The sequence below is a fragment of the Megalops cyprinoides genome, chromosome 18, assembly GCF_013368585.1.
Source record: "Megalops cyprinoides isolate fMegCyp1 chromosome 18, fMegCyp1.pri, whole genome shotgun sequence".
In the NCBI taxonomy this organism is placed as follows: Eukaryota; Metazoa; Chordata; class Actinopteri; order Elopiformes; family Megalopidae; genus Megalops; species Megalops cyprinoides.
The window spans coordinates 13,209,015-13,353,193 of NC_050600.1; the positions used below are offsets into that span (position 1 = coordinate 13,209,015).

Here is a 144,179-nt window from a genome sequence, read left to right on the forward strand (position 1 = left end):
GGGCCTTTGTTGGAGCTGAAATAAATACTGCACATGGCTGAATTTTCCACAATTATTTTAGTAGTTTCCTAGCAAACATAAATGTTCTGTACATTATGAATCATATAAAAAAGATTATGAAACCTCAAAACACACACATAAAAATATACATGACTGTGTTAACTAAATGATATAAACTGTTCTATCAAGCATTCTCAGATACAGAATCTTTAAAAACTGTAGTTTTTTATTATTATTTGGATATTTTATACATGGCATAATTTGTGCTTTTAGTAAAACAGTAGAGAAATGCATACTGTATTAGAAGTCTTTTGATTTTATTCAGGGGAAACAGATTCTGTGAGTTGTGAATGGAGTCCCAACAATCTCAAGAAGGTTTTAAATTATGTGCTTTACTGACAGTAGCAAAGGCACCTGTGTATTGGTTTCAATGTCTTAGAAAATATATTTGATCCCAGACTTGTCGCGTGCACTTCCCATGATTCATCTTGCTTATATGCCTTGTCTTTGAGTCTACAAAAAATGAAAAGGCATCATTTATGCTCCTGCACTGGAAGAAGTGGCCCTGGAAGCCTTCTTGCAATTCCTGATGTTCATTTAGGAAGAAAGAAAAAAGCTGAGCAAACTGGACAGTACCGTACCAAAGGCTTTTCTGGTGTAAAAGTCTGGCCCACTTTCAGCTCCAGAGACAGACGTTGCTTGTGGAATGACATGTGGACCCCACTCCTGCTGGGGAAATGTACAGTTTTCCATTCGGGCAGACACACAGCTCATAGACAGTCTGTTTTGGGACTGGCAATCCAAGGGAAGGTGCAGCAGTGCCAAGTGGAAGCTTCCCCAGTCGGATTGTGTTTGCATTTAAAAATATCTGTGGGCAAAAGAGATAAGATCATATTAAATTACAGACTAAAAAAAAGACAGACTTTCATTCCAAATGAAAAATTGACAATCCATAACCACGATCAATCTAATATAAACAGATCGTACTAGCTGTGTTTCATTGATGCTATATGTACATGTGTTATATATAGTACATTGTTCTGACCAGTTTAAGCACTGTACAAAGCACTGTACAAATATATATGTAACCCTTGGCTGTAATGAATACAAAAATGTAAAGACAAAGGTAAAAATGACACTAAATACAATGGCATAGTGAGGAAGGAAATGCTCTGTTAAGTAATATCAATACTACTTCTCAAATATAGTAAAAAATAGATCCCAGAATGCAACATCCATAAATACTGTATCCTTGCAAGCAAAATACAAATGCTAGCTTCCCCCAGCGCAAAATCATGAGCAAAAGAAAAACCTTTGTGAACGATTTGGTTGGAAACCAAATGAATCCCCAGCCTTTTGGTCATTGCTATATTATTTCTACTGTATTGCTTCAAATTCCAAACACCTTTGCTTCTCAGCATCTCACTACACTATGTTTCCGATCAGTCATGAAGCAGGGAGGTATTTCTCAAGAAAACAGTCAACAAACGAACAAAGCAGACAGGCCAAATTTCCAAGAAAATTATTAGGATATGGATAAAGAAGTTAACTGTATGCATGAAGGATGGGCCTCTTATTGTCTCTGACAACTAAAACTATATGAAATTTTCATAAATGATCTTGAATACATTCTTTTTTTACTGTTGGGATAGAGGTCCTTCCCTTTTGGACGTATTTTTAAAATCACAGAGGGATCACTTGCTCCTGCACATGGTGAAGTAATGCTGGCTAAGCTGTCTCGGGATGCCATGGTGTACAATTTGCTAACTAGTGGCACAATTATGGCATAACTGCCATACAGTGTCAAATATCAAGTGACACAACTCCAACTGTCCATGATAATTTCCTTTGCAATCCATACTTCATGTTAGAATTGATCATTAAAATATTGCTTCTTGAAGAAAAAAAATCAAATATCAGTAGTAAATTGTGCAAAGGCCTGAATATGCAGTTAAATGCATGTATCCATATTCTCTCATTTTTGGAGCAAACATTTTAATTTATGATGGCAAAAAATAAAAACAAACCATTACTTCAAGTCCTCACGAGATGTACTAACTTGTGTATTAAGACATTGTTTCCGCAGGGGTTAAAGTCATTATAATTATTGATATCTTTAACTAAAGGTTCCAGAATAAGTGAAGTGAGTTCATTGCCTTGAGCCCCTTTTTACAGTCCAATCATTCAGGGAGATGAAACAACCATCTCTTATTTCAGTTTTGATTAGTGTTGTCTATTAAACATCCCAGCCAAACAAATGAAAAAGACTGTTCATAATCTCAACAGACATTTCTTTCAAAAACTTGAGACATACTTCAATATACCATTGAAAAAGTTGATAAGCTTAAAAATATTAATGGTATTTTTGAGTATATCCTCTTTCTGCCAGCTTGCAGTTTCACTGTTGTGCATTAATTTCATCAGGTGTTCTTGCACATTATTCATATTCTATCCTTACAACGAGAAAAAGAAAAATACAGGCAAAATGACAAGGCAAAATGGGGGAATGTTTGTAGATACGTCAAGGAAAACCAATTAAACTAAGTAATTCTGTCATTTTTACCTAAAAAGAAAAACTTGCACAAACAGATGTCCAAGTAAGACTCTATCTTGATAGTCTATTTTGACATCACAGGAGCTCAAAAAAGATCACATTTGTTTCCTGTTTGATTACATTTTAGCAGACACTCTTATTCAGAGTTACATAGGTTACAGTGTTTAGCTTTATCAATATATACAACAGAATATTTAGTGAATGAATGGTTAGGTACCTTGCCCAAGGGTACAGCAGCAGTGCCCCAGTGCGGCATTAAACCTTTCAAGAATGACCCCTGCTTCACAACACAGTGCTACACTGCTCCCCACAATGATATTAAATAGCATAAAATGCACTGAGTATGCGTATAATGCAACCAACATTGTGTCATCAACCCAAGCAAGCAACCATCCCTGGGCAAGGAAGTGGGTTGCTGAGGATTGTAATATTGCAAAAAAACAATTGTCAATAAAATTAAACAGAATTATGAAATAATTATCAAAATCAAAATTCAAAAATTAATCCCAAGATCATCTGAAATCTTGAAAATAATTCTACAACAAATGTTAATGTGTTTTTCTGAATTTCTTCTTTTTTATTAATTGAACACTGAATACCAGGGCACATCTGTGCTTAATTTAACTGTACATATAGCCATAAAGCCACAGCTTAGACTTCATTTAAGACTATTAAAAAACTAAGGAAAACACTAAAACGTAGGCCAGGTATGGGAATCCAATTCAAGATGTTCATTGGGGCCACACTGAGGCTACTATTTTACAAAGGTCTGGAATTACACTTCATGTTCACAGTATATTTGTGAATTAGACTTGATGTACATTCCTAATGCAGCTGTTTGTAACAATTGTGGTTTTGTCATGATAAAATGCATCAGTATTCTCAGATTATGTTTACATAATGATGTACATGTGAATAAACGGGCTTGTAATTATAGGCAGTCAAAGTGTTTTGTTTGGATGATTTCTCATGACATAGCTGGAAGGAAGAATACACAGTAGTAATATTATTATGTTTGCAATCAAATGACTTTGTCATGTTTTATTTATAATAGCTATCTCACTGCTGGGGTCCTGGGTCCTGAAATGTAACCCAGACAGGGAATGATGGTTGCCCAAGACTTCAGATATGTAACAGGCGCTGAGTAGTGTTAAACTTGACTCTTAGACAGTAAGCCTGACCAACTAGACTTCCCCTGTGTATCATGTCTGTGGGATACCCGTCCACTCCCCCCCCCCCCCCCCCCCCACTAAATAAGACAATTTCTTTTTTTTTTTTTCATTTATAGCTGATAAATAATTACTCAATAGTATTTGAGGCTTTTATTGTTCAACTTGGACAGCCTTGCCTAACACTCAGTGTATCATCATACAGAATGAATGGGAGATAGGATGGACATTTTGACTGAGCAGGCTATGTGCATGTCTGATACTGAGGGGAGCAATTTGTGTCACACACAGCTGTGTGGAAAGGGAGACCAGGTAATTGATATATCAATTTGTATCCACAAGATGAGATTGTACAGTCCGTTCCGGCTCTAGTCGATTTTAATGGAAATCTGTAAAGCAGTGCAATGTTTAACTCAACCAATCTTGTTCAGAATTTTTTTAAGTTTAACATTGCTCATTGTCAGTGAGCTGCTGACAAAATGATTTTTTAAAAAAATCTGTTCTAAACAAGGTTTCTTTTGTAATAAACTGACTATTTGTGCACGGTTCTTCTGCTTATTGTAATGGCATTGTCTCTAACCAAAAAGACTGATTGAGGTAATGGTATCATAACCTGGTGATTGACACTCACCACAGCCTAACCTGAGTTTAATGTAATTCACTATTGACAAGGAATTAAGAAGATGATGGGGTAATATTACAATTCACCCACTCTTTAGCAACTGCTTTGTATTAAATGCAGAAATGCAGTCCATAAATATCCTCAAATATTCATAACCCTTTACAGCTTCTGTAAGATATGAGAGTTTGTCCTGTAGCCATCTACTCTGTTTCTCTCTGGTGAGCTCTTTGAAAGACTGATTATGAATGAATTCAGCACAAATTAAGGGCTATGCTCAAAGCCTTACCAATAATTGCTCATCAAAGTGCATTATTTAAATTGCCTGCAGTTTATATGGATATTAACATTACTGAGGTACCAAGAACTAAAATAATAACAAAACATCACTCTGTGTTCATCTGGGAATAAAATGATGTGTCCAACCTTGCTAAGAAGGTTACCACCCAGTCTCCCTAATGGGTGCAATATCTGATATGATTTTAAACAAACACACTGCTCATCGCCAAGCTCTCAGAGACTGGCATCTCTGGGACTGCCCTTTCTTGGTTCAGGTCCTACCTGACAGGTAGATCTTCCCAGGTCTACTGGAAAGGCTACACCTCCACACCCACTCCCCTCACTACAGGTGTCCCCCAGGCCTCTGTATTGGGATCCCTCCTCTTCTCCATCTACACCAACTCACTTGGTTCAATCATTAACTCACATGGTTTCTCCTATCACTGCTATGCTGATGACACACAACTAATCTTCTGTTTTCCTCCTTCCACCCCCCAGGTCAACGAAAAGATCTCTGCCTGCCTGGCCGACATCTCCAGATGGATGGCCTCCAACCACCTCAAGCTTAACCTGGACAAGACTGATCTGCTGTTCATCCCGGCCAAGCCCTCTTCTCTTCAAGAGCTCTCAATTACTGTCGATGCCACCACAGTAACTTCCTCCACTTCTGTGAAGAGTCTGGGTGTCACCCTCGACAACAGGCTGGACTTCACCGACTACATCTCACAGACAACACACTCCTGTCGATCCCTCCTCTTCAACATCAGGAGGATTCGCCCTTTTTTGACCAACTACTCCACCCAGCTGCTTGTCCAGGTCACTGTGCTCTCCTGCTTGGACTACTGCAATCCCCTCCTCGCAGGCCTCCCAGCCTGCACCATTCAGCTGCTGCAGCTCATCCAAAACTCAGCTGCTAGGCTGATCTACAATCTACCAAAGTTCTCCCGCGCCACCCCCTTGCTGAGATCCCTCCACTGGCTCCCGATCGCAGCCAGGATCCGCTTCAAAACCTTAACTCTCACCTTTTCTGCTGCAAAAAAGACTACCCCGACCTACCTCCCGGACCTCATCCAACCTTACGCACCTGCTCGACAACTTCGCTCTGCTACATCCAGACACCTCGCTCCTCCCACCATCAGAACGAAAGAGCCACGCTCCTCACAACATCGCTTTTCCGTCATCGCCCCCCAATGGTGGAATGAACTCCCCACCCCCCTGAGAACAGCCCCTTCAAACCAACCCTTCGACGTGGACTGAAGGCACACCTCTTCAGACTCTACCTGGACTGACACCCTTGCCATTTTGACCTTGTAGATCTAAGATTCTTGGCTTGTACTTGTAGCTCTATCTCTTACCTTGTATTTGTAGCACGTTTTTGCCTAGGTAGTATAGCAGTACTTTATTTTCCCAGTGATTGTATTCGATATATGTGCCTTTAGATCAGATTAGTTCTGTCTCGCTACACTGACCTTTTGTTCAGCTTCAGCACTATCTGCTTTGTATGACCTGTACGCATCTTGCCCTTGTGCCTGTGCCTGTTTGCCCACTATATGCAATTTTGTACACTGCTTTGGATAAAAGCGTCTGCTAAATGAATAAATGTATATAGTTCTACAGAGGTGTGTTTTCTTTCATTCGTCAGGGTTATCTATGGCACACTATGTGTGAAATTCACAGGAACACCTAACAGAGTATTTCTTTCTTGAAATTACATGGAATGGACAATGAACACACAGTCAGTCATTGAGAGGTCCATCACCTCAGACATTGTAGCAGCAAAGATCAGAGCGGAGGAGAGGTGGAGATTAAAGATAAAGCCAAATTAAGCCACACCAACCCAAGCATAAAAGTAGCACAGAACAAATCTAACAAGTTTATACATACAAAATAATTATAAGGAAGACAGAGCACACCTGCATACCACTTGTTGTAGTTCGTATAGAAAAATAAATTCATGAGCACAGTATTGTACATCAGGCTCCATAATCTTGGATGAGCTTCAAAAGTAACTGAATACGCTTTGTCTGGTCTGAAGGTGAACAAGATGTCTTTGGAGCAGAAAGAGCAAAAGTCTTATAGTCAAGTGACAGACACGGTGATGTATTACTCAACTGCTTAGAAGTTAATTAAATACCATCTCCTCTTATTAAAGCAAAGCTGGTCCTGGAGCCTGGTATCTCTACTATGTATTTGTTATTTTAAGATAAGTATCAATTTAATATGTTCAATGTTCATATCTAATTTTTGAAAGGCAAAGTTGGAACCATCAAGTTCTAAATACCCTACTGAGCAGTTTGTAAGTAACATATTATAGCTTCCTCACAATCTAATGCCAATCAGAATAAAACAAAGAAGACAAAAATCACAAAATTTGTCTTTTTAATTGTAGGTAATTGAGATAATGGGGAAGCAAACATGAGATTCAGAAGAAAAACAAACCTCCAGTCTACCCAGACTAAATTTCAACTTTGAAAGGAGCATACCATTTTTACTGACTGTAAGGACTGTACACCTATGCCACAAATTCACGTCATCTGCACTAGTACAAACTCACCTCTCCTTCTGTGGATTGAAGCTGTAGGTCTTTTCGACAGGTAGCTTTGAGCTCCCCAGCATCTGCGTTAATTTCCACACCACGAGGGGCCTCCATAGTGAGGGTCCTTGTCGGGGATTCAAGCCTAAAAAATAAGCAACAATGAATTAAACTTACCTTATTTAAAGGGACTGCCAGTGTCAACACATTTTGTTTCTGCAGCATCAGACGTAGAGATTGCCCCATAGTTCAGGTAAATAATAAATCAACTGTTAAAATTAAATGGCAAGATTAATGCTCAAACCTCTTCAGATAAAAGCCAGGAAAGCAAGTGCTGCATTGATTGCATGGCAAAAATGTAAAGTGGAAACTGACAGACATCTTCATAGAAATGTTCGCTGTGGGCTATTTGAGGTCCATTGCAGTACTCATTAAATTATCACAGTGAAACACATGCAATATCAGTAATGACTTAAATATAAGGCAATAACATGTTGAGCCTCCCTTTTTTCATAACAAGTAAGAGAAATCATTGATTTTCTCATGGTGCTTGCTTGCAATTCTGAGCTCCAAAAATATATAGATAGGCTCAACACTTCTACATAAATGATAGCAAAACCTGTTTTACGCTTGAACAAATTGTATTTATTATTCCAGCCTGGTTCAACTCACACGTAATGGTAACATCTCATTTGACCTTCAGCTGTTATTTTCATGCAATATCCTTTCTGGCTACGTGAATAGATAAAAATATGAATAATCAATAAAAAAAAACATGTAATTTTATTTTCAGCTTTACAGAGTAGGTAATTGGTAGAACAACATGGTCAGTTCAGTTCACATCAGTGAGTGTCAGTTATGATAAATTTCAGATTACCTTCTTTCTTTTGAGAGGCAGCATTCAGTACTGTCTTCTAAGTTGACTGAGTTATTGGGGCAATAGTCAGACATTCCATCTGCTTTTATTCAGTTAAAAGCAATGTGCACATTGTACATATTCAGTACGTTCCTTGAAAAATCCTTCACTTGGTCAAAGTTACTTCTGGACAGCCCAGCTACTTTGAAATGTTGCTCAGTGAATTGGTAATGGCAACATAATCTTGAAAAATGTAAAGCAATTTCATGCATCAAGGTCCATCATGCTAATTTAAACAATATTGAAAGACAGAGGGTCCATACATCACAATTCAGATGTTTGAACAGATGGATGTTCTAACTCAGGTAAAATTACCTTCAGGAACAGTTCTGTCAAAATAATAATAAAAAACTTGGTTTGTAGTGTTGATTATACTGAAGATGAAAGTATTTATTACTTTGGAAATCCTTTGTATTGTAATATGAAGGCACAGGTGCAGCACAGTATTGGAATGTTGGTTATTTTTAACAAAGGAAATCTTGTATTGTGAAGCAACATTTTCATACAGGACTAAGACTGTATATAATTTAATATAAATAAAAAATATAATATAATATCATTTAAATTTCACTTTAACTTCAAAATACATACACACAGGCATTTATTTTTAAAGCAATGTGTCTGGACAATATTTCAGTCAATCAAATAAGAGACCCCGATATACATCCAGCTTCAGTATTATATTGATGCTTTTGGTTAGTTTGTACACATTTGTTTTTTTATGCTGCCATTATATCCGATTCATTGCAGAGAAGTAACAGTTCTCTAAACTGCACAGGGTGTTTTCAGTTTAGACTTAAAAAAAACAATGGTGTCTGAACTGCCAACTGCTTTAGAAGGGAACTCCACTGCTTAGGGGCAACTGAGCTAAAAGCTGTTCTGTCCATGGAGCAAAGCCTTGCTTAAAGTATTGAAAGGCAGCCAGCATCTACCAAACATAGTCACTGAGTGGGTGTCTACACCAGCAGGAGGGTCTCAGTGGTAAGTGGGAGCAAATCCATGTAGTGCCTTAAAGGTCGGTAGTAAGATTTTGTAATCAATTCTGTATTTAACAGAGAGCCAATGCAGCCTTAGAGGTAGTGGTAACATGTTTCCAAGATTGAGGGTTGGCCAGAATGATGGTCGCTGAGTTTTGTATATACTGGAGATGATTTAATGCTTTGATAAATAATCTACTGAGAGGAACATTATAGGACTTAGGATGTCATAAATGTATTAATTTGCGGTGTAGCATTACTGAAGAAAATGAGCAAGGTTCTTTACATGTATTAACGACACCTTTGTTGTACGTTTTACAGAAATGCCCCTTGTTTTTGTGACCATGTTCTTTTTTTTCTCTCAAAAACTTGGCAGGACATAAAAAAAGAGGATGGGGAAATGGGAAAGGAAGAGGATTACCTCTAGCATAGCCTGGATATTAAAACCACCACTATCACCATATTGTTGAAAAAACATTCAGTTCTGTACAGGAGTAACAATTGAACAAATGAAACAACTGAAAATAGTGTAATAAGTGAGCTTAAAGAACAAATCTAAACAGGAGAGCAATTCTGCTGCTCTTAAGTACTATGAGGCAGTGAATTGCAGAGCTATGGACCATATGCTTAAAATGACACCCACTGTGTTAGGTCTTGTCCTAGGGTATGACTTGCTGTGGTACAGCCAGGGGTGTGAAGGCTGCACCCAGCAGGGCCATGCATGTGGTGCACAGGAAGAGGCCTGGTGAGTGCTGAGGTGTGAAATAGGTTCGCCCTGTACTGTATCTTTATTAAACAATCAATGCAACACTTTGCTAGGTGACAAAAGAGTAACCTGAAGTGAAATCGCAACATTAGACTTGCTTCATGTGTTTTCCATCTGTGGCAGAGCACCCATCCTACCGAAATTCCAGTCCCTGTGGAAATCAGGAAGGTTTGGTAGATCTGATAGATCACCACTTGCAAGCGTGCTTTATTGTTCATTGACTGTAGATGTAGCACAGGGTGCTGTCCATAGCACTGCAGCAGCTCCACAGTTGGGCTCTGGGTGGTTCACATTCAGAGCACTCTGCAATGAAGACTACCTGCACGGTACAGGAATATTGAAGGGGAGGTTTGGAGACATTGTGGTCTCATTCCATGTAAATACGTAGAAACCAAATCAGAAATTCAAAATCAATCCTCACCAAAGGCCAGTGGAGGAATGCAATGACAGTTGTACGATATGCAGATAATTTTCAGGTATTAGTTGTAATCCAGCCTACATATTGCAAGGATTTGGGAGAACAACAGAAAGCACATTGTGATAATAATGTCAAGAGAAGAGGAAAAACATGGACAAGCTTTTTTGCATCAGGGATAATCAAGGGTGACCTTAACTTGGAAATGTTCCTGAGGGTGTAAGGAAATTACTTTTTAGATAGTCATAATATAAGAATCAAAAGTCAATCAATCCAACTTTACTGTTAGTGTTAAAACCTAAGTTGCAAGTGTGATGAGAGTGAATGTCCCTCAACCAATACTAAGATCACAGTTAACAAATGTAACAAGAATAGAAGAATAACACGAACATCAATAAACACAAATACCCATCTCACATTAACACAGAAAATTTATGATCAACACAGACGTTAAACTAAATGATCAATCAAATTTAGCATGGAGTCATGGAGTCATGCAATGAAATGCAATTTACCTTTCAGAGGGCATGGAAATATTTTTAAATAAATCAACCCTGGAAAGTGTCTTTTTGTAGCCAAATGGTTAGTAAAGTACCTTAGCCATTCAATTCAGGATGATGTCACTGAAAATTAGGCAAATCGGATTCAGTGTGTGTATGAAAGAAAACCAGGGAGCTCCCTTTTCCACTATTATAATGGATGTCACTCGGGATACTGCCGAAACGGATCAGCTTAGCCAGATCTTCAGGTATATAACAATTGAAAGAGATGACAGGAATGTGGCTACAGTAAAGATTCAATGATGCATTTGTAGGATTTAATGAAAGTTTAAATGCATCTAATATAACTTGAGCTGACAGTCCTCAGATGCATACAGAGGAAAGGCTTAGACCTGATAAGGTGACCTGGACAAGGGTGAAATGGGGCTGCCAATATGTGGTGTTTACTCTAGCATTCAGGCAAGAATTTTAAAAAAAGAAGCCAGTGCTGCATATGTTAAGTGTGCAAAGCCCAAGTTAATTGTAGGTCTCAATGACTCCTTTAAAGGTATACTGAAGGTGAAACAATGTTATGACATTGTTGACAGATTGTACAATATGTTTCTTCAAACATAGCAATAAGAGGTAGTCTAGTCTGTCCCTGTTGGCATCCATCTTACAAATGTCAAACCAATTCAATAAAAACAAAGGTAAAAAAGTGTGTTCAACTCATGCAATGAATAACTGCCTGGACTGAGGTTTCAGACAGGTCAACAAGCATTTCTTATCTTTTTTTTCACAAAATGAAACTATTGCAGAGGATCAATGCATCAAAGATGCAACACAGAGCTGGACTTCTGCAAATTAGTACATTGGCCCAATAGTGTATTTAAGAATGTAACTTCTGAGAAACTTTGAGGAAGGCAGAATCCCCTCAGGCATTGTCAGGCAAATAGAGTGGCCAAAAAGTCATTGGTGGAAAATGTCAATTTGATTAAATATGTAAATATGAGTTTTTAGTAGAGGAGGAATACAATGTTATGGGTGTTCATATGTAGTCATAGTTTAGCTCCAAAATAAATGTTGATTTCAGGCCTTGAGGGCAACATTGGACTTATTCAAAGTCATTGAACCAAGCACACTTATCTATACAAAAGATGATGAGCTGTATAGTATTAACAATGAAATATGCATCCCAACCCAAGTCATTCTTGTTTCACTACTTCAGAGTAGACATCAGGGTCTGCACATAGTTATAATTCACACAACAACTGGGAATAATGCGCCACTGATCTTTTTGATGTGCAAATGTGCACATCTCTGACACTACCCCTTGCACACATGAAGTCAGAATATAGCCGAGCAAGAGGTGCATAATTCATTTCAAAAGAGCTTGTTAAAAAGCACATGTTACACTTGCACATGTCATCTTACAGTCTGTCCCTATCCCAATCTGTCATGTAATTTTTATCAATATAATTTCATATCATTGTGATGCTAGTTCATTTGTAGTAAGAAGTAAAATAAAAATATGCTGCTTTGGTCTTCACACAAAGAAATGAATTCAGACATTTTAAATGAATAAAAGTTTACAAGGATCCTGCCGGTCTCCTGCTTTCTTCGAAAAATTCCCCAGTAAATTTAGAGAAAATATATCTTCACAGTGGTTATTTTTGACACAAAAACAAGTTCATGTGAAGATCATGTCAAGGTCAGCAGCAGATGGAAAGTAATGTGTCTGTAAGTTCTCTAAATTAGCACTGTTGTAGAAGAAATCAGTTGCCCAGGTTTCTAGTTTGCTGAGTCAATTAAATTTAGACCACTTCAGTGGGTGAGTAATGGAATGTTTTTTAATTGCCCCAACAAGATATCAGTCTTTCTTGCTTTGTGTTCTGCAGGCTACTAGAACATAGACACATACCTGGCATAGCTTGGCTATCTGTGCAGATATAATATTTAATATTCTTTAAGTACTGTTTCGACATGACAGAGTTATACTGCATTAGACTGACTACATTGTACAATGTCCTGAATTTAGGGAGACTGTGTTTTTGTACACAAAAACACAGTTATATGTTTGGTAATACTGACCACATCACCTTGCTGCACACATTAGAATTTCAGTCTTTAAGATTTGTATATGTACTGACACACACACACACACACACACACACACACACACACATATATATATATGGCTAGCTATTGAGAATGCCACCTGATTTTAAGATTTTCAGATCATTATAAAAGAACAGTGTAAAAGAACAGACAATGTCAAAATATTGGTACTGGGCAAACATCTCCTGTTTGGCATGTAGGAGTGATCTCAGGGTGCTCTGTCCACTGTCTTCTCATTTTTATCACTGGCCCACGGTGCAGCCTCATATGATTGTCTTCAGACAGATATCACATGTCTTTATACCAATCTCTCTCAGAGTACTAACAAAGAAAAATCAATTAAGCTTTAATATGTTGTCAGGTTATGGTATGGTCCCTGATCTTTCCTTTTCTTTGCTCATACATTGTGGTTCAACTAATCCTTTGCTTCTTTTGTTTCAGCTAGCCCTCTCTCTCATGGCAGGCTTGCTTTGCATGTAGTTCAATCCCCAGTTTCTGGATATGTAATTTTTTGAATTGCAGCACCATTTTGTAGGAAGCACTTAAATATATGGATTTAGATTGTTAGACAGATAGTTGTACACAAGCAACAATGTTTGTCATCTGCTGTGCACAATGGACTCTGAATACTGAATGATTTTCAATACTGATGGTTCTGAATGCTAAAAAAAACTGCATGATGCAAAGTTAGAAACCAACTCCTATCTGCAATTTATATGTTATTCTCAAAGGTGCTCTTTATCTATAAATCATTTTCATTAAAAGTAAAAATTTCAAGATGCCTTGTTCTTAGAGCAAAGAGAGACAAAAGGAAAGCAAAGATCTGATCAGACAAAAATGGGTATACATCTCAAACAATCCCTGAGGCCCACAGAAATATGTGAAAACCAAACTGCTGCCATAAATATACACACAAAGAACTATTTCTCTTGCTTTAAACAAAATAGATACTCAAAGAATCCTTAGATGTTTCTCACAGATAAATATCCTCTTCAAATGAAAATTACTTCTTTTTTTTAAATCCTAAACAAAGATGACACCTTTTTTATCATCCCACCTTCCACCATCATTCCACCACCTGAGTTATTTACTTCAGATAAACACGGAAGGTGCCACTTAGATTAGTAATGGTGGGGAACAAAAAAACATTTAATACATCCAATACTATATATTTATATATACAGCTTGAAATATAATACTACACCACGGTAATTAGGTAACTCAATCATTTCAACGAGTAGATGCAAATTCCTGTATTATACAACATAAAATACTGTAAGTCACAATCAAAAACAGATCCATTCTCCACAGTGAACATCAACTGTATTGCAAACGTTCAGACTGCAGGTTTGGATGAACTTGGATATCCCCAAAGCCTGTGTCGGCTTATAGCAGCTTGATCAATTTTCATCTCATTATGTCCAGCATTAGCTACAAGATTAGCTGATGGTACGTTCACTCTCTAGCTTCGAAGAGATCTGACTATTTCAGCAGATAGCACAATCCTTCTCATGGGACAGTAGAGGTATACAATAATACAAAGCAATTATACCCTTTTTAATGGATGTGACAACCACAGCCTCCAGCAATTACAGTACCAGTCAAAAGTTTGGACAGATAATGGGAAACATTTATTCAATGACATTTTGATCTAAAGACGTATGCTTAAATGCTTGAAATTTGTTTCTCAGACACATATAAATAGTGAAGTTGATCCCTATGTATGAATTTCTTTCCAAAAAATAATTTAAAAATATTTTTTGGCTGCTTTGTAGAATCTGAAATATAAGAGTTATAAGATTTGTTTAACACTGTTTTGGTCACTGCATAATTCCATCTGTGTTCATTTGATAGTTTTGATGCCTTTACTATTATTCTAAAATGTATAAAGTAGTAAAAATAAAGAATAACCCTTCAATGAGTATGCCTGTATGTGTGTATGTATGTGGTACTGAATATGTGTCCAAGTAACAACAAAGCCTGGTGAAAATCTTTTACAGTGATGTGCTATGCAGTTTCATGGAATCAATCTCATCATAAATAACATCTCACAATCTACAAGCACGACTAGTTGCCTCTCAAAGCTACTTTATTTCTGACACACAGGGTTGAACAATAAATCATACAGAAACAACACCAAACGGGTGATGGAATTTTGCCGGTACAAATCATATTGAGTTTCATGATGAGCATTCTACAGGAAAAGGGGAGTACAGGGTGGGAGATGGTAGATGGATTCTGTATGATTACAAAATGACACAACCCTCCACAAACCCATGCATTTAATTCAAACAAGGGCATGCAAAATAGGGAGTACAAATATAAAGAAATAGTCTTAGTTGCACTGTAAGGAGCAAATGAATCATTCATGAACTCATGGACTGGAAAGGATATTGGGATGTTTTGCAGAAAGGAAAACACTTTCCCGTTCTACCCTTGTTCAAAATCAGTTGAGTTGGTTAAGCTGAGAAGAGCAGTAAAATCAAGCACTTCTATGTACAGAGAAATTCAGGGGTATGAAACACATACTGCATATTAACATGATTTGTAAAATGTTTAAAAGAGAAAACATTGACAAATTGCAAAAATACATTCACACAGAGACATCTGTTTTGCTGTCCAATTCGCACACACTGAATCTTCCATCTTCAATGTAAAATAGTGATCCTGCTCCCCCAGCATCACAGCACTGCATGTCTTACAGATACCATTGAATCCCTGACAGTCAAACACACACACAAAGGAACCAGCACTTTCAACACAAAATAGTAGATGTTGAAGATGCTGTAGAGCCATCTCAAAGGAAAAGAATTCTGAAAACTGTTAGACACCTTGAACATTAAAGTAAAAGCAATATTGAAACACTAGGAGAAGTTGATTTCAGCCACATTAGTACACAACCTAGTATGCGCAAAATTGATAGGAAAAAATTCATGTCTTAAAGTTTCCAATTTATATAGCAGTTCTAATATCTTAGTCATATCCATTTGAATTTCAACGAGGCACTGTTAAATTTTGCCTGTCATAGTCTAACATAATCATTAGCCTTTAATTGGCTCTATAAAACCATTAAATGTTCCATTTACCTTAAGTGTACAATTTTCCACTTTCATTGAGAGGGCAAATGTCTTGTGGCTCTGATAAAAATAGATTCCAGAAATGGTATCATTTTTCTCCAAAATAGGTATTGGGGTTAATCTAGTTCATCCACTGACTGACATAAATGAATACACTGAAACACAGTATGAATCAAAATAAAATCACATCAAATATATTTTCTTGATCAATTTACACATGATTCATCCATTTGATGTAGCAATCAATGGATGAGAAGCAGTAATAACATTTGTAATGATTGTCAAGAAGAATGTTCCCCTAGAGAGATGAAGCAACCAGTATCAGCCAATGATTTTCACAGAGCTGTGTATTTTCATGTTGCAGGAAAGACATGATACATATATTTGTTGGCCTGAAAGCTGGTTCTGATTACATTTTGTCAATGTACCTGAAATCATTATTCAATCACTGTATGGTCTGATCAATACAGTGACAAAATTGTTTGGGTGAATTACTACACCCCACTATAAGTGACTATTTGGCTCTTTTTTGCCTATGCAGATACACAACACAACACATATGATTTTAATTAAAAGGGCACACAAAGACATTTGAAAGGAGAACAAATGTCGTCCTTTGCAATTTTTGGGCTATTCCTGTAAAGCTTCCCATGTCAGAGAAAACTCTACAGCTGTGCCCTTTACAACAATACAGTACATATAACTTGCTACAGTACTCCAATGCCTTTTAAATCCCTCACAATTCTATGGTGCTTGGGATACAACAATAAAAATTTGAAGCTCAGTTGTTGATTAAACCACTGATTTATGACATGATTTAATTTTAATAACCTGTCAGTGAATACAAACTCTCCATAGTCACTTTTTGACATTGACATATTCATATTAAAAGGGAGATACCAGAACATACATATCCAATGGAGAAAACAAAAGATTATTTAATTTTGTTTGTTAAAATATGTGGCATCAAGTACCGGTGGAATAAGATTAGTTTTGATAAGATTAGTTTCTGATTAGATCTTAAATAAAACCATCTCTCACCTCAGATCCTGAAAAGGTTCCGCTCGAATATGAGGTGTTTCAACGGAGTGCTCAAAGACCGCTCCTTCAGTTCCTGAAAGGTCAATGAAGTTTAAAAAATGTTAAAACATGCACAATATAACAAATACTTACAAGATACACAGTTTTTTATAGCAAATTCAACCAGGAATGTTTTACACATGTATAGGCATACAACCTATTAGACTATTACACAGGCTCTACAACACATCAGGTATTGACCATTGTCTTGTGTACTCTGTCAGATGCATGTCTGTGTATCTGGAAGCTTAGAACACGTGGTAACCTTTTCATGAGGTCAGTAAGTTAGAGGAAGGAGGGGATGAGGTAGGGGAAAAAAACAGCAATCAAATGTAGCCAGAAAGTGAAGTGTGAAGAAAAAATGTAACTTAAGGGGAAAAAATAAAGGGAAAAAAAAACAAAAAACTTTAACTCGGGTGAATCACTTGAACTGTAAAATACATTTGGTTGCAAGTTCATGACCTGACAAGTCAAACTCAACAATTGTAAAAGTGTCCCTCTCTGTCACTTATTGTTGAAGAGGGTAGACTGGGGGATACTTTTGTTGTTGTGGTTTTTTGGAGGCTAAAAATAAAAAGAAAAATGAACTTTTACTACAATTAATACATTCTGCACAGGACTGATTTGCATACTATAATCAGAAAAGATTACAAGCCCAGCAGAAATAATAAATTTACTTTTGGGAGAAAGTTCTCTTAGCAGTCTTTGCAGTATGCTGCCTACTCTCTCATCGTTTCTTCACTGATGGCAAAATCCAGCTCCTTCATGCCACCACTTCTCAAACATGACAGTGATAAAGAGATGTCTCACCCGATCACTCCCAAACTAAATCCTCCCAACACCCTCCTCCAACTCACCCTGCTCTTATTAAAGGTTTTGAACAGATCGGTCCATCTGTTGAGCCCTGATGTGTCCTGATCTCTACCTGAATGGTTTCCACTTGACCTCACTGCCAATGTGCTTAATTGGGAATACCATGAAGCAAGGAAGCAAACGGAGCACAACCATTTTTTTTTTACCTCTAACTCCTGACAGCAAAGACAATGGAGAGTCCTGTAGACTGGACTATTTTAGCCAAAATTGTAAGTCTTGCTTAGTGAGATGGCAATTATGCACATTCAAGTCATAAAAGGGGGTGCGGAAAAAAATAAAGTTTTGGGGGTGTCTCACCCCATACTGCTGTGAAAACACACATTGGGCCCGTAACACCTTAGGTGAGGGCGTAATGTTATGCCACAACAGCAGTGACTGTAACAGGCTCTACTGAAAAGCATGACAGCAGCATACATAAGGCATGAAAAATGAACCAGTTAAGAAAGTGTTGTTTCAATAGTAAGCATAAATTCCAATAATATACTGGCAAAGCTAGATAGACAGCTTTAATTGGTCATGATTTTTGAATTGAATATGTAGGTGGGAGCTGCTATAAATAGTCCAAATGAAGATGAAAAAAAAAGAAAATAAGAGTGTGTTATCGCATGGGCAGAGTGAGAGAAAAAAAAAAAAACTACTGAGCTGCATTTATTTTTCATTTTCATTTTCTTTTGGTTTTCACTTTGAAAACAAGCCTGCAAGCTTCTGCTCACTAGCTAGCAGTACTTGGACCAAGATAAGGGTTTCTGACATCTTGTGAAGCAAAGCCTTATCTTACCTTCTAAAGTTGGTTGAATAAGGGCAATTTAGAGTACTAAGAATAATTTATAGAAACATTTTATATTCTGTTTTGGGGGAATATTAGGTGGTCCAGGTGAAGAGATGTCAGGTCCTGCATTTTTTTTATTGTTGTCAGATATTTATGCAGGCTCTCTAAGTCTGGGAAGCTTTCAGGGCCTGGACAGCAGTATCCTCCCAGACACAGAGGCCATGGGCAGTTAAGGCTCCTTGTGAATCAGTCCAGATGTTGTTTGTTGCATACAATACAACTGTTACAAAGGAAGAGACTCATAAGCCTTTCCGGGAGAAACTGCAGTTGATACAGTCACCCCATGGGTTGTCTTTCCAAACACTCCACTCATGCACAATTTGGCCTTCAGCACCATTGTGGGAGGACTCACTGAGTAAGGCCAGGCTGGAAATGTTTCTTTGATTTCCTTATGTGGTTTTGTATTTCTCCCAATCAATCAAGGAGAATAAAATAGCCTTTGGCTAATTTAGCCTGTTTTTATATGTGATCCTGTCCAATCACTACCTGACACAGTGCCTCAGGGTTTTTGGGGGGTGGGGGCGGGGTCCTTGTTTGCGTCTGTCCATTTTTTTCTTGCTTTGACTCCCTATGTGGACTTTCTGAAGGCTCTATGGTTGAGCTATTAATTGCATTTGGATTAATTGATTATGAACATCTATTAAAACCATATGCATTTGATCTGTGAGTGTTGTTAGCCTGGTCTGACACTGTTGCTAATTTAGTTTGAATGGATACACTTACGTTCTATTGTGCTAGAAGTCACTCTGGATAAGAGCGTCTGATAAATGCATGTAATGTAATGTGATGCATTTACTGGTGTGCTTCATTATCCCATTCATCCATCCACGCTTATGTTACCTGCTACCTATCTTTTTTATTCTCACTTCTCCCTGGAAACACATTTTCAGATGCTCCTCCAGGACTTTCTCTGACGTCATTTTTGACGATCCTTTATATGCTTTGTACTGTTGCTAAAACCTCTGTAACATTGTTTTCTTTTAGGCTGTAAAGTACATAAGGAAACTTAGTTTTTTTTTTAAGAAACTGACAATGTGATTCAAGGAGGAGACAAACGGATAGTCTAGTGTACTGTTTTCCAGCATGATGTGCCAATAGCGCAGTGACTGTTCCATTTTGAAGAGAATAAACTGTCTTGTGATGTCCTTCACAAAATGGGTATTTTGTGAATTTGAAAAAAAAAGAGTCACATTTATTACAGAGGCCCCTGGCTTTAAGTATTGATTTACTCTTTACACTCATAAGGGAATAGTGCTTCCTCATAACTCACATCAACCTCCTAACTCTGAAGGCAAAGTCATCTCACCTGTCACCCTCAGTTTCTCTGTGCCGATGCTGATCTCCTCTTCATCTGCAGAAAACAGCATCCTTTCACCATCACTGCTCCGCACTTCAAACCGCTGGCATTGTGCTTCCACCATCTCAGAGCCTAAATCAGACACAAAAAAGGGGTATTCAGCCGAGCAGCAAAATATAAGGGAAGTAAGGCAAACAAAGTAACATCAGCAAATAATGCGGGCAGGGGAACGACAGGAATGCTGTGTATTTTTTACATTTACATTTATTCATTTAGCAGACGCTTTTATCCAAAGCGACTTACATAGGTTACAGTTGTTTTTTTACAATGTTATCCATTTATACAGCTGGATGTTTACTGAGGCAATTGTGGGTTAAGTACCTTGCCCAAGGGTACAGCAGCAGCGGCCCAGCAGGGATCGAACCTGCAACCTTTCGGTTACGAGTCCTGCTCCTTAACCACTATGCTACACTGCCGCCCCTGCATTCATGCAATTTCCTACCTGATGTAGCTAATTATAAGTCATTTTAATTTTAATTATTTTCTCCATTGACATTTTGAAACATTTTCAAGTGGTAAACTCATGGTACATGCAGCTTTACACATGAACAGAATAAAACTGCCTTATACCCCATGCAAGAGAAATTTGCCTGTCAGCAGTGGCACCAATATAGTATCCAGACATTACAAAAAACAGACACAGAATACAATGAATTTAATTTTTACTGTACGGAGCAAAAGTATAACAATGTTAAGATGTAATAATAATAATAATAATAATTTGCACACATATACATGAATACTTCTAGATTTAAAACATATAATCTCTGTGGGAAAACAAAGATCACTAAAAACGTTGAAGCATTTGAGTTTGATAAAGTGCCTGTGGAACAGACCTCACTGACACATCAGCTTACAGTCGAGCCGGATGCTGCCCATTTTGCAAAATTGCATGTGTTATGAAGCACAAAAACATGATTTACTATTACATTTAGCAGCGTTGGGGATGCTGGAACTCCATAAAAATAGCTACACCGCTGTGGCCCATTACAGTGGCGGTTCCACTTCATTGTGCAGGACTGACTTTTTCTTCATAAAATGTGACTGGAGCCTTTGCTATTTTAGTGGGGCCCCTTTCATCAGTGAAGACAATAATGTCACAATTGTTTTCACCACTGATCTCATGATCAAAGGACCCATGCCTCTGAACACCAGAGTCATCAATCAAATAGCACACACAGTAATTGAGCTGAATACCATGTTGGCCAAGATCAGTATCTGTATTATCATGCAAATTGAGATGTGTGTAAAGTTAATATGAGCTGTCTCTCTCAGAAATAAGTTGGTAACATGTAGGGCCATATTGCTACATGTGGAAACATAACACTGAAGTTGTTGTGTAACATGGTTACAAAAGTTACAGCAGGCCTATATTGTTTAACTGAATCAATTTCAGCATACTGGTCAGAGACAGCTGTCAGCTTTATAGTATAGTAATTTATAGACCATGAGACCTTTAGTCAACAACAATGAAAACAAAAGTAAAATGGTGAGTGAGAGAATGGCATGAAGGGGATAGTGCTATTGTTTACTTCATTGAATATACACAGATACCAACTGTGATGTGAGAATGTATGACAATGACAAGTGGAAATTAACAGGATAATTATAGAGCAGGCATCAAGAGAATCTCCCTAATGAACCGTGACTTCAGTACGGTGGGCCTTTTCAAGTCAGCTGATGTTCCTGCCTTTTGACATACTGTACAAGCTGACTACAATTGGAAGGAGATTAAGAAAGAGGACCGAATCACTTCAGAATTCTTAATAACACTGAAACCAAAGCATAAATTCAAATTCACCTCTCTTGCCCCAGGAGTAAGACAAGCCTCACGCCGCTAACTGCTACTGACAAGACAAATAGCAGCACTGCTGATGGCTGTCAGGCACATAAAAAACACCAATGATGAATAAATAATGGGAATTTAAAATATGCTCTGGCAGCAACGACTGCATCTTGTTTAACAAGCAAAGCTTATTCTACATTCTGGAAATCATCCTGGGTTACTGTTGCAATGCAAAGCGCTTGCACCTCATTATACTGTAAGAACAATAGGGCTTGTGTTGGTGGAGGGCTGTATGCAACTTTGACATATGCGTGGTTTGTAAGTTTGTAATCTTATGGTTTTAGTGTGAAATCTGAATTATTTACAAGGCCATCTCAAGTCATGTTTGAAAATAAAAGAAAGGTCGGAAAAAATGCCAATACTTTCATTATTCAATGACAAAATGAATTTATAAATATGATTTTATTTGTTTGACCTATTTCAATCTTTGAACCAGAATCCTACTCAGGTGGAGAATATTATTTTGCTTATACCATGGCTACTTATCACAAATAAATATGGACATTTACATCTTAAAACCTTTAAAATAAACATGATGACCTTGTTTTACTATAGATATTTTACTGGAGTATTACATTTATCATCAGTTGGCTTCTCTCTGCCTAAAATTAAAATAGCAATCAAAGACCTGCTTAAATCAATAAATAAATAGCTTCCTATTAACCATTAGTTACCAATCTATCTTTGAATATAAACAAAACTGCACTGTTATGTAGTTAGCTAAAAGGCCATTAACCTGTATTGGTTTTGCCATTGTATACTGTGGGTTCATGTTTAATTCTTGATAAAGTGGCATTTTACAATGCCTAGAATAATCACAGGTAGAGTTACTTCAGGTCTATCTACACATAAACATAGGTCAACATCAACATAAATTTGGAAACATACTGAAAATAAGTGAAACTGACCTAAAATGACATCAACATGTAAAAAACTAATAAAGTCTCAAAACTGCAAAAATACATCTCTTGTCAGCATTAAGATTTTATGTTGTCTGCTAGGAATATATTTTGGTGGTACAGAATTTGTATGTCTGATCTACTGTTGAGTGATACGGTTTTGATATGGTGTAGAAGGCCATGTTTGAGTACCAGCTAGTATCATCTTAACATCACAAAAACTGCATAATGCAGCACAACTATGGTTCAAGTAAAACATGCTGATTTATGGCCACCAAAAGACAAAAGATAATTAATAATATAATAATAATATAAGATAATTCATTAATAAAATGAAAACATAAGGCAATGTTAACACCCACATTACTAAGACAGGAGGAAAAAAAACTTGCTTGAGTGATTCTACCAGTTTATTTACAGCACCATTTAATGATTATTATTCAGTATTTAAATGAGATGCAAGCATTAATATTGGAGACAAAGGCATAGATAAATGATACCAAAATCTTTCTGTATGTGGGGGGGACATTCAAGGAAAGGACATTCAAGAGCAATTATTGCTTCCGAGACTGAACTTGAATGGGGTAATATTGACTATGGAGTCCTTGATGTGATTGAGTCAGGTCAGGGTGGTGATGTGGTGGCGGTCATTAATTCCTTCCTTTCAGTGGCTTTATTGTCAGGCTAGGTCGCCAATGCTAAACATGTGAGCAATTGCACATATCAACAGCAGCATATTTTACTCCCTACGGCATGTACAGTGTATTACATTAAAATCATATCATAATATGTACTTGGATTAAAATGGTAAAATGGCTGTGTGATTACTTGCCTTTTTTCTTCTCAAGTTTCATAATAGACAGATATTTTAGAGTGGTCAGGAATTTGCATTGGCAGTCTTAAAATGCAAGGGCCAGACTGCACTGTGGGTGGGGGTGGCACTTTTCAAAGTGTCATCTCCACAGGTGTGTCATTTTTAATCTACACCAGCCATGCTGAAGAGAACAGAGACCGAGGATCCAGTGTAGATTAAAAAAACACCCATGAAGATGACACCAGATATAAAATGTATGCAAACTGATGTAGATAAGCAGTAATATAATCTCCATCTTCAGTTTCATGTTAGTTTTCAAGATCACTTCCATATAGACATCTGAACTGAAAATAACACATTTCTCAAAAAAAAAAGTGATTTCTGAGCATTTCTCTTCCCTGCTGTATTAACAGTTGCCATGTAAGGGCAGAGTGAGGGGTAGCTGAGGTGATCTAAGGTCAAGTATGTTCTGAGATAACATGGCACAGTACAGTAACACAACCCACTCAGGCACAGCATATGGTAAGATCACTCAGATGCTGACTTTGTATTGAAGTCTTCAATATGATACATCTATGCTTTTGCTCAGAATGGTCTATAACCTTTTACAACATGGACAATGTGTACAATTACAGACCTTTGTCTTTGTAAAAGAAGAGCATTAAAAATGGACATGGCCAGTCCAGATGTAAGATGTTTAATGGTGTTACAAGATGCATTCTAATTTATAATGGATTCATATATTTTTTAGCACTCAAAAATTAAAGGTTGGGAGTATACCATGTTTTTGGACCTGACCTACAGTGAGAGTAAGTCCTGGTCTTGGCAGATTTTTCTCAAAGAATCATATTCATACACTGTGCCTTCCTTCCCTCCCCCTCTTGTAGTTTTTGCACCACTTCATCATGATATTGACAAAAGCTGATAAATACATACAAAAATGAACAATCAATAAGCAAAAGCCACCCACTGCACTTCTGAGATCAACATGTTCCCTGCAACAAAGGATCTTTTCCAATGTTATACCAAGCTGTGAATAGATTACTGCTCATAGTTCATCACCTTATTGAAGTTAGTGTACTAAAGTAGAACAAGGTCACTTTTCATTTTTATGTCCCCAATTCAAATAGCCGCTGACAGGCTCTTTTTCAAATTAACGGGATGTTGGCTAGGAGGAAGCGCCAACAATAAAATTGTCTTGCACACTCAAGGATTGGTTATAGCACCAGTGCCCATAGGTAATTTCATACCGCTTAGTAACCCACTGAAAGACATTATCTGCTATGAATGTCCAACACTCCCGCTAATAAATATGATTGCTTATATCCGGGGTCATGCTTACATGCCATGGGTGTTTTGAGGACAAATTAGAAATGAAAACATCTCAAACTTTTCATAATAGAAGTCAATAATAAAGTAAATACAGTCATTTGCTGAATACTAATGAACATGAACTGATGTAGCAAATGTATTTTACAGCCCAGAGAGAACTCCACTGACCCTGAATGCTGACTAATTGTTGACTGATACTCTTCCTATAGTATCCTCCAATGTAATGACCTGTAAATGATTTCCAAAGATGATTTGTTGTGTTCCTAGCAGGTGTAGGATGAAAATAAAAACTGTGGATTTTTTTTTTTTTGGTTATTTTGGAATTGGACCTATTAAGCTGAATTCAAAATGAATTAAAATGGCTCCACGGATAAAATGAGAGCTAAGTTACCCTGGTGTCTCATTAAATTAAAAAAGTAGTACCTTTCACAGCACTGCACAACAAAGGAGACTTTTTGTGCCAGACTTCCCCTGGGGAACATGTGCGGGGGAAAGATGCAGCACCGGGCACAGTGAGGGCACCTTTCGGCACATCCTGGGTGGCAGCTGTTGCCAGCTTGGGCACGCACTCACATTTCGTTATTCTCAACCACTGAACTCAGCAGACTGCGGGCACTTGAGAGGTGGAGTTTTTACCCTGAAGCAGCGAGGTAATTCTTCTGAGGTAGAGGCAGGACTGGCTGCTTTTTTTTTTTTTTTTCCAAACGGTTATTTACAGTATGTACGACAGCCTCTGGGAGATCTATTTTACTCTCAGGTGTGTACACACACACACACACACACACACACACACAGATCACAAACACATGTGGTATGAACATGATGAAACCTCTGTAGTTTCCACAGCTTCAATAGATCAAATTCTGTCTGCAGTGCTTCCCACGTGTTACATACGGTCAGTCACACAGACCGCTGACATCTGTAAGAAGCTTGTTTTGAAGGAGAGCTATGCAAGGATGACAGAAACATTTTCTTCTGCCAATGAACCAATATTACCATCACCATGTGTTCTTATCAGACATGATCCCTTGGATAGATTCACACAAAATTACACCTCCTCTTTCACAAAGATTTTTAACCTCATTCAGTATATACAGAGAACACATACACAATTATTCCATATATCAACACAAAGAAAAGCATCTGAATTATATACGTAGTGGCTATACAGACTGGGTTTAATTTAAAAGTTGAGAGTATTCACGTTTGTTCTCTCTCTCTGACATGTAATTCCGAGTTGAGTATGAAGAAAAAGTCTTGGAAAGGAATATAAAAAGTGCATACATTTTAATGACTGGATGTTTTCATAAATATTTGAAATATAAATGCACAGTGGTTAAAAAAGAAGAACACAGTTCTTTGTCCTGTGCAAAAAAACAAAAACTGCTGCATGATAAGATACACACAACAGTGAACTCACCAACGGTAAGCTGTCCTGTTAACTGCCCAAGGTCATTTCTTGCATTCACAGTCACATTCCTATCAGACTGTAAGATTAGTGGACTGTCCTGAAGAAACATGAGAAGTGGGGAAAAAAGGAAGGGGGGGGGCAGGGATGGTAGGCAGAAGGAGAGAAGGAATTGGGGAAGAGACAAAGAAGATAAGAAAGTTCATTAAATATGATATCTTTTCAGCTTTTCAAACATGCTTCACATCTCTTGCATCAGTGGCTGCAGTAGCTAGTGTTGCAGTCTCCATGTTTACTGTCGGTCTAAGCATGTCTGCCTTTTGAAGCCACAAGTACAGTGAGTGGCACAAATTATGGCCAAATAAGTGTAACTTCTCCATGTGTAGAAAGCAGAAAGTGACAGCTGTTCTATAAGCATAAAATTGGATGCCACGCTGTTTGAAAATGTTGTGTGTATGTATATGTAAATTATACATAATTATATATCACTCATTTAAATTTAATTTAAAATCATATGGTGCAACACAGTGTTAATGGGAAACAGGAAGATGCAGAATGGCTTAGACAAATAATCATGCACATTGCATTTACACTTGACAGCACGCTACTCTGTCGAAACCCACGGGATTATAGCAAACATCGGGGCAGTTGTAATGCCATCCAAATGGCTTGCGATACAATATTATATTAACAGTTTATACAGCTGACAAGAGTGACAGCACTGACATTACCACAATGGCAGTTCTTTGCTCATTGCAGGTCTGCCATCAGCACACATTCATCTTCCACTCACAAGTTATCCAGATGTTATCCAGATGACTATCAGCATATTATAACCTGGCATACCTTCAACAGCTTCAGCTATATGTATATCAAAAGGCATACCCATCATATATCTTAATTTTAAAATTATTTTAATTTACCTCAATTTATTCCATTTGTACCTCAAACATGTATTTGGTCATTGGGCTCAATTTTTTTTCCAACTAAACAAAATGAATGAACCAATGAGTTTTCATCGTGTGTACTCAGCCCCTTTAAAGACATTCTTTCATAATGTGCAAATAAATAACAACTGTAAAACAAAATTTTGAACTCATGATATTGGGACAGTGGCCCAATCAAAATGGATGTTGCTGAAGCGGAACATGACATTCTCAATGGAGCACTGTTATTTCTGCTATTTATTTTGTTATAATGAAAAATGTTGATGCAAAAAATCACAGCCGACTGATTCTTGGCCTCGGATTTCACCATTCAAACACACCTGTGTTCATTGAATTAAAATGTGTAGGAAGAGTGCTGTTCATCAATGAGAGCACAGTCATTGTTTTAACAGCTGAGCACCTGCTGTTCATTACCCTCTGTTACATTGTTTTTTCATGTTTATTAAACCAAGTAAAATGTTTATGAGGGAAATATATTAGTCCAATAAATCACACCTGCTTTGTTCTAATTTTAGAACAGTTGATTTCTCCAGCGACATTTAAAATATGCACTACACACAATTTTGAATGCCAGCAAAAATCCGATTAATCCCACATTTTTGTTAGTTTGTTTACAGTATGCTCTTTTTTTGCATTAATATTTACATGAATGGAAGCATGTCCTAAATCCACCCTTTCACTAAAATGTGCATTTTTCATGAAAACTTGGGGCAGGCACTCAAAGCATCTACAAATTAACTGCCTGGAGCATTCAATGATCTGCATCCTTACAAGAGGTACTGCAGCAGTACATGGTAGTGCATGGCTTCATCATTACGTATAATAATAATGATAACAGCTTCAAGCAGTAATGTTGTGGGTCACGCAACAAGGTCAAAGTAACTGCTGAATAAATTCTGGCTTTCAAATAATCAAAATGAAGGAAAAACATTTGGGTGCAATCCCCAACAACACAGTATAAAATCCTACTGGTAAGTTGGTGCTTATTACAGAAGACAATGCTGTTTGGTGTTACTGTTCAGTTCTGTGTCCATAAAGGCCCTGTAACCATCACATGACATTTTAATACAAATAGAAATAGTAATGTTTGTATGTTTGTAGTAAAATCCACACTTGGACACCTTTCAGCTTGGGTTTTTAATTATTTAGTTCACTGACAATAATACTCACAAAGAAACCAGTTAGTCATTCTGGCTATACCTGAATTAAACCAGTCCAGTGCATCCTGCAGTGTTTTTGTAGCAGAAAAGGACAGAGTGAGTCAGATCCAATCAGCAGTTAAAACACGACCAACAATGTAAAAGAAACCTCTTGATAAGGTCATAGCATGAGTGCAGTCTAGGTAAGGAGGCATTATCTAAAAATAATGACTATAATATGAAAAGCAAGAGAAACTACAAGTTATGAAATTTTGGTTAATACATCCCAACATTTTTTCAATCAGCACATGACACACTTATTCATAGTTAATGACAAACCATTTTGAAGTTAAATTGAGTTAGATTTCCAAATTATGTATGAAAAGGATTTTTCATCCCTACAATCAATTTGCAATCAATTTTTTTGGGGTTACCTGATTGCCTCAAATCCTCATTTCTGGGATTCTGGGTCTGATATTCATGGAGTACCCAGCAAACCATGTGCAAAAATAAAGCCATATGCTCCTGGCAATTTTACAGTAATAAAGTTCAATGATTATCATACTGTGAGTATTGCACTAGTTAAACCATTTTTTGTTCATCAGATTGGAAGGATATTTGTGCTCATATAAATACTGTTGTGATCAATTTCAGGTCAAACCACACCCAGGACAGATACCCAGCCTTTTTCTCCCATTCATTCACAAATGCAGGGAAAAGTAAAACAGTAGGCATCACATTTTTGACATCTACACCTTCTTTAATTTAATCCAAAATAACAAATTTTACCTGATTAACAGCAATAAGTTATTGTGATGCCCACCAAGACCTTGAAGTTTGGGCTTGGCGGGCATCACAATCGCTTATTTAAAATGAGCAATAGGAGGTAGAAGTAAATTGAGAAGTAGGTCAGGTATGAAAGTATGAGCATGTCAGTATTCTAAACTTGTATGTCCGAATTTGGATAGAGTTCTGCTGTGTGCAGAATGCAATATTCACACTGAAAATGGACCATAAATAACTGAAATTAGCACAACACCAAGAAGCATGAGAAAAGTTTAAAATATGTCATTTTATATAATTTATTTCACCATTTACTTCATCCCCTAAGTAAACAATTACTCAAATATACTGAAATGTATAAATTAAAGAAGAAACGTTTCAAGTACGTGCAGAAGGATTTCAGAACTGCTTAATAGAAATTGCTTTTCCCTGAAATGTCTGTTTAGTTTTCATATTAAAGTGAGTGTCTTGCAACTGTATTCTGTAACAAGGGCAAAAAAAAAAAATCTGTGAGAAAATCTATCAGCCACTGAGTTCTATGCAGGGAAATTCAGTTTTCCAATTCACATTTATTTACAGCACAGCTTTGTACCACCCACTTTAAGAGGATACACAGATGCGTAAGTCTGAATCCCCAAAACTGAAGAATATGTGAGACATGGAAAAAGTGCTCATGGCCCTCAAGTCTGAATAGACCCCTTTATCCCTATGCCTGGATGACAAATATGTCACATAGCATTCAGACCCCAAGTAATCTGACACAGTGGGTATCACACCTTGAGGAGCTGATGTCTGACGACTAACACCTATCTCCCTGTCAGTGGCAAAACTTATTGCGCTTTCTTTCCTTGTACTCCATTCCCATGTTTTTCTCTGGACAGAATCTTACAGTGAAGTAATCAGAAAGGGAATCCCATACTCATTTAGGGCCACATTCTGACTTGTATGCATAAATTACACTTAAGGGCTTTTAATATGTGTCACATATATTCAACTGTATTGATTCATAACGTAGGTGTGGGTGGGAGAGGGACTTTAGAAACTTTTTTTAAAATATGGGTGTGCCCTACAGTTCTCAGAGTCACAACAATTCTGACTTTCATACTACCTCTGCGGGTTTTCACTTGTTCAATGAAAACACTATTGTTTGAAATAAAATATGCATAGTCATTGGCCTATTGGCAGTCATATAAAAGAAAAAGAAAAGAATAAGATAAACCTAACATGACAACATTTCTTCAAAGTTCAAACACACATGCAACAACGAAGAAGCGCCTCTGACCTGAATAATTGTTTCAAACTGTTTCTAGGTTTAAATGCTTTTACATCAATGCAGAATATTTTCTACTTATGCCATAATAAAACACATTTATACAGAAATCCAAAGAGGACATGCATTCAAAGTGCTGCTTCAAACCCACAATTTAATTTAATTTCAATTCTTAGCTTACTAATTTGCTAACAGTATTTTTCATTTGGATTACTACATTCCATGCAGTTTTACAAAATCAAATTGCTAATTCATTTCTGTTTTCAGTTAGTAATTTCATTCACAGTGTGTGAATTAAAATAAAACTTTGAAAGTACTTTCACACAATGTGATTCAAATATAAATATTTTGCATATACGCAGTGAATACATTAAATATCCACATAAATCAAAATCTGTTAACAATAACAAAATGCTCCATCAACCCAGTTCTGAAAAGTGACAGGTTTTTCCACACATAGCAATCTTTTCAGTTTTTACTTCAAAAGCAAATAATTTAACTCGTTTCAGCAGTTCACTTGTGATGAATGAAAACCACTTGGGACTCATGTTGGAAATTAGCCATAGCTACACATTTAAAATGCATTACATATTTTTAAAAATGCATCAATTTGTTATTGCATTTGTCCCAAATGTCCCAGATAAACAAAAAACTGAATAAAACAGACCACAACAATAGCCTTGGCTAACCTTCGCAATCTTTGCTGATTAGGCAACAAATATTTTTCTATTACCATGCTGCAATTTCAAATTGGCTATGAATATTTATTGCTGAATGCATGTTTTCATCAGGAAATACAATAGCCTACCTCACGCCTGTAGTCTTCACTCCACCTCGTCAACGCCGTCCTGTAGAAGTCCATAATCAGTAATCCTTGTCCAGGGATTAGTCTGCCCACCTATATCTTAAGTTGACCTTCACCATTATGGAGTGAACTTCAGAAAGGTAGATTTCATTTTCATTCTGCCTACTATTAAGTATAAAGACTCTGCAATACCAGTATGGTATACTGCCAAAACCCTGTGCAACACATGCTGGCCTGCTTCTATTCCAATGCAACCATCTCAGACCATCTTCAGAGATTAACATCTGATAAGTCCAATGCTACTTCTGCATATGAGGCCACACCTCTCTACCTCATACTCCGACACTTCCACCTCACACCCCAACCCTTTTACACCAAATACATGAAGCCTTCCACCTCATTCCTCACTCTTGCTCTTCAAATCTCTCCCCTCCACCTCGTACTTCAACACTTTCACTTCATACCTTGGAGCCGATGACTTTTGATACACTGTTGAATGCTATGATCAATTTAGAGCTAGAGCTTGACTACAGGAGCATTATGTAGGGTCAGTAAAGCAGCCCACCTATCTAACAAACAAGAGGGATACACTTGTGATGTATCATGAGAGGGAAGGATGAGATCTCAAGAGGGGAGGTGACAAAGGAACAGGACCGAGGAATAGGGCATATAGCTGGGTTATGAGCTGGATGGGTGAAATCTGATGAGCAAGATTCACCTGGAACACAGCGAAGGGTAAAGTCTGTTGAAACTTGGGACTTGGGACACGGGACTCTTGGAGGTGGTGAGGCTGACATTTGATATGTCCTAAACTTGGCCATGTATGTGGGACTGACTACCATTATGTCAGAGGAGTGTGAGATGGAATTTGAATTGGCATATTGGGAGGAAAAAAATAAAGACACAAAGAATGCTGAAATGGAATTGACCTATAGTAGATGGAAAGTTGCTAAATTAGAGAATTAATTTGACCATAAAGTGACCGCAGGTATTGTGGAGGTTCTTCCTGTATCACTGAAGATGATGGTTTTGTTGGATACTTGCATCTACCTCTGAAATGGAAGACACCATGTAAGAATCTCCTCCTCTCCTCCTGCTGTGGCATTCAATATGTTTCAAACATGATTCCCTTGCGTGCTTAGAAATATTAATGATAAATCACAGTCATACGAAGCAGCTGGCACAGACAGCTGACATGTACTGATGTTAGTTGGCATGCTACATATAGCTGACCCAGTTGGATATCACTGTCATCATTGAACATCCTTTATATCTGTTCAGGGACTTAAAGACCACATGCAAAGTAGTGTCTTTGAAGATTCAGGAGATTTTTAAAATAGGACTGGCCAACTCAATTTCAAAGTATTTAATTAATTTAGCATGAGTGTACAGAGATTTACCTGTAATAGTGCATTTTAAGATGCAGATGATAAATGTTCTTCTTACTGTTATTGTCATTCACCGTAGCAGTGTATATATATTTTCTCAAAATAGAAATGCTTCATCTAGCCTGAATAATTTTACATATATATATTCAAATTTAAATTTAGGACATATGTGTTTCATTTAAGATGAGCCTTCAGGAAACAGTATAAAAATAAAATATTCACACATAAAACAGGTACATTTAGCCAGCTTCCCAAGATGTCTCAGGGATCAAGGAAAATCTGTGGATGAAATAGAGCATTTCTGCTGGGACAGAAATTGACTATCCTCTGAGCCCGTGCCATGTACCATAACCTTGACCCTAGTGAGGATCAAGGTTAGAAAAGCTAAGCTGGTACTGGGGGGAGGGAGGGTGGTGATGTCATTTTGAAAACATTAGCCAACAAGATACTACATAATAAACACACATTACATGAATAAAACCTTGACGATACACTACTAATGCTGATTTTGGAGGATTTCTAAAACTCACTGTATTTGGTTGTGGTGGGCCTATCATGGAAAAGTTGCTAGATATGCACATCCATACACATCCAGGTTTAGTGTTTCGTGCACCTTACAAACACTGCTCAACAACCATGTCATCTCATTATGAAAACCTATTCTGCTACAGAGGTGGCACAGCTTTCTTTGATAAATAGGCATAAAATATTCATATTTGCATTGGCTTCCTGGTAAATACAGACATGAAAGCAAATTGAGAGCACAGATATCCTTACTATACTGAGGCATGATACTTTCTAGCTGTCAGAGCTGTAATGAAAGAACTTGCTGGGCAAAATGACTGTATTATACTAGACTGGGTCTGTACAAAATGAAGGGCACTTGTGTCTTATGAGTAATAATCTTTGGACTCCAGCATTTTTCAGTTCTGTATGCAACAAGCAATGCTCCTTTTCACTCAATATATGACAGAAAGTCTTTCAGGCTGTTTTCTCTCCTGCACTGCACATCTCCTCTGACTGCTTACTTTCTTGCTAGAACACATTTTCTGCTTCACCTCTTGTGCAATTCTGAATATTGTTTTGACACGAGACATTTCTCCATTTCTCCTTTCAACACTGTTTGCTCCTCGCTTTCAATAGGAGCCACTGAGTAAGGTCCTATAACTCTCCATCACGAAACAATCAAACAAAAAACAGAAAGGAAAACAGAGCACTTCCTTCATACATTATATCTGTCTGAAAATTTTAGTAAACCATTACAGAAGTGGGTAGTATCTACAGAACGATGTTTATTAAAATGGAAAATATCATTTTCAGACCTCTCTCAGCAGCATTCCCTGCTGTATTTTAGGTTCCTAAAAATAACACAGAATTAAGTTATTGCTCTATATTGCTTATTGACCCAAAGTGCAGCATCCTTGAATTAAAGCAAAGTAGACCTTTAGAAACAAACCGAAGCATGCCTAGAACTGCCCTTGATGTGCATACATGTGATAAAGTAGTGGGACACACATGGTCCAGGGAGGTGTCAGGATAACAAAGGAGTCCAAAGTACAATGCGATGCTGGGGATTCTTACAGCAAGGTGCAGGTGCAGAGGTGAATCACATACACAGTGGAGGGGAAAAATATACAAAAATAACACACATTGTTAAACCACACTAACACTGGTGAGCAACAAGAAAAGGACAAAAAAACTACCTCACACTACTGAGCAGGCTTGCAGAAAAGACTTGCAGAATTGCTGTCTCAGGCTCCAACTCCCTCTCCCAGGCTTTGCAAAGAGACTGGCTTAAAAACCCTTTGCCTCACACGTTACCCCCAACTGGAGCATGCCACCTTGCAGCTATTTAAATTGCTATCTAGACATCACACATTTAAAACCATGCATTACACTTTACTGAGCACATAAAACTGACGGTCTTGTTTAAATCAACGCATATGATACACAAGCTGAGGTTTGATGATGAGTGCATTAAGCATTCAATGTAATATGTGTCGGTCATCTCACCCCACAGGCATGTGCCTTTTCCCTGTAACTGCACACCAAACGCTCCTGTGTACACTGCGAGGTAAGTTACCTGCTTTAACCTTTAATGATTAAATGCAGTATACTTAACACAGCTACAAAACACTGTTTTTTTCTGTTTCTCTACAGATAAAAGTTAAGAAAAATAACTGGACAGTAAAAAATGAGATTCTGAAAAAAATGTTTTCACAATATTGGAGGCCACTGATGTTCTTCTGAAGGTGAGAAAAGGTCATCTCTTCACACGACGTATGGTCCCTATTTTGCTGTATACAAATGAAAAACATGAGAGTAAGAAGCAGTTTTCAGGCGGGAGCTCACTGTTCACCATCAATGGCTATTATTTTGACTCCAAGATTTCCCTGTGGAGTTGTATAGGTACCGCCTGCTTCTTTATAACACTTTTTCTGACCTTAATCAGACTATCAGTTCAAATTCAATGCATTTTATGCAGGCTATTTGTTTCTCATTCCACTATCCTACATGTTGACAGCCAACTGCTGTGCAGAGTAAATGTAAAGTTTTACAAAAATTTGATCTAAAGCAAAACTGGCACATGCCACATGTGAACTAGTTCAAGAGTGATAAGACTGGAAACCAGAAGTGTGACACTGGTTGACAGACATTTATTAAGGATTCTAACGTCTAAGTCATAATAAATTAAATCTTCAGCCATTCCCTATCACGAGTTTGCACAAATTAACTACCTAAATTACTGAAGAAGAAATTATAAACGGATCCAAAGTTCCAGGATGAGATTAGCACTCAATCTTCGGTGGCTTTCTGTCCGTCTGCCTGCCACATGCTTTCTCTCTTGCATTCTCTCCTGTCTCTCAACTCACTGTGACAACCTTGGGAACAGGCCCTCTTGCATCAGAACATGCCCTTATACCCACCCCAACAGATGAATATTTATGGAGACCTGATTCTGACATCATAGTCGTGTAGGTTAATGTTGTAAGCCAGAAGCATTTTGATCTTTCCCCCCTTTGGTGTACAATGTACTGATTTATCAGAAAGATCCCACATATTGCTTTCTAATAAACTCAGTTCCATTATATTGTCCAAGGAAAACATGGGTAAAATTCCATTACAGTCCATGACTTTAACCACCACCACAATAAAACAAACAGTGCAAGGAACCATATAAAGCCTACCATAATCCACGTGTATGTGTGTGAGTGTGTATGATACAGAGTATGTATTTTATCCAATATTAGCTCAAAATGCCCTTTCAAGCCCTAGCTGCCTAACTGTTGAATTTGGTGCAGATTTTGAGTATTAATTCTGAAATATGATAAGGCTCATTAACATGACCTACTTATCTGCCAAGCACAGAATATATGCCATGGCTGTTTAGCCAGACTATTTATTCCTGACTGCCTTTTTGCAATGCACTTTGTCCTGTCTTAAGCCTAATAATCACTGGTTTCAACAGCACTTATGATTACAGATAAATTATATGTGCATTTAGCATACTCTATAAATTCTGGTTTTATTTAGTATTCACTTAGTAAATCGTAGTACTGAACACTTCCTTTGTGATTATATTACCTTTGACAAGACTGATAAATATAAGAGCCCTTGATCAATGATGGTTATAAGAAAAAGTAGCAACCATAGCACTTTCTTTAATGGAGTATCTATAATGATCTGTTTTAAAGGGAATTCCAAGAAATACCCATGTTTACATCACTGATCCACAGTTCTTAGTCTGAAAATTCACAGACCACTGATCTGATTCATGTTTCAGTGTGTATTGCAATAGTTTTCAGTACAATAGATTATATTTGAATACAGAAGAATGATGTGTACATTGCTTTGATTTATTTGTGGATTTATTTTATGACAAAGAAAAATTAACCAAGTGGATCTTTTCCATGATAACTGATTTTACTCCCTTACCTCTAAACTTTATGAGAATATGTCCCATTATATCTTTACCTTTATTCTGCAAATATTAGACCTCTTAAAAGTGAATTTTATATTCCCTTGTACAGTCCAGTTATTTTTCAGTGAATAAATATATTTTATGCCTCCATTCCCTCACATGCCTCCCTTTTAAAGTTGTATTTTATGTATATTCTTACATATAACAGTATATTGTTTCTGTTCATCATCTACATTTCCATTACATTTCAAAGGATTGCAGGACAACACTGACAATCAGAGATGCACTGTATCAGCTAGAGACTGTGAGTGCTGTTGATCTATTGACTTCAAAGGGGGAGCAGGAGCATCAAAATATATTGTGTGGAGGCACAACTGGAAATTCAGCAGGGACACTCTGCCCTTCTAATCAGCAGTAATCTCTAGTGTGTTATTGGTGCACTGTGAGAGCTGCACAGGCAATGTGAAGTCTGTCCACTACTGATACAGACATTGATACCATCCCTGTGGAGAGCCGGAAATGAAAACAGAGCACGAGACAGAAAAAAAAAAACATAAATAAAATAAAATTACACAATCCCTAGCATCTTTTGCCTTAGAAGTACTGTGCCAATGGTATGGGATCTTTCAGTACATAAAAAGCTGCACATAATGTCATTTATGAAGGAGATACTACAATAATAAGTGTGATGAATCTAAAACTGATGTTGTGAAACTGCAGACAGGTCAGTTCTCTGAAAAATCCTAAGTATTTTTACCTTTATCTTACTGCAAGTGTTATACTCATCACATACCAAGTAATTGGCAACATATACTGAATAACTCCTTGGTATATCCACCTAAGGACTTCTCTTGTTTTTATTTTTTATACTAAACAACAATAGGTGCAGATCCAAATGGTATGTCAGTATGGGTCACTAATTGTCTTGCTTTTAAATAAGACTTCTGCTCTGATCAGAGGGTGGGTTGCCTTGTGTGGATTCAGAAGAAATTAGGTGTTGAACTGCATGTGGGATCTTGAGAGGATTCTGCAGACAGGTACCTGTTTAGAATTTATATAATAGCTGCAATACAACAACTAACAATAAAAAAAACTAAAAGCATAGACACAGATTCCCTATAAATGAAGAGTGTTAATAAAGACAAAGCCTCCTTCTTTGCTCAGCAGCTGTATTTATTTTTGTATTTGGACAACTCCAATAACCTTTGGTTCATCTACACCTAAATGTGAGGCTCTGAATGTGTTGCAAGAACTCATTTACAGGTTGAGTATTTGACTAACTGCATTCATACCTTTTAATGTCAAACAGGCACATGCAGCCAGATCACTCAAGTATGAGTTGAGTTAACTAGATAACATTAGCAGGAATTCATCTTCGTGAAATGGAACATGAATTCAGTTAGCAGGGTAATTTAGGAAAAGTTTAACTTAGCTGAAATTGATTCCTGAAACAGAGCCTAGGCTTATTCAAATGCAGCTGTCTGACTAACCACTGTGTGCTTATGGAGAGGTGAACCACACAGCAGCTATGCCCATTGTAGGTCTCGCCCCAGAGGCTGCGCCTTTATAACAGGCCTAATGAAGGCAATGTGCAACACCTGGGCTGATTACCAATCAACCATAGCTGTGTGTGCTTGTAGGCAAGGCTGCTGCTTCCCTGTGCCTGAAGGCCAACCAGGCTATAGGAACAACAGGAAAACATGCAGCCCCTTCTGTCTCCATACCACTTGCCCCCAGCATCACAACAGCACAATGAACAATTTTTTAAAACAATTATTTTGGTCGAGTTTTTTTTTTATTTTTTTAGCTTTGTAGCTTCAGGTACAGGTTTATCATTATTACAAGTAGCTTCAAACTACTTGTAATAATGATAAACTGGTAAACTAATGTGTTTTGCTTTTTAAAATGAGTTTTTATGTCAGAATCTTCTGTACAGCTTACGTTTGGCAAGTTTTAGTATGGATCATGTCATCAGCCCACAATAACCAGGAGTCCACAGTGGCTGAACATAACTGGCTCTGTTCCACCAGGGTAGGGTGGGTCACGTTCACCAAGGTCCCCTCATTGCATCGCTCATTAGCATCCTCTGATTAGTCTATGAGCTGCTTAGATGCTCTCATCGAACCTATGATCTTTTCAGCATGAGATCTCCCAGTGCACCAAGTAGTTGTGGATGTGCAAGTTTATTAGAGGACTGCATTTGTGCTTCATCGCTCTTTCACTTAAAAATAATGTACTTGTAAAATGTACAAGTCAGGGTCAAATTGGGGGTCAAACGCATATAGAGAAAATAAGTGAAAAATACACTGTCCCAAAAGCTCAGGGATTCATGTACATTCCACATTTGAACCCTTTAACATTCACTCTCTCCTGGAAAACTGTGATGTTGAGTCACATATTGCTGTTCTTCTGTTCCAACATCCAAAGAATTGCCAGCCTCCATTCCTAGCTAATGGTCCAGACCCTGGAGCACTGTCTGACTATGGAAACTGCTGTTCGGCTATGCTCCCTAAACAGTGCTGTCTGATTTTCCAAATCATTCTGATCTGTTATATCTAAGGTCTGTTCAAGACCAACTGCTCAGCAAGTCCTCTCCCCGCTTCTACTTCAAAGCTCCAAGACTAACACACTGTACCCTAAACTTCACTAGTGCGACAGTCTTTGTCTCTTTTGCTCCATAAACATTTACATTTGATGTGCATGTTGTGTTGCGCTTTGTGGATCAGTCAAAGCTGAATTTCTCTCCCAGGCCGTACTGCATGTATTCTTCACAGTGATAAAACACTGTCCGTATGGTGGAACAAACAACCAAACTATGCTCATGCAGGTATTATGTATGCAGTATACAGGCTTTATGAAAGTAACCTCAATGCCATGTGTGACCTATTTTTGTGCACATAAAGGGAGATTTCATGTTAAATGCATGAAGCAAGTAAAAAAAAAAAAACATACACAGAAACAATATCTAGGCTCTGTAGAACCTTTGTCACCTTCTGGGATTATTGTGGCCAAGAAAGCAGAAAAACAAAAACACTTCTGTTTTCACTCACATGAGACGAATTCTTATTGCCTCCCACGAGGGACAATTATAAAGGTCTTTGGCAGGAAGGCAGCCCCATTGCATCACTTAAAATACAGAGATGGCAATGGATCACAAGATTAAAGATGACTTAAAAAAAACTTTTGAAGGATTTAATGACCAGGCGGTTCAACATCATCAGTGAAAGTGACAACATACAGCTAGATGGGAAAACAGGACAAAATAAGAGCCTTGAACTGAAGTACAGGGCACAGTACATATGGCCATCAGAGCTGCTGAGCGCTGTGACCTTCACAGTTTATAACCTTGGGCAGCACACTGACAGCAGTGCTTAACCCAGCTGACAAAATCTAATCATATTTAAATACAATGTCAATGTCATTATAGGTTTTATGTGGATAGTTATTTTTTAGTTCTGTTTTTAGCTTTGTAAAGTGGGCTGTGCTATTAAATGTACTGCATGTAAGTTATTGATGAGCTAATTTAGTTATCTGAATGTTCTGTTGTAGTATGGTTCCGTGGTTGATAAGCTTATGCCATGGGCATAAACAGATGTGTCATATAATGTTACCTGCTATTACATATCTTACAATGTCACCTCAACATAATAATATGCATTAACTTCAGGGAAGTTCTGATATGCTCCAGTCACATTCACAAGAACCATATATTGAAGTGACGATGTTCCAGAATGGCTTTGATTCTCTCTTAAGATATTCTTACACTCTAATGCATTACACCCTTATAATCAACACAGTACGGTTTACTTTACAAGTGTTTTCTGTTATGACACAAATGGCCTAATAAGAGGTTTGATTTATGGCATTATTTGGAAAGATGATTGAGGTTCAGCTGGTAAAAAAGAAAATCTTGTCATCACTATATGCATGACAAAAAATAGCATACAGTGCCACATCATGTATAATCAACAGAGAACAGGGAGGAGAAACATACTGTACATCTTTAACATTTTAGGCACTAAGTGTCTACCGATGTGCACAGACTATTTCTGCTGAGAAATCTCTCAGTAATCCTCTGATGTAGTATCACATGTATTATGTAACTCTGATACTGTATATTCTCGTTCATTTGTATGCTCAGCACTTTCAGATGCTTCACACAGTCAGCAAGGCTTGTATATATCTTTGAACTTGCGGCAGACCAACCACAAATTTATATCATTGAACATAATTCTGATCCATTTGTAGAATACAATTTGAATTTGGATATATTGTGAATATCTCTCTCTCTCTCTCTCTTTCGCTCTCTCTTTCTCTGTCAAACAGTTTGTCAGTGATCATGGTGTTATCTTAATATACTTCAAACAAAGGAAAGAATAGCATGTAATAGCAAACAGGAACATAAGGCACAATTTTAACTACTGGGCTCAAGGCTGACCTCCTCACTTTAAATGCTAAACCTTAGCATGGATAAGCAAGTGAGATGATTTTTAGTGCACACAAAGAAATGACTCTGACATAAGTGTTTTGTACATTATTATTCATGTTCAGTTTTTGCTAATGCATCTTTCAGGTACCATTTATAAATGGATCCACTCAAGTGTCAGTACATTTCAAAGGGTCCACTCCTTTTTGTGATAAACCTGCATGGACATCTTAGCAGCACAACATAAACAAACATGTATTACACTTACCCTTCTTGACTGTATCTCTTTAACATACAGGGGAAGAAGAAATTCTGATATGCCCTCCAGTCTTATCCCCTGTTTGTTTACTCGGAGATTACCCATTCCATCCTGCCAAGAAAAAAAGAAATGAAAGGGCTGAAATAGGACAATTAGATATAACCAGTTCATTTACCACAGAGGTCCCATTCTGATCAAGGACAAGAATAAAAAGTGAATGAAAGAATTGCACTTGGGTTCAACTAATATGCAAGACCGTGTCTTCAGCTGAAAAACAAACAACCGTAAGAAAAAAACATGTTTAAACACACACCTAACACACATAGAATATAGGATAATCAGAACAGCGGATGTAAGTTACCATTTATATTATTTTGATATCTTACCACACATCACATATTTGTATGTCTAATCACATAAAATTTGCTAACACAGACAAAATAACCAGCTGGATTTTACGATATCAGAGAGACAGACATTTCAGTGATGGTATAATATCAATATCCACTGGAATACTATCCTTGCTTACCACGGCTATAGCCCTGATCACATCTCTGCTTATTATTGAAAGTGCAGCCCCAATTTGCAGAAAGAGAGTTGCTAATTGCAACAGCAATTTTGTGAGTCAGCTTCTGAACACACAAGACAGGACAGAAGAATTTCACAAAGAACACAGCCATGAGAATAATTTCTGCTTTTGCGCCCTAGTGTGTACATACATTTTAATTACATAGGTGTGTATGTGTAACTTCCTTTTCATTCATCAAAAATATGATAATTAGTGTAAATTGGTGCATAAATGGAGAGAACACAGTCAAACCCTTTTCATGTGTGTTGACCTCACACTCACTTTATAAGTATGCATGAATTGCTCAGTCAGGATAGTTGATGCTGACGACTGAGAAGGTCTGCTGTCATCTCTGTGGGCCATCAGAATATAATCTATAATCTACATAATTAGGCAATTCATTAGTTGTCCAATATAAATGAGTTAGAAGCTAATTCCCTTTGTCTTTATTGTATATTGTGGAAGCATTACCTTTATTCACATCATTAAAAGTTCAGAAACATGTCATGTGAGTGACCGATATCTTGAAAAGGCAGACAGATTCACTCTCCGTGTCTGCAACAGGGCATGTTGGCAGCACAACGCTGGATAAATCTGCACACGTTATGCAGTGTAGATGCTGATGCACTGATTTCTGAATGTCGTTTGTTCACTAGCTTTTGTAATGCTTTCCCTTCAAAGCTGAAAGGTAATATGCAATGGTATTGCTACCTATCATACAGTACATCAGATATTATCAAAGCAAATAAGCACAGACTCCAAACAAATTCTGAATCAAAGCACATTTGGAGCAAACATTCATACCAAAAATGCTAAATTTCTTTTAAGATTTTTCCTTTAATGTTTGTATATTTGTGATAGTAACTTTCTTAAGCCAACTTAATCAATAATAAAGTATCTCATAAACATGTTGTCTTTGTGTCTACCTTTATTATTAATATGCTGAGTAAATAAGGCTTACTGTATATGTTACCACTAAAAATTGTCAAAATATAACAGGATTATTAGATTTTTGTTATCTATTAGATGATCCTTATTGTGTACAAACCCATATAATTAAAACAGCAGCAAAACATTGTGGACAGCAAAGCATTAACCTAAGAGTATAAGAAGAATATGATTGATATTTTCTAACAGAGAAACTGTAGACTAAAACTAACACATTCCTATCTCTGTGTCCCGGCCATTGTTAACCATGACAGAGGGTGGCTGTTGGCTGTTTGAATGACAGCATTTGACAAAGCCCAGAGGGTATTGAAAGATTGACACTGAAGCCTGATATCAAATCTACCCCTGTCTGTGGTGAATGGACATGTTTGTGTTAGTACAGTGTCTATCTGACAGTGACTAGCCAGTCATTAGTACACTGAATACCGCTTAGAATACTTATAGCAGCATGGCTCCTTATCCATTAAAATACCAAATGCAGTTTTAAAATACTCTTCTTCATTCCATAATAGCCAAGACAAACTGTGAAAGAGGAAATGCTGAAGACATTGTATAGTTCTGACAAGGTACATTTATATATGTAAATATGTATTTATTTCTTTAATATAACAACACAAATTTTAAAGGTGTCAACATAACTATTATTATTTTTACTGTTACTGCTATTATCTTTTTTCATATTGTGGTTTCCTTGAAATCAAGCAAAATTACCCATTTATTTAGGTTACTATTCAATAAATTAATGGTCAAGAATAATTTATTTTAATTTGGTGTAGTGAGTGTTTAAAATGCAGCAATATAGGACCTTGTAGAAGACAGTGATATACGATTCTTTATAATACATCACGTAAGCATGAATATTTGAATTATTCATGAATATTCACCACACCACCATGAACTGCAAAACCGCTTACATCTATTAATGACTTCGGCAAGTCAGAATACAGGTCAGCTTCAGCACTGTCAGGCAGCTGGCAATGAACACAACAAAGATAAAGAAAGTACCGCTAGCTAACTCAACCGGCTGTGACACACTCCTCGTCAAGACGAGAAGTGACAACAAACAACAGTATGATGCTGAATGGTAGAATACACACTTCTGTGTACTGCTGTTCACTCTTATTATTAGTTTCCATATTATTAAGTATGATAGCAATGATTCAAAATCTAAATGTTATGACAGAGCCCATCGCTGGTGTCTGTCTCAAAAACATTGGGCCTTTGTCTCCTGGCCTATATGACCAAATTCTAGTATTGATGGTTAGTATTATAACAACTGCAAGTCTGGGCAGTAATGGGTTTAACAGACTATAAATATCTGGCGGGGAATCAATAGATGTTAGAGGGCTGTGTTTCCTAATCTTGTTAGTTATGGCCCAATAGAATCTTTCAGGTTTTCATATTTATGTTGATCAGATTACATGTTAATGAAAAAAATGCTATCAAATCTGCAATCAAATTTAATTTTGATTCAAATATTGCTTGTGAGATATATTAGAAGCAACATTACCCTTTGGATACGATTGGACAGTCAGTGAAACAATGTGTGTTCGTGTGTGTGTTTCATTTTTTTCCTCTTTAGCACCTCTGCTTGCAACCAGTGCTTCTAAAAAATCAGTTATAATAAACTTGTAATAAAGGTTTTTCAAAGCCTTCCCATCCTTTCTTTTTGCAAAGATTAACAGAAAAATGTGATCCTGGATCTAGGGCACTGTGTTCAGTTGTTTAAGTAAGATACTAGCACTTGGGGTTGAGAGTCCTAAGGAATATCCTTCAGTGGGAAGGGAGCCACCACGATTTCTGTGAAAACACCTTTATAAATGAGATCCCTTGAGGTTGATTTTAGCTTTAAACCTTCAACACGTGAGTATGAACATAGCATATTATTTTATTTAACCTTGTGTCTACAATATAATACATATAACATTGTGTTGCATTTTCTTTTGCCATTTTAAATTTTACTTTACTATACAACATAATAAAGTGCACACGGGTTACAATGCTGGTGAAAATATATTGGAAAGCAAGGCCTAAACTGGCGCTTCAAAATATATACACAGGTGCTTACCATCCTGAGTGTGTAATGTACACTGATTAGCTCTGAATTAATTACATAAAGAAAGGGATGCCAGTGTGACAGCTGTTGAGGTTCCAGGGACAAGAGCAGGTCCTCCTCCTCTTGTGTTCTACTCCCATGGTTGTTCTGTTCATCAGTTACTAAAACTTTTGATCTTCTGTCTGTTTTTGTTAGCCTTGATATAACTTCCCCTTTCCTTCACTTCATTAACAGATTCAACCAATTGTTTCCAGCGGACTAGGTCATATCTGATACGTGCACTTAATATTCATACTGTTAGTTTCCAAGAGGTATTTTACCAACTCCGCTTTTGGTAGTCCTAGGATATAAAGGGTCTGATTCTGACTTGGGATCTGTGTGTGAAGTGTACATTCTTTTTCAGTAAATTGTGTGCTTTGCAATGACATATATGTATTCTGACTTTGCGTGGGCAAGGTGACATTTCAGAGATAAGTGCTTGGGGTGTGGTTTCACTCATAGATTGACATTACTCACCTCCAGGATTTAAGCAAATTCATTGTCCTTGTGTACTGTTTAACATTATACTCATTTTATGCATGATGCAAGAAGGAATTAGGTTTACTTAATTTGCTACACTAACCAGACTGAAAAATACCACATTTTCTTTAGAAAATCCCAATATTTTAACAACTGAATAAATAACTTCGTTCCTTTGTCATTCTTATTTTTCTTTTGGGGGAATTACCACAATGTGCATTATATTCATTTCTACAGCATGCTATTTTTTGCTACCCAGCATCCGTACAACATCTTGGATGTGGTTAAATTCTCGTTTCCTGTGAAAAATGACATAATCCTACATTACCTTGAATTTAATTATCCTTCAGTACGTTCAAATCACCAATTGTAGACTAGGTTTGAGTCACTGGAGTACTGAGGTGCAATGAGTGTAGTCCTCCGATACATTCGAATGTAGCCAATTGCGCTTTTTCATACCACGCAGTGTGGGTTCTCATTGGAAGAGAGGTGTTATTCCTCTGAAGTCATCCTGGCAACTTACAAATGTCTGACGAATCACAGGGTGCCCGAGCGCAGTGAGATGAGGAAACCCTGGCTGACCTACCCACTCCTGTCGCTGGTGGAATGAAGCCAATTTTTTCCACTGCTGTGGGTTTCTGCTTGTCATCGGCAGACGATATGGTTGCGACTGAACTGTAGAGCTCAGCTTGTGTTCAAAATGAGTGCCTTAACCACTGAGCTACTTAGAAGCCCCTCTTATTCACCTATTGTAATCACAGCTACTAAGCATCCCACATATCCAGCTAGATTATTCTAATTATCTAATTCTATTCTACTTTTATTCTGAAACATTAACATTCAATACCATTGCAGTACACACGGGTAATATTTACATCTGTTGTTTTTTTCCATGAACATAGGTAGAATCACTATAATATTTATTTATAAAGCATTTTCACATGGTGTCACATGTTTTCTTAGGAAAAAAAAAAAAAAACATTTTCCAGTGCATTATTAATATTCAAGATTCATAATTGTATTTTGGATGTATCTATAACTGCATGCTAGATGTGTTTGAATAAACACTTTAGTTTCACTTTGGCAGGTGAAAAAGCAGGTTTAGCACTGGAGTGCACAACAAGGAAACAACAAGAGTTTGCTTATATGGTGTGGAGCTGGATCCACTGCAAACAAACTATAATAGGACACATTCCTCAAAAAATTTGCTGGCTTGAAACCAATTACTGTACTTTTTTAGGAAGTGAACAATGGGTGGCGATGTAATATACATATGTGAGAAGGTTGTTGTATGTGAAGTAATAATTAATTGGAAATTAATTCCTTGCATTGTATCCCATGTGGTGCCATTATTTTTCATCATGTTACATTAAAGCAGTTCAATCATAAGACTGAGTTCAATCACTGCATAAATGACACTTTTTCATTTACAGAGGTTGGAGGAGCTTTGAAGGTGCAGGCAAGGGTATGAAACCCATTGAGAAATAAAAGGAAATAAGATTTAGATTATTTAGCACATTCATGTAGCACTTAATTGTTAATCAAGAAAGCACAGACAAAGCACAAAACCATCCATCAAGAGAGACACAACGACACACAGCGGGATTCTCCATTATTGTGTTTGCTAAGCTCACCATGGTTCCATGGGAGGTTCATCAGATTGTTCCTAACGTGGTTTGTTAACAGGAATTTTTACACAATGTGTACAAAACTACATCACATCACATTTTTTGTGGTGAAAACCAAAAAGAAAAAAAGTTTTAAAATGAACTCTGACACAGGCCATATGTGAAAGCACCTAAGACCCATTGTGCACCACCAAAGTCAATAGGTCTTTCAGTGCAGGAACTATAGGAGCTCATAATTAAATAAAAATAAATGTATCACTACTTGTGTTAATGCCCTGAGGTGGGGTATAATGAAACTCCGACACCCCTGTAAAAATACACGACTTAATGCTTGAAGCACAGCCAGCTGAATGAAATTTTGTGGCTCATACACACATGATAAAAATGACTGAGCTGATTCAGGACAGTCTATAATCAAGTAGTAATTCACATCTCATCCTGACATCCCTGTAAAATTACACATTGCTTAATGCTTGAGGCTAAGCCAACTGAATGCACTTTTGTGGCTCATACTCATATGACAAAAATGACTGAGTGGTTGCAGGAGAGCATGCAATCAAGTATTAATTCACTTCCCATTCACATGAGAGCGTAAAATCAGTGAGGTGCAATACAGCAAGCAAACACTGAGAAATCAAAGGAACAGTTCTCTACCCTTCAGATAGTTTTGTTGCACTTCATTTAGGTGATTTGTAAGGTCAGGGAACATCTTACATTAGATTTGATTTGCAGTGTAGTGGTGCTACTGGAATCGTAAAGTATGTTTTTTTTTCCAGTTTAAAAACATATCTATCTATGGGAAAGTGGCTAGGCTCTTGACATTTGATTATATATGTGAATATTTTTCTTTTATTTCAACCTTATTAAATGTATTTCAATACGTACACACACTTCAAAGGTTTCTTTTCTCATCAGATCCTAGGACGAAGAATTGTCATTTTCCAGTACCTCTTTGTTACATCAAACTGAGTGTTCTGCTACCTGCATACTGTAGCTGGAGTGTTAGCAAAAAGAACACAGTAACACCATCTCTTATGTGAGCGTGTATCGTATATCCCTGAGATGAAGTTTTTACACTTCAGTAACAACCTGGGGGAGGGTTTGGTCATGGAATGGCATCTGAGAGGGAGTGCTGGAACTCATTCTGCTTGTGATGAACAAAGGTGAAATGATTCAACCCCACAACTGTAACTCACCAGAACGTGAAGCACAGCCTACGCACCAACACACTCAGCTCCGCATTGATTAGGTAAGATGAGGCATAAACAACTGCCTATCTGCTTCCTAAAAAAAATCTTTAAAAAGCAGTGCTGGGTGCTAAACCTCCCCCATACACAAGAGCTGAAAATGAACAACTACACTAAGATGAGCCCTCTCTCTATTTTTAAAGATTACTGATAACATATTTTAACTAACTACTCACTCTGCTGTGCCATAAACACTCCACCACCACCACCCAACTGTTGATTTTGAAGGTGGAATTGTTTTGCCTTTTATTGGGTTTATGATTAAATGTACTGCACTTTTATTCATTGTGACATTGCATTCATCCACAGTTTTGTTCTGTGGAATTCTTAGTTGTGTCTCACAGGCCATTTCCTACTTGACAAATCATAGCTTGAGACTTTAAGCCTGGATACCTATCGAAATAGCAGTGGTATGCCTGAAATGTGAAAGAAAACTTACTTTCTCACTAAAACCTACTCCACTGACTGCCATGCCTGGAGCCAGCATAAGTTATAATCAGCAAGGTTATTACATATTTTATATTAAAAAACCACAGATCTCCTTCGTGCATTTCAGAAAAAGAAACAAATGTAGTGTCCCAATGATATGTATCAACTGCATATAATGGATCTAATGAATCATTACTCAATAATTTTCTGACTGCATGAGGCAGGAGATACTGCTTATACTTACTTCTTGTTAAAATTATTGTTTTATTGTTGTATGGTATCAAAATATCACATCAACTGCTATAATTACTGTATTTCAACAGCCTCTAGAGTGTCTTACCTGACAAATGATCAGATCCTAATAAACCAACATAAACATAAATGTCTTAATGAGTTTAGCAGTATGTAAACAAGTAAATGTGTGAGCAAAGGTGACTAACGAGAAGATATTCTGTATGTCTACAGTATACATAACAGATCGGCCTACTTATCCATCTTCCCTGCTATCAAGACAACTGCTCTCCCTAGTCCACAAAGAACAATGTCATTCTTAACAGCTGAGGCGTTATGCATGCCATATTGTCAAACATGTTTTTCCATTGCCTGCACTGAGCCTTTATTTATCAATACAATGAGCTGTCATTCCCGTCAATGGCTAAATTGCTATATCCTACATCTATTTAATTCATTATTAATCTTCCATCTGTATCTTATTGTTAACTGCAGCAGGAGAATTATAAACATCTTTTCACAGTGAATACTCTTGACACAGATGTTGGCACTGTGAGCAATTTTTGAAGAATAACACCAATATAATGACTTATATTTTACCAAATAAATCATATATTCAGCTCACATAACCAAGGCACAAACATGAACAGCACATTACGAATCAATATTCAGTGAGGAAAAATGGCACTTACTTCAAAGAGGTCAAAATGAACCCTAGTGCAAACATGCTGTTGTAATTAGTGTAATTATTATTACCGTCTTGACTAAAGTTTTACTATTTACATATTGTCTCACACTCTGTACCCATCACAAGGAACAAAAGGCCTTCCAGATGAACTGTTGTCCTCTTTAATATGGAAACCTCCAGGTAAGCAGTGTGATGAATTAATGTTAATTACCAAATAACAGTTCAAAGCTGTATCTGTACTCTTTTGAAAAAGTTTAGGTATTTCATCATGACAAAAAATGTAGTTAGCAAAGTCATGAGCCAAGCCTTATGAATCATGAAATAATTTAGTTTAGCTAGCAGCTACATAAACTACTATGCCACTGCTGTATTATTACGGAGTAATCATTGACGCATACTGTTTGAAGGATGCTGCCCTGTGTTTTCCCAATAACATTTTGTCATTACTGTTTACATTTGCATCCTTAACACTCAATATGTCATACCGCAAGATTTGAGATCATTTGCTGCATTGACATAAAAGCAACAATATCATATTTTTTAAGTATAACCAGTATGTTAGACTGGTTATACTTAAAAAAAATACTTATATTAGACTGTATTATGTATTATTCATTACTGCAGTGATACCTCACTGTGCTTTTAATTCTGATACTAGAATTCTTTCAGCATTTACAGTTCAGCAAACACAACACATTCACTTAGGGAAAGGGGTAGAGTGAAGGTCCTGAGTTAAGAGTGTATAACCAGAAGCACAGCATGCCTTTAAAAACATGTATAAACACACTCCATGCAGCAAACCCTAATATGGACTATGTCATTCTTTGATCATAAAGCTTTTTCATGTGGTATTGGTAACGCATGTGTAAAAAATGACGCACTGGTAATGCCAGATCTTTACACCAGACTCCACTTGCATTTTTTACATACAGCCGTGTTCCTGACAGATTCAGGGGTGCTTAGGCTGAGACTGAATTTCTAGGATTTCTATGTGCAAACATGACACTGAGTGTCAGAAAGGAGGGGCTGTCAGATACAGAGTGACTGGAGATCATGCTGAGCTGACAGCTGCAGCTGCCATGAACGCTCTCAGAGTGGCAGGACTCGGCAGAATCGGCCATCCTTTCAGAGAATTTGCAGCATCCACATATAGTGATAATTATGATAGCAGCACAGCAATTCCATTTCTATACTCCAGGAGTCCTTATATTCCCTCAAAAAGAGGAAAAAATAACATTCTGCTGCCATATGAAACCTGAAATATTTGAATTTAGTATTGACGAATATATATAGAAAAAAATCACTGTTGATCCTAACTGGTTGTGAGATGAGACAACATGTAAAGGTTACACAGTTTTCTCTTTGCTGATTTTAGGGTAGCTACATGCAGGGCTATGCCTAATGGGATGGGTCCCAACAGCAAAGCACTCTCTGGGCCCCCCCAGTGATGTACATTGGCTTCTTTCATGTGCATCGATGTGACTGTGTGTTTGTTCACATGCATTCATATTATTGGGTGGGGGATGCTTCCTGCACGTGTACAAGGAACAGAACTCACACAGATGACTAGAAGATTTAAACTAACATGAGGCCACAGCTGTACTAATACTGCCAGTTTATATTAACAGTCATTGACAATAAAGGGATATTAAAGGCGGGATCAACAACTGCGTCTTTATTTATACATGTTCTAAATAACCAGCAGTTCCTTCAGCTCTCTGTTAATGTTAAGTTGGCAGATGCTGACATATTTCAGAGACTGACACTACTTCCTGAATTTCCCCAAGGGGATGAATAAAGTATCTATCTATCTACTTTTTATTCAGAATATAAGTTATGTATCTATTGGGGAGCATAGAAGATGGCTGTTTAATGTGGGTATAGGGGTACGACTACAGATCACACCTGTCATTACGACAAGTCTGTTGATCTGTTGATTGCCCATTTAAACATCATAAACAGGGAAAAAAGTGGATATGGGCTGGAGAGAGGATGACATGAACAGCTTATTCAGAAAGGAAGTGGGATTTTGATAGTTACAGATGGAACTGGTTCATTGAACTTTTAATATTTGTGTAAGGAAAACTCTCTTCTCATTTTGAACTGTTATTAAACTTTATTTGCAAAAGCCTCGCTCTACTTATGCTGCCTGTTTTTGTCATATCAGAACTTCACCCCTCCATAAATTTCCAGCAATTTTCTTAACTAATATTTCTTGGAAGCTCAAAGTCACATTCATTCATGGTTGTTATAGGCACTTTCTACTCTTGGAAACTATTTCTGAATTTTACTAAATGGATAGGGTTAGCATTGGAGGTGAGAAAATTCACTTTAAATCTGTTGTCAGGAGCATAATGTACCTGGAGATTGAGGGTAATAGTTACCCTCCAACTTATACCTCCAGTTCTGTCCGCATGTTTAATCCGTGCAGAGATGCTGGAGTGATACTGTTCAAAGTTATACACTTTACCAAAATGCTACCTACTGTCACATCCATGGTAGTGTCTTTGGGTGATTTGTTTTTATGTAATTTATCATTGGTTATATGTATGCACAATCTTTTGAACTGTGGTCAATATTGAAGGATGGGACTCACAAAACCTTGCAGCTAGGGTGGTTGCATAATAATGAAGGTCCTGCTTTCATTATGCAACATAAAAATACAAAAATCAAACTGCAACATAAATTGTACAACATAAATCACTGAGACTACATATCCATGCTGTTTCCAATATATGCCATAACCCCTGCTTCTGCCCATGTCAAAGATCGAACATCTGTGGCAACGGTGTGATGTAGGACTGCGATCCAACCTTTACTTTAAAATACTATACTCAAATGTCCCTAGAAATCATAATCAATGGCAAGCTTTGATATATAACTTTGTGATGAATTATACTGTTGATCAGTGCATTTCAGGCTTAAATAATTGTGGATCCACTGCTATATTTACAAAATACAGTTAATATTAACACAAGATTACATCAATATTTTCACCCACAACATGTTAGCTCCGCAGCTGTGAATTGGATTGGTTACGTAAGCAATACTGATGATAGTTTTGACTTTGATCTTCATTTTGCTGGTTAGGGTAGGTTTTTAGCAATAAGTTATTCTTTGATAGATGTTTAGTAATAATAAACAGATCACTACAAAAGGCATACATTTATGCTCGTTGTAAATGATACAAAGAAAGCTTGTGATAGTGACATATCGGAATGTGTGAAAAACAGTACAGACTAGAAATCATGTAGGTGGGGACATTCTTCACAGAACAGATTTCATTTTCAAAAGATTTGTGTAGCAGGAAAGCCTCTCAGCATTTCAAATCCCTCTTTCTGCATGAACAAATATTAAAATGTGGTTTTGAATTTAACTGTGTCTGAATTAAACCACCTAAAATGTACATGGACACAAATATGTTGAGATAACCAGTAGCAGGGAAAATTCCACTAACATGGAGACCATTCTCCAGAGGCTCCACCGCCAGCCACAGTGAATGTGTTCACACTCACTGATGTCATCATAAGCCCAGTGACTTCACTCTCCAGCTCAAACAAAGCCCAAACATTGAAGATTCATTCAGCTGAGCAGTTCGTCTAAGACCACTTTACTCTCACACAGAGGCAGCAATTCTTCCAGCTAAAGGGGAACAACAGGGAATTGCATTGTCTGTGTAACAACAGAATGTAAACTTATCCCTTGAATAAACGTTCAAGAGATTTTTCTGGTGTTTACAAGTAAAAGATATGCTTGACTACAGTGAGAATCTGTTGTGGTGAGCATATGTACTGTAAAGTGTGGGCTAATGTAATGTTACCACGACATTGAACAACACTGAAATATGGATTACTGCCACGCCAATGTTTTCCATCTTGTTTGAACAGCTTAAAGCCTACTTGAATAAAATGTAAATGTGTGCAGTACAAACTAAGAGGCACGACTGCATTCATTATGCTGAGATTATCTCACCACTAGATTTTATTTTCCAGGTGATCCTCAGTCATAATAATAAAATGGAAGTCATTTTCAGCTATAAATCAACACCACAGCCTCTTTGTACATATGTTCTATAAATACAGGGACTCTGATTTGTTTGTGTGCTTAAACACATGCAGTTTCACATTTAAAAGAAAAGATTTAATAAATGATGACAGGCCTTTGGCAAAAGCACTTGCTTTGTTCTTCAAAGATGGGTGTCTCTACCTTTGTTCTTATTCTCTGACCACTTTTTTTTAAACTCTTACGTCTAGAATTCTAACTCTCGTAGACTTGCTTTTGAACACAAATTTGTTAATTTATTAAGAAATGTTTTTAGGATTCTTCAATGCCTAGTCATAGACATTAGTGTTACCAACTGGAGGTCAAAAGTACAGCTTTTCAGGCCATTGCTATGATCAATTATCTTGAGAAAACAAAGATCACAGCAGCATGTAAAAATCAGGTATGACACACATAGTTCCTGTCTCATACATGAAAGTATGGCTGTTGGAGAGGAGGACACATTTCATTTTCACTGGTGGACTAGAGAGAGCAGTCTGAAAAAGTGATGTGACTCAATATAAGAAACTGTCCCGATGCTTCATCAAATTAAAATGAACAAAGTTGTGCTGAAATGTGTTTCAAAACTTATTGAACATTATTATTCAGGCTTTTACTGATTCAATCCCTGGTCAAAAATGTAAGCAGTAATCAAGACATGCAGAATTAGATCGCAAATCAGATTCAGCTAGTTGCGTAGCTTCTAGTGGACTGCTTTGCCTGGAATTGGGATCTCTGTGAGTAAATGGGACATTGTATTGGAGAACATTTTTTCGTCTTGCACCAAGACCAGTGAGCTGCACAGAGCTGCTAGCTGTATGGACATTTCTGCTTTTCAAAATCATCTCTTTCCAACCTGCTTGTATTATGGATTGTTAGAATTTATCTATTTTGCTGGATATCTCTACCTTATTTGGTAGACACATTACATTAATGTTTCTTAAAAACTGGCATTAAATCTACAGAGTATTAGATAAAGCCAAATTTAGAAGCACAGCACACAGCAGCACATATGCACAGTACAAAACAGCAAACATGATTACAAAACATAGTTCCATCCGCGCAATGTAATTGGTCAATTTAGCATTTCAGCCATGCTATTGCTCATGCAAACAGCACAGCTTGAACACTCCAGCTACGTGTTATTGAAAATCGCCTACTTCACAATCAATAACAAACTGTCAATTCACTGAGATTAAAAACAAGTTTCATCAATTTTTATGGTGATGACATGTATTCAGTCAGCCAAAATGGATACATTTGACAGCAATAGTTTTGATTTCTGTCCCCACTAACTTGTGAGGAGTGGCTTGGCGGTGAACTTAGCAATGAAAAGACAGGACAAAAAGGACATGTAGATATGTCAAGTGAAGATTATGGGATTTAGTTGATTCATAGAAGTCAGCACAGCTGAACAAATGACCTGGGCTATCCGGTGCTTTCTGCAATGGTTGGGGGAGAAGAAGCTTCTAGATGATTTCAGAAACACGACAAAGTCAGCATTACATGCAGTCCTTCTAGACTGTTATGGGTATGAGCACAACAGTAAAAGTCAGACAAATCTGAGTAAGTAGTTCCATAAGTGTGAAATGATGCCTGATGCGTGTGGTGCCTGATGAAAGACACTGAATTCACAACCACAGACAACTTATACATTGGGGTGGGCGAGAAGCTATAAGGCCAGGACAAAACCAAACATCACCCTGCAATCACAGCCCAGGATATGGATATTGTGAGGAAATCAGAGGTACCAAGTCCCGGAACAGCAAGAGGTCATGTCCGCATCGTCTGGTTTGATATCGAACTACATTACTACATTTCAAGTAAAGAGGCAAAGAGGGCATCCACCAAGTAAAACCAGACTTATTCACTGTTATAAAAGATCAATCAGGTCACGTCAGGCTAATTTATTGGGCATCTACCTATCTATAGTTACATACATAGTGCCAAATGCTGCTTACAAGTATAAACAGAAATACTTACCACAGTGAAATTCATGACCTTTAAGATCCATATGGTTAATGCCAGATTTACAATCATTATGACTAACAGCAGCAGGACAAAGAAGTACAAACATCTTTTCCTCCAGCCATATATTCCCACAGGGTAAACAGGAGCACATCCAGGCCTCTGAAGGTTGTTAGGTTGTGCAGCCAAAATGTACTGCTCCTGTGTCATCTGCAAAATAGTGGAGAGGGAAAGCACATGAGAGGGACAGCAATCATAGCATAAATGCTACATTATTTCTATTTTGAATATCATTTTCTTTATGCTTTAGTGATCATCAGAGACTCAAAGTTGTAGATTTAGATGTGTACAAGGTTTGTATTCACAGACCTTTTTGATATAACAACCGTTGCACTCTGTTAGAGATAGACTGTCTCAACATGACACATTGTTATTGTAACCTGAAGCAGCCATGTGTTATAATTGACATAAGTGAGCATGAGGTGAAGAACATGGATCTCTCTGTCTTTTTGTGGAACTGGTAGCTTCATGTCTTTCTGGAATTGAACTGACATGAGTGCAATCAATCATGCGCCACTCCTAGTTAAGAGTAAGGCTACGGAGCCAATATAATTTTGCTGCAACTTTAACATCAGTTTGAGCTTGTATGAACTTTAATCATGACAATTGAAACAAGCAAGCCTATACAGAGAATGTTAAGTACATATTTTAAAAATCTATACACTTTAGAGTAAAAAAAAATCCTTGAATTATGCTGACAGAAATTGTTTTACATGACACATGAGTAGAAGGACAACACAAATGCTATTTTCAGTGTTAACTATATACACATTTTGTGCATTGCTCTGGATAAGGGCATCTGCCAACTGACAAAAATGAAAAACATGAATATAAATATAAATACACATTAAAAGCTCTGTTTGCAAGGAATGTGGCTTTATCTCAGTTTCCAAGACAATTATCACACAGGGTGACTCAAAGAATGGTGGCGTCACAATGCATGTAGACGCTGGGGAGCTGACAGCCTGTTTGTTTGATGCATGCCGTGTTCCTGTATAAAGTGGCTGGACGCCTGCATCTCTGCTGCGTACACAGCGGAAGGACATGTGTTGAGAATGTCAAACTTGCCCTTGCGGTGGGTTTCCGTGCTAATATTTTATGAGCAGCAAAAAAAGGTTGTAGCTGCGCAACGTTTTCCACCTTGCTAACGAGCACCCTGACAGGAACGATCCCCGCACAGATGAGCAGGAGCTCAATGTGGAGTACAACTGGTTTTTATAGTTGCTGAAATCAAAGCAGATCGCAGCACAAGGGATACCCTCCTGTTCACTAAAGATGATAAAGACGTATCTGGCAAATTGGTAATATAAGGAGAATGACCAGAGTTATCCCATGCTTTCATAAACTCGGTGCAAGTGTAGGTGTTGGGGTAGTTTCAATTGTCTTCAACAGGTCATTGTGAGAAAAATCAAAGCGAAACCTGTACAGAGCAAAACCTGACAGATGTATTATGATACCTGTTGTATCCTAATGTATCCTCATGTATCTCCTACCTTGAACCTCCAATGAATTTCTCTTCTTGGACACCCATCAATTTCTACATTGATGGATGCCGTGTCTTCCCTTAAAATTACTTGTGCAGTTGCATTGATAATAATTTAGATGCATAAGTTTTCAGTTCCTCTGAATTTGAAACGTATGTAGAAATTCATCTGCTTATTGTATTGTTATTAATACTTTGGTCATTTCCTTTGTTTAGATTTGCAAAACAAGTCATAATATATTACTAAGTTTGTATTTTGCCATTTAGCAGATGCTCTTACCTAAAGCAAGTTCCAAATAAAACAGCCTTAAGTGCCTATAACTTCTGTCTTTCAGCTGTAGTATACTGTAGCATGTAGCATTTTGATAAGCATAAAGGAAATATCTAACTTTTTTCACAACCATGGTAATCTTGAAGATTTCTCTCTGTTGCTATGCAGTTACTGATGTGGTAAACAATCACCTTGTCATTCTGCCTAAAACACATTACCATATTTATTCTATTGCTCAATTTAATGTAAATTGTGTGAGGCCGGAGTACTTATCAATTACAATTTATTTTTCATAGGAAATGCACAGGAAAATGTTTAAAATTGTATATCCCTATATTACGGTTAAGTAACAAACAGAAATAAACCACAGTCAGGTAGAGGAGTGTAATTAAAATAAAAATCTCTGACAAATGAAGCCAGCATGAAAGAATAATGGATATAAAATTAATGCAATTCCCTGTTGTGTACATTGTGATCAGAATGCAATATTTTAAGTATTACGGAGAAGAGGTTACTGCCGAGGTGACTGGTGTCTCTCAAACACTATATCTGCAGTACACAGTTTTTAATTTTCTCGACTAGATATACAGTATCCTTGATCTTTTCTGATTGCCAGTTGTATTAGTTTACTTAGTTTATACTTGACTTACTGCAGCTGTCTGAAATGATTGAAGTTTAATCTAATTTAAGTGATGATTATTGATGTAACATTCAATTTCATTCTCCCAAAAGCTAGTTTGTTCGAATCAAGTAGTATGTCCAATTAACCACTAAACAATGGGAAGATTACCTTGACTGGTCATGACACTTCCTCTTTCATGTTGAATTACTTACGTATGCAAATTCCAATTCGTTGGAAAGGTGAATCCATATGTTTTGTTTTTCCCCTGCGCAGCGAGCTTACAAACACATTATGTCTGTGGTTTGTGACCCTGCCTTACATAAAAAGACATTAGGAATGGATTTGTTGACTTCAGTCCCTGGAGGAATGAATGGCTCTATGATATATTCTACCTAAATGCTGATTACCCAAGCGATTTCCTTAATTGGTTAATTTTTCTGATGGCCTATAATTCAAGGGATGGGATTCTGTGAAATTAGCACATTTATTAGTAAAGTCAAGCCCACTAGTATCTGCTGTTGGCTGCTGTCTTCCTATAGGGCAATGCTCTTTATTTTCAAAAACAGAACTGCTTTTGATAGACTCATTTGAAACTTTCTCCTCAGGTAAACAATTGGAGCCTGTTTAGATAATTAATTCCTTTTTCCAATACAAGATTTGAAGATTGGAGTTGTCTAGCAGTGTGCTTTGATTTAACAAGAAAATTCTGATGAACACAAGTTCTCAACTTCGAATGTCAAAACCATATTATAATGGGTATTTTTCATTTGCAAAGAGAGACTACATGGTGCTTCTCATTGAGACAATCAATTTTCTCTGATACTCCCTTTTGCAATATGAAGTCTCTTTAAAACAAAATGTGACTCTTATTTAGATTCATGTATTTGAAGAACATATGAAGATATGAAGATATGAAGAACAAGGGTTAATATATTTGAATGTGACAGAGGTTTGCACTGTTTTTAGGTCTAATTAAAATTGACATCTTTGAGTGGGCTTTCATTTTCCACAAACATTAGACACAAATTGCCACTGTGATGTGTTCCTAGTGTAGCTTTTTCCATGTGTCCTCGCCACTGATAGTTTGTGAATTACCTTGTGCATTACTTCTAAACTGAAATCTCTCAGTTTCAGGCTGCCGATGCTTTCCCAGGCATTGAAACAGATACACTTTTATATTTTAGCTTCAGTTTTTTTTTTTTTTATTATCATTATTACATTCATCTGACAGTGTTTTACATCAGCATATGAGCACTTTCCAAGTGTTATAGTGTAGTGGGATGTTTCTTGAAGCATAGATAAAGGATGGCTGAGGCCGCTGTGTTCCATTTCACACATGGAAACACAGCCCCTCTTCAGAGGAAGGAAACAGATGTAAGTGTGGACGGGAGAATGGCGTTTCATTTTTATAGTTTTGTTGTCGTAGTGCATTTAGCCTAAACAGATAAACAAGCTCTGTATATTAATAATGATCAGAAAACACAGTCAGCTATGACAAAACATGGAATTGAGTTAAGCCTGCCTGGTTTAAAGATTTCAATTTTCATAATACCTAACATAAAATGGTATTTTTGCCTGGCAGAATAATGCCTGTCACAATTCAAAAAGAGAAACAAACTATGACAGCACTCAGATGGTGCAATGTTGTGATCTGCCAGAGAACGTCCAAGCAATGAACAAGATGGTAATCGAAGGGATTCACTTGGCAAGAGAACACTCCTTAGGAGATGTGAAGCACACTGTGAGCGATTAGCCGTCTGACAACATTGTCCATATCAGCACTTAAGATGAAACGAAGGGGCAAAAATAACCTAATTTCAGAATTAGAGCTTTCCCATACACCAGAGAAGTATGGAGGGGATGGAACTTGAGGGTTTCTCTCCCAAGTGCACTGATTTGATTTCTGTATGTTAGGCATTTCTACAAATTTCCTTGGCAGCACACTGACTCTGGCTTATTTTCATTCTAATGTATGGGTTGAGCTGAAGCCAGATCTTGTTCCCGAAGAAGTTAATTAGAAAGTAATTTGCGAGTACACACCACAGGGAATGGGCTTTGCTTGAAAGCCAGTGGGGAAGAGGAAGATTGGAGTAAATTATTCACATGGGTCCCTAAACATTGTTCCCATAGAAAGCCATCTGTTAATACCTTTGGTTCTCATCACCAAGCATTGGGATCTTTCAAACAGCCTCGGCCAAGGTTCAGAGTACCACACTGAAGCTAGCAGACTATCATAGTTTCATTCAATCTGCTCTTTCTTCTGTCCAGATAGAGTATGGCAGAGGCTATGAAATGCCTCTCGAAAATAGAGGTCATTTCCAAGTCATACAATGACCTGGGAAATGATGTTCTGAAGTATCCACTGAAAGCCAGTCCTCCAACTTTAAAAGTTGCTCTACTTCCCACAGGAGTAATGTTGGCATGACAGACCACATGGGCCAATCTAATACACTTTGTACTTGTCTGCGTGTCCGCACTCAATGCCTGATGACTCTGCTGGAAGCTTCTGTACAGACTCCGCTGACAGGGTATGTCCTATTGACTCAAACATTTTGGAAAAAGTCAAATTTACTCAACTGGAGCTCTCACTGCGCCACACATTGAATTGATGCATGCGTTACGGAGATGAGAGCAACAGACTGCAAAGAAACTTCCTTTGCTATTCAATTATGACACTGGCAAATGATGATAAACATCACACTCCAAGTTTGACACTTATTAGTGCCAACAAATATACATTAGCTTGACCTCTCCATTTCCTGTTTCTCTCTTGGCCATCTAATTGATGGGAGAGTGAATGCCTTGTTTGTTCCACTCTAAATTGGGTATCATTAGTTCTCCAACCAGCTAGCATCAAATGATAAACAAGAATGGCACCATCTTGTTCACCAAAGACCAATGACAGATAACACAGGAGTCATCCAAGCTACTTTGTACAATGTTAATGGTTGTGACAAGGCACTGAGTATGGGCTTGCATTCCAGCCAATTCAATTACAGTAAAAGCATTATGTCTAAAAAATATCACTGCCTCGCTCAGTTCTAACATAAAATCAAAAGGCTTGCTTGCCAACTAGTTTTAAAACAAGCACATTTAGAGATAGAGGCTCAATTCTGAGCTTGGGAGAGGGATCACTGTTCATGCACTTTTACCAAGTCTTTAAGGATATGTGGTAAATATTAAATGCCATCAACTATGCCTACATGGCACTGTAATATTACTCATGATAGTTTATCCTTTTTGGAAATAGCCCTCACAAAATTAAGCACATCCATATATTTATGACCTTGGGTTGAGCATTAATCTTGTGACCTAGATATTTCAAATTATGACAGAGGCGGTGATGGCAGGCTGGATTCTGATCTAATCAGTTCTGAGAATAGGCTGCAGCTCTAATCCTTAAGTGAAAGACAAGAAATCAATGCAGCAGCATTGTGACAAGAAATTCCAGCCAAGCACCAGTACAGAAGGGGACAGTGGCGTTTCTCTGAAGCCTGGCTTCCACAGTGAGGCATTGTTCTATGACCCACAGGCATGAGGAATGCCATCCCATAACTCATTTCCTCTGACACAATCCCCAGTCATACACCAACATCACGTCTGAGGTGAATTTATTCTTTTGGTCCCAATCACTTCGTACACTTCATAAATAAGGCATGGCAAATTTCTGCATGTTGAAAGAAGATGAAATACATGTGCATAGGGTCAATTTGTTATGTGGAAAGCATGGATTTCAGTTGAGTCACATTTTACACCTCTATATCAGCAGCAATTCCTTGTTTAAACCCATAAAAATCTAGATTAAATACATAAAACATATGAGTTGAGATTAAAATGTCTGTGCATATATGTCACTGAGATCTAGTTGACTTTTTCCCTTAGATTTATTTTCACACCAACATCAGCTTCTGAAAACTTTCTCCATAAGATTGGAATTTTGATGTAAAATTATTTGACAGGAGGATAAAAGTACCACTTTAAACTGTACTGGTGTAAACTGTACATGTTAATTTTGCCAGGTACATAAATACATGTATAACAACAGCTGTGTGTGTGTGTGTGTGTGTGTGTGCGCGCGCGCGTGTGTGTTTGTTGACTGCCTTTGTCACAATCCAGTAACTCACCACCAGATTGTCAAAGTGCTACAGGCTTCATCATCAGGACAATTTCCAGACCTTTTCAATCACTCAGACCTCATTTAATGGTACGAGGTCAACTTCTGTGCTCTGTTTCAGGTTCACTGAATAACAGGGTCTCTACCTTAAAATGTTATTCCAGTCACCCGTGGTAACTGCAAATGTTTACCACAGTCCATGTAAATACATCATTTGAACCTCTACTTAAATGTTATTGGTCTGAAATAACACAGTGTATTATAGGCAGAAATTTGCCTATATCTAAAATGAATTATCTGAAGAATTTCCCAAAATATGTACTTTTACTAAAACAATATTTTAAAATAATTTAAATACTATGTCACTGTTTTATCTATATTGCACATGTACTGTACACTGATGCTGTCTAAAAGGCTACATATTTGCAGCTTAAAAACCCAGTCTCATTTGTATGGAAGCATCCAATTATGACACCAGTGAGTAATGAAGCAGTGTCTTGGTACATCTATCACACAAAAGTGTATATTGAGCAGCACAGGGAAACCTGATGCTGTAATATGGGTTCATGTAATAAGGGTTTGATTAAAGTGCAGCTTTTTCTGTTAATTTACCATGTTGTGGAATCAGCAATAAAACTGTGTCCTTAAATTGTGCCAGACACAAAGAGGATCATCCAGTTTAATGTCAGCCACATCTGTAATGACATAAGCAGTCTTCTGAACCATGCACAACTGCTGCAGAAAATGACAGCCAATTTCCATTAGCAGCCAAGCTGTGAACTCTAGTACCATGCACACAGCGACACAGTCACATGATGAAGAGTGAATGGCGAGCCTGAAATATTGATCTAAACTTGTGGAACCTTTGCCAGTAAAAAATATCAGACTACAAGCAGCATGTCACATGCTCAAATGTGCATTTTAATTAATATTACGACAGACATTTAACCTGTCATCTCCTTGTTCTAAAAATAAAGGGCTCCACTTGAAATGCCACACTGACCAGAACCCACAGTTGCTGTACATGTCAGTATGATGCTTGATAGTGTTTGTTATTATTGTAAATCAACACATTGAAAAAATCCATATTCCTATGAACTAGATTGCTAAATGGCTAAAATTTTCACCTGTCTGGCCCTGTCTGTTTTCAATATTTGTCCTTTTATTTTTCATTTATCCTCTGCAACATATTAAGTTACCTTGTTCGCAAGTATGGTAAGACCTGTACCGAAATCTTTTCAAATGGTCACCCCACAAGAAGCAGATTTGTTCAGCTTTCATGAATTACTGTTCAATGCTTTACAGTAAGCTTGTGGATTTCATGAAGCTGTCACCCAACAAGTACCAGACAGGCATAATCGGCACATGTCCTTCAGTTTATGTATGGAAATGCATTACCTCACAAGAGGCCTGATTGCTGATATCTGAGAGAGAAGTCAGTTGGCTGGCAACAGTCTTCCTGATTTCACCAATCAAGTGACTGACCTGGGTACTTCTTTGAAGAATGTTGAGTACATCTACCAGTCAGGTGGCCTTGATTTATTAATCTGTCTTGTTGAGTGGGATTCTGACATGTACATTAACAATGTACATATAAACTACTATTTCTAAGTAGCATTCCCTGTAGTGCAGGAGCATTTAGGAAGCTACAGCATATATTTCTATGTAACACACAAATACATGCACATGCATACACACATGTACACACACAATTTATGTATACAATTTATCAAATTCCATAAAATTTAACAGGTCACCTTGCTCAGATACCATGTGCTTCATACAATATTACATTGTTGTAACAATGCACTCAAAATCTAATATTTAATATGCTGTTCATCGCATTACAGTTTAATAGTGTAAATAGCAAGAAGGGAAATCTGCAAATCTGTATTCAAAATGTGATTAATGACCTTCTCCATCTAAAAATCTATAAACTGTTATATTTAAGTGTACATCATTTTAAAGTATCTTGAAGTATCTATAGTTGTGGTATAAAGTTGGGTGTGCCCAGCATTCAGGAAGTGCATGCTCACAATCAATGTTTTAGGAAGTTTTTTTTTCATTCTTGAATCTGCTAATTGGGAAAAGGAACACAAAGAAATGCTTGCCACTTTAAAACTTCTTTAAAGGCAATTCTTTAAAAGAAAATACGTATAAAAAAATATGTACCTGAAAACAATGACAGGTGTGTGCTCATTGCTTCCACAATGAAAGCAAATGAAGAGACATTCCCTTGTCAGTATCAAACCAGTGAAATGCCAAATAAAAGTACCCAGACTCTAGCGATGTTACACACTGAATAATCAAGCTGAGTCCAGACACATATAATTAAGCAAACAATCCTAATGGCATAGAGGGCAACCAATTTGTCCCCAGCAGTTCCTTTCCTCTGTCTGCCTTTTCACCCATTATCTAAATGTCAGCCTTTCCCCTGCAGATGAATAGACAGGGTGGCATCAATGTGATGTCACTATACTTGGAAAAAAATTAGTAACACACCTACAGATGCCCCAGTTTATTTCGACACACATCTCCTGCCGTTGCTTCTCATGGCAGTATATTCATGAGCTAATGAATATTCATTTATGCTGCGCTTCTCTTTTTTTTCCACAAGCGGGAGTAAATGCCCATTTTCTATAAAGCATATGAACCAGTCCATGGGAGCGAGTGATTCAGTCCATATTTCACTCAATATCACACAAATACAGTAGCCTATATACTGTACTTGAGGGTATTTTTGGTAGTAGATTTGGGACAAACTCCACTATCATCATTTTAGTAGCTTGGCAGAAAAGGTGACCTCTGGAAATTGTATCAGTATAGTAATGCCCGCATTGTTGATTTATGGGGTTAAACACAAATCTGGAAAAAAGTACAATTTTTAAAAGTTTATTCTCTCCTCCCCTGATCTTCCTCATTAGTGCAAAGAACTGTTTGAAACAGAGGGACAGCAGGGCAGTTACATTAAATTAATCAGCAGGAAATAATGTTTGCTGCAAAAGATCATCTTAGTATTTTTGATTAATAATTGATATAAATTTTTACAAATTATAAAGGATTTTGATTTTCTAACTCTTGACAAGTATCCAGTTATTGACAAATATCCAGTTATTCAGATTAATTTCAGCCTTGAGATCTAACTGCAGCGCTTTTCACAATTTATGTATGTGTCTTATTAAATCACACTGGAATGACTTAGTTCCCAGAGTAACTAGATTTGTGATTGTGCATGAGTAATACAGAACAATAAAATTCACTATCATCTGCACCAATTCAATAACAAATCTAAAAAAAATCCTGTGTCATTCCCCATATACACATAGTAGTTTGGACATCAATATTTATTAAATAATATGATTAATAATAAGCTTTATTTATATTTAGCACCTGTCATACACTACATTGTGATGCCTGTGATTTTTCAGTTGTTTATGCAGCTTTTTTTCAGATACACATGACAAAGTAGCCTAATATAACAGGAAGCAAGCTGTGCATTCAACTGAGAATTTTCTAAATAATTAGTTATTAATTAGTTAGTTTCACAGTCAAATTCTGTTGATCCAAAGAACTTTTTGGTGTCATTCATTCTGAATTGGTGTGTAAATGACCATAGATAAATTTCTGTCACACAGCATCAACACGTGGGCAGGTACTTCATAGCTATTTCAGTGCACTCACTTGGTTCTTATGTGAAAATGCTTTTCTTAAGAGAACAGAGCCTGAATGCACAATATAATTTTACACCATCTATAAAAATCATCAGCTATACCAACCAATGGGTTGGTTATGAACTCGCCAACTGTGAGTTATTTATTATTTTACATATGTTATTGTGGTGCCTTGCAATTTTTAACATGAAGATATCAAGCTAGCCAGCTGTCAATCACCTGCTGGCTATTTTTCAGTTGAACTTATCAGTAATAGCATCACCAAAGTTTAAAGCTACTCAAAAGTTGCTGCTGTGAGCCTACATTCCTATATCCCATCATATAGTGCGGTAGGTTCGTGGAATTATTTAGTAACAAATTATTTCACACATCACTTCTCACTGTTAAATATGGTATGGTTGCAGGCTTTAAAATATAACCTTTTCAGGTATTGATTCATTTATTCATGTAGGCCATAAACATGAATAGTACTTGCAAATGTTTGATTAGATCTACTTACATTTCAGGACAGAAAAAAAAGGATTCCTGGGGATTAAATTCAACTCTAAACAGAACAGTGTGAAGCAGCAAAGTACATGTATTTATGCAACCCAGCTATTTGGCCAAATAAAATAGCTGCTTTAAAATGAGAATCTACTCTAAAAGAAAATAGCTGCTTTAAAATGAGAATCTACTTTAACAAGTGTAACCCTACATATCATATTGTACAGTACAGTCCCTATAAATTTAGTATTAGCTAAATAAAAATTTTACATGAAGTGTTTTGACTTGTGTTCTTATCCAGAGAAACCTAAAATTTAAGAACTTGACAGTAAATCGGGTAACTTTATCCATATGCCTGATTATCCCTGCCATTTACAAAAAAAAGGAAAAGAAAAGAAAAAAAATATATATATACATATATGAAAACAGTTGCTTGCAAAGTATATGTAGTTACTTGCAAGTAACTATATATAGTTTGCAGGCAACTGTTTTCATGCCATCTGACTATTTAGTTGACAATGGTGGTACACAAACAAACGTTTAGCACTGAAATGGGAACGTTTTCCTGAGGAGTGATGCATCCCATGTGGTGCTAAATTAACAGCGTGCACCAAACATCTACAGCCAGTGGGGGTGAAATAGAAACCAAAGAAATTGATTGTGTGCATTTATGAACAACTGCATAAGCAGTGCCTGCTCCACATGGTTCAAAACAAAAGGAAAAAGAAAAGCTATCTTGTGAAGTCGGCATCACAGATATCCTGTGCCAACAGTTGTAAGACAATTCTCAGCTGGCAGTTCACACAGTGAAATGGCAACATGACTCCCTGCACAGAAAACCTAGAGTACAAAGCATTAGTGTGAGCAAAACACTGAAGACTGCTGCTAGGGAAATAAATAAATAATAAAAAAAAGCAGAGCCAAAATACATACACACACGTACACACACACACACCACACACACAAAAAGCATCCTTGCATCACCACCAGAGAGTCAGAAAAGACGAAGAGATTCAAAAAATCGAAGCGACTGAGAGGAGATCTGGCGGACGTCCACCCCTTGAGAGTTGGGAAAGCATTTCATTCCGGCCCTCAGAGGGGACATTCATCAGGAAAACAACCTCACATCTGCCAGATCAACAGAGAGGACGAGCCAAGCGAGCCCAGCTTTTCAAACACGGGCCTTACAAATCGACATAAACACTATATCTGTGTCTGATTTGCATAAATCTGCATTGACCAAAAAAAAAAGTCTTTGATAAATGATCAAGTCTGTGAAATGTTGGGTTTCGGAGGCAGAAATGAACATCCTAACAATAAAACATTAACCTAGACTAAATAATGAAGATCCTATTGATGATGTTAAATGACATTTTACTGCTTTATTTACTTACTGCTTTTTAACATAATTAAAGCACTTTGCAGGATGTGATCCATGAACATTCAGGGTAACCATATTCATTTTAATACATGAACACAAAATTAATTCAGTTCAATATAGTTTAGTGGCTTTAGATGATCATGGTAATGGACTGTGCTTATGTATCATGTTGCTAGTGCATTAGCATTTGGTGAAATATTCAGGCCTCTGTAGCCTCAGCCCTTTCTCAGGTCAAATGCTTCAGAATTTAACAAGGGCTCAGAGTTAGACTGGGAACTGACAGTAGCAGGTGGGGAAGCATCCCTTGGGATGAATGTTACAAACAGTACTATTAGGAGACATGGTAGTTTCGCAGTATGGTTTGCTGTGGATCAAGCCCATCATATGAAAATCTGTACATGTAGATGGGCATATGTTATCTGAACTTGATATTACTTGCCAAAAAATATCCACATCATAATAAACAGTGTTTACTATGTGAATACATGTAATGTAAATGTGTTGTGTTGTACTCTACCTCACTCATAAGTCACTTTGGATAAAAGTATCTGCCAAATGAATAAATGTAAATGTAAATGAACACACAGAAAACACTAGGAAACTTAGAAAACACTAAAAATACTACAGTTGTTTCTGGCCTCTGGCACGTAAAGTGAGAATAAAAACATGATTGTACTTCAGGGCTTGAATTCTGGGAGTGCAGTAGAAGACTCAAAGCAAAAACAACTTTCGCTTCTTCCATTTCATTATTGTCATTCAGCAAAACCTCTAATCCAGAGTGACTTACATAGTTTACAATTTTTGCATGTTATCAAGTTATAAAGCTAGATGTTTACTGAGGCAATTCTGGCTACCTTGCCCAAGGATACAGCAGCAATGCCTTGGCAGGGAATCAAACAAGTAACCTTTCAGTTACAAGCCCTGCTCCTTACCACTATGCTCCGCTCGTGCCCCTCTTTAGGCTTATCTGCAGATACCATGAAGTAGTTTGATATTGTCATGCTACTGTTTAATAAGAAGGGGTTTCTGCCTGTGTTTGTCCTGTTTTCAGAATGCAGGCAAGTATTCCTCTCTGTGTCTTGTACAGGCAGTTGCTCAGGATAAGCACACCTGCTAAATGAATGTAATGTAATATATGTTTGACAAATTACATTTTTAAGACAACAAGGATCACTATCAAAAACTCAGTAGCAAAAGTGGATTTACAGCAATTGCATTTTCATGACATAAAATACAACTGTCGTGCTACTTGGCCTATAAATTGTTGTGCAGAAGGTAACCCCAGAAGCTTTGGAGTCTGTGCACCCAGATCAAAGACTGACTTCCAGTAAAATGAAAGGGATATATGGATGCTCAAATAGCAACTGATGGAGATAATTTTGATTAATTTGAGCACACAACAACCAATCACAGCATCTCTTTAACTGGCAAACAGCGCAGACCATTTTATCTTTTTGGGCGTCACTCATAAAAGTCCAATAAAAAATAAATCATGGGATATTTGTGGCAGCACCTGCTCAGACTGGTAGCATTAAACTCTGCAATTTCGATCACATCTTCCAGAAATGGGCAGCCAATAACAATTAAAGCAAGAGGGCTATAATTAAAGCGAAACTCCATCTGTTGGTGTGAAATGACTTTGCTTTTGCCCAAGGAGGAGCAGCTTCCAGGGAAACAAGCTTTGCAGGGAAACAAGGTGGGCATCGCTATCACCAATTAGCTGTTACTTTGGCATACACAACAAAATGAGAATTCCCAGGGAAGCAAAATGCCTAAAACTCATTTTAGTGATTAATTACCTACACAAGAGATAATGACAAGCACATATGGCCAAAACTTTAGACAGTATCACATCCTTAGTGTCACCCAGGGAGTGAAATAGATCCGTCTGACTCTTGTAAGAATTTCTTATTAATTAAACTTCAATCTTGTATGTGCCAGGAAATGAAATCTTGAACTGTGAATTAGTACTTATTTAAACGTACATGCATCACTAGTCTGATACAGCCATATGACATAGTGTTCACTGATCATTAATAAATACTTTAATAAGGTCCCAAAGGTTGTTTGCTGAAGAATTAGAAACAAAATCTGTCCTGCACAGTGATGTTTAGGGGCAAGCTGTATAAGTGGAAAAAACACATACAGTATGCTGAAATGATTGACTGGTTGTATGTCCTGTCTCTCAACAAATAAGGCTTTTTTTTACAAAATCATAACAACTATGCAACAAATGGATATCACACTATTGTGATACAATGATATGACACAAATATTTGGTTGTGGTTTGTTTCCAAGATGCATTCATCATGCGGCAAAGCAAAGTTTTCAAAAGAGAATAACAGTCTATGCAGATGAACACAGACTCAGGTTACAGTGCAAACAATGGGTCAATGCAAACGGTTTGTTCTGGAAACATGGAAAATTGGATAGTGTGGAGACATACATATAAGGCAACAATTTTGCTTAAGATCTCAATCTTTCAACAGTCAATCAACATTCCCGGGGCTCAATCTGCGTATGTGAAAGTGCAGAGAGATTACAGTTTGTTGTAATTACAGTTACAGAGTTTACAGTTACACAGCAAAGCTTACAAAAGGATACCAATGCAACACAGCAGCAAGTTGTATTTCCTTATTTTTGAATCAGTGGAAAACAAATGAGAAAACTGTTTCATAGCACATGCCATTGCAACAACAGGGCCATTGCAATGGCAAGTTTGTGAAAGGAAGTAAGCATTTAATCATGATTCATAAATGATGAGCAAGGTCCTTTAATGGGGCTGCTTTCAGTTATGGCGTACGTGCTTCGATTAGTTTGAGAATTTATTGCTGAAACTGAAGAAGCTTGTCTGACAGACTGCTACCAGACCTGCTGGCAGAGGGAAACACAGCCTCAAACTCAGACACAGAACCAGGAGGCAGTGGAACGGGCCAATGCTCCAAATTGATGGAACTAAAGGTTCTTACCTGTAAGTTTCCTTTCTCAGAGATAACGTCTTGCAGCACACTTTAAGTGTAAACCTGTGTTAACTGACTTGATATATTTTCACCTTATACTGTACATACATTTGCATCAAAATATTCTGCTCCGTGCTTTGATGTGAATATACAAGAAGACATTTGTAACACAAAAAGATGTGAATTTATTCATGTCAAACATATCTTGAGGACTTACATTTGCATGTGCATGTGTAGATTAAGGGAAATTCAATATGACTTGAGTTTTTGTCACCAGCATCCTTAAAAGCTGCTTAAATGTTGAACAACATCTAAGGCTTGCTTTCATGAGACCACTGATAAGAATCTATTTTCTTAGCAGAAAATGTGAATGGCTTGAAGTCCATACTGAGTACAACCACTATTCTATTATGTCACTGTATTGTGACTCTTACTGTTTTGTGTATTATATCACTGTATTATTATTATTATTGTATTATTCTGTATCATTATTCATGTGAAAGATCCCAACAGAAGTTCACAGAATGATATGTGATACTTCACCCCAGTGTGTGAATGCACCCCAGAACATGCTGTTCACAAGTTTGGCATGCTGATGTGCCCTCAGAGTTGCTGTTCTTGGACATTTTATTTCCAGCACTTGTGATGGTTCATCTTCCCACAGCAGTCTCACATGCAAGTCATGCCTCCATAAATCCTGACATTTGCTTTTTTTCTTTCATCATCTAATGTTTAAGGATGGCTTTAAATATTTGGCATCATCATCATCAACACTGGCTTAACCAAAAACTTCAGATAAGTATTTGCTGATAATGACACCTGAGAATGAAGGTACAGCAACTGAACATATCCTCAACTGTTTTGGAGAATTTGTAATAAGCCATAAGAATTTAAGAATTTTAAGAATTTTTCATTCAGGAAAACAGCAAGTTGAGAGTTTCTTCCATGGTCAGATTCCAAATTTACTCTGGATGCTTTTTTTCTGTTTGGCCACATAACAATGCAGTTTCATCCTGACATCTCCCCAGATGAAGATTTTACGTTTACCTCATCCCTACTTAATGAATGTAATTTCAGTTTCAGGGACAGATGTACACTTGTTGAGAGGCGCTATTAACTGAAATTGTAATATGTATTTTCCAGTGGTCCCTAAATTCTTTTTTTTTCTTGTTTTTTTTTCCCCTGAGCAACTGGAGTTTTAATGGTTCTTTTTTCCCCATCTCATCAGAAAGCTTTGCTTCCCCTTCAAAGTAGACCGATGGTTATTAATGCGTCTCCATAATCAATAGTAAGCTCTGATTGAAAGCTGAAAAAACCTTATAAGACTACTACATTAAGTAAAATAGATTGCGGAGTGCTTGTCAAAGGTCAAACTTTATGGCTAGTTTTATGGATCATACTAACAACATTACATAAAACATAAATCAATGGGAATTTTTGATAACATACAAATACACATCAAATTGATAGATGGCCTTTAAATAATATTGGAATTCTAAGCCATGGTAGCCATGTTTAAATTAATGGGTAAGAGACACAGATTTTATATAACTGGCTGTTGTTCAGAGTTCAGCAACTAACAGCTGAGTTGGTGCTTACAAGACTTCCTGCTGCATCATTTGAAAATTCATTATCTTACTCCTTTTCCTATTTTAAACCCAAAGAGAGAAAAGTGACACTCTAATGGGGAACCTTGGTGGGTTGCTCTCAGAATTGATCTGTATTTTAGCTTGTTAAATAAAATGACAGTTGTTTGTCTTTCTAATAAAACTATTATTTGTTTCTCTATTTAGCGTTGTAAGCTGGACAGGCATTAATGATCAGCCAATACCTCCATGTTTATTAGTTCTGTCTATACACTTCATCTGTCTATTTCCATAAGTACTCACCATAAATGCTAAATTAGATGACCTTTCCACAGGCTAAAAAAAAAAAGTAAAAAAAATGCACAATTGCGGCAGACACGTATATATCTAAAGCAAGGGAGGAGCAGCACTTCCTAACATTACCCCTTAAACACACACACACACACACACACACACACACACACACACACACACACCCACACACACACACACATACACACACACACATGGCTGAGGATGTGGCTTCATTATGAATTCCATAAAACAAATGTCATCAATCTTTGACTGCGAGGAGATTATCTACTTTTATCTTAGCTGTTTTCTGCACTGCAGGGCACCATCTGATTACCAAAACTTTTGCTCCAGATTTCCCTGCTTGTGATTTATTTAGAGATTAATCTTTCATGAGACAGGCTGCTCAAAAAAAGGATGGGGTGTATTGACACTGCAAATTGAGATCACGGAGTGTTGTGTAGCTGGGTGGAGCCTTCTCATACATGTTTGGAAGAAATAAATCACCTTTTTTCCCCCTTAGGAGTTCCTGTTTAAGAGTTTGCTTATTGTATTGACCTCATGATGACATTCTCTTCAAGTGTGACTATGTACTTACTGTCTTATAATCTTTCCATTTGTGTGCAGGGAGGATGAACCATGGGGCACCAAATGCTGCGGTGTCTTACATATTACTGTATATTATAAATTGTAAAATGTATTAAAATACTGCAAATTAAAATGTAATATGTATTTTATATATTACTTTACTTAATATAGTATAGATCTAGCCCTCCTTCCAAGAAGGGAAACAGTTAGGGCAATATTATTCCTATGTTTGTCCTACGCCATACACCACAATAACGTTAGAAACTTTCAGAAGAAAGCAAGTCTTCAGATGGGTATGACAAGTAAGTCTCTATCATTATCTCCTTCTCTGACAGCTTTGATACAAGCTTATTCATAGAGACCATTTGCTAAAATGATTTTGCCCCTTCTTTTCCTTCACTGCAGAATTGGCTCTGCATGTATGTTCAATGAACACATTATGTATTACAGCATCTGAGTGTTGCAATCCATAGCATCTTTGTGGAGTCAGTGAATTTCCCTTTCAAATACCCTTTAGCTCTTTAAAATGACTAATTATACCCTCTTAAGGTCCAGTAATGGAGAGAACCTTGAATTCTGAGGTAATTACAATGGATTATTAATGTCCTCTCTCATTTATGAAATAAATGAAATCACGAAGTCTAGATTTGAACAAACATGAATTCTTTAATGTGTAATTTTCCACTTTTTGATAATGAGCAGCAATCACACAGCTACCTGTACTGCACCCCATGGACAGGTAGCTTGATGCCCTGACCACTGCTCAAGTGCCATAAAGTACCCACAGGTTAGCATGCAATGTCAGTTATCAAGGTTAGGTAATGCTAATGACCTCTACATGCAGTTGTGCATTACCTCATATTTATTACTGCAGTTTTATGTTTTTCTAAGTTTGAGCCACTGCTGCGTATCACTGCTAGTGAACCGACATGCTTTGTTTAATATGGTTATTAGAAACTAGTGTTGTGAGAAAACACTTCACACAACTAATTTTGACTGTCTGTGGCAAATTTTCTAATCCATGGTCACTGTTTGAGGTAGCATCTTTTGCAGGATAATATAAACTCTGAAACAATATCACAGAATAACTATTTCAAGCACCTTGAACACTTCAAATATTACAACAAAATGGCTACAAATCATATCAATGTAAGGTTTTTAATGTCAACAGTCACTTCAATTCCTAGCTCTTATGTTCAAAATGAAAATGAAGGCAGTGTCACATTTTGTCATAACTTTCAGGACAAATGTTGTGTAACAGAAGAAATTGCTCCTTCAATTCATCACCGAAAGCTCAGCCCAAGCCATTCTGTGGGAGGAAGAAATCAGGCCCTCAGAGAGGTGATTAATTCCAAAGATAAATATTGTTGAATAACATTAGCAATGAGCCGGATCAAATTCAATACAAACAATTTGGACTGATATCAATGACATGATTGCGAGGCAATGGGTCTGAGCTCAAATAAATACGGAGTGTGGAATGAGCCACATTTTTAAAGCACATGTTGTAATTGTGAACTGTTTTTGAATAATTATGACATAAATAATATGTAATTATGTTCACAATCACCACACAAGCATGAAAAAGAATGTGTTAATACAGGCTTGGCGGGGGGGGGGGGGGGGGCGGGGGGATTGGGGCACCTGGGCTTCTTATGTCTTTTGGGGTGGAGGAGTAATACTTCTTGTTTTGCACTGGCTAATTGCATTGATGCTATCATGAAACACATTTTCTCCACACCGGAGATTTTACTGCAAAAAAAGCAACAAGTAATTACATTTAAACCTGAACTTTGGACTTTGCCGTGTAATGTGTATATTAGTAAACCTCAGTTTATGTCAGCTTGTTCAAATTTAGCAAGTCATTAACATGCATGAAGACTCTATTACTGAAGTTGATTACCTTGTGCATCAAAATGACAGATCTACAGCAAATGTGGCAGCATTATAGCTCACAAGCTCCAAGAGCCAATTAATACCTCATGAATCAGACCAAAACCTACCAGACCATGACAGGCCCTGGAATTCAGTCAGCTGATTCTGAAATAGCCCTACCATGGGTTCTAACTCCAACTAATGTATATAGCACTTTGCATTTCTTTTCAGCATCTCCGGGGAAAACAGCCACTGCTGTTTTATCTGAATTTGCTGGGCAAAACAAAAAACGGCCAGAAAGATATGAACTGTCCATTATTTCCACATCAACTAGTGTTTCACTTGCATTTTTTCACAGCTTCTGTATTGGAATTCTCAGTTTTCCACTGTAAATGTTAAGCAATAACAATTCCATTCACTTTCTTCAGGGAACGTGACAGAATAAGAAGTCATTTTGATGTACATGTGGGTGTTAATGATTACACTGTGTACACAAGTAGTTCTGGACACAAAATACAACAAACATAAAGTCCAACATACGGCACAGATTCATATCCACAGCCAAAATGACCGTTATAAGTAACAAAAGAAACTGCATTCTATTGAGAAAATGACAGTAGTATTCAGCCTCATTGAGAAGCATAGATTTGCTCTTCCTCCCATGCCAGTGGCAATGGTTGTCTTGTATCCCAGAGAGGATTCATCTGAGCATGTGCTCGGAATCATATATCACTCTTCTGTCACCCATGTCAGATTCTGCCTAATCGCCTGTAACACGTTACAGTGGCTGGGACTGTAATGTCCAGGATTAGCATTATCAGTCATGAAGGCATGTGCAGTTTTCAGCAGCTGCATTCTTTTGTCAAAAGCCCCGAAGTGCTTTGGGAGACAGAAACAAGCCCGCTTTGATGCACTGGGGATCAAAGTTAAGTCCCATGAGCTCCCTGCCATTATCTATATGAATGTCCTCCTATGCAGCTATTCAACAGAAGAAAGCTGTCATTTATGACACTGTACTATAGATATAATGTCCATCTTACAACATCAGATGAAAATCATTAGACCTTGAATGAAAATGCATGTCATCCTGCTCAGCTTTTTCATCCGTCATGGCCTAAACCAAAACTCCCTCATCCTAAACATTCTCATACCTCAGCGGAAAAGGCAGTTTCATGCACTGTCATCCAGTTCTGCTTCAGTATTCATACATCATCCATAAAGGAATCATGTTACATTGTGTCATCCAGTTCAGCCTCACTTCATCCAGATCTCTCTCATATTAAGGTTTATTTCCAGTGTATCTGAAACCAATTTTTAGGGGCAGCTTAGAGTAAGATGGAGGTGATTGTTTCAGAATTTAAACCTGTAAGTACTTGATAACCCTTTATGCTTCATTCTAACTTGCTACTGTCGCCCATTGCTTTAAATATGATACATTTACATTTACATTTATTCATTTAGCAGACGCTTTTATCCAAAGCAACGTACAAAAGTGCATATAGTGGGCAGACAGGCGCAAGGGCAAGATGTGTATAGGTCATAAAATGCAGACAGTGCTAAAGCTGTGATACAATAGAACACCAGTGGATTTAACAAATACAGCCAGTGCTGGACAAAGTAGCTAGCTAGCTAGTTTGTGTGCTAGTTTTTGCATGCATTATTACCATGTGGTGGAAAAGTATGACAAATCTCGCGTATTCCACATGTAGTTTATAAGCATTGCCAGCAGATGTCAGTTAGGTCAAAGCGGGTAATCAGTTATTTTTATATCAGAAGTGTGGAAATCTGTGGAAATAATGGTGGGAAAGTAAAGGCAGGATGTGGAGCAGGAACTATGCCAGAATGGAAACAATGGTGTACAGGGGCATATGGGGTGACACTATAGGAGGAGTCCGAGTTTGAGCTCCACAATGGGAGGAGCTAGGGGAAAGCATAAAAGAGAAGTGAGGAATGTATGAGGAACAAAGTCAAATGGATGAAAATACCAGAGATAATGTAATTTTATCTTAGGTTTGGATTGATGCCTGAGGATATCCTACAATAGACTCTGTATATAGAGCCTCCACAATCTGTCATAACAATTTAAATTTCCCTAGTTTTCATCCTGCTTTAATTGTGTGCCTATTAAGAAAATGAGAGATGTACCTGAAAAAGATGTACCTGAGGTGTTTTTTATAATAAAAAAAGAATATACATTTTCATAGTACAATGTTGATGAACATGGACGTATTGGACTGATTTGGCTTGAGAAATATATTGAAGGCCAAACTATATGTCCATTGATTTTAATTCTCTCATACTGTATGCTTTCCCAGAATACAGCTCTGTATAAAATGCTGCCCACAGATAGATAAATAGATAGATAGATAGATAGATAGATAGATAAATAAATATGACATGTAGGTATGTGACATATACACAGGCCATGCAGGTATTTTCAAGGAATGCATTCCACCCACATGCAATAAATGTTAAACAGAAAACAGAAAGGAACAATTGTTTCCAATATGGATGAATGAAAAAAGGAGAGAACATTATGCCTAAAGGTTAGAACCTTACCTAAAAATCCAAACATGAAATGTTCTAGAAAGAACCCTAGTTCTCCACTGAATAGCAAAATCAAAACAACCTTTGTGTTCGTCCTTTGAGGCATCTAAAATAAAAATGTTTCCATTTCAAAAATATTTCATGAAAACAACTTAATCATATTCCATCTTGTACCCATGGATACCTCTTTTATGAATTATTTTAAGACATTGAAGACTGCTTCAGAAAGAAAGTAAGCAATGAAGTATCAGTTGTGCAGCCTATTCTAATGGACATATTTCATCAACAATACAAATCCACATCCAACCAACTAGAATCATGATCAATTACACATCTAAATCTGGCACAAGGCACTACACTCCTAATCACCTAACAGCACTATGGAACTTTTCTTAAACTTTGACAAGGAAAAATGCTTTAATACTATAACAAGCATTGAATTGCATCCAGATGTAAACTGGCAGGTTCAAAAATTTCAGCAGAAACATAGAGATGTGACTGTGTACATATCATTATCCATATATTTTATGGGAACTTTCATTTTTCATTTCAAAATGTTTCATTTTTGTCATTCCATCACATTTGAATTCAATATGCTGGCCACTGGACCAAAATGAACAGCATAAGGAGAATTATGTCTGCAGAGTTTATGAGAGCAATGAATGGTAAATGGTTTCTCCTTTTTTATACTTAGTGATGAATGAAAAAAAAAAAGATCTTGCCATGTATAGCAATGATAATCTAATCTAATCAATCATACTATATATTTTTAAAAAAATAATTTAGTTTAGTATTTAGTTCCAATTAGGGTATAAAAATAACTGCCTTTTATGATTGTAACAACACAGCTAGCATAGTTTAACAAGATGCCCTATCCTTTCCAAATTAAAAAGTAATATACTTATACTGTAAAAAATGGGGGAAAACAAAATGCTACTGATTAGGTTTTATAAGACACATGCTCTTCTTCCAGTTGTTTAAGACTAGTTGTTAGAACAGCTATTTAAAGCAGACCTTTTTAACTTCAATCAATAATTTGACAAGACCTTTGGTAAAGAAGTGAACTTTTCCATTGTATATGCACTTCAGGTATTTGGCTCATGTCTCATCATATGCTGGTTATGACTAAGGCAGTTGTTCCTTTAAGAAAAAATACCAGCCATGTGACATTCCTTATCTGTACAAGGAATTATAACTTGTACTTCATTTATACATGAATCCATGGAGTGGAATGGCTTGACATGGTTACAGATCATACAGAGCCCAAGTCTATTGAAATGGAAAACAATTTATTAACTTCCATTGCTGATAAGGGAAAAGTGGTGGGCTGCTTGCCTACTGCTTTTCCATTTTAATAATCACCTGATACACTGAGCGCAGCAAATTCCTTCTTTAACACACACCGCTGGGATTTAGGACACCTTGATTGTTCAAGATGAATCAAATGTAGATGTACATTTACCGAATGTGTTAATCTCCTGGTTTGTTTCCAGCCTGAGTGAAACTGTTTTATGTTCACGAAGATGAAAACCACACATTCCACATCAGTATGCACATATAGTGTGCATACTCTGTAGCAGTTTCTTAATTGACCGCAGTGCCCCCAGGATGTAATGTTAGGTGAAAGTCCATGTGCTGCACTTTAAAGGTCGTCTAGAGAATATCCACTTTGCCCTTCAAATAAAACAAGCTTTACACTGCAATGATGTGTGAGCAGAACACGAAAGAGATTGGCTTTCTTACAGAACTAAAAATCTTTAAAAATACTCTTCAAGATATTCCTACAGAGGCTATAACCAATGCTTACATAAATAGTGATTTCTGTTGTAATACAGCTACCTCATGTTAGTGACATACAAATGATCCCCACCATACTCCACACTCTTTTATCAACTCCTGTGTTTTAACTTATAAGAATAAAGATTAGTCTTTTTTTTCTTCTCAGTTTTTTCTTCTTTTCTGTTATGTTTTCTACTGGCAAGGGTGATGGATGCCAAGTAAAAGGCAGGAGCAGCTTTCTGTGAATACAAATGCTGTATATCACTGAACTACAAATGTCTTTGGAGTCAGGGCATGCCACTGATACTGTATGGGAAAGAGACTGACGTGAATGATGGGCCAGATCATGTACGGGCCGTTAAAAGCACAACAAAGGAGCAGGGAAGGCCATTTTGACTGACTGCAGATAACATGATTAGATGCAAGCCTAAGCTTCAAAGCAAAGGAACAAAAAGCCCACACCTTTTCAGCAAAAGTGAAGCCTCAGGAGATCTCTGGCTAAGATGTGCCTCTTTCATGCAATATACCTTAAATCACGAGATATTTTTTAAAAGTAAGACAGTCAATAGCAAAGATTCCCAAAACATCCGTAAAAGGCATGCAATCTTTGAAAACATTCACAATTCTGGCCAATAATAATATTATTGGCATGGTGTATCTTGAATATTAACATTAGCCTAGTACAGTAATGGTATAATCTCCAAGCTGACTTTGTGCTGTGTGTGCCACTGCAGTTGTTATGGCATTTTCAGCACAAATATTTTACTAATAGAAGGGTAGTTAAAAAAAAAAAAACACCTTTGTGTAATAAAACTGGAACTATGACATAACTGCACTGTGTAAAATCTAGTTTCAAGTCTAATCTAGTTGACATATTTCATTTTTCAAGGAACAAGTCAAACTTAATTAGCTTTCATCCTGATTTTCTGAAAAGACTCTGCGTCTCTGTCAGGTGCTTAGAATGTAGTACCCATCCCAAAATATATCTGGATGATGAGTAAGCAATCAATCTCACTGAAGCAAACTTCTGCAGCAAATGTCTTTTATATTTACTTCAAATAATCAGCAATAATAGACTCTTAGCAGTCTATAACTGTTTTTACAGCTGCAGTCAAAGAAAGGAAAGGTTTACACTGCTAGCACTAGGCAAAAAAAGTCTCTTTACTTTGCGTTATACAGTGAAAAACTGAGGTCACTGACATCAAGTTTGTTTTAGTGTTCGACTCTAAACAATGTGTTGTTCTTTCTTTGGAGCTACATGAACACTCTGACAGTGACTTAAATGCACTAGGATGAGAGCCACTGCCAGTGGACAACACAAACCTGAATACATTTGCATATTCAATCAGGATTGATTGCAGTTTCCTGGTCGGAATTGAAGCAAAACAACACAGTGGAAAAACAAGGTTTAAAAATGGCACCTGATATAAATCAATTGCAAGTAAACCTGTGAAAGTACCCTGAAATGTATATATATATTTTTTTTAAATCGATGATGCACAAACTGTATCTTCTTGTGCATACCAACTAGGCAGCATACTATCTATTTTACAGAATAAATACAGCATGTAAAATGCCAAAAAACATAAGATTCATTGCACACCTGAATAAACATACTTCATTATGCTTCAAATGTTGCTTCATTACACTAATTCAGATGCAATTTACCAGGTCCCTCTCAATCCTGAAGAAATATTTGTACAAAAAATGCCAAATAAGAATGTATATTTTTGGGGAAGAAAACAAATTAAATTATTTATATGCAAACTTGGCAATGCTGAACACACAGGACTGCTTCCTCACCAACACAAATGTGATTTATTATCCACACTGCTTGGTGTATATTAGATGGAATCCAATCTACTTCCCCCCTAACAATGAGAACAGATTCACCCTTGGAAGGTACATAGTTTAATCACAGATGTGCTCTCTCCATAATGAGATGAGAATATTGCACAAACCTGAAGTAATCTTCCATGCTGAGCCCATACTCCCACCCACTCTTCAAAACAAACAACAAAAAGTTACTTCACACATAAGAATGTCCATCATAAAGATGTGCCTAAAAAGCTTACGGAAAAAAAAAAAACACACACACATTCAAAGAGACATCAGAAAACGATTTTGCTGTCATATTTCTCACCAGTGTTTTCAGATAACATAAAGAACATGAAATCCATGATATTTTCCCACACATCTTGCCCTGAGACAAATGCAAGGTTGTTTTATCAGCATTAACTGCCATGAATGATCATCACGCAGTAACTGTTTCGCAAGACAGTACTGTATCACTGAATGCTAATTCATGCAGACTGCTAACAGAATGACATGAAGGCAAGTAGTATGGTCTTTTTCATCAGCTGAGTTTAAATTCATACAGCTGTGCTTGTTTGAGGTCTTGCGTGTAGTATAATGTGCACCCAGACATTCATCTTTCATCATTGATGAGACTGAAAGTGACTCTGCCCCTCAATATATTTCCCTGCTTGCTCTGCTGCTGAGGACAGCTTTGCCCCTTTGCGTCAAGGGGCTAATATTTATTTTCAGTTGGAACTAATTATCACTAGGATACAGTGACATGTCTCCTGTGGCCAGGGATATAATCACAGTGGTGAGGTTTCTACTGGAAAAACATAGTGCCGTTTCTGTGAGAAACTCAATCTCAAAACCAAGTCTATTACATTGAAGACCACATCCATCACATTCCCTGCTTGATCTCTGACATTCAACAATATATCAATTGTTTACTTTAAATTTCACCTAAAATGTTACATTAAAAAAGAGAAAAGGAAATCTTCAACCTGGACTCTGTAATCAATTGTTTGGCAAGTGCTGTTTAACATGGAGATGTTAACAAATTACAACTGCTCTGTTTCTGTTGCATCCAAGTCTCTTGTCAGCACTGTGTTCATGTAAGGTCCTTCCTCTCTTCTTACAGCTTTCATTGGAATTCAGATGTTGAACAAGTCTGAAAAGAAGCAGCTAATAGAATATTGCAGACGATTGCTTAACCCAGCATTATTTAATGTTTTTGATGTGATTTCCACTGCTTCCAAATATCTGTGGCAATTTAATTGACTTGTTCACTTGGTAACACAGCCCTGTGTGCTATGATGTAGAACCAATACAATCTGTGAACATTGACTTAAAATGTCACGTTCTCATATTCCTTTAGTTTGCATCTCATTGTACTTTTGTGTATCATACACAAATTAGAGGACAGTTCTAGCCTCTATTTTGAAGCTTTGGTTGCCATGGGTAACTCCACTTTCACGGCCTTCCGATTTCTATGGCAACCCACTGTTCCCAGTGTTGGATGATCCCCTGACTTCTTAGCTGAGTTTAATGCATACATTATCCTATTTCAGTCACAAATCTCAGAGCACACTGCAAAATGCAGTATTTGGAACTTTGTGATAAACACTAAAAATAATTAGTAGAGTAGAATATTCACCTAGCATTTCAAGCACAAATGTAAATGTGCTGCTGCTTGTTAACAGCAAAAGCCAACATAATGTGTAAAAGCAAATAATTGTGTATTGTGAAGATTTTCAGAAAAGCAGAATATTGTTGGCAGACTGAGGATATCATAGTGCAGACATTCAAACACTACTGAATCAGAAAATACAGGAAAATGCTAAGATTAGCACTGGAACTGTCAAGGCAAGCAAAATCAATCACACAAAGAATGCTGAAATAGAACTAAATACATTTCAAAGCACATTCCAGGATACAGAAATAACTGAAAATGCAGAAAACAGCTACTGTTATTTACTTAAGTGAGTCATACATATATATATATATATATATATATATATATGCTTTAGTTGCAATGAGAGTTACATAACATGTTTGAAGAAAAGGTTTATTTCACCCCTTTGTAACTGTCTTACATGTTACCGCCAGGTGAAACTGAAAAGCTGTTGATGAAAGTGATTTTGCATTTAAACCTTGTACTCATCAGTGTTTTCAGAATAACATACAGAACAATAATCACAGCTGCATTCTGGCTCACAAGATAGAACAAAATACCAAAGATAGTGTTTTCCTCTACATGTTGAAATATCAGTCACTCTTTAAATTTCAAGAGCTGTGTCACACCCGCTCCCAGTCAGCCAGCTCAGCCACGCCCAGTTCAACCCGCTCAGCCAGACCAGCCACGCCCAGTTCAGCCTAGCTCAACCACTCCCACTCATCATGCACACCTGTAACCATTCCTCAATCAAGCCCTGGATATTTAAGGACTCAGTTGTGAGGTATTGTTCCTGTGACTCTACCAAGCCTGCTCTCTCCTGTTCCTCTGTTTTGACCCTTCGCCTGTTCTTTGGACCTTGCTTGTGTTTTTGGATTTGGACTGGTGTACTGCTGCTTCCCGTTGCCGACCTTTTGACCACGTTTTTGGATTCTGTTATTAAAGACCCTGAACCGCACTTGGATCCCAGTCTGTTTCATTACAAGCTGACATAATTCTACTTTGTAAAATGACCCATTCCATACTATGAATTACCATGCAGTCAGCAAATTCACAGTATTCTCTAAAGGCTCGAAAAGTTTAATTGATTTTTTATCTTAAATTAATGTTAATTAACTTTACCAGTCAAATTGCCATTGACTCAGCACACTCTGTTCATACGGCATGAAGTTTGAGTTGTGATAAAATGGATCTTACTGTAAGTTTTTTAAAAAAATATTCCAATCATGAACATGGGTGAGACACTGAGAAGCTATCACGCACAGAAGGCAGCTATGGCATTACCTTTGCCATAAAGCGTCTTACAAACCAGTGATGTACCCAAAGTGGAACACAGATCTGTAGCATTAAGGACGTGAATACACTGAAATGGATCCAACAACTAACAATGGATCGTGACAGGTGAAAGTAACAACATCACACATGTTACTGTTCCGGCCAACAATAACATTATTGGCTTGGTATTGGTATCCTGAATTTTAACAATAGCCTAGCACAGTGATGGCATAATCTGCTTAATCTGTGACTTCTCTCCTAGCTATCTTTCTGCTATTTGTAACTGTGTACCTGTCTGTAACCCCCCCTCTAACCCTAACCCCTAACCCCTAACCCTAACCCTAACCCTCCCCCCAATTTGTAATATAACATTACACAACATGAATTAATAGATCAAGATTGCTTAACGGCTGCCTTGTTCAGCTATAGCTCTTAGTACATCTCTGTATCTGTATTTGTTAAGTAAATGGGAAGGTGGTACTGTCCAACACAGGATGCAGTGAGACATGCTAGCTGTCTGGAATAGGTTTAGTGAGCTGTTTATAAGGAGGAGCATTTCTTGTGATATTTAATAAATTCTCTCGATCACTTTAAAGCCATACTGTCCGTAAGTGAGTACGTCATCACCAGTCCTTATGATACGTTTTTCATTGCCAGCCAGAAAAAGGAAACTTACAAAGCTGACCCCCACCCAAAGCTGCTACATCTAAGCACCTGAGCAAAAGGGTATGAATACATTGCCTACATGCAGCTAAGTATAACAGAATATGCCAGTACAGTATGCCAAAAAATCAACTTGATTTTGACACTGCAACAAAATACAACACTGTTACAAAATAATCAATATTAGTCTAATAGACCTTTCGATAAAACTAAATCAAAAGACTAGTATTTCAAAAATAGGTATGTTAGGTATGTATAGTGTGTGACAGAATATAGCATCTATCCTTCTGAACCTCCTCACATACTGAAATCGGAGAACATGGATGTTGTGAAAACTACATTGAATGTTGTGAAATGAATGATGTGAAAACTACATTGTACAGCCATTCTATTCCCCTGGTATAACACCTACATAAAATGTATGTTTAGCAATTGTAATTAAATGTGATTAATGGCAAAAATGTAATTAATGGCAAAAATGGAAACATGCACAAGTTTTACAATATGCTTTTAGTTGTAAGGCAACCAAACAGACTTTAGAATTTATTAAAGAGATATGCTTATACCTAGGGCCTCACAGTTGATGAAACAAAAAGATATGCAGAGCAATTCTTATATATTTCCTATAGTCATAAGTGACTCACTACTTTCACTCCTTTAGTGTTCATCTGTGTCTTAACTTACAGCTGATGATTTTTGCTTTGGTCATGCACACATTCAATTTGTATTATTTCCAGTAACACAATAGCAGAGGATGTTGCTATGAGAAAACTAGTCATTGCCACTTCTGTGCAAGTGCATTTTTTTCCAGCCCCATGTGTATGCACTTGGTATTTTCTTCAGGCCCAGACTTGTGAATTCTTGAGCATGGACAAGGATTAATAAATATATAAATCATCAAAAGGTTAGCTTTCACACTGCCAAACACAAAACAACAACCAGGCGTCCATGAAGTGAAATGAAAAGATGGCAGATACGGCCTCAAACAAAGTTGGAAGTTAATTTTTCAAGATGGTATCAAGGGAATAAAACCTGGCACCAAGTAACGCCAAGTCATTGTTCAGCAAAGTCAAAAGATACAGCATTGCCGCATGGTCCATTGTCTGAGTGAGATATTAACCTTGAGCTCTGTCAACATTTCACTTGGAGCATGGGTCTTTTTTCCTGTTCAATTTTATGATTGTGTTGCTTCTTTTCCAAATGGAAAAGCAATTAAATATTTTCTAGAAAAATTTTCCCCAAGATTGTGTTCATGTGGGACCAAAACTGTGGTGTGTACAACAGATTAATAGTAATTGATCACTGACTCATCTAACACATAACAATCTCCTCTGACAATCTCGCCTGATCATAAAATGTTTATCCATTATATGTTGCTTTAATTTTCTTTTGTATAATTGAGTCTTTAAGTACATTTTGTCAAATGTTCAACAAAACATTGAAACACATTTATATTATACAAACATTTATTTGATGGAATACAAATAATTCTTTGACTCATGCTTATTACTATGGAGTGTCATCATTGAATCACTAAGACTATGTAAGCTGCAGCATTTGATGGGAAGACAGCTGGCTAACGTACATAATGTAACGTACGTAATGTACAACAACAGCCACTTCATACCAATACCTTATTAAGATGACCATTCCCTGAATAAACCAGTGTACTGGTTTTGAGAAACTTGAAAAGATGTTTGATATTCCTCTATTGAACTCAATATTCAGTCATGTAAACACCTTTTATTCAGAATATTCCTCCTATAAGCTTACATCTGCACATATTCAAGTTCTGCAAGGAATCTTGGATCATAATTCACACACTGTCAAGACTAATAAAAAGCTCATTGAGGCAACAAGGACACAATTGTTTACAACAAACTATTTTGCATAAGTGCTAAGAAAACAAGACAAGGTAATGTAATATGGTAGCTGGACCTCTTTGGCTTAAAGTAGAAACTACTGAAAGACTCAAGAAGATGGTACTTTCATCAGCAGAGAACAACTTTTTTCCTGCCATTTGAACTGGAATCAAGGTATTTAGGTAAATTGCAAACCTGTACACCAAATATTTCTGTTAAAACCATGTGTTACCTGCAACGGACATGTGGTACACTCACTGATTGTCATAATTAACGTGACAACTGTGCCCAAAATGATTCCCCTGAATAGACTGCATTACTTCCACAAGTGGGATAATCACACCATCTCACTATAGGAATGTATCTATCAATGAAAGTTTGAACATTTAATTTCTTTAAACACACATATTATTTTCTCTGAGGTCTGAGTGGAGGCACAGACTCCATTGATTGATGAATGTTTGATAATTAAGATTCAGCCAGCTCTTTTTATCTGAAAATGCAGTAAGTAGATAGCTAGCAAGAAAATACTTTTTCTTGGAAGTGCTAAGCTTTCATATATAAATGTTTTTTTCCTTGTATCAATGCTTTCATTACAGGTATAAGCCATAAAATATTCCTGGTAAATCCCATATTTATAGCTATGAACAGTCAAAAAGATTGAAGAGTACAAAACATCTTCAACCTTTTTGGCTGCGGTTCCCCTATTCCAATTACGTTATCCTATATGCAACCTTAAACTAAGTCTGTGTAATATCTAATACAGCCATTTTAATTGCAGTGGAACACATGCTTGCTGAATACCCCCTGATCCAATGAGGTGTTTTATGAAGAAAACTCATTTCTGGCATGAAGAGATAAAAAAGAAGGAAAAGGACACCATAGGCTACAATCCCACAGCTGACCCCTGAAGGTAACACTGCCATCATGTTCAGATGCAGCAACCATTGAGTGAAATATGATTAGTTCAGCTGAATCGAGGTTCCCTCATAATCTCACTGCAGAGCCACAATTGCTTTCATTTACTCATGGTCTCTCCTGGGGTATGTGATGCAGACGATTTTCAGTGCATGGGTTTATGTAACAGTTTCCCCGGATGCCTGGCATCAGTTTGCCTTGTTCACCTTCAGTTTTTTAAGAGTGAATACTGGATGATCAGTGAGTCCATTCGACCAATAGTTCTTATACTCCTCATACTTTCTTCTCAGTTGGCAATGCCAGTTGAAAGAGGTGGTAGCCATTTTCCTTTAAAGATGAAGGCTCATTTTGATTGCATGATTGCAGAGGAGATTTTGTGATAAAGTATTGACGGGGCAAGACCCACAGACTTATACTCCACTGCTGTTGTTATCTATAAAGTCAACCATAAGCATAATCTCAATGAAGAAGGAATTAAATTATAATGAACATTTCTTTGCTGCAAAGCACGGAATTTAGAATACATTCTGACACACTCAGTGGAATGTCTGCATCTTGAAGTATCAGTCCAAGTTTATATTTAAAGAGCTGACAGCATTCTACTTTTGAGCCTGAATACATACTATACAGTATGGAAAGCAAGTCCGTCTTGTCCTCACACACTGCAACACAAATGGTGAGAAATGACATCAATAATAATGCATTCCAAGTAGTGGGTCCAGTGTGAGAGGGATTCCAGGATGTCTGGATAATGACCTTGACTAGCAGCCAAAAGGGCTAGTCCCTGGAGCTTGTCATCCCCACGGATCTTAAAAAATGTCACTAATTTGAGAATAATACATGCACATTCACATGCAGAGAACAACCAACGGATTCAACATGCTAAGTGAAACAAAGTTAAAAAATGTGATTTCCCTGCAAAATAATAGTAAAATATTTCAGGTTACGCACATCAGAATATATATTTTAGGAAATAATAAAGCAGTTCTTCCCAGGAAAATAGATGTTGCACAGAAATATGATTTACATACATGCACAATTGTCATATTTATCCATTTATGTGCTACATAGTTGAGGGGTCTAGAACCTCACACTGTGCATAGGCCTACTACAGCTCAAGTGATGCTATCCTATTATAGATTGCATCATTTTTTGGCTTTTTTCCAGCTCAGATCCATGAATCCATAAAATTATGTCAGATACATTATCACACACAATTGATATTGTGCATCATGCGCACTGAGGTACAGAAAATGAATATTAGAAAAGTGATGAGAGATACTAGGTCCTTTCCAGCACTGAGACTTTAATAACTGCACATTAAAGCAATTCCTGACCTGAAGCAATGTACAATATATATAGATGACTTCCTCCATTATAACTGCAGCACCTTTCTTAAATTTCAGTCATAGCTCGCTGAAGGCTTCAATTAAAAAGTGTAAAATAGTCTTCCATGGAAATACCCGAAACTGCACCGGTTGTCAAAATAATGAAGATTAAGTGCCGATGAAGACAAGGCAAAAAGGACTTAGTGGATGTTTTCAATGTGTCCACTGATGTGCATTAATTAGAAACATATCAACATCAGCCAAACTTATCACTAATTAGCGATACATTTACATTAATGTCATGTATCAGACGCTCTTATCTGGAGCGATACAGTGCGTCTAATAAAGTGGCTTGAAAAAGTTGCACCTACAGGACACCAACGACCACACATGGAGGAGCGTCAGTGCCAAGCACAGTGTTGAGATCACAAATGTCTACATTGATAACTACAAAGCAATGTGTACAACTTCAGGACTTTACCATTCCAAATGTAATGCTACCACATACCACAACCATGCAAGTAAACCTCAATATGGTGATAGTAATTCATTTACAGTGTTGGCATGGTCTTTGTGCACAAAGAAATCAAAAATATCAACAAAAACATGTTTGATTAACAGAGGCTGTTATGACATCCCAGTAGCAAGACTCAGGATAGTGCCACAATGTTCTTGAAAGCCTGTAAGGGGCTATTTAGTCAGCTATAAACCAAAACCCAATGTACTGACCTCAAAGTGCAGTCTTGGAAGTCACTGTAAAATATGCCACAACAGAAGCAGGGTTCTGATGGTACACGACAGAACCAGCTGTTAACATGCTTTCCATGGCACAACAGTAAATAATATAATACATTTTTGGTTATTTTGTTCCAACAATTTTTTCACCCTGGTACTGGGCTGTGTTACGTTCATGCAGAAATTGTCCCATCCCATGATGCATCATCACAGCACACTCTGAGCTGTTGGTGCCAGCACTTCTGGAGATTACACTGCAGCTCTGAAATGAGTCTGAAATGCTGCTGTCTGAATGAATTAAGAGAGTCATAAAACTAAGCATCTTAACTGTTCAATATGAAATCATCAAAACAATAATTACACAAGCAGTGTCACTCACATAGGGAATATCGCTATTTTGCTTCTGCATATCTTTGCAAAACAAGCAATTATGTTAATGCACCATTTTTTCTATATCCTCAAATGCTACATAAAATTGTTTAAATTTTCCCCATTGTCTGGGCATGTCTAATCACCTTCAAGATGTTTTTGAAATATGCAACACTGTAGCTTTTTGAGGCTTGCCATTGTACTGTACCAAACTCTCCTGGGACTGGGGAGTTGGCATTTCTTTTGTTTTACGTTGCCACCCTAAGAGTTGGACAATGTGCCACATCAGACCTTCAACTGGCAGCCATCATATAACTGCCATACATCAGTCACTCTACCCACAGGACTCCCTCAAGAATGCAGTAATACAGGAGAAGAGTAAAATAGCCTCAAGAGAGCTATATTACTTCCTTGTGAGACTATCTGTGACAAATACATCAAGCCTCTATCAGGGAACACCACACACTTCTCTTTACTCCATTTTCTCTTCCACAGCTTGGCAGATCACAATGGCCTGGTACATTTGGGGAAAACTCCTGCTTAATGTTATAATCACATATTTGGTTCTTTGGATCAAAATATTTCTTGAAGAGAGCATGACAGATCGTGATTTTAACCATTGAGTAATTCAGTTGTAAGACGGTTTACACTAAGCATGAGTGCATGGCTTCAAGGTTTTTTGTGCTTTCAGATTATCTGTTTGTGTATGTCCATAGGCGTCATTTACACTGGGGACGCTGGGGACATGTCCCCACCACTTTTTGTCATGGCCCATTTTGTCCCCACCACTTTAAAAAGGTGCAAACATGTCGAACCCGTCGTTGTCCCCAGCACTTTTCAAAACAAACTGACTCCCATGTGTATGTCTTTCATTCATCACAGAGTATGACAAATTTCTGGCGTGGTATAAGCAGAAACCAAGGCTGTCATATTACCATCATGTGATGCTGTTCAACAGAGGGCCAACAGCCTCCTTTCCCAGCCTCTTAGTTTTTTTATAGTACGTTTAACAGTAAAATACGTTGACAAGCCTCACAACTGTGAATACGTTTAGGATTCAAAGTCAGGGTTGACTGTCAATTTTTAATAGATCTGGCATTTTGTTTGTTAAACAACTTCACTTAAAAAATGAGTATAGAGGATACATGGGAACACTTCAGAAGGTACAGCCCCCACTAATAATATTTTGGGCCAAATCTTGCAGAAAAGTGAAGAGGATAGAACAGGAGAAAAGACAAGAGATGAGGGGAGAGAGAAGAGAAGGATCAATGTTCAAAGTATCAGTCAAAGGTATTGTTTTTGTCACTGTCACACCTCCTAGGATCCAATGAAGCAGCCACACTATTCCCAGAGCAATCAGCTCACAGCTCCCATAAACCCACAGTAACTGATGGGGGTCTTTATTGCTGTTCTGTAGTTCACACCTTTCTTGGCGCAAGGAAAGACATCTAAGAAAAGGTAAATACATTTTTGATCACTTTCCTTGCCAATAATCTGTCATAAAACTGCATCATTACTGCAATAAAATATCTACATGGCCAAAGTCAAAGTCTGGTGATATTTAGCTTGCCTTTTTGTGGAGTACATGAAAATGTAAATACAATGAGAGCCGGAACTCATACCTGGCTGTTAGACAAATTATTTAAATGGCCTGGAAAAGACATCTTTATTTTGACACAATCTTGTTTTCTTGTTCTTGTTTTGTGTACTTTTCCATTGTTATGGTTTTGTTAATCCTGTCATATTGTAACATCCTGCTTTTGAAAGTGATAATTTAACCTAAAATTTTGCTGCGCCTGGGTACTTTATCTGCTAATTAGTTTCCCAGAGTGCTGCGGCAGGATAAGCTGTAGGAATCAGTGAATGATAACTGAATTGCAGGGGTCTGTGGAGGTGCTAAATAGAACTCTGTGATTATTCAAATTTGGATACACATCCTCATATTAGTACTAAAATTGGGGTGGAAGATAAAACTGAAATATTCGTGAGGTTGCTGATAATAAGGCACACAGTGTCTGACGCTGACAATGTAAAAATCTTTTTTTTCTCTTTTATTTTTTTGGACTTTTTATAACAGAGGCTGCAATAAAATGAAACACCAATTCTACACATTTTCTAAGCTAGGCTTGTAACCAGCTGATTACACATTCAAATCCTACTGTAGGCATGGCCTGCTACCAGTAGGTCAAGGGCAAGGAAAACACAGTACCTAAGCTAAATTGGTTCCATGATTATCGATTTGTGTTAACGTATGATAAAATGTAGGCTATGTACATTTGTGTGGACAAGAGCTAGCTTCTTCTGCTGATATCACATGTGACAACTCCTTGATCTGGAAAACCCAAAACAGGTGATGCTTGGTCTTTCTCACTCTGTGATTATATTTTATGTGAGGTGTCTAATTTGTTGCTATTTTGTCAGTCACATGCCCCCGGGTGGGGAAAGGCTAAAACACAAATATATTTAGCCGTTATGATTGGACCACCAAGTGGGATACTATGTTTAACACACAGGCTAAAGAGCAAAAAAAATATATATGTTACTCTTCATTGTCTTATTATTTTATACTGAACTGAAAACATGTGACACAGATATAAATCATATGCAAGTAGATAAATATATAAAGTGATCATTCACAACTGTTACAAATGGGCTCGAGAGTGGGAAACACTCATGTTATTCATTGTTAGTCATCACTGCACAGGACATGCATTTTAAAGAGGCTTTGCAGTAAAAAAGAAACATTTACGTTTTAAATGAAACGGACACAACGCCTCTTTATAGTAAACTGAATTATCAGTGGAGGCCTATGTGTTGGAAAATTTTGTGCATTTCATTTTACAGCATTTTTTCTTATAGTGTAACCTGCAGTGTTTCTTCAATACATTTACACTTTACTCACATGGCATGCATTATAAAAGTACCCTTCAAAGCCTGTTAGCTAGCTAGTTCTGTATTCGGAGTTTCTGTAGTTTAATAGGAAGGAAGCATTACGCTTTGTATTCGCAAACCTGAGGTTGTGTTGCTTGAAGCTGGGGTGTCCTTACAGCGTTTAGCGAACACTGGAGATGAAAACAGCGAGACTAGCAATTACCCAGCAGTTCTCCTTCTTGTGCCAATGCTCCTCATCTGCACCAATTAATCCAGAAAATGACTGTGCACATGCTGTTTTTATCAAATGGGACTCCATGCAACGGCAGCAAAGCGCAGCTGAAAAGCTTCTAATGAAAGAAAATGAGATGTTATTAATGTTTGATGATGGTAATCAGTAACATCAGCTCTGTCTTCCTTCCTCCACAGTGCTATCAGCATCTCTCATCTTATCATCTCCTCAAGTATTTCTTAGAGCACAGAAAACATTTGAGCTACACTAATGAACTGGATGCTCTTGACTTGTTCTCTGAATTCCTCTGAAAGCATACACAGTCCAGTACAGAAATAATAATTGAAAAAAAAGATTAATAGATGTAATTGGACTCATTAGAAACAATGTGTACAATTGGAAAGATATTGCAGTAACTGTGCCATATCCCTACAGTGAAATGAGTTTCCCTTGACTACTAAGAATGTCTCCAACAATGCAAAATGGGATTTTTTTGCCAGTTTTAAACACATCAAACACACAGTTTTAAATACATCAAAGTACAAATATTAATCCGATGTAGACCTGCAGGACCCATCTACCATATCATCTGAAATTCCTGATGTACATTTAACCTTTGCCCATGAACAGATGTCTTGTTATTAAGCTTTTGTTCTCATTACTCTGCATTCATAAAGAATATGCAATGTACCTTCACACGGAGAAAATGGACATTGAATGGCATGACCCCATCAGAGGTACTTAGGGTTTGTAGTGCAGTCGTATTGTCGAGGGCTGGGTTAAGAAATGCTGAATTTCCTTAAATCAAAAACAGCAAGTAATAGGCACACATGCAGTGTCCAGCGGGAGATAGGAAAGGTTCCAATGTAGTCTGCATCCAATAAAATGTCCTCTTGGATAGTACTTATTCCTGCCCAGAGCATCTCACTATGATATGCCAGTTAGTGCCAAGAACAAAAGAAACTAGTTTTGCAACACTAAATGTATTCTCATTCTAACCCTTTGAGGAAACATAACAATATTGTAATCCACAGTTCTGTGGTCCCTTGAATATTCTCATAAGGAGCCATTAGAATCTCATACAAGATGGGCACTGAAGACAAACATTTAAAGAGGCTAAAACAGAAACTAAAAATAATAGACTTCTGGGGATGTTTATGCAGCTAATGACCACAGTTAAACTAATGTTGTATGACCCATATTCAATTATCCCAGGAAGATATTGCTGGGGTTTGGCTACAGGAAGCAGCTACTGTGCAATGTACCATGCTGAATAATTTATCTCATCAATGGCAGACGGCCATTATACCATTTGAAAATAGTTTGTCCAAGATCATGTGGTAGGACCCTGTGTTCTCTGATCTCCATCACATAGAGGAGAAAATCTTAATTACTCTGCCGCATTCTTAATAATTAGCCCCTCACAAATGCTAGTGAATATTCATGTAAAGTACCGCTTGGAGGTGCATTCAAATCACAGATGAGCTACACTGCAGTGTGATTAAGCAAAGTCTTCATTTGTTTCAGTAAATATAGATTCTCATATATATATATATATATATATATATATATATATATATATAAATACACACACATACACAAATAGATATTTGAACATACACACACACATCCACACACACATTAAGCAATGTCACCTGTTGGATACTCTAGTTTTTTTCAAAGGATTTTTCAAAAGACTTCAAGGATATCACAGCTTGTCAAATAAAAGACATTCACATCATGACAGCTCATCTTCCTGGATGTAAATCATACCCATCTGGTAAACTTATCTAACAGGGATACAGATAATAATACCTTTCACCATTTCTGCTCAGTCATGTAAGACACCCTGATCTCAAAGGGGGGTAGCTCATCTAATCAAAATTCCAGCTTGCATTATGTTGGGGTGTCAGTTCACAACAGAATTATTAACAAAAATATGTACTAATCACTCCATGCCAAAACTTTTAGATAAAATGATTAGTGGTAACTCAACAACGCCGTTATAACTATTAAATGATTCGGTAGCATCTAGATTTGATAGCTTTCAGCAGATTGGACTTAGAAAGTATTCATATCATTGATGCAATCAATGCAGTCATTGCAACCATGAAATCTGGTTGATGGGACAATTTCATAACCACTCAAAGTAAAAGAACTGCTGCTAACTACTACTACTAATACTAACACTACTAATAATAATAATAATACTCTGATTCCCTTAAATAGACACATATGCAAATATTCACAAGTTTATTGGTCTTGACTGTTGTGATGGTACAAGGGCCCTTCTAGCATGTCTACTCTAATGTAGCTAATGCCCAGTCCCCTAGTGGACAGAACTTACCTCACCTGGCATTCAGGTAAGATTTCATTTTCTGCCTGACCCAGTGGAGGAACGTTTGGGAAAATAACCAATCACTGACCTTGATATGAAACTTTCAGAATTTCAGTTTCTCCACTTCATTTAAAACGACTGGGACAAAAAAAAGGAATCAAAACAAATTTCTTTGTTAATATAAAACTGTCCAGAACAGTTCTAACATTCACCAACAGATGCATTTCTTTAATTGTATCCATCTGTCTATCTATCCCACATGGTACTTTTGCTGCTACACCTTAGTTATTTAAGGCAGTCTGCATTGTTGGATGCATGTTCTCATAAATACTCCACCAGTACTTAAATGATCTCTATGCATCGATTATAATGTATGTATAGCTTGTGAAGTGGAAATGGATAGTGCACAAAATCCATTTTCCTCTTACTGAAGTGAGTCAGCCATATGTTTTCATTGTTGTTTGATCGTTTTGTTTGCTTCCGATGTGGGAAAACAATCCTTTTCCGTTTGCTCTGTCAGGCGTTATGATTTTCAGAAAACAGTACAGGTCATAGCTTTGAACTCGGAAGTTTTGTCTCCATACCCTTTCTTTGACAGGAGACAGCTGTGAACCTTTACAAGCTCATCCATTACACAAGAGAAGGGAATAAATCTGGGGACACGATGACGAAGGGACGAGGCACCCTGATAATGTCAAAGGCAGAGAGGTCACTGATGCTTGCTTTATTCCTCTCTCTCTCTCACGCACACACACACGCACATGCAACAACCTATGAGAAAGTCCTGCCAGACTGAAGTCCATGACTTTCGTGATTTGGCAATACGGTTAAAAACACAGGTTCATGCGACATTTGAATAGGCACAAATATAAACAATCACTGAATGTGCACCTATTACATATTCTACTGAATTTTATCATGCCATGCCCTCTGTTTCTATGCCTTATAGCCATATACCTCTGCAATGATTTCCTAATACCCCAAAGGGCTTTCATCTGTTACAAATTCAAACAATTACAGTTGGTGGAGAAACTGGCTGACACTTCTCACATGCATGAACAAAAGGAGAAAACATGCTAAATTCCAACCATTTACTTAAAAAACCACAAACCCAGCCTTAATCACACAGCACAGTCAATGCAACCAACTGCTCTGACATAGATGTGTCGCCTGCCCTCCAGTCTCACCTGTATTTAGCAGGCCTCCACTTGGGCAGGTGCAGTTACTTAACCAATGGCTGGTCTTATGACAAAGACAATGATAATTAACAATGAAACAATTAACCTGTTTGGACGTAAGTGATAGAAATGAGCTCACTTATTGATCAAGCTGAAAACAGTAATACAAGAATCCTTATACACACACGTTTAACAGTTAAACAATCAGTTTTTTTGGTGGGGAACAGGTGAAGGTCTCTGAGTAAAGTTGAGCACAGGTTGTTGGCTCACAATCTGTTCTTGGAGACAGCACACAGTCAGGATATCAGGATAACCTCCTGCTCTGAAAATAATATTTGTTCTTATTTTCTGCTTAATATATGCATGCACATAATATGGTATTTGCAAAAGACCTTGACTAGGAGTCACTACCAGACAATCTGATCTCTGGCTTTGATGTACATCTTTTTTTTTATCAGCGCAACTTCTGTTCAAAGCAAGGACGGAGATGATGTCTCAGTGATTTGTGTTCATCTACAGCTCTTTAAACACTCAGGCTGGTCTGCTGCATTCGACACAGTCAGTTTTAAACTGCTCTCTTTCACTTTAATGGATGAGGTTTTTGCTTACTTGATGTGTTGGAGGTGAAGGGATCTCTCCACCCCCAGCTCATGTCTTTTGCTCCTGGAATATCAAGTACAGTTCCAGAGAAACAGCTACTACGAGGTATTTTCCTTTTTTAAATATTGTGTGTGTGTGTGTGTGTGTGTGAGGGGGGGGGGGGGGGGGGGGGGTTTAATGAAACCCTCTCCTTACTGACCCCTGCATTGACTTCTCATTCATGTCTCAGTTGCAAGCTATTGTGAAAAGGCCCCCAGCTCCTTCAGCTGCAAATTTCAGCTTTGACACACATCGCTGCTCTTCGTGCCAGTCTCCTAATTGGACAATTTAGCTGAGGACAACAAAGCCCACTTGTCTTTATTTTGATAACAAAATTGGGTCTCTGGGATTTCACTGCATTTGAATATTTGAATGTAATATAGCATTTGTAGAGAGGTACAGTTAGTTCATTGTGCAATGGTTAAGAATTACTTTTTTGGAATAAAAACATTAATATAGTAATTGAAAAGGACTTCAGTGCACCATTGATGGAGGCTTTTTCTCTATTAAGACCTATGTGCAAAGAAGTAAGGTAACAACAGATCGAATAAAAGAACAAACCAAAAAAGAAGCATGTCTATGTTTTTCTATTGGGGAATTATATACCTCCTTCAAAATTGTCAGGAGGTGTGCAGCAATGGGAGGAGCCCACACTTGCCTGTGCCTTCTCTCTGAGAGAGATACCTTTGATACCCTCACATTCACCACTCCATTTCAAGACAAACTCCAAAAATACACTCTGGAAACTGCAAAAGGGAGTCTGGTCAACAGAGAATTTCTGCTTCAGCTCCCAAATCTTAATGCATTTGAAAATATTCATTGTGCCAACTTTATTAGACAAATAACAGCTTAGTAAACATTTTTTCAGAAAGTATAATGTGAATCTCAACAGTCTTTTTTCCCTTAGGAGACCCCTTTTTTTCTTCTAAATAAGATGCATAGCTAAGTAGCTTATAGCTGCAACTAAGTAAATAACAAAAAGACCATCCATGTAACTTTGACCAAACTAATGAGGTCCACGGTCAGTAATTAACTTCAGGATGAGTCATTCATAGTATGAAAAATACAATGCAAAATAGACTAAATGACCACCCACTCTTGAAGTTATATTCTCCTATCATTTCTAATATATTTAGAAACCAAAATGCATAAGAAATCAGCTCAGACATGATGTTGACTTGTTCTGAATTTCATATTACAAGTTAAAGTTAAATGCATTTGTAAGCAAATCTTTGCATTCATCCTAATATTATTCTGTTTTAATAACAAATAACCCCAACATTTAATTTATACCTGCCGTCTTTTCCAATAAATACAAGAAAGGGTCTTGAGTCTGAAACAATATATGGTGACTAATAAGAGTGTCTAAAAATAAGAATGTTTCATTCCCCTCAGCATGGTTTCTATGGAAATCTATGAATTTTTATGTTTATGACTTACTTGCATGAAAATTAGTATATGTACCTTAGGCTACACATTGTACCAACTTAACTTGACTGAACAAAGTCATATAAAAATAGGCATAGTGCCCATTTTTATGCAATTCAAGCAAATAACCATACCTGATTTAATTAAACCTACATTAGATTCACAAGCATTCATAAAACATTTCTTCTGTATGCATCTTAATAAGAATTGCTGATTACTGTGTTCACATGCTGTGAGCATGTCTTTTGCATATGACTTCTTCCTGTTGAATTATGTAAAGTGTCCCCTCAAAAGCTATAAAGTACAACTCTCTGCAAAATTATATGCATGCATTTAACTTGGCATTGTGTAGAATTTTAATGTCTTGCAGTAGGTAGTGCAATTCAGTGACTGAAACTGAATATCATGCTAGAAAGTCACGACATTACATTGGATTTTATGCTAGGAATTCAATTAAAATGTAAGCTATATTCAACTTTTTGACTGCATTCATCCTCTCAACGTAATCACTTACGTAAATTCAAAGTCAAACTGCGAAAGTTCAGTTTCAAAACGCGCAAGTGACATCCACGCTACTCAGGGAAAGCAGTAAAACACAGATACTCAGAATCCATTCCAAGTAACAACGTGGTATGACAACGTTTGCTATCTAGGTACTAGTTATTAAAATAATTTTTTATAACCTTAGCTGTGACTATATTCAGGATATACTCCAACATGTAGCTAGCTAGCTAATACTCTCACATGATGCCATTTCTTGGATGGGTTTCCGATATTGCAATAATTTGTCTTATGTCTACTTGAGAGTCATTCCTTTACATGTTGCAAAAGTAAAATGACTATAACATTTTTAGGGCTCTGAATTACAGTTGGTTCTTAATTCAATAAAACCTTTTTTTTTTTAATTAAGACTGGCTGTTTTCATTAGTGCCTTAACAAGATAATATTGAATAATTATATACTGTATTTGTGTTTTGCTGGAGAATAGACATCATTCACTTGGCCTGTTATGCGAATGTCAGGACAGGCAATGTGTCTATTTAGACTTAGCAGTAATTTGAATCTAAAGGGAACTTCATCTCATTAGACACCGTGTAGTCATTCGGTCATTGCAACTACTCTGTATGTATTTATATACATTCAGAACCATGAGAACACTGCTGATTGAACAGATACTGATTATTTGTATCGTGGTGACAATGATGACAACAAATGAAAATGGTAACGATCATCATATTTAACTAGTATAGTGATCAAAGTGGACACAGACCTATTGGATGGTAGCATTACTATTGCTGGAAAGAGTGGCTCGTGATGTTCACAAAGAAAACTGTGAGTGAAATGTCATAAAAGATGAGTACAAGAACAAAATAACACATGCTAAATTGTGCAGTACATCATTATGCTGTCTCAAGTAAGCCAGTCCGTCCTGTTATAAAAGTACTCTTGTGGTGACAACTCTATATTATTTAGAAAATACTTAACAGTACAACACTTTGTTCATCTTACTCCAACATGCTAGATACAAGTGTTATTTTTTTATTTTTTTAAAAAAGATTTTTTCCATATGTATAGCAATTTGAAGGAAATTTACAACCAAAATCAGGACAAAGCTGGCAAGCTGGCTTTATATATAAAAAAATAATAATAATTAATTAATTAAAAAAAAAAAAAAAAACATCAAAAAGCAAAAACATACAAATGCTTGTTGGGCCAAGGATCACATAGAAGCCAAAAGAAGCCTTGCTGCTAACTAACTAAATGCCCCTGATATAAGGAAAATAAATCATTGTTGTGGGTGTACTGGCAAAAGCTTAAAGTTTGCATAACTACTCTGCATAGTCATTTAGTTGCTTTATTTTTAGTTTGAGTGAAAGAGCCTGCGGGTCTGAAGTAATTAAACAATAAGGTACATGTATCATGATCCAATTTCCTCTTGTTCAACAGTTGTTCAGTGTTTGCTTTCTTAATAGTTTGAAAATGGCATACATCTGACATCTGCTTCCTAAAAGAGCCATTTCTCATTTCTGACAATTATACCACCATATGTGTGTTGGGCAACTGACATATGTAATCCAGGCCTTTTGACAATTTGTGGCAGTGTGAAATCCTTTGCTTGTAATGGATTATGAAATCAGACATGTGGAATGACAGTGTGTTGAATAGCATCTGATGGTGCAGTAATTGCTTATTTTTTAAGGCTTATTTCTCCTCTGAAATTGATCACAATTTTATGTCAGTTCTGCCGAGAAGCGTATGAGTGTCACTATTGTTTTCAGAGAAGTGCCATGGGAGCAGATACGTTGTTTATTGCCACAGATCCCAGCTAACCTGCTAGTCGGCACAAACTTATCATTCCCTTTAAAAATCGAACACCTTCCAAAAAGGCTGTGGCATAAATGAAGGCAGTGAACCCCTGCAACATGAACAACACACATGCATAAACAAAACTTTTATATTTCGATTACTGAAGTGAGAAGAATAATCAGTGATTTTAATATTCATATTGCTTCCAAGACAACTGCTCTCCAGAGTTTAAAGAGGCTGGTGAACTTCAATGATATATACTGCTTGAGGCTAAATAACGAGCAGTCATCTCCCGACAATTCCTTTAGCAGCAGATACAAGCTGTACCGCTGTAATCTTCTTTTCCACAGTATTGAGAAAAAATGCTTATAAGGTGAGGGGGAAAAGTCCTATAGTAGGGAATAATGGACATATAGGCTGTGATCACCAATTGATTGTTTTTCAAAGAGAAGCACCCCCCGTCCCTGCCTAGATAATTTACCTTTGGGTTAATTCCTTATGCATAATGAGCTGTTTATATATCTTCTGTATGAGTACAACATGATGCTGTAATAAAAATCCAGTGAGATTCTCTGAAACTTTGGAGAATCCCATTTGTAGTGGCACTGGGAAGCCCTGTACTGGAGACCAACATAGCACCTATGCTGGGCTAAAATGGGGTAGCTTGAACATATCATTGATCATTGTGCTGAATAGCAGTGTAGTTTTTCATTCTTAACCTTTTATCTCAGCCCTGTGTGTATGCTTAACCATGCCTGCAATTGTCTCCATTTAGACAAAACAGTACGTATGTTTGTAAAGTCATTATTGTGGCTTTGTAGAAAGTCACCAGTACTTTCAAAAGGCTTATAAACATATCGAGGTCTGTGATGTGTCTGTTTCACAATATTCAAAGTTAGTTCGTTTACAGTAGCTATCTAAGAGGCTCACCCATTTGTGCATAGTAAGTTGTGGAATCTGATCCAATACAGAAATACAATTTTCTACCTGTATAATTTACCAAAACTGCAATCCTTCCCTTATTTCTGAAGAACCCTTATTTGGTAATTCAAAGAGAAATTATATATTCAAATACCTCTCTCATTCAAACTGCATATCTCGTACATAGACAACACAATTAAAAATAAGCTTTAAAGATATCACGTTTTCACACAGCAATCAAATATGATCACAAAGAAAGGGGAACTAGCTCATTTATGATGACTTGAAAAAAGAACCATCACTTGACAGAAAGTAAAAACTTCAAACAGAATAAAGTTAAATAATTAATAAGTATTTTTGACATATGGAAAGAAAAAAAAGATCAAAACAAACCAAATGGTAAATATAATTATTATAAGTTTGTGTCAATTTACCAGGACAGAGAGGAAAAATAAACTATTCACAATAAGATACTCTAAACAATAAAAACAAAACAAAATTGACAAGTTACAGATTATGTGATGTTGCTTTAAAATATAATTGAATGTATTGCTTGGCCATGGGCTTGTACATGCTCGTCCACCAAGCCATAGTAATTGTAACACATTAAGTGACGAATGCATCCACTACCTGATTCTTTTTTAATCTATGTTATAATCTTAGCCCTACCCTGACCAAAACTGTTACTCTGCAGATCCTGCTGCATGTGTAATTACACAAGGCAGTGAATTACTGTGCTTTTGGGTGTCCTTGCATAGCAGATATATAGTACTGTATTTTCTGAACACTACAGTGAAAAAAGAAAAACTCAGTTCTTTGTTGATTCATACTGCAGGCAAATTTAGTCCATGCCTGCCTGCTTACTCCTTCCAATTTGTCATACTTTTTCACTGATAAAGAGACACGGGCCACCTCACAAAATTGGCTAGCTCTAAAAGTGCCACTCTCACACTGCTGGAACTGCAAGGCCAGCATTCATTCATATGGCATTGCTATATGCATTACTGAATATGTGTTCCTCTGGCACCAATCCTGTGGCCAAAGACAATTCTACGGAGGCTTGTGAGTTTGCTAACTCAAGTAATGGGATTTTTTTCCCCACAAATGCAAATACTTTCCCTGGTCCATAAGCAAACTGGTTACTTCTCCATGAATTTGCTGAGTATCAAATTAAGAATCCAGTGTATTGCAGAATCTTTTTTTGCTTTATTAATATAATTTGGCCAGTGGCAAAAAAAGTTAATATTACAAAGAATGTCACCATGAATTATCATCCTGGGAAAAAATATTACGCTCAGACTTGGACATGCAGTACCTTGTGGCTCAGTCCTGTTGCTACAACCTGGTTTAATCCAGTATTGCAGCGTGGCATTGCCTTTATATGCCTCCTGTTGTTTTCCCTCTCTCCTCCCTGTTTTTCCCTTTCCCTCAACACACACACACTTTCTTTCCCCCTACCTCCCTTCTCCCTGTACCCAACACCCTCCATCTTTCAACTATAGCTGTTTTCTTAACTGGCTACTCAGCCATTTCAGTTTCAGCAACATCATTCACTCAAAAATAGAGCTGACTGACATAGCATGATAAACATAGACTCCTCCTGGCCTTTCCATGACTCCCTTACCCTTGTTTGTGGGTTGAGAATGCTGCGACCTCTTTGAGATGCCTGCATCCACCAGCCCTTTCCCTTCGCTGATAGTCAAAGATAGCCAAGCTTCAGGGTCAATACATGTCAGACTGGGTCCAGCACATTCACCATATCGCACAAAACAAAAACATGATTATTAATGATAAAGGGTGCTGTTGATTGCAAGATCACTTCAAATAGAAAACAACATGTATGTTATTGTGTAATTATTTTATAAATTGTAATTATGGATCTGAAATATCACTCAAGAACATAATGTGAACATCCACTACAGGTATTATCTTGGATAATGACAAAACTATTTTACAGAATACATCTGCCTTATCAAAAAATTTCCTGAAGAGGGACAAAAAATTGCTTGGCACAAGTGGAAATACATTCCAGGATGCACCTTCAGCATGGAATATGCGTTTATTTATTTGAACATATATTGAACAAATATTTTAACTGACATTTGAATTGGAGCAGCAACCGCTGCTGCCTTAAGCGCCAAACGTCACTACCATGCTGAACTGAATTTACCTTTTTCTGCCAGAATGAAATAGTTCTCAGTGTTGACTGTGCTAACATGAACTGAAATCGAATTCAAAATTACATCATCACTTGTGGAAAAGAATTAAATAATTTATAAATAATGTAAATAATTTGAATATATATAAATAATGATATATATATATTTATATATATATATATATATATTTATATATATATATAAATAATTTGATGATAATTTATCATGAGATACCTGACTGGCTCTCCCTGTGAGTGATACAATATCCTACCCATTTGTTCTGTAGGCACATTTTAGTCAAGATACTTCTTCAAGTAGACCCTCATCTGTGTGTTTTCCCTGCAGAGCATTAAAATATGTTTTTTCATTAGTACTGGATGCATCGAAATATTGTCAAATTTTCAAAAAGCTTAGGAATGCTGACACTTCAGTGACATCATTTCATTATTAATGTACTTAATCATTTATTCATCTATGTTGGGAATTTTCTTATTTTGTTTCATTTGAGGATTTTTAGTCTTCAGTATGTAATTCCCCCTAGAAAACATGACTTTTAGTGTCTTATTGACCTTGGCCATGTCACGCTCTGTTTGTTATATCAGGAATCTGTCGACATGCAATTTACAATACATGAAGTTGCACTGCAACAATTGGTTGTTTCTACAGACAGACTGCAAAATCACCTGCTGTACACACACGGTCATATTAAATTATCTACTTCATGCTGTACGCCACCACAGCAAGCCAGGACATTTACAATAGTCTGCTTTCCTTTGGTAATTTAAAAATGAGACATTTAAAAATGAAAAGTGGAATCAGTCAAAATTACTGGCTGTGTTCAAGTATTCATGTCCTTATTGGGCTTCTCTATACTAAATTCCACTCAGGCACATTTATTTTACAACCAGTTCCATAAGCAGATTGGCAATATAAATACCGTGTAGGAAGCATGTGAAATGAGTGTGAATACTTCAGATGTAATTAGAATACATAAGCAGCCCTGTTTAGCTCAAGCTGAAGTAATTAGCCCTATTAGACGAGGCAATTTGTGTCAGGCTGATTTTGCCCTAGTATATGTAAACAAAAATATAAATATTTACAGTACCCAATCATTAACATGCATCAGTCGAAAATATCCTGTGGAAAGTTCTTGCTTAAGTTGCTTAAGTTATTTTTGTGCGTTGGTGTGAGAGACTGTGACTTCTCTTTTATTAGTGTCTTCTGGAAAAATCTGTCAGAAAGATATCCAAAATCCGTGTTTCAGGGAAAATGTATATAAAGGCAAAACACACACATGAAAACAGGACAGGCTCTACTAAAATAGAGGACTATTACCACATTACAGTGCTGATTCAGACTTGAAATGTATATCTCACTTCCACGTACTTCCACTGAGAGTTGCATGTCTCTGTTGCTAATAAAATTGGGAATTTAAATATGGGCCGCTTAAGCTCCTATGTTCAAGATGCATATTTGAGGTGGAGTTCATCCACAAAGGGGGCTTTTTGCTTGAAATGAGGCTGTGTCTCATTTTCCAAGATGTACATATTCTGACTTAACACTTATGTCTCCTTTCTCAGTGCAACCATTCTGCGCAGGAAAAGGCTACTAGTACAGTGGACAACATATTTGGTATTATGCTGGCTTTCTTCGTGGCTAAAGTAAGCCACGAAGAAAGCCAGCCACGAAGCCACGTATTCTTGTTCCATTCGTACAATTACTGAACTCTGTTAGCTTCTTTATGATTTATTACTGATAGTTGACTCATGATTCGGAATGGCAGTCCAGATAGGGAGCAAATCAAAGTAAATTGCTGACAGATGATATCAGTGATCAGAGGAAATATGTTTAGTTCAGGGTTGTTGTTGTTGATGATGATGATGATGATGATGATGATGATGATGAGTTTTGTTTAGGTCACAGACTTGGCACAAGCTGCTACTGCACCTGAAAACATTATGTAACCTTGCATACAAAGATTTATGCAAGCTACTTCACTACCTGTCACAACAATCAGCCCCTAATGGTTTGTAAAGCCTCTGCAAAGCCCTTCCCTTCGCTGGGGATGTACCAATCCTCCAATCATCAGTCCTGCTGTGGTGCACCGTGGGACTCATAGTGTGAAAAACAGTCACTGGCTCTGGCTAAGAGTATTTGAAGACTACACTCATTTCACATCGGTGCTCCTGCATAAGAAGAAGAGGTGTGCAAAGAGACAAGCTTAATGTAATACAACTGGTGATTCCAAATACAGTGAAAAAGGGGGAAGAGCATTAAAAATACAGAATCTATGAATTAACCATAGCCTGCAACGCTGGATGATGCAATTCATGAGAGGTGTGAGCTCCTCTGGAGCACGGTAATTACATCCTCTTGAGACAGCAATTATTATTCTGCAGTTTCCCTGAAGCTCAGCTGATGGGTAACATGATTTGACTTTTCAATAGACCATAATCATGTTGCAAGAGAGGACTGTGCTCTTCTCATTTACGGCTGTGAATTGGCAGGATGTACCTCACACAGAACCTGGGTGGAGGCATGGCATGCCAACATTGCAGGCTCTGCTTCACTACTCATAATTCAACATTTTATGATGCAAAGAGGCAACCAAGTTTCTTTATTAATCCTGAAAAACGTGATACTGTTGTAGCACTGTCAGCCATTTTGTTGGCTGTATTTCCATAATAATAGTTTTGTTGAAATCTTACTAGCTAGCATTCTTGAGCTGCTTGTTTTTATCACCATGGGTACTACATAAAACATTGGAATGCTTAGGTAACGACATGGACTTTAAAACTAATTCAATGGCTGCTAACATCTTAGGTTAACAGAATATTTTCTTGTCTACATGTATGTTTACATTATTGGTAGTGGTTCAGCTCACAGTTATTAATGTACTGCCGAATTAGTTTAGGTTAACTGCTAGTAGAATGGCGTTAAATCTATGGATAGTGATATTGAGATTGAGTCGACATCCACACCCAGAGTCAAAAGCCAATCAGTTTTTAATTCATGTTGCAATAACTAGTTCATACTGCTTTTCATATTTTGGCTGGGCAACTAGTTCACACAGCAACAATCCTGTAGCATTTAAGTGTATGTAGGGTCCCACCACTAAAGCTGGTGCAATCTTACAGTTGTGCAATTTGTGTTGAGCTGACACTAATCTGGTGTACCAACAATTTACGTGACAATCCAGAGCACCTCCATCTCCTGAGTATGGTTTCCCATATTATTAGAAAACAAATGGCAGTAAGGGATAAAAGGAGAAGAGTGGAAAATTACAAGTTGCCCTGTTTATGATTTTTAAATTTTACTTTACTAGCTAAGTTGATACAATAGTAAAAATATCTGCTGTTTGCTAGATACCACTTGGTACTTGTATGAGGTTTTTTTTTTTTTTTTTGCTTGATCAACTCATATGGTCACTTAAAATTGTTGTCTTGAATAATAATCATAGAATGACACTATATGCCTTGAGGGCAAAATAAACCTACCATTAAACAAAATAATATTTTCATATGGCCATCATGACTATTTTCCTTGTGGCCACCATGACTGTTTCAGGACATTTGTGCAAACACAGAAAATAATGCAGTGCTCTGCACTACAAGACAACATAGAATTAGGTCATCATGTGCAGCTTGACCCTGGGCGACAGATGGAAGTCCTTTATAAAAAGCTGTGATGCTGCTAACAGCAAACACTCTCTTCTTCAAAATTTATAGTGACAGATACAAAACCTAAAAAGAACAAAGATACCCTGGAGAGGTGGTGGTGGAGGTGGGATATTTTATCTTTCTGAGCCTTGAGGCTCTGACTGGGGCATTTATTTGCCAACATCACAGGTAGAACTGTGGTGAAATTGATGAAGACCCTTTAGTCATGTAGTATGTATGCATTGTGTTTTTTTTTTTTTTGCTTAAGAATGCATAGTTCATTCAATCTGATTAATGGAAGTACTACTTTTTGTTAATAGGGATACTGAGGTGATCATGTGATCATTTGATTCATTTTGGTGTTTCGGTTGTCGTACAAATACAGGAGATCAAACAATCTGCCTACCAGCAGAAAAAAGAAAAACAAACACAAACAAATGGTGATGCTCTGCTGTTTATCAAAGGAGAACTCTGTCACTGAAGATGGGATCATAACTGAGTTGCCTATAAATTATGACAGATGTCCTATCAGACACACAAAAATACTGAAATAACACAAGAAGTGAAATAAAAGAAATACATCTGACCATCTTGCAGAGCCAACCAAACACACACTGAGCACATAGGACTTGTTAAGATACACTGAAAGATACACTCTCTCTTTCAAGAGAAGGTGATATGCTTTCATAAACCATGAATGAGTGTCTTTAAAGTCACACAACACACAAAACAGAAGTTAGACTTGCAATGAACACTGAATGCAGTATATTATGCTTGGTATATCAGGGAATGTTGATTAACTTGGAACTGCAATATATCTCGTAATATGATCTTTCTCACAAAATTCTACTTTTCCAATAAGTGATGAAATAAAATTATGCCTTAATTTGGCCATTGGACAACTACTGTGAAGACTTTTTGCAAACTGCATCTTTCTCAAAGTAGTTAATAAAAACAAAACAAAAAAAAAAAAACTTTAACAAAAAGATTAATTATACAATTTACAATTTAAGTGGCATGTTCTGTTTTGTTGCTGAAATGAGTGAGACAGAGAGTCCACAACCTCAATCTGCATAAGTAATGGCTGGTCAAGTTCTACATGTTCACACATTATTCTGTGTTTTATGTACTTTCCCGCGTAAGAATTAATTCAACAAGTAAATGAGCACAAACACGATTGTGCCATTGTGAGGATTCTCTTAAGGAAATGTACTTAATATAACACAGACACTGTTGATGGTATCATGGTGTAATTCTTTACAGTCTTTACAGGTCTCAAAAATTGAAGTTAACAAATGTAGTACAAATGTCTTGAATTCTAAATGTAGGGGAAGACTTTAATTTGGACGTTTCCAACATGCAAATTCTTAAGTATGATGATTATCAAGCAATTTAACAAATAGGCATTCTGACAGCACAGTAATTTATATCAACACAGGGCACTATCTCTGTAGGACAAAAATTGGCAAAGAAACAGCTCTGGAGAACACAACTGATTCTGACAACTCTTTGATCAGTCATACATTTCGAAAGATCACATAATATTCAGATGGTACGATGGAAAATTACACAGACAGGTTACATGGCAAAATGTATTACAATCCATATTAGACCGCATATAGTTTACATCCTGATGTCAAGTGTCAAAAGTAAGACCTCATTTGGCCATGAGTGTGCCTTTCCTTAAGCAAAATAGATAGTATAATTATTTTAAAGGCTTGTTTTATGCTAATATATGTTAGTTCTTGGCAATTGTTATATGTCTGAATGAATGGCAGCTTACCAAGTTTTATTAAAATTCCTGCATTGCACACCTGTCCAGACAAGCAGAGTGAATGATATGCTCATGATAGACATGTCAAAGTTCTCGCTAAACTTCCTAATTGACATTCTCTTCAAATGGACCTCCAGAGAGAAACAAAGAAATGTTTGAGGAGCCTTTAGAAGAGTCTATACTGGGTACCAAAAGAAAAGTATTGTTCTTTACACATTAATATATCATGTAAGTGCATCCTTTGGATATTTATTACATTGTGTTTGGCATACGTTTTCTTAAAGTATTAATAACCAACTTTGATATTCCATTTGAGTGGTTTTGACTGTTGCTTAAATAATACCTCAACTTCATTTTTCAGAGAGGTGGTTGGCAGAGATATGGACTCAAGTCAAATGATTTGAACATAAGTGTGACCCGAGTCAAAAAAATTGATTCGTTTAGACTTGACTTCCCTCATCTCAAAGAAAGCTTGAGAAAAATGACTTGATACATTGTGCAGACTTTGAGTGATGACTAGAAAGACTTGCTTAAAATGATAGCATATGAGTTTAATGCTTCCCTTTACCACTCTGCTCACTTGTCTTACCTCTTCCTTCTTTGTACCAATCACTGTTACCAGCACAGCATGTTCTTTGGATGAATGCCACTGTTTTATCTAATTACACAATCACATGCTCCAAGCAAAAGATGTAAGGCATATTATCTATTATGTATGAAAATTATTTTAGAATTTGGTGTATTACTTCAGTCTGCAAATAGGACTGACAGTCTATCTAGTTAGCTACCTAATACGTGGAATAGTCTCTCATGATTCTCTTCGCACATATGCTGATAGTTCAACTCGAATTTTAACACATACATTGGTAAAGTCTTTCTTTTTGCAATATTGTGTGCTAATCTCATACAATATCATTTCATATCAGATAAACAACATATTACCACAACAGATCCAAAATGAATTTCATGGTGCAGCTGCACACCTGTGGAACTGAGGGGATGGCGCACATGACAATGATGGTCCCATATATCGCCTGTCACCTTGTAAATCACCCTGCGAAAACATTACAGAAATGGATTTGCTGTTTGTGGCTAAGCAATTCATTTGCCCGATGAGACAGAGGAAGGACCAAAATAGGAAGAAGTGCCAACAAAGCAGGACATCTGTCTCAAGCTCCGCAAAAGAGAGATCCATTGCAGGGTTCTCTATCTCAGCTCACAGCTGTCAAATCACACTGTCAGAGAGCTGTGTCCTGCATCAGAATCACAAATCCACCACATTTTGTGTTTGACTTTAATGGGGGTGATTCATCATTAATGTGTGATAAAATAAATAATTCAGTCAATTATAATTCCTGGCAGGCCGTGGCACAAACAAGGACACCAGTATACAATTCCAGACACTTCATATTGCCGTGATTGTGATGCCACGCGGGTAAATTGTATTATTTATGGTCAAGTGGCCTTAATTTGAGTCTCTTCACGCTTGTTTCTCTCCTTAGCTCTAGGATCAACAAGTAGATACTAAATAGCCAGTTGGAGAGCTCATTGTCAGGGTATGTGTCTTTACAGGGAGCATTTTACTTGCATTAAGTCTAGCCTAACCCCTGAAAGTGTGCGCGCACACACACACACACAAAATATAACAATGTCTTCTTTGCCAGTAACCTGGAGCCTAAAATACCAACAGATGAGTCACTGAATATGATGAATCTGGACAGATTGGTTACTCATAGCAGCCTCACAGGTCTGGCTGTTCACTCCTCACAGGTGTAAGTGTAAAACAAGCTAGGAGAAATTTCCTGGAATAATTAATGTAAGATTATTGTCATGACTAAGATCTAAATATAATCGTCCTCTGAGGACTGTTCAACTCATCTTTGTTCAACATGCCACATATTGTGGCAAGCAGTATCCCTTATTCAGATGGATTCACAACTGATGGTCAGATGGAGTCATTACATCAGATCAATTTGAGATAATGTTCAGGGAGAACTACTCTCCTTGAAATACTGAAGTACAGGGTTATTTCACCTTGCAGAATGAGAAGCTTTGAGGCATATGAAAACGTTAGAGGTGTATGAAAATAGACATCCATTGTGATTCACTCATTTAATGCGTATGCACGGAAGTTACTTTCAATGATTCAATGCCTGGTACACAGAATTGATAGCTTGAAAATTTCTGGTTACAAGTCCATTTCCATAACCACTACATCACACAGCCATTCTGTGGTCTCTACACTCACTAGTATCATACAATACAATATGTGGCACAATATTATAACACCTGCTATTACTCACCTTTGTCATTTTTACACAGCCAGGTAACATTTTATGCTACCCCTCATTAGAAGGAGAGAGCCAGGTAAACTTTAATTTGATTGTGTAAATTATGGGGAAAACAAAAGCTGGGTGTGTTATTTCTCCACTGGTATATAGATGATCCAAACAACACAGGCTCAGTCAATAATCTAATGTACTTAAATTTGCATTTAAAAACTTATTAACTATGAATATTTTTCAAGGAAATACACAAAATGACTGTACAAATTGTTTTCAACACTTATTCTTCTGATTTAATCTTATTTTACCTGAACAAGAATTATTTATTATATTTATCTGGCATCCTCACTTTTGGTGGCATTGTGGTTAGGGTGTTAGCCAAGTGCTTGCAACTTCCAGCCAAGTGACAGAGTTTAAAAAAGTCTCTTGACTTGACACTTAACTTTACAAACATACATTACTGGTAATGGTTCTGCAATGGATTGGTGTATAGGGGCACACTTAGATCTCAAGCTGCTTCACACCAACTAAACTAAACCAAACTAAAAAATGATCCAAGTATGATACGATGAGCCGACCAGGCTTTGCTATTATCTGGATGGCACAAATGTGAAGTAAATGCCAGTGCTTGCTTGACAACTGTCAACACATTAACCAACTGCACATGATCATTTGAGCGGGAACAGACCTGTTAATTAGCCAAATACCACCATGCCCCTGACAACTCTTCAAGCAATGATCACTTGTGTGAAACCATTTGTGTGACAGCATGTTTTACTGTTCTGTGCTCCTTCTTAGAATGAGTCACTTCTGAATCACAACAGTCACACAGGCAAACTTTCCTGAAATTAAGAAATTCCTACACAACAGAACAAAGTGATCTAATATCAATGCTGTTTTAATACTCATTTTAAGGCAGTATTTTAATACTTGAAATGGACTAAAAGCTTTCCACCCCCCCCAGCTGCAATTCAGAAAACTTCTTACTGTGATTCCACTCGAGGTACAGATCAAGCAAGTGTTCTTTACTGTTAATTATTTGTTAAAGTGTACATCTAGTTTGTAGATACTTTGGAAAAACTGTTTTGGAATTTCTTTAAATTCCATGCTGTCCTGCTGGATACAGCCTCCATATCCTTGGTTGTAAGATATCATTAGAAAGGATCCAGCCTGCACAGAATTACTATATGGTGATAAACATTCATTTTCAATAGTTTACTAGGTATATTCCTAGATCTTTCTGTTAGATTTCCTTGAACATTTCAGAACAGTTTTCTGACTAAAATATATGCAAAAAAACAAAACAAAACTGAGGAATCAACTACCGATGAACTAAATGCATACTAGGAAATAACTCACAACACTTCACGATTGCTTGATTGCATGAAGCTATTTTCACTGTACTTCCTCCATTTCTGAACAGGTGTGGGAAATGTTATATAATAATTCAATACATGAGACTACCACATTCATGGAAATGCAAAAGCTTACTGTAAGTCCTGAAAAGTGTTTTTGAGCATTGTGCTTTTTTGTTATTTTAAATAATATTGCTTTGGATAAAAGCATCTGCCAAATGAATAAAGGTAATAATGGTTATGCTGTTCCCCAGGAAACTGACACTGAACACAAAAACATCAAACTTTCTGCAAGACTACTGTATCTGTATTAAATCCAGATTTCTGTTTATAGTAACTTCATAAACTATATCTACCAAATACCCATGACCAAAAATGCATGCAATTTGAAATCCTTCAGCACAAGGGATCAGTGTCATAGAAGTAGAAAACCAGAAATAAAATATTTATTAGAAAGCCCTGGCTAAAAAACTGAATATTTGTGAGGATTGAATTTACTCCTGGAAGGGCTGAAGTGGAAATTTCTCTAAATCTAAGAGGGACCTCTAATTAAGATAACAGTGTGGCTTGGTGCCCAAGTAAGATGCCAAGTCATTTAAGGTAATTTTTCTAATAATATTGAAATAATCAGATTTTGGCAAAAGTCACCATTGTTGCTGCTAAGTATAATTGAATTCTAGCTAAACTTCTGCAGGGTGATGTGATTCAAAAGTAGCATGATATTTATTTTAAAAAATGAAAATAACTACCTACTGCATTTTGAAAATTGGGTTATCTTAGCTGATCTTATTTTAGTCCACAGTGCAGTGTTTTAATTTTGAAGGAATACTGGTTAGACTAATTAAAGAGGGATAAACAGTCTACAGATCTACTTGGACTAATCAGGCTGTGTGCTGGAGGCAGCAGTTGGTTTCTGTTTGTGCTTCATCATCTTTAATAATCTGATATCATGAGGCTCTAGTCTCTTTTCCTACACACCAGGCTCTAGTCTCTTTTCCTACACATCAACCAATGTGTCTTAGTTGTCATGGGTCATTGTATCCAAAAGGTCTCCCTTGTAAGTGAAAATGAAATAGCTGAAATGTCCTTCAGCTACAGTATCAATGAAACTGAAGCATGATTTTGTCTTGACACATAGCTAGTTCTTCTGTACAATTTAATTTAAACTTGACAGGACAGCCAAAATATTCAACTAATATTACCAATGTTAATTTGTATTTACAGTTTTTATTATTATTTTTATTTTATTATACTTTTGTGCTGTCTTAACTTTGTATGTAAAAGGTCTTCTCTTTTAAGTTTACATATATATGTAAGAACGCAGACTGTTGGTAGTTATTGACCGCACTTTAAGTTTTTGATGCAGATGAATTGTGCAACAAGTCACAGTCTTGGGTATGTGACTAGGAATGAGGTCACTTTTTATGAAATATGACCCCATGGTGTGCAGTTTACCCTCTCTCGAATAAAAATGTGATAAATGTGGAAAGGATAGTAAATCAATGAATAAATTTATTTTGCATAACCTCCCTACTTGTGACATTGTCAAACAAATACAATCACCGATTTAACCTGTGAAGTTTTACTTTATGTATATTTGTTAAAAATTGGCAGAGCTATCTATATGCACATGTTATTGGCATTTGTAAAGGTCCAAAAATTAGTCCAAGCTGTCAACACTGAAACAGTCGCTACCAAAAGAAATTGACTGTTGATGATGTAAAATTTTAAAATTCTTTCATATTGAATACTTTAATTAAGATTTTAATGAGATTTGAACAAAAATGGCATCCACATTTTTTCCAAAATCCAAGATGAACGATCTCTGTAGAATGACTCATATATACATAAAGTACATAATCTAACAGTAACACCAATCTTTCCAGACTTTCATGTTTCTACATTTGGCACATTTTAGTTTACCTAAGTTTAAACATTAGGTAGCTGTGCCATTTTTGTACAATCCATTTCCATCTTATTAGTTGGTAAAGTGATGTATCCCAAAAGGTTTTAAATCATGCATTTACACAGATAAGCCCTTCACTAATAAAGCTCTAGAGGGAAAATGGCAAGTGACACTATATGCAAATATACCCCCAAATCCCCCAAAGTCCTGGCTTTCACTTCTATGAAAGCTCTTACCCATTCAATTCTATTTTTATACCGATCATTAAACAAGCCTTCAGAGTGAAGCTCAAGAGCTATAACCATTTTTCTTCTGGGCACTCACAATATCCAGGAATTTTAACTGCTAACACTGTATTAGCCCACCCTAGCACAATCAGCAGGGAATACAAGCTTCTTCTAAACATAGGTGTTACCTTGAGGAAATATGAACTGTTGGCTTCTTGTGCACAAATCCATCCAATGCTTACAGCAGCGGTTGGAATACTGTCAGTGTTATCAAAGAAGTAGTAATTTTTTTCTGTTATAAAATATTAGTCCTCTGTATACTTATTATTAAACTTAAACTTATTATTAAAATTAAATCCTTTCAGGTGATGGAAAATATTCTGTAATGTGGAAGCTGATTTGCACCAAAAAGGAATTGCAAACACAGAAGTGAAAAAATTCATTCAAAAAATTAATACGATGTCATTTTTACAACGGTGCCGATTTGTGAAAAAACCAAACATAAAAAATTACAACTATCCAGAACGATCACTGCAGACCTTTGAAGGTTCCCTAATTTCAGTGAAGCTCTACAGTCCACATTGCATTTTTAACAATCTAAGCAGTGAGCTGTTTCATTTCAACAGCATTTCAAAGCAATTCATTAATAAAGATTTTTTTTTACCTTGATTTGTATGTTTCGTGAATGCTCTATGCAGACAGTCAACTGTGACTGAATATTTGAGATATTTGACAACAGCTCAAAGAATACTTCTTCAGATGTCTGAGCCAGCTCATTTTGAGAAATCCATGAAAATATGGAGTTCAGATTAAAGTTGTTTTCTCTGGGGCCCGCGTGGATTCTCTTTAAAAGCTCACAATGAGAATAATAAGTTCAAAAAATATAGGAGATAGATATGGGAAATGATGCAAAGTATTTATTTCAACTTGCCGCTTGATCAGAGAATGTATATGTCATTCTCTAATGATCAAAGCTGAAATGGGAGATGTACTATGTAAGCAAAAGTGATTTACCATTAAAAAACAACACTGAGAGTATAGTAAAGTCAAAACCTCAGTAGCTTTAACATTACTCTGTTTGGACAAAAGGGAAAAAAATCTTCCAAAAAACTCCTTGTGTTAGGGTTAATTCTATAGAAGTGGTCAAAAAGCTATCATTGACCAGTGGCTCACATGTCCTTTCAGTGAAAGATTATTGTCACGGTACAGATGGGGATCACTACCAAGATATCTGCTGTTTTATGCCTCAGATAAAGACACCTGTCACAATGTTTACCTAGCATAAATAGGGGAAAATTGAGGAGGATGGGCTGCAGCTTTGTAGTTCTTCTACAGTGGTGGCTGTACCCTAAAATATTTAGTGATGCACTTTCACTGATTCATTCATTTATTCATATAGTGTGCCACTGTGTCAGCTTCTCTCTTGGAGCTAGCCCTCTGCATCCCTTTACCTTTGGCAATATCATTTGTTTAGGACTATTACTAATAAAACAACAACAACAATAAAAATCACTCTTTATTATCTGACTAATTAAATAGATGTTTACTCACCAACAAATTTTCCCCTCTAAAACAGAAGGTGGACCATGTTGGTTTTTGTTTTTCTTTTTCTTTTTCTTCATCATATTGGTATAAAAGTGATCCTTTTGGTTGAGTTAACTTTCAACTGAAAGCATTGGCAAGAAATTCATCCAGAAACTGTCTGCCTCAAAAGAGTTTTGCTTCTCTTTGGTGTTGAAAAGTTGCTCACTGATTCAGATGTTGTCACTGAAGTGGTAATAATGATTTGAAGTAACCGTTTTGGACAATGATTTCAGCAAATTTTTCACAAACATTGATTTCAAAAATTATAAAGCTGTTTTCCCACTGTGTAGCTCATTTTGATGATGCAGAGCAGAAACTTTGTTTTTAATCTGACTTTGTAGCTCATTGATTTAAGTTTGATCACATAAACAAGCTGTTGGAAATGTGCGGGAAAATGAACTACCCACCAGTTTTGCTGCAACTAAATAATTACTTTGGGAGAAGCTGTTTTCGACCTCACTGATGAATGTGTTACAAGCTTCTTTTATCACTGTAGTTAGTTTTCCTTTGCTTTGGTGCATTCTAGTCTTCATATGCATATACAGCCAGTGAATTTGTTCATCTTGATATTATAGATATCTTCCTTGAATTTATTTTCCTCATATCTAATTGGTGCTGGGTCTCCTTCAGGTTTCAGAGGTTAAACAAAAGGTTTACCCAAAGAAAAATATAAATGTTAGGTTTAGGCATAATGTATGCCTTTCTGATTGCATTTCAATATTTGTAACCACCTGACAATCTCTGTGATGCTGATCAGGCTTACTTTGTGACTGACATTGTGTTCTTAGGAAGAAGAAGACGCCTAGGGCAAAACTTTGAATCATCTCCAAATGCAAAATTACAACATTAAGGTGTCCTCAAAATCAATCAATGGAATAGATTTACTACAACTTTGCAATTTCAAAAGTGGGCCTAGAATCAACTGATCTCTTTTTATATGTGACAGAGTGGGGGGAAAAAAGCATTTAGGGATTTGAAAGCCAAGGTCACCGGCTAATGAATTCTATGAAACATCTTTATTACCACAGGATAAGTAGTATGACAAATCAGCATACTCCAAAAATAGCACTATATCAGATAGAGAGAGTGGGTAGGCAACTTCAAAGTCAGACCCAAAGGCGAAAAGCAGAGGATCCAATGAAGCAGAACAATGTACAGTAACATTTGTAGTGTAATAACAGCTGTAATCAGATCAGAAAGTACTTAAGTGCATGTGCTCATGTCCAGCACACACAACATCTGATACAGTCTATTAGGTCAAGATTAAAAATGGACTGTTTTCAATTAATAATGAGCACATCAATAACAGAAGTTATTGATCTGATAAAAGTCATTGTTTATCACAGAAAGCTCTTCTGACCCCTACTAATTTTTCGTTGAATGTAAACGTTTTAATCACACCACTGTACATGATACAGATAGACAAACAATAAAGCAATGAATAAATTTTTTAGTTGTTCTGGACAAGTTATGTCAGGTCATCTATACTTCAGGTTTGTTTTACTGCATTTATTATTGCATTTAGTTATGCACTTTTTAATTGCTGTCTATCCCACTATTATTTTAGCAGTGTGTGTCTTACAATAAATTATGAAAATGGATGCCTAAATCTGTGGCATTTGACACATCAGATTCTAAATGTGCTGTCTTATTACTCTCAGATCCTGTTCTTTACTGCATACATTAATCTGGGCTAGTGCAGGTTCGGACTGAACATTTTACATTGATCAAAGCTTGGAAAAGTTCGGCCTCTGCAAGATGGACAGCACCTTGGGAAGGCACTTCTTTGTTTACGACTGTTAGAGTGGCACAATTGAAATCTTATCAGACGATACAGTGACACCACTCATACACCCACCCTTAAAAAGCAATAGAGCAAGTGGTCTCAGTAGACTGGCTGGATGACATATTTACATGAACAGTGAACATTATCTGCTTCATCTAAATTAATACTAAATGAAACACGCATCTTAACGAGCAAGCTTCCTGCGCTGGGTGGATAGATCATTTCCCAATTATGTACTCTCCCAAGTCATATAACAAGTGAGAGGGGAAATGCACCATTACAGTATGACACTGTAACACTACAGTACAGGGGCAACTTCTGCTGAACACTTGGAGCATCTCAAGCTAATTGGGTCTTTTTCTGAAGCACCTCAATAATTATTCAAATAAACTACAGAAACCGTACTCAGCAAACAACTGTACTGTATGGCAAATGATTTAACTACAGAATTATTTTCCTAAAGTCTTTTTTCTGTTTCTATAGCTTGCTACTCTTCTCTTTTTTTTTTTTTTTTGCCTTCAGGGCACACTCTGTTTTTGAGTGCAAACCATCCAACTCAGACCTGAACACAGATACACAGTAAAGCCCTTGTGCTTTTCCAATGCCCTCCACACCTCTCAGTACCTCCTCCTGTATCCCCTCCGGACTCAGCCTCACCCCAGTGCGAGCTGAACAGTTTGGGTCTCCTCTCAGGTGTTCCCCCTGTGCCCGTACGCTACGTCTCCTCTCTTGCCCCCATGTGGTGGTACCAGCTGTCACTGAGCCACAGGGTAATATTAGAGTGCTCCGCCTTCTGCCAGCCCAGAAATCAGATTGCAAATCGAGCCAATTCAGTGTTCCACCTTTATTTTTCTATCCGTTCACTGAAGAAATAAACAACACCTTCAGATTACATTTAAGTTGTACGTGACAAAATGATTCACAGATAAATGATTCCAAAGCTGGAACTGTTCTGTTATATAATTAGCTGATTTTCAGTTTGTAGTGGCACCAGAAAAATTACACCACTTAAACTAAAGGCTTTTTAAGGTGAGCAAAATTCAAATATTAAGTCCTGTAAAATGAATAGCCTTAATCTTTTCTTTTTCAATTATTACTGGGGGAAACATGTCACTGAAAACAATTGGTCAAAGTGTTGTGAGCGAAGAAAAATATCTACCGGATTGTTTATTGTTTGTTTGTTTCTTCCGTGGCAGACAGAAAGAGAGAATATTATATATGCACACATTCTTCTCCACAGTCATTTATGTTTATTTTGGTGAAGAATCACGCAAGATAAAGTCTGCATTTTAACACAGAGTCACATTTTAATAACAAGAATTTATTACAAAAGATATGTATGCATCTATTTGTGCTCTGCCTAGTTTCTTGTGGGGGTTTTAGTTTTGTCAAAATAAGAGCTGTCCCAGTATTCTGGACATACTTTCCTTTCAGTCATGGTTCTGAAAGTAGCTTTTGCATTGCCAAAAAAATGACTGACACTCCACTAATGTAAATTTCAAATGTGCTCTCAAGAGTGATACTGTCATTTTTGCACAGGTGTATAGTCACAATGACCATGCGGAGTGTTTCCTCCCCTTAACAGTAGCGCTTCTCCCTTCTGGTAACGTGACTGAGTTTTGTATATACTATTTACCTGCAGTAAGAATTATGATGAAAACACACAGGTACGTGACATAGGAGAGGAACCTGTATCTTGTGCGATGGGGACAAAGAGGATCCACCAAGAGAGGTAGCAGCCTAAACAAGCTCTATTGTAATATTAATTTAATATACTTGTCTTCAAAAATGGCAAAGGTAGAACAATGTAGTGATTTCCTGATGTGATACCTGACAACCTATGGGTTCTAAAGCACTGGAACACTGCTGTACAGTGCATATACATACAGTGCATATACATAGTGTATATACATACAGTGCATATACATAGTGTATATACGTACAGTGCATATACATAGTGCATAGAGTGCTGTTGCACTGTCTCATTGTAATACAGGCTAGGAGTCCTTGCGTTTGACAGCTCATCTTCTTGCAAATGCTTCTTCTCCACATATTTGCCATACCAATTTAGATACCAAAAACATGAATACTGGATTATAAAATTATACTTACTATTTGGACAAAGGTCAGTAGAGTCCTGGTGACGGCAAACCCCTATGACTTTATTGGAAGATTTGACTCTTATGACAATATGTCTGTTAAGGAGTAAGAAAAATTAAGCCATTGAAGTGGTACATTTAAATGATGTACAGTTCATATAATCGTTTCCAATCTGGGACCCATTCATGCAACTGAAAAGTATTTGCATTGTATAAAATAACACAACTGCTTTTCAACATACTGATACCACGCAGTATCTCTTACCATTTTAAATATCAAATTTCATTTGACGAAGAATAGGCCTGGTGTTGGTTGCTTTGGACTGGTAGCTTTGAGGTTGAATTGTAGGAAATCAAGATGACAACAGGACGTTACTTAGGAGACCCTCCATTACCTTCAAATGGCTGTGCAACGACCTTGTGTATTCATCTATTGTATTTACTTTTAAATTTGTCATGCAGTGTAAAACAATCATCATAACAATAACATCAATAACATTCATCATAAATGATTAATCACAGGTATCAATCCACAAATCTTTAAGTTTTACCCAAAGGGCATGCCAGCAAATACTGAACCAGAACAAATGCTTATGTTCTTTCCCCAGAGGACTGCAACTGGTCAAGGGTAAAAAAAAATCCTGGGCACTGGGCTAAGTTACATGCTGGGCACTACTTATGTAGATGATGTCACAATAATGGAAGCACAAGCCAGTTGTCACAGACCCATTCCATGCCATCCAAACGTAAGGTCATCAGTCATTTGGATGTTCAAAGGAAATCTGTTTTTTTTAGTGATCAGTACACTTCTGCCATTTTCGCTTGTCAGCTCACAGTATATTATGCAGTGATTGAATCTCATGTTATCAGAATCAATTTCTCAGTCTTAAATACAGTTAACCTTTCCAGCTAGATTTCTGTTTAACTCCGCTCACGCGTGCATGCCATCACAGTTGCCCTGTTTCAAATACACGCCTTAGGCCATCTGGAGGAATGTTCAACACAACAGCTCCTATGCAAAGTTATATTAATCATTTTATTGTTGTAGCCAATAGTAAGTGCCATTGTAATCTTAGTGGCCTTAAGGCTGGTTGAGATAATTAAGTATAAAATGAATGGGCAGGTGACAAGAGCTTTGCGGTGGCCCATAGCTTAGAGGGCACTGAAACTAGGATTTGTCAGTCAGAAGTAGTAATACACTGAGGTGCATTTTTATTGTATAGCATCTTTAAAAGTATTAATGTATATATTGTATGAACTATATGAACGTCACCTGAAATGAGTGTAAAGTATTCTCATATTTCTGAGCATACTGTCAATACATGAATGAAATGATGTCTAACTAGTACTTTGTAAGTTGAGAAATTAGTGAAACAGTTGAAAAAATTAAAGAACTTTTTCATAGTTATACATTATCAGGAAGACAAAGAAATTTTGGTCACTATCAAAATAAGAAGCACATTGGCCCTCAGATGGACTGGCTTTCTCTATTGTGCAGCAGCTGTGCCATAGTATGGGATATACTACCAATGCACACTTTTTTTTCTTTTCTGAAATTATTGCTTAAAATATTGGGATACTGGTCACTATGCCAATACAAACTGTTTCCTTTAGAGAGACATACAACTGTATTGATAATATGACACAGCCATAAAATAATAATGACAAGATCAGAAATATTTCAGCCTTATATTACACCTTGCTACTTTAAAGCTGATCACTCAGCACAGTTGGTAACTCTGCTACTGACAGCTGAATGTACTGGCCTAATATCAGAGAAAATCAACAGAGCAAAGCAAAAGTGCTTGACTGATTGCACAGTGTATGGTTGTACAGGGAATTCCTTTTGTTGTGAACACTATTCTCTGCGCGTATCAATCAAAAGATGCTGCTCACTCTGTTACTACACACAGTATCTCCACTGTTTTTACCTGCAAAGTTTCCATCCTCTTGGTACTGTGCTATAAATTAGAAAAAAACACAATGCTAACAAGCTAGACAGATACAGATATTGTCACTTACAGATACGAGAAGCTTACCATGATAGCATTTCATGTAAGGCACAAATGAGCATCACAGGGCCATTATTGACTTTTATTTCAAATATTAGGTACCTATTGTTTGGCAAGGTGAAACGCACTGTGGTTTCATAAGTGTTTTGGAGAAACCATGGGGAGAGTTGTGAAGAAAAATGAACTATAAGAACAGCGTCTACTATATTACAGAACACTTATGATACAGAATGTGCAATGGTAAGAACTGTTAGAGCTGGTTGAACTTAATCTGTTCCCATGTAAATTTGATCAGTATAATGAGGATGAGATGTCATACACTGTTTTCTCATACAAAATCTTGTACATAAAGGATTGTCACTACGTTACTACATACTAATTTCACACAATGTGTGGTATTGTAAAACTGATTTCAACACTGCAATGAGTCCCTCTGTAAGTCAAAACACATGCCACCTGTCCTTCTTACAGGATGACTGGCACAAATATGTGTTGGTAAATTATTTTTGCACTTGTATTTTTTTGCAAATTGTTTTCTTCACATCTTTTTTCATGTTTTCTGTTGAGGTGTTGAATATGAACCTTTCAAATGAATATTCATATTTTTGTGTTTTTCCATTACAGCAGCCCAAGGTTTTGTTACAACTCCAAGTTCTGTTGTACCACTTCTGTGCTGCCCTTGAACTGGGGCTTCTACCTCTACTCATTTCTTACCTTGCAGATTTTTCATTTGATTAGTTACCTTTACCTTTACTGTGTTCTAGTGAATTTAAATTATGAGTATATCTGGATTTATTTTATAAGCACAAGACTTGTCTCTTTTGCAGAAATCAAACAATATCTAAACTCCTAAAAAGGATGTTTTTGTCTTGTCCTTGCCCTCACCTAAAAATATTGGTGATCTTAGTACTAAAGCATATTGTTCATGTTACGACATTCTATGAGAGCAGTCTGGCAGACAAGCATTGTTTTCATATGCCACCAAAATGTCAAGGAATGTTAAACTGAATTTCAAAATATTCTTTTTCACAGGTAAGAAACATAGCTAACTTGATTCAGCTCAAAGAAATGATGAAATAAATGCATCTCAATGTGTGTATGGGGGAGGGTCAATGGGTTATGGTGTTTTTCACAACATTATGAAGTAACAGCTGCATGTTAGTGTACTTTAAATATTCCTTTATGTTGGATAAGACATATTGGGATGTAAACACAAAGATGGAACAATTAAACCCTGGCTCAATTGCGATACATACTGGAAAGCTGCCCTTCATATATGATCAAGCAACCACGGCAACTGGCCCTGAAATACGTGTAAAATGCATTCTTCAGTGTTTATGTTATGTTTAACACAAATGCATACTACTAACTCTCATGTAAATTATCAACATAATTCTTGAAGACCAAAGACGCATATTTTCCTTTTTCTCCTCTTCTTAAACATGGGTCCCTTCACAGAGATTAGTCTAACTACTCTATGAGAGGATGTATGTCCTGAGTACTAGTTTGGACCTGATAATCTCCTTGTAAAATGTTGTGGTGTCTCTCTTCCAAGAGCCTTTGCATTAATCCCCGGCAAAACTCTCATCCAAAATTACTGGGGTGCAGACTGGCATCTGCCCATATCTTGTTTCTAACAGTGAAGCAATCCATATTTTTCTTGGTAAGTACTCCACCCGGCTACAGGACCTGGCCCTGGTACTCTCCCTTCTGGCCTGCTGCGGCTCACTCAAAGCTGCTCTCTCTGCCAGCGTTATCAGCCCCCACTGGATCAGTTAGGACTCCGTGGCCTGTTAAGTCCTCCCTCCCCAAATTCTCCTATCCCTCCACTCTCCTGAGGCGTCATATCACAGCCTGCATCCAGAAGCATGCCCTCAAACCACAAAGTCCCATCTGACAACAACACTATGTTTCTCTTTCCAGCACTGCCCTCTCTCCTTGCTCCTCCGCTGATAAATTGTACATCTCTCCCCTGCCCCATGACACAGGCCTATTTATTTTCATCAGTAGTCTCTCTCAGTGATGGACGAAGCTCCCTGCCACTGTGGCAACAGCGGCCAGTCACTACATTCCTGATCTTCTGAACACTCATCTCTTCATGCTACATGTGGGCGCCTCTGATTTAAGGTTTAGGACAGATCAAAGCTCAGACTACAGTCCTTAATTAACACTTGTGCACCTTGGACACACTTGGACTGTTTTTGTAGCTTAACACCTATAAAGATTCTTGTTCCAGGACCCAGACCCATTCAGCACGTTGTGTAAACTAAAAGAATGTTAACAATCAGGAAGTCAATAGCTTGTCTATGGCTGTCTAAAGAGTCAGGCTGAACGAGTCATGTATAACACATATTTTAAATAAAAAACACAACGTGTCTGTAACAAATAAAAAGTGGAGCTTTGTTTCAGGTGTATGAAGCTGGGGAGAAGAGGGGCTCCAACAACAGAGCTGCCTGCTCAAATTCACAGTGGGCTGATTCAGAGCTCTTTGGCGTTACCTGCAGCTGTTTGGCATCCACCTGTGTCTAACTATCAATATTTATCATACAATTGTTTGATGACAAAATACCCCTCTTCCCTGTGTAATCAGTTGACCTTAAAGTGGTAGTGGGCTGACATTTAATTGAATGATGTTAAGTAGCAATCATAACCATTCATCATGTCCTTTGGATACAATGTGTTTTTCATACTGACATTTCAGTCATACAAAGTTCATTTTAACATCACCTTGTTAGGAATATTTGTTAATCTAGGTAATCTAAGAGAAACAGGGGGACCAAAATTTGGATGAGCATGAGTGAATGATTGCCCAATTACCTGTATGAGGATCTTTACTTGAATACTGAAAGTGCATTTACATTTTGTCAATTAGCAGATTCTCTTACACAGAGAGGCACACAAAGAGTGAGGGCAAAGTGCACCTAATAAAGTGGCATGAGAAAAGGTACAATCAGGACAGTGCTGAAAATGTACAAACATATTTCAGCGCCTTCCATTTTGTGAAAATTAGTATGCATGTGCATACATACATTTGATACATAAGTGCCCAATACAATTCAGTTTGTGTATTACAAACTCCATCATCTATTATGTTATCATTGGCATTTAGCAGACACTCTTATCCAAAGCAACTTACATCATTTACAGTTGCAACGTTATCCATTTATGCAGTCTGATATTTACTGGGGTAACTGTGGGTTAAGTACCTTGCCCAAGGGTACAGCAGCAGTGCCCCAGGGGGGAATCGAACTGGCAACTGTTCAGTTACAAGTCCTGCTCCTTACCACTATGCTACAATTCTGCCCCATCATTTGTCTCTAGGTGGACTGAAATCACAGGGGCGGGGTGCTTTCCACTATTAATCAAAGATCCAAAGTCAGTTTTCTAAACTGGCTGCTTGGCTTGCTACTTCTTCTAAAATAATGTTGATAGTTGGGTAGCTAGGTATGTCATTAACATTTAATTCAGCCATCAAAATTATAACCATAGCAATACAAAGACTGACCAAAATCTCATCATATTTGAACCAAGATGATCAAGCACAAAGTGTGGTAACTAATGGACAAAGTTGTAACAGCAATGGGACAAAATCCAACCAAGAAAAATAACCTTAGCATTACGGCCACAAACGTGCTTATTTTCTATCTGGTATTCAACTACCTATTGACACTGCCTTATGAGCATCTGAGCACTAAAAATTATTTGAAATGTCCATCCCTAATCTAAAAGCTAATCAATGTTGGAGTAATATTGGAGAATGTATATAACATATTTGTATGGATATGTCTAATTTAATAGTATTATTATTATGTATATGTCATATTATCACCTTTTGTCAAATACTATAAAGTATGAAAGAAAACTATCAGACATGAACTGATGCCATCATCCTGCAATACAGTATGACACTGAAAGCCTTAAGCAGAATGTTTTCTATAATAATGTCAGTACAGATTAAACATGTATCTTGCCGACGGAAAATGGAACTGTACCAATGTTGATCATCAGTAATTGCAATCCTACCAGAAATATTTTGAAATGCATTCCATGGAATTCATTCCACTAGTGGCAACATATTGCAGGCAAGTCCAAATTCTTATGATTCCATTTCTGATACACTTGCAGAGGACAAAAACATAAACACTCTAAATATGACTGCAATGGACATGGGTGTTTCTTGTTTGTTTAACAAGATGAGACTTTGACTTTCCTCTAGCCTGGACTTTTTGTCTGTGTGACTGTGAACAAAGATTATTAATGAACATCATGAATACGAGTTGCACTCAACAGCTGAAGGTCTTATATCGTGTGTTCAGAATCGTTCCAACTCTTTTAAGCTGAACTATTAAAATTGGCTGGACTGCTAAGAGTGTAGGCAGCTCAGCTCGTGTTCCTTTGGTCCCTCCGTCCCAAGAAATCTATGCAGGATAAAAGTAAGCATATCAAATACGTTTGAATCATATATTATACGAATACAGCCATGTTTCCAGATGGCCGAGGAACGTGTTTACGCATTGACAAATACAACACAAAGTCGAACATTTGCCCACAAGCAATCGGCAACTGTGGGTTGAAATTTAAGGTAAATTCAGAGGGTAATATATACTACAGCACATTTTATAGCGATCAAAGCACCGTCAGATCTGTGAAACCTCGGGACGACCGCTCACCATCAGCACTGATCTGTTTTATAAGGGCTCCGTGCACTGAATAGATAAATCAAGCCCTAGATCCTCGTTGGCTGCACTTTACTTGTAGCATCCCAATCTTGGCTAATTAATACAGACAACAAAGTTGCAATGATGTGGTTGAATTTGCAACCGATAATTATCTCTCCCGCTTCCTCCTTTTCAAAATAGTGTTAAGCATTTTTTCTCATTTTACATAAAGTAATGATCAGATGACAAGGGGGATACTCAGTTGCTTCAAACACTACAAAGCCTCGCAACTGTTTAATAAAACTGCCAGCACAGTCTGGAGAAAACCAAGCCAGTATTCATACTATATATTTAAAATACGATATAGCCGAGGGAGAACAATATGTCCGAAGTAAACTCCTTCAAATCCGTCTGTATAATCGCAGAAAAGAGAAGCGCAGAGAGTGAAATTATGTCGATCAACTTGTGCACCAAGGCAATTAGCCGTCAAGCCTGGGTTGAAATATGCCACTCCATACAACAATACGCATACGACCTTTGAAGACTACGCGGAGGCTACAATGGGCAATAATTGCACGTATCAATACCACGTTTAAGTAATCACTTAGTCATTACTTACCTTCAGCGCCTCGATGTCCAATGAAGTTGACCGATCCATATAGGGAACGTGGGTTATATAGTGTATCTAAGCGAAGTTTAGAGATCTAGACTTGAAGTTCCCGACTTAAACTCAATCCAGTCCCCCTACCGCCGGCTGCTCTCCTCTGTCTCATTCCCACAGATCACGCCTCCACCGGATAAAAATAAAACAATAATAATAATAACAATTCTGTCGAACTTCTTGGCAGCGGATGGACAGATAATCTTTCCGTCAAACAGATGACTGGCCAACCTAATTAAAAATAGACTAATCCCTTCTGTGTAAGAAGGTCTCCAGCGACAGGCTACCGGCTAGCAAATTGCTGCATCCTCAGAAACCCAGTTCCTTGGACAGCCTCATGCGGCAAATTTAAGAAATGTGTTCAATTTGCAGTGGCCGCAATAACAGCCCCCGAGAATATCGTTCATTTATGCATTCAGAGATTCTAATCCGTTGAAATCAAAAACCAATATCAAAGCGATGTCTATGCAAAATATCAACTGTGAATAACACTATGGTATAACACGTCAATTATTCTGAATCTAAGTTGTTTTTGCTCTATCAGTTAGTCTGAGAGAAATCTCCTATTAAGAAATGTGAAGTGACTTGATGGGAGAAGAGGGTGAATTCACTCGCAGTGTCGCGATTTCCCTTTATCTTGTTGTACTGTCCTTCACCAGCAGGTGACTGCTTTCTCCTCGGTCCTCCTTCTCACATAACCGAGGGGATTTTTTCATCATTCAAATGGCAAACTGCCCTTCCTTGCCAATTATTCCTCTGGGTCCTAGAGCGAAAAAAAAGCATTGGCGACCGCCCGCAATCAGGAACAGAGCAGCCCACTGTTGAGCGTCGAGGAAAGCTTGTTGATAACTAATGGAAGCCACTGCGTTTGTAAATTACTTTCTAGATGTGCATCTTCTCGATATGCGCTGACTCGGAGTACACATACCAGCAGCCGTTCTTGTCTGGTGCAGAACATAGGCTAGTGTAAAACATTTTTTTTCGACATTTTCAAAGCTTTGGGCGAAAGGGAATTGATGTGGAGCGCACTTTCGTTACGTTTTAACTGGTGTGCATGCGCATTTTAATTATATCGTTTGCTGAAATTGCGAGATGCAAAACGTGTATTTAAAAATGATGAGAATAGTATTCTGCTGACTTTTAAATTAAACCGAATAATATGTACTCTGCAAATATTAAACGTTCTACATTAGACATAACCAACAGTTACTTGTCCTGTTCCATAGTCTTGTCTCGGACACAAGATTTATCAGCGATTCCACATTCCTAGAGCAAAATTAAGACAGAGTGAAGTGTCAGATTCTGGAAGTAATTTAAAGGAATGAACGCTGGCCTTCAACTGAGTGGTTTCACTCAGTGTCACTCAGAGTACAATTAATCACATTGCGAGGATGTTTCATCTGCACAGCACACCTTAGCAATAATGTGCCAGCCACAGTGACGTCAGCTCCTTCACATGAACACCAAAACGTTTCTGTCATGTCGCAGAAATATTGTGAGCATGCTGAACTCCAGTTGGCATGGCAGGGTGAGCACTCGTTGTGAAGTGTGTTTTTATGGCATATGCACCTCTGATTCATCCAGTGGAAGAGGGAGAGGGTGTGTTGTGAACCCATATCATCACTGAATTTGTATGAGAGAGTGCGAAACATTAACAGCTGAAAATAGAATCACTGGCCACTTCACAGTGGCGTGTCATGCCCAATTATCAGCCTTTACAAATTGGCGCCATCATACCGCTTCAAGCCTAAGGTGTTCTGCTTGTTACTTTGAGGTGCCTGATATATTTTTTTCAGTTTCTCAGCAATGACTCAAAAGAGTTCATATCATTTTCACTTGTTATTGGATTTCATTCAGAGTTTGGGGTGATCAAGTTCTGAGTGAGAGATGTGATTTAGTTAATGGAAGGCAAGGTGAAGTCTGAACAAGAGTAGTTTGTGCAGCTTGTGCAGGGGTTTAAGGCTTTAACACTGTGTTGTGCAGCAGTGTTACTACACTGCTCATTCCAGTTAAACCAGTGATTTTCAAGAAATCACCTTGGAACTTGCTTTCACTGGTAACCATGGAGGCTGAAAATACATTCCACACTTCCAGAAACAGCAGAGTCCTGCAGGGCTAGCTCTATGTTAAAGCAAGTAAGCCAATAAAAATTGACAGAAATTCTGTAGGCACTCACTACAGTGCAAACCAACACTGCCATTAAATGGACCTGTGTGCTACACATCAGTAAACTGTGCTTCACCAGGACCTGTTCCAAGACCATCAGGGCTATAAATGTCACAAAGGTGACACTTCCAATGTCTTTGTCTTAGCTTCACCATTTGCCTCTCTGCACCATATCAGAGAGATAGAGGGATTCTCCCTCCATTTTCTGTGTGCGCTCAAACAAAGGGTCGTAAATCTAAGACCGTCCCTTACCCACCTCACTTTCTGAGGCATGAATTCTCATGATTGGTTGATGTCCTATCCACATTGGCCTTGTCTCACAGCCTTTGTCAGACATCTCCAGGAGAGATTCTGGAGATGGGAGAGATTTGCAGGTTCGTGTGAAGACTGGCCCTCCTCCTCCTGGATCTATCAAGGGACTCAGCCCTCACCACATAGTGAGTGTTTCCTTTGTCTCCTAAACAAGAAGGTGAAAGCTAGTGCACAAAGTATCCAGAATGCAAGTCTATCAAGCTTGCAGTGGAAGACTGTGAGTAAGACTGTTCACCATTCTTGCTTCAGTGAAAAATTTGAAAGACTTGTAAGGAACCTTAGTTTGAGGTCATCTCAGAGATGACCCAGTCACAGAGTACTGCCTCTGAATCTAATTAAGAAGGACCACAAATGTCAGCTGGAGAAGAACCTGGACACCACCTCAAAGAGGGACAAGCAAAAAGGGATGCACATATGTCCTGCGCTTGCCCACACGGAAGAGCCAGGCTAGTGAACCAGTCCTACCCAGTTTGCAGAGAGGAACAAGCCACACTTGACTTCCTATCGTGCCCAGCCGAGAAGGGAGCCTGACAAAGACTGCAAGATTCTCAATGTCTTTAACTCACCTCAATGTCTTTAACAACAACAGTTCACCACACTACTGCTTACATTATATTTCGTAAAAACTGTGTTTGTTAATAATTGTTGTTTGTGATTATGAAATGTGTTGTCTTGATCACTCAGTTGACTCTATAAATTTAATGTTGTCTCCCTTTAGACAAACTCCTCATTTGAACAAATTCTTTAAATGTTTAGGTAAAACTCCTAATCTGGTGTCTCAATAATTTATAACTGACAATTCATATTCAATGAGGAATACTATATTCACCCATTAATTGGTGACTCATGTGAGAATGACCATATCCACTACATAAATCTGGCAATAAAGCCAACTGATTCCACACAGAGTTGATGTCTTAACTCTGTTTCTAAGAGAGTAAGCTTTATATCTTATAATTCATGTTAGGTCCAGGTGTGTAAAGTAACAATATGTAAAATCAAAATCTGTAAGTATTGTAAGTATCTAAGGTGCATTAACTTTGATGATGGCTGCTCTCAGTTGGATCCAGGGTTCTGTTGCCATTGTCAGATCTGTCTCCTTCTCCTCCAAAAGGTCCACCGGGGATTCTGAGTGCCGTCACACTGTGTACTATTTCCCTGACAGACTGGATGTATACTGACTGAGTCTCATGCACTTGAGAATGTATGGAGTCTAACCCTGGTCTGAATCCCATTTTTACAGAACCTCCATGCATTGTCTTTCAAAGAGCACCTAATCTAAAAAGTGTTTTATCAAATTCAGATCTGTCACTCACCAAAGCTATCCTTTATGAGGTCACTAAAGGAAATTACAAATGTGGGCAGTGCACTCAATGTAGTCTCATCTTTAAATGTAACACCTTTCACTTTCTCTCAAAGGTTCAGGATGCATGAATGTATCTTGCTTTACCACCAATGCCATCTATTTAATTACACAGCTGAAGTTTATCCAACATGGGCAGAATTTCCTGAAAATCCATATAAGGCTACATTCACTTGAATGGCCTTCACTGCTGGGCAAACCAACAGCACTCACTCCTGTTGCTTGGACATCCATACATGCATTGTATAGCTGACATGAAGATAGTCCCCAGTCTCCACTGCATGGTGAACTCTTGATGATTCCTTAGCTCTCGAGGTTCACTAATGTCAAAATTAACAACTTACATGTTTCTACCAAGTTTTTATTGTTTTCTGCATTTAGGTGTAACAGGATCCATAAGATTGCTTGACACTGAGCACACCATTTAGTGATCCTTACTAATTAAAAAAAAGTTTAACTGAAACAAACAAAATCTGTATGAATAAAATTAAAATGGGTACACACACTGCTTTCCTGGAGAGAAATCAAAGGTAAAATCCATCTATTCATTGTAAATTATATTGATGTATTTTCAAATATTGCATTTATTGATGTCATGATCATTATCAAAGTGATGTTATTTCATGGTCCTGCTTGGTTTTTACATAACAGAGAAAAGCAGGAGACCTGAAGCAGCCCAGCATGATGCCATTTAGTGTTATTTGGGTTCAAGGTTTTTTTTTTTCTTTTCTTTTCTGTATCTCCTACAGTTGTCAAGGTAGACCCTTTACTTTCTGGTCCCATTTCATTTCATTGGGAGAAGATTTCATTTGGCACTCAGACAGGTGTGATGTCAGGTGGCAGGTTCAGGAGAGAGGTCTAGGCTTAATCCATGCTGCAGACTTCTGTGCCTCGTTGTGGGGAAATAATCCATATGTTTGAATTTGTATGCATAGAAAAGAAGAATTGTTAATTATTAATTTCCTGCAGTGCAGTGTACAGTGTATGTTTGTGTGTCTGTCTCTGCATTAGTTTATTTAGCATTGCTTTTGATAATCTTATACTTTGTGTCACACAATAGGACATTATTAAGCAGTTTAGCTTGATTGAAAGACTGGTTTGAATTCTCATTGTGTGTGTTAACACACTGCAATGAGAGCAGGTAATTTGAAAGAAAAATGTAATAACAGAATTTATTTTCTAGTTTGCATCTCCCCTTTGAAATTGAGGGTCCGTGACAGCGGTAAAGTCTTATTTTATATGGGACTGAACAAAAAATCCTCATTGTGAACTGAATGAAAAAAAAAAAACAAAATGCAGCAGAAAGTATTTGATTTCCCAGGAGAAATGTCCTTTTTGGTGATGTATGACCTGCTCGTTGTGCCAGCTTAACTGGAATGAAAAGTAGCAAATGGATGCTTCTTGAGCAAGCCTTACTCCAACAATGCAAAATTATGCACCTGGGCTGGATGTCAGCACTCTCATTCATTCAGTCCTTCCCTCTATGCTTTTGAATTACTAACAGTAACACAGTCTAGACTCATGCCCATCAACATAAACAATGTTCAAACACCTGCTGTATGCTACAAACTCATTTTACTAAAATAATTTACCCTCTGGTAACTTTTTAATATGACATGTGCCTTTTGCCTGTTGATTAGGTTCATCATTCGATCATATAATGGTTTTCGAAATGAATAGAAATGACTTCAGAAGTATAGCATTCCATGTGAGTCTTCCAGCACGTGTGGTTATCTGTCATTAGAAGTCTGGTATGAGGGCTTATTATCATTGAATATCTTCAAAAATTGGGTGTGTATTTTTTTTTTTTTTTGTCAATGGCAATGCAATTATGCTGCTTCACATGTTACTGTATATTGTGCCACTGATTCAATGTTTGAAAAAAAAAAAAAATCTGCAGGGTAGTTCAGAGCCCTCTGGTGGTAGAGACTGAAAGTACAGTACTTAAATATGTTTCCTCAGTAAAGTACTTCCGAGCAGTTGGAGGATTATGCAATTGGTCTTGTTCATCATAATTAGTATGCATATGATATATGAAAAAAATGACAATTGAAAAAAAAAATCACCCGAAAGAACAAGATAGGGCACAATAACAATGCTATAATGTTTGAAAGATGAGTATATGATCAATAATTTATATGCAATGTCCATTAGCATGCAGTGATATAGGCATTATGTCAAACAGAAATATAGAGGGAGCAGGGCAGATGGTTTGCTGAACCATTTCTTAAAATGCACCTTTCATTTTTATGTGTGTGTGTGTTTGTATATTGCTTATGCATTCCATTTTGGCAGCAAATTAAAATACTATGATTCTCAAATCAAAATATGACTTTATGCAGCTACATATCAAAAGATCAATGGTGCTTCCTCGTCAAAAACGAAACTGGTACCACTCACAGAAATCTGCTGTTTAGCATTGGGTTATATATAATCAATGAGCATTAGGTGGATCAATGTCTTCATGTGGACTATGCTATTATCTTCCATTAGAACAATACGTTTTCCAGTAAATTATGTTCAGGCTCAGCTGTCATTGTCATTCCATTTGGTTTGACTGTAGGTGTAAGTGATTGTATGTGAAATTTATTGTCATACTATAGATTATATAGTAGGATATTATTAACATGCACCAAATATGAATAGCAGGGATGTACATGTAGTATCATAAATTATCATTTGATTGAAAAGGGCTACACTTAAGGGTACTCTTCACTCAAGTAAAAGCAACAACAATATGTGGTGTGACTACAGCTATGTGCCATAGACTGTAAATTTAAAACAGTTGCTTGGAGAGCTCTGTATGTGAGGCAGAGGGAAGATGAGAGTTTAGCTAGAGCTGGCTGGTTATCTAGTAAGGGCAGTTGTGTCTCAGAGCCAGTATGAGCAATCAAAAGTGACCAGTGACAGCATATGACATCAACAAGACATTTGACATTTGCAAGAGCTTGAATCACTTTAAACAGAAATGTAAACGAGCAATGTATGTGTCAACAAGAGACAATATAGGTCCAGACACAAAAGAAATTTGAGCATCTCTCAGTGAGTATTTTTACACTTTGAATAAAATGCATAGTGCAAAACATCTTGACATCTTGTATATCTGCATGCAGTTTGTACTGTCTGTCTTGATCTCTCAATTTCATAAATTTCACTTAGCCCTTCACACCCACGTGGTACAACCTAATAATAATAACAGTCATCATAACCAGCATATAAGAAACAATGTATTCCTGTTAATCCTAACAGAATTGCCTTCAACTTGATGTATCTACAGAGGAGATTAAAATCCCATAGACCACCAATGCTTAAGAGCAAGAGCGCCTTCATCAGGGTGTAGGTAGCAATCAGGTATCGTTAGGTTTCACACCCTGACAAATGATTTCTGGCTGAAATGTGTTCAGCCCTTTTTTGACTTCATTTACTTGGTGCTTTTGCTGGCTGGTTTAAATCAATCTCATTTCCACTCCCCAGCCTTCTCTCCCTGGATGGTGAGCATACATTGAGCTTCTGCCTGTTTGGTACGCTCCACTCCAGAATTGAGTCTCCTCCCTCTGGCAACGATGTGCTCGGTAACATTCTCCTTGGAGCATACAATATGCAGTACGTCAGTAGTAAAATTCTGACAAGCCTCACAGCAACAGTATTTTTTGGCAAAAGAGAGTGGTCCCACACATGGAATACAGTATACCCTGGGGAAGTGTCTCTGCAACCTTGATTGTACCTTTGCCTGAACACAGGCTATTTGGAACCTACTAAATGTTATAATGATATAAATATGGTCAATTCTTTACATCTGAGAAACGCATTTCATTTCTCACTGGCTGTGCTTCATACAGTAAACAGCATGAGAGTAGTACTTCCCTTGACCTTGAGAATTCTCTGCATTTAAACACCGAGACCATTTAAAAGTTTGCTTTTGCTGTATTTTTCACAGACTTCAGGGCTGCATAAATGCAGGAATATAAGACCCTAAAACATATTTTTTCCCTGAGTATTTTGGACTCAAGAGACAGTTCAATATCTGCTTTGGAGAAAATATGTTCCTTTTGTGACCCTCACAGACCTCAGAGGGGAAATGGAGGATCAGCTTATTGAAGTGAAATATGATAAAGCAGTGAAGCAGCATTTGACTTTTTGCTTCTTCTGGGTTCAAATCACCCCCATGAGTTTCTGGATATTCATAATTCCAGAACACTGAGATCTGCAGCATTTGAGTCATCGTTCACACATTTAATATATTTGTCAAGGCAGGTTTCTCTAAGAGGACTGGGCAATGACCCAAAAAAAGTAACTGTGAAAAATGTTTATGTCAAGTCTATGCTTTCTGTGCATCGCAGGACCTATCGATACTTTTTGTTCCTGATTAATCAAAAAGAAAGAAAGTTTAAGCACTTTGGCTTTGGGTGGGTCAAGTCCTATGAATATAACTCAATTGCAATTCACATTCAAGTTTACAGTCTTAGAATATTGTTATTAAGTGATGAATACAAACAGTTATACTGTTTTTTTTATTTTATTTTTGATAGTATTTTTTTTCTGTTCTCTTTTTATTGACAATTATAAAAGGACAGTTTTACACATCATAATAGCATCACAATTGCAATCCACAGGAGTGAACAAAAAGTCATAAATACTATGTAGCCATCAGGACATAAGGAGAAAACCGGGGGTGTACTTAGATCTGTCTGGGGATGCAATGCAACCCTAAGCACCCTCATAGCGTTGGGCCTGACTGGCACCCTATAAAAAGCCTCATCCAGTGTACCATAGACAACAGAGGCATAGTGAGATCCATTGCACAGTAGGATGCACAAGAGAGCCTAAGGGATAGACAGTACCTTCCCTTTCACCACTTCCAGCACCCAGATCCTACAGCACAGCTGGATAGTCTGACACTCTGCACTCAAACACACATACAGGGCTTGTCCCAATGGAGACTTGTAAAGTGAGTTGTCTCAGCCTTGAAGTAGCAAGCCAGATTAGGACATTGCAGCCATGTTGCTGTGACCAGAAGAAGGTGATATGCTGTCTTGCCAACCTCACTAATGTGAACTGCATATGTGGTCATGGACTCATGAAGGCTCTTTTTGAGTTAAAGAACTCTGTGTAGGTGCACCTTTCGAGAAATTAAAAGGTAAACGCCCTAGGATATCCCTCATATTCTACTTTGGCATAACAGTTCTTAACATTCTTAGGTTTTCAAAAATAATGTGTTTCTTGTATTATTTCCATAATCATAACTGTCCTTGCATTCAAATCCATAGGAAGAAAACTGGAATGAAAAGAAGCTTGTTCCGAACTCCTACACCTTCTTTCACACAAATGAAGTTTTTTAAATGGCATATTTAGTCCTTGGAATTGCACAAAACATTGATATACTCCTTTTAAGTTTGTTTTTACACACTGTATTCCTCATTTGTTATGTTGGTACTTTTCTTTTTTAATTATGCAAAATTAAGTTTTTAATTTACCCAAGACATTAATTAATTAAACCTTTTATTCTCGGCAACACAATTATAAAGTAATTAAATGAATAATGAACCACATGTCAATCATGGCACACACATGGGTCCCACAGTCTTTATACTCTGCATGGTATTGATGGAAACAGGTCTGCTACAGTGTAATTTATGATAATTTAGCTGTCATTGAAAATAGCCTTTTGGTGATAAATCTCTGATATAACACAAATTACATTAAAAAGTGTTTTTAGACTTACTGAAGGAATTAGCCGAACATTTTATCACTATCATTTTATTGAAACATTTACAAACTATGGATCAAAGGCAAGTGTAGATGAGTGGGCCTTGATGTTCAGACTCAAGTGTGCATCAAACAAGCATTCATATATGTATTAGCAGAACTGATAGTGAAAAATGAAGCAGCTTGATTAGTTGGCAGTGTTCCACATTAAACAAGGTGGCCAGGGGCAAGAGATATATAAGGTATACGGTGCTTTCCATACTCGTTTACACCCCTGACTAAATGGGGACAAAAACAAGCAAATATTAGACATGTGTATATTAAAAATCTTATAGTTTAATCAGAATAGTGTTGCAGAGTACAGAGTACATTCAGGCTGTTCACAAATAAAAGGCTTTATTCCACAAAACACAATTTTTCATGCTTGATAATTGGTATTTTGTAAATCCTCTTCTAGAATGGTTACATTGATAAGATGCTTCCTGTAGCATGGGATCATTTTCTGGAAGAATTTCTGTAGGTCTTTCAGATCTGTTTTTTTTTTTGTTTGTGAACTGCTTTCTTGAGTTTAGTTGATAGGATTATGGTCTGAAGATTGAAAAATCAGTAGACAACACTTATTTGTGCTCAGTTAACCATTTCTTTGTAGATCTGAATGAAAACTTTGAAATTAAATCATCATACTAGAATGTCTGGTCTGAGCCAAGCCTGAGTTTCTGAGGGAACCAAATTTTTTGGTTCAAATATTCTGGTACATGTTGAAGTTCATAGCTCCCTCTATCCTAACAGAGGCCCCAGTACCCATAGCAACCCCAAAACAAAATAAATTCCCCAGCATATGTCACAGCAGGTATGGGTTATTTCTCAACATAAGCTTTGTCTTTTTGAGACAAACTTAAAGCTGATGAGCATCTGCAAAAAGCTACATTTTCATTTAATCTGACCATGCTGAGACATGCTTTCAATTGTTATTCAGAGATCTGCAAATTGAAGTTGCCTCTTTCTGTGGCTTGCTGTTAAAAGGGGGTCCTCTCATGCAACCCAGCCAGGGATGCAGTATTCATGCATGCACCTTTGAGTGGTTCCTTTTGACACTTTGTAACCTGGAGGTGTCAATTTGTTTGGCATCTGCATCTGTTGCCTTTGGTTATGTCCCAAAACACTTCTCTCATAGCTGATGGTAGCAAGAGAACCATGCATTCTATTGCTGGCAGGGTGGTCACTGTACCAGTAACTTTACATTTCTTCATAATGGACACTGCAGTGTGAGGTGGTGCGTTCAGCATTTTGTAAATTCATTTATAGCCATCTTCCCACTTGCAGAGGTCAAAGATTCTTTACCTGCAGTCTTCAGAGAGCTTTCTTAAATTAACCATGATAAAGCACGCTGTAGAAAAATATCTTCTGTGTGTCCTCCATTTACACCCCAGGGAAACAGTAAGACTTTAGAAACTTCTATATAATTACAAAAGTTTCCATTGAACCAGTAAGCAGAATGTTGGTGCAGATTTGTTGTCAGACTTTGTTTTATAGATAACTGTAAGGTGTGAACAAATGTGCCCCTCATGTTGGGCACATTTGGATTAAAATTAATTATTATTAATTTTTTGGGGGCAAAATTATTTATCAATTATTTGGATTAAAAATTAATTATTTTTTAATCAATCTATTCTGTGACACTCTACAAAGATGAAAGCATGACCTTCTTTTAAATTCAATACCTCACATTTGTTTTTGGTTACCATGTTTTTTTATTCATATTTTTATGTAGTTGGATGTATGTGGAGCAATATACAGTATGTGTGTGTGTGTGTGGCAAATATTGGTAGTACAAATATTAATGGACCCTTTTTGCCTTCAATTCCAAGGCTGTGGTCCATTCTTACTCATATTCAGGCAATCTCATTCCTTCATCTCCATACCCTCCAAGGATACTGCTAGTTCTCATAACTAAAATGAACTCATTGTTTGCTAAAGAATCATCCACAGTGACAACCATTCATCTTCTGCATAGTGTTAGTGAAGTGTAATGAATTATAGTTGCTCCATTAAACTGTTTTTCAAGTATTCATGATTCACTTACCTAGTTAATGTGCTTAGGTGCTTTTGTGTTCTCTTTCCCATTCAGGCTTCATATTAAGGGGCAGAGTCACTAAGGGTGATAAATAACTTATTATGTGTTCAGCACTGAAACTAGAACTTCATCGTGTGACTGTAAATGGCATTGCATCCCTGAAGTCCAGTTCTCCAGTCTCCAGCTCTCTCTGCCTTGAATAATTTGATCACCCGTTTATGCATCTTCCTCTGTAAACTGACCTGGATCTCAGTGTTGATGCCTTAATAAAAACAGGTAATCGTTCCAAGCAGGGATGACCGAGTCTCTGGACAGCTAGAAAAGGAGCCATGAGAGCCTCAGTCAGTGCTGTGGTGGCCTGTGGGGTGAGATAAGGCATGACTTCTTATCAGCTGCCAGCCAGATGACAGTGATGAAGTCTTTACATGCTTTTACAAGAAAAACATTAAAAATGTAAAAGGGAGCAGTTAGTTACACCTGGAGTAATTCTCAGCTCCAGTAACCAACCCATAGATTTGAAGCACTATCACAAGATGAACACTTGATAGTAACAGTATAGGAATGAGTTGGTACTCAGCGCCTTTTCACATAGCCTTCTCCCTTCCTCTCTTACTTTTCTAATTGCACTGGCATGCATTGGAAATTGCCTAAAACAATAAAGAGGCATGCAGAGAAAAAATTCCTGCATGCAGTTTGGAAAAGCACAATTAAATTAAGAAATAGAATCATACAAACTAAGTGGCAAGGTGAAGGGGACAATTACTGAACATGTTATAGTCTGACATTATTGCTCCAGTGGGCACCACACAGGGCATCTATGTCCATGCTAGTCCCATACTGTGCATAGCTGTGATTTTGTTTTTCCAATGACAGATCAGGAAAGCTGTAATTTACGAATCATCAGCTTTCTGACTTGGTTTTAAAATCTTTTGCTTCAGTATAAGGCTGTGAAACTGTATAAATTGTAAGAAGACATTTACAGTGCTTTCTTCAGACCCAACACACAGACTTACTAATAATGATGTTTTGTTCTGTTTCAGGAGACTTGTGTTAGACAGGAAACCTTGATATTTAAATCTTAATTTAACCTATTAACCAATTTAAAAGTGGCATATTAGCTCTAAGGCTACAACATATTCTAAAACTTAGCAAACCCCAAGTTACTGTATACGCTGAGATCCAGGTTTTGTGTTGTCAATGTCCAGGCTACTTCCTCTAATAAAGACACTTGCCTCCAGCTCAAGGCTCCTGTTTTTGCTTAGTGGGTGTGTGGTGATAAGTTGTACAGCCAGATTAAATAATGACCTGCACCTTCTGCCAGGAAGAATTGGTCTGTCAAAGCTGTCTGCCCCACCTCCAAGTCGAATCATACCTGCACTGGTTTTGTCATTCTTGATTAAAAGCCCTGTTTAAGACTTTGATTTTACTTGTTTGCCTGCCTAAGAAAATGATTAATTAACAATCACTCAATGTTCAACCACCTGTTTCCCCTTTTTTAATGTCTTTTTTTTAATCTGTGAGGTAATGCATGAAGATAACATGGCAGTGTTTTCTGATAACTGTCTGTGTGGTCATACAGCATAGGGGGTTGCAGTATGTGGGAGATGAATGTTTCATATTAACATATGTACATTCTGACTCCACATTGTGCAGTTTTATCTCTGCAACCCTTACACTCATAAAAATATGGAATAAAAAGCAAAAATAATATATAAAAATCAGAATTATTAGTAATTAGACAAGCTCTGTGCAGTTACCATTAAAATGGAAAACTGAGTTTCTATTTGACAAATATTGCATTTTATCACATACGCTAGATCAGCATAATTGTCTGAAACACATATGCACAGATGGAAAATGAAATGCATCAATAAGAAACACCCCATAGACTCTAATGAACATCCAACACATAAATAACCCAAATTTGGCTTTCATAACATGTCCTCATTGGTAATATAGCACATAGTATGTGCTATATTATAGTTATTTACATACATGTATATTTACATGTATGTAAATAACCCCAAATTTGGTACCCTATGGTGTTCTACAAGTACAAATTGTGACATGTCCAGTGCTTCAAGTTGTGGTACTGAGGGAATGGCAAAGGTGACAGCTAACAGTGGGATTAGGCCTGAAAGAATCCCCAGACCTCACTTGCATGTTATCATTCTGACAGATGGGGAGTGTAGCCAGCGCATTCAACTGGACAAAGCAGCAATTTATGATTTATGTTGCCTTTCATCCAAAGACTCAGAAAGCTGCATAAATCAGCTCACTGCAATCTCAGTTACACTGAAAATTACCTGTGTGCTGTTGGTTTTTGCCACAGGGTAATTCCAATGAGTGTTAGGGGATTTCATCAGCATTGAATGACTATAAGTACAGAATCAGTAGTAACATTTTGAGGTCTGTGGTCCAGACTCATTAGTCATGCGGGTCAGGTTGTAAACTAGCTAGTGGTTCTACCAATGTGTCATTTCTCTCACTATTCTGTGCATGCTATACCGTGTCCTACAAGAACTTTAACTTTGCTCTTTTGCAAATGTTATAAAATCTTTTCCATATTATCCTATATGACATGTGATTTAATTATCCATTTAAATGTAACATTTGTTATAAATGAAATAGTAGTCAATGAGCTAGATATGTTCCATTGAATAAATTCAATAGGCCCATGCACATTGAACAGGATCATTGTATAAATGCTACTGCAAATGACAAAATGCCTGCCCAACAGGATACAGTAACAATTGTTCCAGGACAGTCAAAAAGAGTGCTGGGCCACTTAGTGGTACTGAATCACTAAGTGGTCTGAACCATGGACCACAAAATGTTTCAATCCCCTCTCCATTGGTGTCCATAGGTGAATATGGACCATTTCTTTTGTGGGATCACTGTTTTAAATATCTACCTGGAAAATAATGTCAGAAAACACTTATCAAGTAGGTTGTTGTTTTTTTTCTTTTTTTTTAAATATAATATTTAGTGTGGTTGCCCGTTGCCAAGCACAATCCTGTTCTTGTGTGGCTTATTATTATTATTATTATTATTAGTGGAATTCATGTGTGCATATTTGCACAGTTAGAGAGATAAGAAGGCAGACAGCAACTCCAATGGTGATATTAAGAGCAGTAGTAGTGCACACACATACATAATGCAAACATGCAACCACACATTGCGTTTTCTTCAGGAAATGCACACAAATCTAGTTCAGGTTTACATTTTAAAATGTTAGCATTTAATGCAGAAACACTGACAAGGCACATTGGTTTCAGACCTGCTTTAAATTTTTTCCTCAGCTACAGTACTTCAAGTTGTGAATGTCTTTCAGAGGGTTTTTATCAATAAGAACATATAGAATGCATATCTTAGTACACTAAAGTCTGCATAGTGAGGTGTGGAGAAAATATGCCCAGTGCTCAGACTGAATCTACTATGTATTTTGTTCACAACGTTGTTAATGCATTATATGACAAACAAGATAGAGTAAAACAAATACTTACCATTTATCTATATTCTGTATTCTCTGCTTTACTGTTCTCTTGCAGGTTAGGCCATTTTTCTTTTCTCTTGAGGTATTACCTGGCAACTGGACCGGTGGGCAACAATTTGAATTCCAGAGAAATTAGTTGTGTTGTGACTTACATGGCATCTTATAAAGTTTCTGTACATATATCTCTTTTGAAGTGTTTTAAATTTACAAGCTAACACACAACGTTGCTGCAACGTCGTCAGTAAGCTAACACACAACGTTGCAGCAACGTCGCCAGTAAGCGCTCATTTGGCTTGTATGTTTGCATTAAGTATTTATTTATATTACTTAATCATCAGTCAGTTACATTAAATTCTGTTATTCATACCTATAGTGGTGGTGGTGGTAGTAGTAAAAGTAGCAGTGGTACCAACATGGTAATACTGCAGTAGTGGTATTGGTAGTTACAGTGATGGTAGTAATACAGCCTCCCATGTTTAAACTATCACTGTGAATTTTCATCTCACTCTGCCATGAATTTTCATCTTTTTCCCTCCCACTTTCATCCCTGACCATAAACTATAAGCTTAAAAAATGCAAACGTGAAACAAGATTTATGAGCTCAAGTCCACGGCAAAAGAGCTGCTACCAGCAGCGCCATTGTGTCCCACTAGTGCATGAAGACAAAATGTTCCAGCAAAGAAAGGCTGATATATCTCTGTGTAAGTTTTCTCTATGATGAATTAAACATGCTAATTACCAGTAAGCGCAGCCTTACACTCAGAATATCTCAACTCCAGAAGGTATACTGCTGAATTCAATGCTTCTTTTAAATATGGTTGAAAAATGAATGTATAATTGCCAAGGCTGAGAAAGGTGATTTTTTTTGTGCGGCTGTAATGCCAGGTTCAAAATCTTCCTGTAGTGATGAATGCTCTATATCCTTTTCATTCACAGCCAAGTAAACAGCTACATAGTGCACATCCAGATTGCAGTTGTGCCCCCCATAAACTGTAGAGATCCCACACACATTAAAATGAAGTTCTTTCTATGCTTAATGTCTAAAGTT

The 144,179-nt window shown here is 37.2% G+C and overlaps 1 protein-coding gene across 1 annotated transcript; it reads right to left on the minus strand.

Moving 5' to 3' along the window:
- Positions 1-271: 271 nt before the first annotated feature.
- On the minus strand, positions 272-55,812 carry LOC118793233 (zeta-sarcoglycan-like). The gene is made up of 7 exons (XM_036551303.1): positions 55,618-55,812; positions 41,289-41,390; positions 26,353-26,440; positions 19,991-20,113; positions 16,944-17,016; positions 7,176-7,299; positions 272-868 (listed from the first exon to the last, which is right to left on the minus strand). Exons 1-7 carry the CDS (start codon positions 55,810-55,812, stop codon positions 677-679), a joined length of 897 nt encoding a protein of 298 aa, XP_036407196.1. The 3' UTR covers positions 272-676.
- Positions 55,813-144,179: the final 88,367 nt, after the last annotated feature.

What these genes read in the sequence shown, in the direction of transcription:
- LOC118793233 (XM_036551303.1), bottom strand. Translation starts at nt 55,812, where the DNA reads ATGACACAGGAGCAGTACATTTTGGCTGCACAACCTAACAACCTTCAG. An exon ending in AACAGGACAGCTTACCGTTG is followed by an intron (nt 20,114 to 26,352) that starts GTGAGTTCACTG and finishes TGTCTGATTTAG; the next exon opens with GCTCTGAGATGGTGGAAGCA. An exon ending in GAACCTTTTCAGGATCTGAG is followed by an intron (nt 7,300 to 16,943) that starts GTGAGAGATGGT and finishes CTTATTTTTTAG; the next exon opens with GCTTGAATCCCCGACAAGGA.